The sequence below is a fragment of the Mus caroli genome, unplaced genomic scaffold (genome assembly GCF_978045245.1).
Source record: "Mus caroli unplaced genomic scaffold, Mus_caroli_1 scaffold_7, whole genome shotgun sequence".
NCBI lineage: Eukaryota > Metazoa > Chordata > Mammalia > Rodentia > Muridae > Mus > Mus caroli.
In genome coordinates this window covers 93,803,423-93,946,120 of record NW_028227262.1, presented here as the reverse complement: position 1 = coordinate 93,946,120, position 142,698 = coordinate 93,803,423, and the positions used below count along the sequence as shown (strand labels likewise).

The 142,698-nt window shown below is 47.5% G+C and overlaps 2 protein-coding genes across 5 annotated transcripts; one reads left to right on the top strand and one right to left on the bottom strand.

Moving 5' to 3' along the window:
• The first annotated feature begins 33,247 nt into the window (after window positions 1-33,247).
• On the top strand, window positions 33,248-75,689 carry Gars1 (glycyl-tRNA synthetase 1). Its single transcript, XM_085840604.1, has 17 exons — window positions 33,248-33,507; window positions 41,977-42,078; window positions 43,624-43,726; window positions 45,891-46,032; window positions 47,786-47,874; window positions 48,752-48,828; window positions 51,461-51,606; window positions 56,581-56,730; window positions 58,754-58,916; window positions 61,335-61,499; window positions 64,209-64,317; window positions 65,694-65,838; window positions 69,536-69,621; window positions 71,579-71,688; window positions 73,153-73,246; window positions 73,783-73,973; window positions 75,418-75,689. The coding sequence occupies exons 1-17, from the start codon at window positions 33,316-33,318 to the stop codon at window positions 75,541-75,543; spliced, it is 2,190 nt and encodes a 729-aa protein (XP_085696730.1). The 5' UTR covers window positions 33,248-33,315; the 3' UTR covers window positions 75,544-75,689.
• A 10,561-nt stretch (window positions 75,690-86,250) lies between these two features.
• Window positions 86,251-129,470, bottom strand: Crhr2 (corticotropin releasing hormone receptor 2). 4 transcript variants are annotated; one of them, XM_021164561.3, is made up of 13 exons: window positions 129,254-129,470; window positions 120,000-120,090; window positions 113,840-113,965; window positions 100,903-100,988; window positions 99,330-99,439; window positions 98,913-99,030; window positions 96,770-96,923; window positions 96,220-96,280; window positions 95,369-95,441; window positions 89,401-89,486; window positions 89,073-89,208; window positions 88,654-88,695; window positions 86,251-87,624 (listed from the first exon to the last, which is right to left on the bottom strand). In XM_021164561.3, the coding sequence occupies exons 1-13, from the start codon at window positions 129,323-129,325 to the stop codon at window positions 87,484-87,486; spliced, it is 1,296 nt and encodes a 431-aa protein (XP_021020220.1). In that variant the 5' UTR covers window positions 129,326-129,470; the 3' UTR covers window positions 86,251-87,483. The 4 variants fall into 4 exon arrangements, with proteins under 4 accessions (XP_021020220.1, XP_021020221.1, XP_021020223.1 ...); XM_021164562.2 differs by having other exon boundaries at window positions 99,330-99,436; XM_021164564.2 differs by lacking the exons at window positions 120,000-120,090; window positions 129,254-129,470 and adding an exon at window positions 114,095-114,321.
• Between the last annotated feature and the right edge of the window lie 13,228 nt (window positions 129,471-142,698).

Genomic DNA, 142,698 nt, shown 5'->3' with positions numbered 1-142,698 from the left:
GCAGCCCCTCTTGAAGCAGTGAGAGGTCCAAATGACTACAGAGGACAAATAAACGATGCGTTTTCCATATAGGAATCGTATTTGGCCAGAAAGGGAAACAAAGTACTTATGAACGCTAAAGTGTTGATGAAGGCAATGCATTGCTATTTAAAAGAAGCAGTGGCTTGAAAGTGACTTATTGGATGATTCCAATAGTGACCTATCCAGGTAGGTAAGCCTTCAGAAACAGAAAGCTGATTAGGAGAAGGAGGAGTCCCATTAACTGCTTAGTGAGTGTGGACTTTAATTTGGGGTCATAAACATGTTTGGGAACAGGAAAAGAGCAATAGATGTATGGTGTGGGTGTGTTAGTTGACACGGAGCTGTGTATTTAAAATGGTTAATAGCATGCCATATAAATTTCATCTCAATAAAGACAACAGAAACCTTCCTTAGTATTTATGAGTCAGAGGAGAAGGCTTGTGGAAACTTGAACATTGATAGACTTTGATTTCAAGTGGGGTGGGGGATTTAAAAGACTTGATGTGATTCATAGACAGGTCACTCTCTTCCTTTGTATACTGCACTCAGCAAGTGAGAGGTTCTTAGTTTTGAAATGGATGGTTCTAGAAGCCTCACCCCAACAACGAACGTTCTTGGTGGGCATTGTTGGGGAAAAAATTATTCATTGCCAATGTGTTTGATTCATGGTTGGCTGAAATTGAAAATGTGGAAGTCATAGCAGGCCACTCAGATATGAAAGGCCAGGTACCACCAGGGTAGAAAATACTTTTGTGGGAGACACACCTGCCTAGATTCATTCATTCATGGCAAGTATTCAGATTGTGAATAATCACTCATTAGAGTCTCAAATTATCCAAAAAATTGATAACCTGCAGTAATGTGTTAGGTAGAAAGGGAAGAGTTGAAAATCTCTGCCCTGTTTGGTTTGCCCTGGCTCTGCCAGTGGTGGGGAACATTTTAGTACAAGGCTGAATCAGAAATGTTGACGGGTTTTCTGGTTGCATGCCTTGTAGTCGGTTTGAAACTATAGCAGCACTATTATAAAAATGCTCATTAACTTCTGTTAGACTTTTGGGGGACCCCACTTTTCTCTCTTTACTCCTTTGTATTTCTTTTATGATTGTCAAATCATTTACAAGAGGAATAGAGTAAGTTGGACAACTTCATGGCAAAGCCCTAATTAGCAAGGAGCACCCCTAATTAGCATAGGACACACATAATTAACATGAACAACACAGGCAGGTCTTGCCAGGCTGGTTGGATTTTGAGACACACTAAGGCTCCTTTATTAAAACATTTAGGTGAGTGTCAATATTGATCCTCCTGTCTTGCTTCAAATAAGAGGTCCTTCTGAATTCCAATCACCACAGCCTATTGACTTAGCAAGCTTGGCCCCTCGTGTAAGGTAATTTTCTGTGCTGTCAAGCAGTTAAGAATTTTCTCAGCATACTTAATCACTAGTGAATTGATAGTGACAAATTAGATTATTGCTCTTTGCTGTCCCAAGTCCTCCTGCCATTTTGGATTAGTGTGCATGGTGTCTGATGGTTGAGCACACTGGTTTGGTGTGGAGCAGGGTGCAGGATGCAGTTTCTCAACTGAGAGTCGGGTAAAAAGGTTAAAGGTAGTAAAGACACTTGACAAAGAAAATCATGATGCTGTTGTGGAGCCCTGGGGCTCCCTGGCAGCAGGTGAGTTGCCATTGAGGGACATTCCAGCTCTGAAGAGACTTATAAAGGAAGACTGTCTTTCACCTAGTTTTAAAATAACAAAAGATTCAGGAAGAAAATCAGAATATATTTTTCTCCAATTTCATCAATTCTATAAAAGTAATCTCTTACCGGGCAGTGATGGCTCACACCTTTAATCCCAGCACTTGGGAGGCAGAGGCAGGCGGATTTCTGAGTTCGAGGCCAGCCTGGTCTACAGAGTGAGTTCCAGGACAGCCAGGGATACACAGAGAAACCCTGTCTTGAAAAAACAAAACAAAAAAAGTAATCTCTTTAGTAGAGTTGTTTTATATCTAGTTTCACCAACCTGTTACAACACAGACAAACTCAAAGACTTAAAATCCAACAAAATATTGACAAGTACCACACAAACAAACTGAAGAGACTGTGGCTGTGACTGCCCCTCCGGGAAGGACAACAATGAAAAAGGAGAACCGTGTCCTGCCATGCCAGCAAGGTGCTGGAACCATGGTCCCGACAGGTTGGAGTGTCTCCTGAAATTCATGCTAGGAGCCTGGAAAGCCTGGGGTCAGCCAGAAGGGGAACTGACTTGTCTCACAGGAAGGAATCTCACACAGTTCTGACAACCTGTCAGAACTTCTTCCAGGGAACACTTGGAGTGGAGACAGTGATGGTGGGACCACACCTTGGCCAGGGCTGCACAATTCTACATACATACCTCTGCCCAATATTTCACTTAAACTTCACATTGGGAGTCCAGAGATGGACTTGGGTGCATTATTATCCACTGTAATGAAATACCCCTTTGTCCATGACCAAAAAAAAAGGTGGGGGGAAACAAAGTGTTTCAAAGTGTTTCTTTTATTTCACAGTCAGAGGGTACAGTGGGTCACAGTGGGAAGCCATGGCAGTGGGAACTGGAGGTCACATTGTATCTGCCATCAGGAAGCAGAGAGCAAAGGATGTGGTTGTCAACTCCCTCTCTTCCGTTTCCTGCCAGTCAGCGTGGTCTTCCCACCTCGGTTAACCTAGTCTGGATAAACTTTCACAGACCTACTCTAAAGCTAGTCTAATTTTCAGAGCATCTTACAGGCATGCCCAGGGGCTGATCTACGAAATCCTAGAGTTTGTCAAACCTACAATAAAGATTCACTGAAAGTCTCTGGTCACATTGAACCACCTTCCTCTACTGAAGTGGAACCTTAAGGGTTCTTTGGAAAGTCAGTTGGATGGTGTTTTGCTGGAGCACACATGAAGGAAAGTTTCGTTAAAGTGGACACGGGTGTGAAAGGCTAAGGCAGACTTGTGAAGGAATGTTTTGCTGAAGCAGACACAGGAGAGAGGATGTTCTGCTAAAGCAAACACATGAAAGGACACATGATGAAGGATTCTTTGTCAACAACATGCATGTATTGGTTTGCCTTACATCGTGTAGTTGAGCAGCATTTGTCAGGACTCCATAGAGAGAAACGCACCAAAAAACTGGTGGTATGCTACAGTTTGTTGCCGCTTCCAAGGACTCGGGCTGACTGGATGCACATGCTGAGGCAAGACACACGCTGAAGCAAGGCACATGAAGGGCATATGGTGTATGGAGGGTATAAATAGGACTCCACAGGGTGACAGAGACAGAACTTGGCTTGCTGGTACAGCTATGGGTCTCGTGTCTTCACTAATCTTTGCTTCCCTGACAGAGAGAGGCATATCTGAGAACTTCTCCTGGTGTCCCTTGGGGTCCCCCCTGCTGACTGGTGTCCCTCGGGGTCCCTCCTGATGACTCATGCAGGAGCCGAGGCCTGGCTGTCTCTGCTAGGTTGTGTCACTGCTGTTGCTAATCCAACTCTGCCAAACCTGACTGCTGCTGTATCCATGAGATGTTTCATGAGATGTTCACGAGTGGATTGTGCTGCTGCCTGCCTGCCATTCTGTGGACTGAACTGCTGATTTCTAAGCAATACAGATGGGAGTTGTTCCAAAGAACCTTTCTAAACAGGTCCACTTCCCCTGTCTGTATCCTTTATTTTCCACTACCTCTGGTGGGTTGCAAGGAAGGTTAAAGCATTTAAGAACCATCATTAAAAATAGGAATTGAAAAAGTTTAAGTTACACACACACACACACACACACATACACACACACATTTGTATATGTATGTATATGTTGTGTATGTGTATGTATATGTATGTGCTAGATTTAGCTACCTGGTCTTTATATATGTAGACCAGGTAGATAAATCTGGCTCATTAGGGTTGCCAGAGTCCAGGCTCTAACTAGAACCAAGCCTGAAACAAAATCACCAAAGCAGGCCTGTAGAATTGGGCTTGGGAGTTCCCCCTTCTAACTCCAGCTCTAGGGATGCAGAGGTGGGAAGATCAGGAGTCCGGCCAGGCTGTAATACATAAGATCCCGTCTGGAAAGTGAAAAGAGAGGGAGAAAAAATAAGAGAGGGGAGAGAGAGAGAGAGAGAGAGAGAGAGAGAGAGAGAGAGAGAGAGAGAGAGAGAGAGAGAGAGAATTTTGGAACCTATAAAGAACTTTACTTTTCTTATCTAGAGAATGTATATTTACTCTTTAAAATTAAGCATTATCTCCTGTCTCAAAGCATCCTTAACTTCTAGTAGACTGGATCCTTTATATGCTATAGTACACTAATCCATTCCTTTACCATTAAGGAACTTGAGGTTTTCATCTGCACGTTCTTCTCCTATTTCAGCAGAATGCCCGAGAGAACAAAATTATCATCCGTTCAATACGTACAACTCGGTACACACGTACTGGGTGCTTCCTACATACATACTACTCCTAAAGCTGAGCGCTTCTCACATGCCACCAGAGCACTCAGTGCTCACCTTCTATCTCTGGCCTTAGAAACATGCCGTGTGATTACTGAGCTGGCATTCAGTAACTGGGTGCCAAGTAATCAAATAGCGAGTGTGTGGAAAGCCGAGTGGATGAATAGGCTCTTTTGTGTGAGGTAGAAAAGGCACTGTGTTACAGGGCAGTTCCAGCTCCCCGGTTTGCAAACAGAACAGTCAGCACAGAAAAGTCACATTAGGAAGAAGTGGGGAGCTGGCATTCTGCAGGACAACACAGCCACGCAGTTTCTAGAAAGCCAGCGGAGAACAGAGGAACTGGGCCGTCCGGCATCTTTAAAGAAACTGTGGGAGATGGTAGACCTGGTCTGGTTCTTTCTAGGTATGAGCTCTGGTCTCCTCTGAGAAGTCAGAAGTTGCTGCCTGAGTCAGGCTGACTCCCAGGGCTCTGCTGCTAACAGCCTGGGGGTATGGGGCAATGCCTCCCCTTTATGGCAGACTGTTTGCTGAGGAAGACAGGCAGCATAGCCTTTCTCTCTTGTGGTAGTCTATCCCACTGCACAAGTGATGTGTCAGACTCTCCAGCTGCGCAGATCCTTTTGACAGTGGGGAGTACTTTCCCCAGGGATGCCACCCCCAGCATCAACCTGAACTTGCTATCAGCAGCTTGCTCCCAAAGGAATCCCTGGGTTGCCTCGGACAATTCTGTCTTAGGATCTCATATGTGGGACCTAATCTCATTACACTCTCTGGCCTCGCTCCCTTAGCAGTTGTGATACCCTTGGTTGGGTTTGACACAAAGAAGCCATCAGTCTTGACTATGTTCCCTACCAAGTTGCTTTCCTATTCTACACAGCTATTCCAATCCCTTGCCTGCCTGGCCACATCACCTCACTGTCGGGTGACAAACGTCACATGTAATTTCACAGAGATAACAGACACCATTAGCCTTTTCCCTCCTTTCCTTCCCAGATCACGCCTGCCTTTTCATGTTCTCTGATGTCCTTACACTTCAGAAAATGAAGGTGGATTAGTTATCTATCACTGTATTACAAATTGGTTCCCAATTTAACAGCTTGAAGGGGGTGTGGCTAGAGAGATGGCATAGTGGATAAGAACACTTACTGCTCTTCCAAAGGACTGGAATTCAGTTCCCAGCACCTATCTTGTGTATGTCATACCTACCCTGTACCTACCTCTAACTCCAGAGGATACCGTGTCCTCTCATGACTTCCATGGGTATACACACACACACACACACACACACACACACACACAAAATGTCTTTAAAAGACCAAGCATCCATGACCTTACAACCCCACTGAGCTGGCAATTTGGAAGTCATTTACTGGGCAGCTCTGGCCCTGACCCTTTCATAGGATCCATCAGGGTGCCACCGGGCCACTAGCACTTGGAGATTCTTTTTCAAGGTCGCACACTAACAGGGCTGTTGGCAAGAGGCCCTCATTACCTGGACCTCTCCAAAGGATTTACTTGGATGTGTGTGTGTATGTGTGTGTGTGTGTGTGTGTGTGCGTGTGCGTGCGCACGCCCACACTTTGCCCAGCCTTGTGAGCTAAGAGAACAGCATGGTATAAACTGTAATATTGTAAGGCCCCTGATGCTGGGCCTCCGCTCAAGTCCCGGGATGAGCTGGCCAGCACCCCAGTGTCTCGAGAGAAAACCACACCTGATGCAAACTGCAAGAGGTTTTATTATCAGCTAGGACGAAGTCCCTCCACCGTGCAGGGCAGGGGAGGACCCCGAGTGGTGACAGTAGGGGGTTTTTAACAGCTAGTTGAGGAATTGGGAGGAGTTGAGAGGAGCTGGGAGGAGCTGGGAGGAGAGTTGGGTGGAGTTGGGAGGAGAGTTGGGAGGAGTTGGCTACAGCTCCTTTCTGGTGAGGGGGTGAGTGAGCTGTAGCCTCTTCTCCAGCGTCTATCTCTATGTCCTTGGCACAGGAAGGCAGGCATCTCCGGTTGCACAGTATAGAAACAAAAAGATCTTTTGCTGGCTATAGAGAACAAAGAGCTTCTTTCTAGCTGTATTTTTAAAGATCAGGGAAAACAAGCTTGGGGAACATTCAGGGGCTTTACCTTCCAGGGAGAAACGCTCTAAGTCGGGGTCTCACAATATCTTCTGTAATTCACTCGAAAGTTGCATATACAGGTTTTGAGTGCTGGAGCCCATCCTCAGCAGCTCATCTGGAGTGGACACAGGCTCAGAGCAAACGTTTCCATTGTACAAAGAAATATATAATTTTATTAAGTTTTTTAAAAAGTTGCATATAAAAACTTCCTCCAAATTCTTTTAGTTGAAGGGAGTGACTAAATACCATCTGCCTTTGGAAGGAGGGGAATTAGACTTTACTCTCTGGAATAAAAGTGTGCCAAAGAATTTGTGGACATCTTTTAGATCCACCACAGAGAGACCTCTCTTCCTTTGCAGGGCTAATGCCTCACCTGTGAGCCTGTGCCCACCCTTCCTTCCAGGACTCAGGAACTTCCAGGACTCAGGACTTCAGGTTCATTAATGATGCTCCCTTAGTCTCTCAATAGTGGGCCCTGTTCATGAAGCTTTCACCATGTTTTCCTAAATTATGGGTTAATCTCAACTCTATAACAACTTTATATAGTAGGGGAAGGCAAGAATGGCCTGAAAGTTTGAGACAATGTCACATAAACAGTAAAAGTTTCTGTTTAAACTCAGTCCTAGCTGGGCAGGTAGCACACATCTGTCTTCCCACCTTTGGGAGACTGAGGCGAGGGTGGAGTGAGTCAGGCACGGGGGTGGGTCAGGGTGATCTTGCATTCTGACTGACAGCAGTCAGTGTTTGTTGTGCTTATTTATACAGAACTCAGTAGGCAGGGATGGATTCATGATCCACAACACAGATCTTGTCATTTCTGTCCCCGGACCTGTGTTTTGACTTCCCCTTGATCGTAAGTTTAGTCATTATTGATGAGCTGTGACAGAACAGTTACCTTTTACAATCACTTTCCCTCATCAACCACATAACCCAGCTTTTAAGAATCTAGAAGCATACTTTGCCAAAGCATGACAGTCCATTCTCAAGGTATCTCTTGCAGTTTCAAGGGCACACTAGACAGAAAGACAATCTCCATGCCAGCCTGGGCAGATTGTCCTGTCACAAGAAGTATGTTATTAGTCATAATGGTCACAGTGTTCATTGCCACTAGGTCCAAGAAAAGGTCTTCAGGCTAAAGCTTCTGTGGTTATCATTCAATCTCTGCCACATGCAGTGTCTCTATCTTTGTGGAATTTGCTTATATGTCTGATCTTGGTATTCTTTTGTTCCTTGGTCATACTACACCACAGTGGCCTTGCATGAGCTAACTTTTCCAAGAAAAGGAGGTCTTAAGGGGCATACCATACGAGGCCCCCAATCTTATATGTCATGTGATCACCTGAGCGTAGAGTAGAAAGAGGCTTTTAATTTGATCTGCTGCCAGCTCCTCGAGCCCAGCGAATCTTGCTGACCTTTTTAAGTTTACTTTGTTCTGATTATCTTGTTCCTGAATAAAGACGGGGGCAGATGTTCCAAGAGTATCTTGGAGCTGGGACCTCATCAGAAGATCTCTCGCATCTTTTATTTGAGTGACAACCAGGGTGCAAGGCAGGCCTTCAAGAGTAGGGCTGTATAAGGACATCTCCTTAAAATCAGGAGGCGTGGTATGCTCAGGACTTTGCTGGAGAATCTTAGAAGCAGTACTCTTGGGAGAAGGCATAATTGATTCATAAGAATTTTTCCATCAATCCAATATCCCGAGTTGTGCAAATATGAAAAGCATCTCAAGCGTGTACCGGTGGAGACCGAGCCCGGAAGTAGAAGACTGCATGGTGATTGCGTCACTCAGCTCGGCTTTGGGGGACTCTTTGTCAAGCAGCTGTGCTGGCTTGACGACTTTAGGGGTTCCCACTGGGTGTGGCTGTGCCAATCAAGGGCGGCAGGAGCAACCCAGTGAGCTTTAGTTCTGCTTGGGCTACATAAAGAGACTATCACAAAAACCCAAGCACTAAAAACCATAAATAACCCTAACTAAGTAGCAAACTTAGCCCTATGCAGTAGCCACGCCCCTGCCCCACCGATTTACCCTACACTGCCTCATACATTTCCACCTCTAACCCACACATCAGTGTCTCCCAATAACTTCTCTGTCTGTCTCTTCTTCTTAGCCTCATCACAACCTTCACCAACCGTTCCCCTTCTCTTCATTACTTGCTAAAGTCATCGACACATTGTGTCTCCTGTACCTCTTAACTGTGGCAACCCAGAGCCCTGAGTCCTGCATGTACTTGCCTACCAAGATGGAGTAAGGCCCTTCTTTGAGGCCCTGTAACTGCCTGACTCCCAGGTTCACCACCTCCTTCTCAGGCCACACTCTGTTGTATGCCATCAGTTTCAAGTTAGACTATGCTCTTAGGATTTCTGAAATGGGGACTCTTTCAAGTCAACCAACACACTTAAATGTGATAAAAATAAACGTGCTTGTTCCTTCTTGCAATTCATCATGGCCCGGTTCCTTTTCGTGGCCTTTTAGTCTCACGCTGTAGCATCCCTGTGCTGGAGAGTTTTGTCAACTTGACACACGCTGAAGTCATCAGAGAGGAGTAAGCCTCCTTGAGAAAATGCCTCCTGTATGGCATTTTCTTAATTATTGATGAGGGACAGCGCAGCCCATTATGGGTGGTGCCATCCCTGGGCTGTGGGCCTGGGTCCTAGAAGAAAGCAGACTGAGAAAGTCATGGGGAGCAATCCAGTGAACAGCACCCCTCCATGGCCTCTGCATCAGCTCCTGTTTTCAGGTTCCTGTCCTGCTTAGTTCCCATTCTGCCTTCCTTCAATGATTAAACTGACACATGGAAGTGTACAGCGAGTAAGCCCTTTCCTCCCCAACTTGCTTTTGTTTCTGGTGTTTCATCACAGGCATCTTAACCTTGGCTAAGACCACCCCCATGGAAGGTTCTAGAAACTCTGCTTAGTCCTCTCCCTTCCTCCTCCTTCCCAGCTACCCTGAGAAGGCAGTATGGACAACATCGTGATGACTCAGCATTTTATCTTGTGTGCCCCTGGGTGACACACCTTCCACAGTCTTCCTTTCTGCCTTTCTCTTTCCTCTTCGCCACATCTCTCCTGTGTATCCTATAGGTGCCACAATTCTGTACGGTCTACACCTTAACCCCCTTCTCAATTAGTCGCCCCCATCTTTCATGTTGCCATTAACTTAGCAAAAAATGTTTCAGAGAGTTTAGTTTAAAGCACCATGGGCATTCACATGTGAAGGACGTCCATCATTTACAGATGCCACTGTCTTGGTTACTGTTCTAAGAGATACTATGACCAAGGCAACTCATACAAGGAAGCGTCTAAATAGGGGCTTGCTTACAGTTTCAGAGGGTGAGCCTGTGGTCATTATGGCAGGGAACATGGCAGCAGGTGGGCAGGCATGGTGCTGAAGCAGTAGCTGAGAGCTTACATCTTATTGGCAATTTGGATGCGGAGAGACAGCAAGACTGGGCCTGGTATGGGCTTTTGAAACCCCAAAGCTCATCACCTGCCCCATCTACAAACCTTCTCCAACAAGGCCACACCTCCCAATCATTCCTAAAACAGTTTCATCAACTGAAGGCCAAGTGTTCCGAGGTAAGAACCTGTGGGAGCCATTCTCATTCAAACCACCCGGTCACCAGAGAAGCAAAGCAGTTGCAAAAGTAGTGAGTAACCCAGTAGTGAGGTGGGGCCTGGGAGGTGGCTCAGCGGGTGAAGTGTTTACCACACAAAGGGAAGGACCTGCTCAGGTCCCCTTGTTCTGAGGATGGCTCAGATTCAGGCATGTACCACATTCCTGGCTTGGTGTTTTTTTGGTTTTTCGAGACAGGGTTTCTCTGTATAGCCCTGGCTGTCCTGGAACTCACTTTGTAGACCAGACTGGCCTCGAACTCAGAAATCCCCCTGCCTCTGCCTCCCAAGTGCTGGGATTAAAGGCGTGCGCCACCACGCCCGGCTGGCTTGGTGTTTTTGATGCAGTTATCATCCACTGGATACTGGCTTGAGATAAAGCACTTAGCATCGTTTAAGCAGCAGGACATCAGACCACTGAGGAGTTCTCACACTGGGCTGCATCATAAACACAATTTTTAAAAGCCATTTGGACCCGCTTTGCATTCAGCATCCTAATTAGCCTGCACCTAGCTGGAGGACAAGTCTAGTGTCTCTTTTGTTCCCCTCTGGCATTCCCATAATTCTTTTGAGGCTCCTGTAACTTTCAGGACTGGCATAGTTGCAGGCTACAGTTTAGTTAAGAGAAACAAACATGACCAACTGTGGTTTCAAATGCCTTTAATAGCAGCAGTCTGGAACTGGTCAGCTCCAGAATTCTAATGTCTTCTAAGCAAAAATATTTGCAAATCCCTGGCAACATCGACTCTATTACTTTGACTTTCTTCTATATTCAGCTGCCCCCTCATCTGAAGCCACAGAAGCTACGAGGCAGCAGACCATGCATCTGGGTGTTTAGAGCCTTCCCTAGCTCTTGGTTGCCTGCATTCTACTTTCCGCTTCTATGAACTTGACCACTTTAAATACCTCATATGCTTGAGTTGGGTTTCTATTGCTTTGATGAATCACCAGGACCAAAAGCAACTTGGGGAGAAAAGGGTTTATTTTGCTCACACTACCAGACCACACCCCATCACAGAGGGAAGCCAAGACAGGAAACTCAGGCTGGGCAGAAACCTGGGGGGCAGGAGCTGCTGCACAGGCCTTGGAGGAGTCCTGCTTGCCCCTCATGTTTTGTTCAACCTGCTTTCTTATTGAACCCAAGACCATCAGCTCAGGGGTAGTGCCACCCACGGGGAGCTGGCCCTCTCACCTCAATCACTAAGAAACTGCCCCACAGGCTTGCCCGCAGCCTGATTTTACAGAGGCATTTTCTCAATCAAGTCTCCCTCCTCTCAGATGACTCTAGCTTCTGTCAAATTGACCTTAAACTAGCCAGCATACCATGTAAATGAAATTATGTGATGACTGTCTTTTTGTATGTGATTTATGTCACTTGCCATATGTCCTCAAGACTCCTTCTGTGTATTTGTGTAACAACAGTCACTTCCTCTTTGTGTCTGAATAATAATCCACTTAGCGCATATTCCCTGTTCTTCAGCAGGAAGGCGCGCTTGGAGGCTGCCACCTGCTGGCTCTCTTGACTAGAGCTTCCATAAAGTAGGGAGCTGTGTTAGACACAACCTCAGATTAAGGTGGGCCGTCTACATTGCACAAGATCAAAGCAAGCTGTGTAGACTGCAAGCCACTCCCACCCACGCTCCTCCCCTGGCGTTCTCAGGATGGAGGGAGGGAATTTTCCAGAGCTCCTACTTAGTTAGTACTTTGCTTTTTTTTTTCTCCTTGATCCCAAATCAGCAGCCTACATTTCAGCAAAGGGCATGGGGCCAGCCCCATCTCAGGTCCCAGCAGGCGCGGGATGTCAGACAACATCACTCTCCACTCTCAAGAGCCCTGTGATGCTGTCCTGCAGACAGCTAGATGAAGTTCAGTCATCATCTGAAGCACTGTAGGATGGGAAGTCAGGGGTAAGCTCATTGTAACAAAGCATACAAGGAAACATGCCAAAAGACCTCGGGAAGATTTGGGTTAGGTGAAGCGGGAGGATTCAGAGCTCCAGGCCAGCCTGAGCTACATAGATAGCAAGACCCTGTATCAAAAACCAAACAACGGTGGCAGCAACAAAGGGGGAGAATATGCGACACATGGAGTGTGGTAGAGTGCGTTCCTGGCATGCCAGGGGCCCTAGATTCAATTCAAGCTGCCCAAATGAATACGGAGAAATACACACCATGAAAGTCTTTCCGCTTTCTTTTCCTTTCATTTCTTCCCTCGCCTAGGAGTATCCCTGGCAGCCAGTCATGCTGAACCATGTTAGACACTATTATTTCCACTAGGGGGCAGCACTACACTGGCAAGCACAGGCATTCTCTCCTGCCACAGCTTTCCCTTCTCGCTTTACATCTCTGTTAGAGAATTGGCAGAAACCAGGTTCGCACCGCGGGTTGTTGTTGCTGGCTTGTTTTAGTTTGCTTTGTTTTTGAGGATACAGCTCTTTCAGCCCTTATCCGTCCATAGTATCCCACCGTCTCCTGAAGATGAAGTCTGAGCTCTAGGACCATGTGATCACGGATTTGTCTTTCTAGAAAGTAACAGAGCTTCTGTCCCTTCTCAACTGTGGGCTGCCTCAGACTTTGAGAATAAGAGATTTGGGGTGATTCTGATCGATGCCACTTACTGACTCACTAGGATCTCAATACATCTCTCACCTGCAAAGCCAGGGCTGTGGTGGCCCCACGGCGTGGGGTGTGGATAGAATGAGTCCACCACAGGCCTTACCACACAGATATGCAAAGCCAAAGTCAGTTCTTAGAGAGCAGCTGACTAATAAATAGTCTCTGTTGGTCTCCAGGCTTCTCCTGTTCTCTGGCCAAGAATAAACGTTACATTTTTAGTGCTCATCTCATAACTGTATTATAGCCATAGGCAGAGAGGTGGTTATTTCTCATGACAGAAGGAGAAGCTGTTTGAAATTTCCTAAACTTCCCGATTCTCCCCAGCATGCAGGTTTTGTTTTGTAGTACTGGGGATCGAGCTTCATGCTCTAGCACTGAGCTGCGCAGATCTAAGCACTGGGGATCGCAACTCTTGACAATTTCCCTAAACATCCAAATGCTTTCACCCTTGTTCAGCGAGGTGCCAAAGCTGAGTGGTAGCCTAGCTATTTTAGGATCTTTAAACATTAAACATGTCCCTCGATACAGAGTAGGTAGTCAGTATTCATTTCCTAAAGAGACTTACAAATTTAGCTGCTTCGGATCTCAGTGTATTTTCCCAAGTTTTCTCTTCCCTTACCTGCCTCTTAAGGAGTGATCTTGCTAAGGAGTTAACTGAGCCCTCTCCCTGCTGAATTCCTCCTGGTTGGTTTTGGGCACGTTTGAGAGCACCCTTCACCAGAGTGCCCAGAACTCCTGACCGGAAGAACTGAAGTGGGTTCTTGAGTTGAGGTCAAATCTTTTCAGCAGCTAAGTGAAAACGCAATGCCCAGGACCACCTGGGTGGAAATCAAAGCGCATCTCATGAAGTGGAAGGATGTTAGTTCTCCGTGGGCCTTGAGTGAGCTCTCCTGGGGGTGATGTGAGCAACTGTCTAAGCCTGCAAGACAGTCTCATGCTCTGCCTTATGAGCTCTGTGGCCCCCAAGCTGCTGTGATCGGCAGTACATTGCCTTCTGGACCCTCCCTCTCCTCCTGACCCTCCCTCCTGAGCCCTCCCTCTCCTCCTTAGCTCCCCCCTCTCTTACTGAGCCCTCCCTCTCCCCCTGGCCCTCCCTCCTGAGCCTTCCTTCTCCTTCAGAGGCTTATCACTATCATGCTGGGTGATTGCTATTGTTTGGCTCCTGTGATCAACCCTTCAAGACCAAGGAGGATGGGCCAAGCATGACATACCTGGGGTTTCTTCCACAAAACCAAAACCAAACAAGTAGCATCAGCCCTGAGCAGCTGATATGGCTTAGTTCTTCCCTTGGGCTGATGTCGTCGTCACCATCATCATCATCATCATCACCACCACCACCACCATCGTCATCATCTTACAGCACCAGGACTTCATGTGTGCAGGCAAGCACCAGCACTGACTGTCCTCATGAGAATACTTTCTTTTCGGGGAACTTGAATCTGAATGGGAATCCAAAGACGGTTGCAGCCAAGCCCCTGAGGTAGAGTCCCCAAAGTGCCTGACCTTCCCAGAACCTAACCAGTTTCTCCCTTGACTCTGTAAATATACCCTAGATTCCTCACGACTCAAGCTGTCCAATCATCTAGATTCCTATCTAGGTCCTTAACATGTCTAGGCCACACTGGGGTCCAGTGCTCAGGGTCAGGGGAACAAGGGTTACTCTGTGATTGCTGAGTGTTTCAGGATATATAGAAGGTACAGGGAGGGAGAAAAGCAGGCAGTTCACCTGTGTTCAGTCAGGTGGGTCTCCTTCCATCCCTGAAGCCTGAGATTTCAGTAATATGATGGCAAAGCTGGGCACTGCCCCCTTAGGCCTCTGTTCCTAAGCAACTAAGCCCTAACAGGAATGTAGGATGGGGTCCTCTCAGCCATGTTGGGGTGGGATGAGATTTTCTCTGCTACTGCCCCTAGCCCCTCTGTCCAGACTACTCAAACTTGGAGTCTACACTTGGCATCCACACTGCCTTCTGACCCTAGGTAACCATAACCGCCCCTCCCCCTTCTCATTTAGGCTACAGATGAGCACATAAATGAAAATCAAATTCTTCAACTCTCATTCATAGGGCAGTTTGGATGCTTGTGATGGCTTGAATATGCTCGGCCCAGGGAGTAGCACTATTAGAGGATGTGGCCCTGTTGGAGTAGGTGTGTCACTGTGGCTGTAAGACCCTTATCCTAGCTGCCTGGAAGCCAGTATTCTGCTAGCAGCCTTAAGATGAAGATGTAGAACACTCAGCTCCTCCTGTACCATGCCTGCCTGGATGTTGCCATGTTCCTGCCTTGGTGATAATGAACTGAACCTCTGAACCTGTAAGCCAGCCCCAATTAAATGTTGTCCTTATAAGACCTGCCTTGGTCATGGTACCTGTACACAGCAGTAAAACCCTAACTAAGACTACGCTCAAGACTCATACTGAAATTGCCATTGATGGTACAGGTTTGTAATGCAAGAGGCTCTGGGGGTCCCAATGGACAAGCAGTAGTGAAAAGCAGAGAACAGAAGAACAGAAAAGGGGCTCTAGTGCACCATCCAGGGGTTAGCAAGAGAAAGAAGGGGCTTGGGCCTTGCCCTGGCTAGGTTTATGTCAACCTGACATAAGCTAGAGTCATCTCAGAGGAGGGAACCTCAATTGAGAAAATGCCTCCATGAGATCTGACTGTGGGCAAGCCTGTGGGGGGAAATCCCTTACTTAGTGATTGATGTTGGAGGACCCAGTCCACTGTGGGTGGTGCTACCCTGGGGCTGGTGGCCCTGGGTTCTATAAGAAAGCAGGCTGAGTAAGCCTTGGAGAGCAAGCCAGTAATCCGATATGGTCCACGGCTCCGTGGCTCCTGCTTCCGGGTTCTTGCCCTGAGGTCCTGCGCTGACTTCTCTGGGTGATGGACTGTGGTATGGAACTGTAAACAAAACAAATCCTTCCCTCCCTGAGTTACTTCGGGCCATGATGTTTTATCACAGCAATAGAAACTCCAAGGCAGATGGCTTGGTTGGTATTTTTAGCAGGCTGGGAGCCATCTGTTTTGTCCTTGGAGGGTTTCTGAGGAGTCACTATCCTGTTATCACTTGAGGGAAGTAATTTGGGTCCCCTAAGGAGACAGCTCTTGTTCCAAATGCAACCTCACAGCTGTGGGCAAGCGCCCTCATTTGCGGGTGTGGTAACCTGTTCTGTGAGACTCGCTGGCCCTCGGAAGCGCTTTGTCATAAAGATGTTTGTCGCCCAAGCCCATCCTTCCTGGAATCCCAGGTCAACTGCAAAAGACAACTACAAGGAAGAGAAACGTTAGAGACGAAAATAAAGCCCTAGAGGAGCGAAATGGGGCAGCGAAGCCAGGGGCATGGAAAAAAGTCAGCGGCGTGGCTGTCTCCGCCGTGACGTCATCAGGAAGGGTAGGTACTTGTGGATGGACGGACGGATGGATAGATGGATGGATGCCATTGCTGTGGGCTTGGTTTAATTACTTTGGGAATGGCTTTCCTAAAGAAGTGAGCTGCCTCATACATATGCACCCTTCTTCCCATGTGATGTCATCTCCCATGTGATGTCATCCAGAGTCGTGGAGTCAGAAGTCCCTATCTCAGTGCTGGCCCTCACCTTCAGGCACTGCAGTGTCCAGAACAGTAAGAAGTCTCTCTATTCCTTAATTCCCCAATCTTGGGTGATTTGTTATAGTAGCAAACAAATGGACTAAGCTACCCAGCCTTTGGAGAAAAAGCATTTAGGCCTTTTGTCTCTGGTCAGGAGTATGAAAAAGAAACCACAAGTTTGTCATTTCTATTATCTATCCTGGCTCCTCCTTCCCATCTGGCTACAAGGGATCGTGTAAGTCCTGGCCCTTCGCTGGGATGCGTAGTGAAACACTGTTTCTGAAAACACTACAGGACCCTTCCAAGGAAGCTAAGGCCGAGTTGGGGTGAGGCCTGCACTTCACCCTACAACTAATACTGAGCAACAGTCCTCTTTGAGCTTGCCCGAACTGGCTCCGCCTTCACCTGCGTTTACTCCGCTCTCATCCTGCAGGACTACAATAATGACATTGACAAAGAGAAGGTTAAGTTCAATGCCCTTTTTAAAGCAGCTGCAATCAATGCCGAACCTTTCTGGCTTGGTGTGTTTGGACTAGCTGGAACAGAAACCTCTAGAATGGGCAGAGCACAGCCCATAAACATCTGTACAGAAATAAAAAAATAATAACAATACTTGAATCATTCTCATGATGCACAACACAAGACTTTTCTGTGTCATTTTGAAACAGCAATGTTGGGCAATTTCTTATTTTCTTCTTGGAAAATGACTTAGAAGAATGGGTCCCATCTTTTACACTTTCCAGTCTTATCACCCTAAGGACACAAGGCAAAAAGGCACAAAGGATGGCCAGGCATAACCCAGAGCCTCCATCCCTCCATCCAGAACAGTCAGGGATGGCATGTTTTCACAATGCAATGGGCACAGCAGCAGTGTCCCCGGATGCTTGGAGCTTGGCAACTGCTAAGCAGTGGTGGAAGGAACAGCTTTCCTTGCAGGGCAGTGGGGCCGATGGAGCTGTGCTGTCACAAGGCGCTGGTTGTGTAAATAAAGCTCTGTGTATGTGTGTGTGTGTGTGTGTGTGTGTGTGTCTACTGTATTGGCCACTTTTCTGCTTCCCACGACTGTTTGGCAAGAAGAAACTCCAGGAGGAAGGGCTCCTCTGGGCTCATGGTTTGTGGTTTGGGGATACGGTCCCCAGTGGTGGGAAAGACATGCAAAGGGTGGCTCAGTGCCTCCAGCACTTTTGAGCCTGCTGGTTAAGAAACATTAGTAGTCGGGAAGGAAAGAGGGAGGGAGACTGAGGCAGGGCATGAGAAGGAGAGGGGAGAGGGATAGCATGGACTCTAACCCCTTTAAGACCTGCCTCCCAGTAAGCAATTTCCTTTAGCTATCCCCCACCTCCTAAAAGTCCTGCCCCTCCCCCCAAATGACAGCTCCACCAGCTGGGACCATGTGTTCTAGTACTGCACAGTCAAACCATTGCTTACCAAATAACCTTCATCCCCTCCCTCTACGCCCAACAAAGCTAAGTCATTTCATTGCTATTCTGTCTGGACTTCACCCCCACAGTTACCTGGCAAATGGCCAGGTAGGCCTGGCACTATAAAAGGGGCTGCTTGCCCCCTCCTCTCTCTTTTACTCCTCCCTTGCCTCTTGCCTCCTTGCTTCCCCTCTCTCTCCCCATCCCCTTCCCCCCTCTCTCCATGTGTTCATGGCCAGCCTCTACTTCTCTACTCTCTCCTTCTCTCTGCCTTTCTCTGCCTCTGCTACCCTCTTAACTCTCCTCCCCATGCCCTAAATAAACTCTATTCTATACTATACTGGTGTGTATCTGGTCCCTCAGGGGGAAGGGATGCCTTGTACTGAGTTCAAATCCCAGCAACGACATGGTGGCCTCTTTTGGTGTGTCTGAGGACAGCTACAGTGTAGGCATATACATTAAATAAATAAATAAAATTAAAAACAAACAAACAAATTTCTGCCAACAAGCCTAGAAAGGATAGAGCTAGCTGCTGACTATAACCTCTGACAATAAAACAAATTCTTCTCCTCCTTTGTTTCTCTCAGATATTTTGTTACAGCAATGAAAACTGACTAGCAGCGTGGCCCAGACACACTGACAGAGAAATAGTAACTGTTACACAGTGTGGCCCGGCTTGACAGTGAGACAAGTTGACAGTAGTCTTTGAAGAGTTCCCGAGGAGAGCCCAATGTGGTATGGCTGTCTCACCTTCACGTCCTGACCCAAAAGGTGAACATGGAGACTGAGATTTCTTAGCTTAGAGGGCAAATCCAGAGAAGCGCACCAGCAGATCAAAGCCAGGATAGCTCCTGGAAAGCTTGTAGGCTAGGTCTAGTGTGCATTCTCATTGTATGCTTGAAAACCACAACATGCAGTGGGCAAGCAAGATTTTACAAAAGCACACATGGCAGTCAGCAGGTTGTTTAGGGAAATGACCCATTGTTTCAGCTATTTTTATAGGTCATTCGGGTAGAAAGGGAAGCCATGCTTGGCAAATAGGCAACACAAACAATACTTTAAGTAAAATCACTGAAAAAATCAATATCGGAGAAGTGCAAAGAATCCTGCACCCTTAGGCCCCGCACCCATGGACTTCACACCCCTCTGTGTGTTCTATGTCTGTGCATTGAGTCTCTGACTTGAGACCACAGCTCCTAGGCAGTACATAAATGAAAAGAAGGACATGGCAGTTCAAAGGTAAGGCCAAGGAGAAGGGTACATATGAGGGAGGGTCGATCCAGAGCCATCTGGAAGGATCTAGACTGAGCAGGGCCATGAGAGGATAGAAGGGTGGAGAAGAGCTAGAGAGACAGGAAAGAGAGAGGGGAGAGAAGGCTGAGCTGGGCGGAGCCTTGATGCCCTTGATGCCCTGGATACCCTTGATGCCCTTGATGCCACATCTGGGACACTGGCAAGAATACTTACAGTGGGCTAGGAGGACAACAGAGTAGGCTCAGATAAGAAGATTTATACTTGGACTAATACAAAGCTCGAGGTAAACAGCCGAGGACTGTGTGGCATTCCTTTTATCTTGGTCATCCTGATAAGCCCCTAGACACAGTGATCTGGGGGACTTTGTTTATTGCCTTGTTTGCTCCTTGACTGCTTTGTCTTTGATCTAAGAACTGACCCTATACTTTGCACGTACCAAGAATGGTATAAAGGCAGACTAGGGTAAAAATAAAGGCTTCAGCTTCCCCACTGGCTGAAGTCATGCTATAATGCTGTCTAGTTGTCTTTTCTTCCTTTAATCCTCCCTCCCTCCCTCCCTCCCTCATTCACTCACTCCAGACCCTGTTGACTGACTGAGCTGGCCTGGTCACCAAGAGGACCAAGAAAGAGCATGGGAACCAAGTGGCTGGGTTACATAGGAGAGAAAGAGAAGCTGGGGGAAGGGAAGGGAAGCTCAGTGGTTGGAGAGGTTTAGGGTAGGGGTGAGTTATGCCAGCCAGGATGACTGTAGCAGGTGCTTGTGGTAGGGATTGAGGGAGCCTAGAGGCTGGCATAGGACTTGATAGGCTAATAGGCACCACAGGCGTAGGCTCATGGAGGAGCCATGCGTCCCTTCTGTCAGAGAATGACTCTCAGTAGGTAGAAACTATCTTAAGTCCCTGAAGGAACGCTGGCTTTTGTCTCAATGCCAGTCTTTGGGAAACTTAACAGTACACTGCTAAGCTATCTTGGTCCAATTGTTCTACAAGCTGTCTGCCAGAATTCAACCAACTCTGATTCCATGTTCTGCCTTCTGAGCTGCTCAGATCTCATTGGTTTCCCTAGAAGCCTCACCACCATGAGGTACAGGTCAGATGTGGAGGATGTGAGAGGGGCTTCATCAGTGAGTGTGACAGGGGACATGAGGCTGACGATATGCCCCTGGGAGGGTGGACTTGGACCTGGAGAAGGGAAGTCTCAGGTGCGCTCTGTGGCTGTGGCGATATCACATAGGGAAATTAAAACAGGGAATATTCTAAGTGGAGGCTTCCGTTTTCTCTAGCAGGCAACTTACCATCCCTACATATAATCTCCATATCCCTGGTTATGGTGACTAAGTAATCCTCACCTTGTCCCTCTCCTGCACTGTCCGCTAAGGACGTTCCTTACTGGGTAACCTCTTCCTGAAACAGCTAAGTACCTTAAGATTTGTCGGTGAGCTCTATCAGGGAGCCGTGCCCCTGCCTTCATAATCTGATCCACCAGGTATCTCATGCCCAGTCTTGGTCCACGACCATAACCTAGAACTTGTTTGTGTAGGGTGTGTACCAGACAAACATATCATGGAGGACATTCTAAGGGAGCCAGGATTAGACAGTTTAGAGGGAACAGACTGGGAGAAGACTGGAGAGAAACCAGTCTCCTGTGCACACATCACACCTCTGCCACCCGTGCACACATCATCACACCTCTGCCACCTGTGCACACATCACACCTCTGCCACCTGTGCACACATCATCACACCTCTGCCACCTGTGCACACATCACACCTCTGCCACCTGTGCACACATCATCACACCTCTGCCACCTGTGCACACATCATCACACCTCTGCCACCTGTGCACACATCATCACACCTCTGCCACCTGTGCACACATCATCACACCTCTGCCACCTGTGCACACATCACACCTCTGCCACCTGTGCACACATCATCACACCTCTTCCACCTGTGCACACATCATCACACCTCTGCCACCTGTGCACACATCACACCTCCACATGCTTCTTATTTACCTGTTTGGTTTTGTTTTTACCTATTGTGCTCTTCTGACTCAAGTTAAGTTACTGCTCCCTGACTGATCTGGCAAGGCCAAGAGAGGGCATCATGATTGTCTGATGGCTGGTCCACCATTCTCCTCCAGAAGTGGAGTGTTGTGTCTAGGTTGCCCCAAGAGTGAAGAAGGGGCTTGGAGGACTTCTGGCCCTCTCTCTAGAGACAGCTCCTCGGATAGTGCTCCTCAGATAGTGATCCACACTGTGGCCCCATGTGGAGCCTCTGCCTAGCTTTCCCAGCCCTGGCACTGCGGAGGTGTTGGTTCACAGGGAACTGCTCCCCCTACTGGGCATATGAGTGAACAAATCTCTAGGTAGAGTGGGAAGAGTCCAGAAGGCAAGTGGGTTCTGGTCTCCTTGTTGTTCATAGCTGAGGCTATTGAGGACAGAGACATCAACTAAGGTTTCAAGAAACTTGGAGGTGGGCTGGAGAGATGGCTCAGCAGTTAAGAGCACTTACAGCTCTTCAGAGGTCCTGAGTTCAATTTCCAGCAACCACACGGTGACTCACAACAATCTGTAATGGGGATCCGATGCCCTCTTTTGGTGTGTCTGAAAACAGCTACAGAGTACTCATGTACATACAATAAATAAATAAATCTTTTTTAAAAAAGTTGGAGGAGAAGCCGGGCGTGGTGGCGCACGCCTTTAATCCCAGCACTCGGGAGGCAGAGGCAGGCGGATTTCTGAGTTCGAGGCCAGCCTGGACTACAAAGTGAGTTCCAGGACAGCCAGGGCTATACAGAAAAACCCTGTCTCGAAAAACCAAAAAAAAAAAAAAAAAAAAAAAAAAAATTGGAGGAGAGTCTGGGGCTAGAAACGGAACACTAGCCCTTCTGGCAGCACTGGATCCTGGTAGCATCCCTTAGGATTCTTCAGTGTGGCAAGCTTAGGAGACCAGCCCTGGGTGCCTGAGAAGGCAGCAAATACCTTATCCTGCAGGACAGTCTGGGGACAGAGAGGGCACAGAGGTTCTGGCCACCCAACTCCTAGTGGAGATCTTCTGACCTAGGTGAATCTTTGAACCAGGACCAGCAATCAGCCCATCCTCAGAGGAAAATTGTCCCCAAGACCATGTGAGGTATTCCTCTCTGCATATCCAAACTCCCAGGAAGCCATGTATAGGTAGGTCTTTTACAAGCCCAGTCATCTCTACACATCTTCCCTTCTTTTGTGTTCCACATACAGTTTTTGTAGCTCTTAACACCCACACCACACATGGCTATGGGGTGTGTCTTAGTTAGGGTTTTACTGCTGTGAATAGACACCATGACCAAGGCAAGTCTTATAAAAAACAACATTTACTTGGGGCTGACTTACAGGTTCAGAGGTTCAGTCCATTATCATCAAGGTGAGAGCATGGCAGTATCCAGGCAGGCATGGCACAGGCAAAGCTGAGAGTTCTATGTCTTCATCCAAAGGCTGATAGTGGAAGACTGACTCCCAGGCAACTAGGGTGAGGATCTTAAGCCCACACCCACAGTGACACACCTACTCCAACCAGGTCACACTTATTCCAACAAGGCCACACTTCCAAATGGCATCACTCCCTGGCCCAAGAATATACAAACCATCACATTCCACTCCCTGGCCCCCATAGACTTGTTCAAACACATGAGTCTATGTGGGACCATACTTAAACATAGCATAATGCAAAATGTATTTAGTCCAACTTTCAAAGTCCTCATAGTCTATAGCAATCTCAACAATGTTAAAAGTCCAAAGTTCAAGGTCTCTTCTGAGATCCATCCAATCACTTAACTGTAATCCTCTCCTCAAAGAAAGGCAGGAAACTAGCTGGGCAAATTCCAAACTCTGCATCTCCATGGCTGATGCCAAAGCAGTCTTCAGATCTCCACTCCTTTTTCATCTTTGTTGAATGCAACAAACTGCTTTCTCCTGGGCTGGTTCCAGTCCCTGTTAGCAGCTTTCCTCAGTGTGTATCCCATGGTTCTGGCATCTTTATCATCGTTGAGTCTCCAAGGCAACTTCAATGTTACAGCTTCTTGTTTCAATGTCTGGGATTCCACTTGATCTTTTGGGCTCCTCCTAAGGGCTGGCATCATTTCTCCAGCTCTGCCCTCTGTAGCACTCTAAGCTCATGTTGATCCACTCCACTACAACTTCTGTTCTTGGTGATCATCACATGGTGGAATCTGACATCTCCAATACACAAGGGTGTTCCACTCCAACTAGGCTTCACAAATAGCCTTTCATAGGCTCTCTTCATGGTCTCAAGCCTCAAATCCTTTGCATGTCCCCTTCAATCCTGGGCCATCAACTACAGCTGAGGCTACACCTTCTCCAATGGCCTTCCATGACCTCTCACAGTGCCAAGCCTAAGGTGCTTCATGACACCTTCATGCCTTCAAAACCAGTACCACCTGGGTGACTCTTACACATTACCAACTCCAGCGACAGCATGAGGTACAACCTTGAGTATCTCTGAAACACAGCTTCTTTGTGCTCTCAGAAAACAATTTCCAGAAGCTTTCACCTCAGTGATGCTGGTCTCTTCTTAATCATTGCTAATTTCTTAGCTCCAGCTAACCAGCATCAATTGTCCCAGTAGTTCCTTCCATTCTTAACTCTAGAGCCAGAGCCACATGGCTGAAGCTGCCAAGTTCTGCTGCTTACAGGAACTAGAACATGAACCCCTTATTTATTAAATTACCACCAGCTTTCTGTTCTCCAACTCCTTCACTACTTAAGATTGGCTGTTCTGGATCTTGCTCTGTAGATTGACCTTGAATGCTGAGATCAGCATGTCTGTATCTTGAGATTAAAGGTATGTACCACCATGCCTGGATCTAAATTGAGCTGGGTAGGATCTTGCCCCAAAGTACCACTCCCTTAATCTGTTATCTCCTAGAACACAGAATTTTGCTCCATTTCACTTCCTGGTACCCCTTTAATACTCGAACCATATAGTTTATATGAACCATATATTTTATATTTTTCCTTTCTAAGCTTGCTATGCTTGTTCAAACTTCTCTTCATAAGACTTAACTAGAGAGCAAAGACTCTGCTGGGCTTTTTTGAAACTTCCTTTGTCAATTCAATTAATATGAGTCTCTTCACCTTAGCCTCAGGCAGACTTTTCAGACAAAGGCAAAAAGTAGCCACGTTCTTCACCAAAATACCACAAAAACAGTCTTTATGCCACATTCTGAAATTATTGTCCTTTGAAATCTCTTAGGCAAGGTCAACATGGTTCAAATTACTCCCAGCAACAAAGTCTTCCATATTCCTACTAGGATGACTGATTAAGCCCCATTTAAAGCATTCCACTGTGTTCCAAATCCAAAGTCCCCAAATCCACATTCTTTCAAATAAAAGCATGGTCAGGCCTATCATAGCAATACCCAACTCCTGGTACCAATTTCTGTCTTAGTTAGGGTTTTACTGCTGTGAACAGACACCATGACCAAGGCAACTCTTATGAGGACAACATTTAATTGGGGTTGGCTTACAGTTTCAGAGGTTGAATCCATTATCACCAAGGTGGGAAGCATGCCAGCATCCAAGCAGGCATGGTGCTGGAGGAACTGAGAGTTCTACATCTTGTCTCCCATGTGGCTAGGAGGAGGGTCTCAAACCCACCCCCCCCTCAGTGACACACTTCCTCCAACAAGGCCACACCTCCTAATAGTGCTATTCCCTGGGCCAAGCATATTCAGACCACCACACCATGCCTCATAAAATGTCCAGATTTGCTTCTCAAAGAGAAAATGTTTATTACCTGTATATGGAAAGCATTTGCAATAGAAGCCAACAGGCAAATGTTGTTGGACTCCTTTTTGTTTTATTGACAGTCCCCAGTTGCCAATTCACCAAAACCCATGATATCCATAGTTAGGGTATCACTGGTTCAATATTGGTCAGCATTGCATGCATGAAGTTGACTGGCAGTGGTAAAAGCTGTTCTTTGTTCCTGTCCCCACTGGAAATCAGGTGCCTTTCTAGTAACCCTGTAGAGTGATTTTTATAATAATTTGTAAATACGGTATGTGATTTCTCCCATTTAGGAGTTGTATCTGAGTTTGTCCCTGGGTAGTGGGATTAAAAGCAGGCAACACTTCCATCCTGGTCACTATAACTCTAGCATTTAGAAAACAACGAATTTACAACAATAAAGACTCAGAAGACAAATACTGGGGGCTAAAGTCTGCTGAAAGAGAGGCAGAAAAAGCCTCAACTGACGAAGTCCCAAAAGGAAGAGGAAAAAGGAAATTCTCCTTCTCCACGCTGTCTCACAAAACCTTTCAAACTGAATGTCTCTCCCTTCTTCTTCCTGTGTGTCTCTGTTTGTCCTCCTGACTTCCTCTTAATCTCTCTCTCTCTCTCTCTTTTTTTTCCTGTGTTCACTCCCTGTCAACTGGTTGTTTGGTCTATGGTTGACTTTATTTACTTCTTTTTACAATAAACAGAGAGCTCTTGGATCAAAGGTGTGTGCTAGGGCTGAGCCATACCACAACCAGAAGCAGTTTTTTTTTTCCTAGTAAATAACACAATTCTGGAATTCACATTGTGATAAAATATCCTGCAACAGTAGCATGGCACTGATTAAACTTGTTATTTTCCTGTCTTGGCCTCACAAGTGTTGGGATCACAAGCGTGTGCCATCAAAACATAAGCATCTGAGAGCTAAGGTGCCTGGGAGAGGTGTGTGGTAAGAACTAGAAAGGACTCCCTTGTCAGAGAGAGTCCATTCTCAAGGTAGCACTAGGATTCCAGAAAAACAGGGCAAAGAGAAAATGCGAATAAAGAAAGGGAACGACACCCTGTGGTTTGGACATGATGTGTGTCCTACACAAGGCCCTTGTGTTGAAGGCTAGTGTCTGATAGAAGCAGGGGTGAGGGATGCTTTTGTTACTGGGTCAGGAGTGTCCCGACCTCACCAATGAGTTAACCCATTAACAGATTCTACATTTGATGATATCAGTGGGTAGGCACTGGCTGGGGGATATAGCTAACCAGGGCATGCCTTTGAAGGATGTATCTTTGCCATGCACTCCGGTCAAGTCTGCTTGACAGGCTGAAAAGTCTGTAAGCACTCATGAGGAAAAGAGTTTCAAGGAAACTCACCTCCTGGAGCTTTGGTGGTCTCATTTACCCATTTACTCACACCCTATTCCCGCATTAGTCTGGTGTATGGAACTACGAGCTCTCTTTTATTATTTTATTATAAATGCCTTTTAAGATTAAATTCTGATATAGTTAAGCCTCCCCAGTATTCCAAGGTCCCAGAAGCCAACAAGTTTGGAATCTGGCAGGAATGCAGTAAAGAAGTTACCTATTCAGTAACTAATTAAGCGTTACAAAAGACGGAGCCAGTAGCTCAGAGCTGGTCTGCAAAATATTTACTAAGGACAATAGCAAAACTCACCCAAACAAGGGAATACCATAATAGAGCTAGGGAATCCCACTGAGATTGAAATCTTCAGTACAGGCTGCATTGCATATTAGAAGCAAGTTGGTGAATTCTCCTGACAAATGGAGATTCTCCAGAAACTTAAAAGTTACACTCATATAAGAATTTAGCAAGGCCTAGGAAATAGAGGGTTTGTGGGATTGCATTATTCATGAGGTCTGCTAAGAGCAGAACCCCCTGGTGCTGGCTTTCACAAGGTTCAAAGGTATAGCACTAGAGTGTGAAATCCTTACCTGTCACTAAGCTGACCCTAGGTAGGACTGCTTTATCTTTACTGTAAACATCTACCTGGTTCCTGTAAATCCTTTTGAAGTCATTCCTTTGTTTTGTGTCAGGCAACTTCAATGTACTTTGCCTGCTGTGACTTCTAACCCCTTGTATTTTCTGTACTATATAAGACTGGTGTTCACTTTGTGACAATACATTCAGATTCTACACAATCTCTGTGTTGGTCTGTCTGTCATCCGCTGACGCCTTGTCCACCTGCCCCAGACACTCGTTCCACTCAGACAAAGGGACCCAGAGGGTCTGCGGCATATCTTTTCCTTTCTCCCCCTCTCTAAGTTATTCTCTTTGGTTCCTGGCTGCCATGAGGCTGAACAACCTTCTACTACACGACTCTTGACACCAGGATGCTCAACCTTACCTCAGACCCAGGTGACCGAGGACTGACACCTCAGAAGCAGTGAGCCAAAAGGAATCCTCCTTCCTTTAAACCATTTCTTCTGGATGTTTGCCACAGTGACAAAACCTTTGACTGAGACTCGAACCCCAGGGTTTCTCCCACCACTGTGAAGTGGCATAGGGTGGGTGTCAGCAAGATAGGAGAGACCAACCATTCACTGTTGCCATCTATTTCCAGGTACCATTTGGGACATGAATATCAATGTGCCAGCCACTTTGGAGGTGTATAGGACCGCTGATGGTCAGCTGTTCCCTTTACAATTGACTCCATCAGTGGTTGGTAATAGTTTTTTAATATAGACAATGAAAGCCTCCCTGGCCCAGACAATGCTGGAGACCTTCCATAGGAGGAAATCCTGTTTTACAACCAGCCTGAAGCTGGGGGGATGGGAGAGTGCGGGTGGGGGAGGGGTGGAAAGAAACATGATACACCTGAAGGCATGACCAGAAAAAGGGAGGACCAGCTACCCCCCCACTAGATCCCATGTATATACCCCCACTCCATGAAGCTGCTTGCAGATCTTCTCTGCTAAGACCACTGTTAGTTCTGAGTTAGAACTCAGAACTTGGGTTTCTTCTTTCCATTGTCCTTTTCGACTGCTATCCTAAATCTTCATCCTGTTTGCCCTGACAGGGGGCATTTCCTCCCTCCCTCATAGAAGACGGTCTACCTATGCAGCTGCTAGAAGTCTCCCATTGCTGAGCTGTCTGCCTTTTACCTCTTAACTCTGAAAGCAGAACTTCTTTTCTCTTCCCATCTCTTTCCTCCTGGCAGCTGGCTGTCCTGTTAGTTTCTTTCTGACTCCTTTCTTAAATCCTTTTATTTCAAGACTACGAACCCGTAAGAGGGACTCTTTCTTCTCAGGCGACAAAAGCAGTTTGAAGTGCAAGACTTTGGTAAAAGAAATTGTGTGTGTGTGTGTGTGTGTGTGTGTGTATGTTCACAATGGACTGCACACAAGTTAACCTCAAGGTGGAGCCTGCTCTGAGAGACATTTCAGGTGGCTGATGACTGCCAGTGATCTCTCCTTCAGGTGTCAATGGGTCTTTCCTGTGACAACCTCACCGACAAGTTTGTGTATTTTAGTGGCTTTTTTATCATGGCATTACAGTTTGTTTTTATATTGTTTCTTTCCCTATTGTCTTTCCATGTCCCCCATCTTGCCTTTAGCTTGTTGCCTTCCTTTTCCCAGTCAGAGCCCTTTTTGCTCTCCAAGTCCTTGTATCCCAGTGTCTTCTCTACTACCCACCTGTAGGAAACAGATGAAGGCCTGAGCTAGTGAAGTTCTAAGCGAATGTGTATTGTTTGACCTGAGCCGGCCATGCCAAGGGCCAAGGCCTCAGATCCATGAGAAAAACAGCCAAGCCCTTCCCTCAGAATTGGGCTCAGAGGGATGGCAAAGCCTTCTTCTGGTGCCAGTGTGAATGTCGGCAGTGTGGAGGAGTATGAGTGCTTATGAGTGAGTGACCAGTGTGTACAAAAACCCCTAGCAATTACAGCTTCCTCCTCCCAGATACTTAGATCCTGAGACCACTTACCTTATAGAGACCTCCTCCCCAAACAAGTTAACTCTTCCCTCTCTGCTGAGCATAAGAAACATGCAGGGGCTCCAGGCTGCTGCATAGCTGGTGCCACCATAGCAGCGTGTGCACAACATGCCTGGTCCAAGTTTGTCTTCATTCTCACACTCCGCCACTCAAGTTTCTGGGACCAAGCCACACAGGACGAGGAAATTTACTTCCCTTAAGATCTCCTTTGCTCTCATGAGCCCCTTTCTAGTTTCATAACCTACAAACAGACATATATAAAGTCACACACACACACACACACACACACAAGTTGAAATTCAACACATCAAAGAAAACATGGAACAATTGTCTTTCTGAGTCTGGCTCACTTCACTTAATAACACAATTTCTGATAGTATCCATTCTCCTGTAAGTGCCCGACAGGTACTTGAGTATACTTTAACCACACAACAGCTGAGGACTGACTTGCTTTTAAATTTGGTGGATATGAGGCCATATTTGTGATTGCTGTTAGTGGCCCATGAATTCCAGACTCTTTAAACGAGAGGCAAACGAGATTGCCTCCACCTTGAGGCCATTGTACGTGCCCAGTGGAGGCAGCTGAAACAAGCTTGCCAGTCTAAACACTGACACTCTCTGGCCCTGAGCCCTGAATAGGAAGGATTTTAACTACTCTGGCTCCAACCAAATACTGACTCTGCCCAAGAAGCCTACTGTCCTTCAATCCCCTCCGTCGCGGGGGCGGCTCATCTCTGTTCCTCTGGGCACTCCTCCACCCGAGACTGCTCCAGAAAGCTACTCTTTTTTTTTTTTTTAAAGATTTATTTATTATATGTAAGTACACTGTAGCTGTCTTCAGACGCTCCAGAAGAAGGCGCCAGATCTCGTTGCGGATGGTTGTGAGCCACCATGTGGTTGCTGAGATTTGAACTCTGGACCTTCGGAAGAGCAGTCGGGTGCTCTTACCCGCTGAGCCATCTCACCAGCCCCCAGAAAGCTACTCTTACACCCTGGATAAACCCAACTTCATGAAGCTCTTGGTTCTTCTACTCCATATCAGCTCCCACTATCTGCCAACCTCCAGGTCTCTGTCTGTTAATGGAACTAAGTGGCCTGCCTAGTGCTCAGAGACTATTCAGGAGTTGGCAGGGAAGAATCCGATTCAAGGGCTTAGATGATCATCTAGTTTTATATGACAGAAGTGAAGCCAGTGATTGGGTTAAAATGATCCTTTATCATTGAAGCTAGTGAACGGGTTAAGATGCTCCTAGCATCACTGAAGCTTGTGAGTGGCTCAGTATTCTCCTATCATCACTGAAACTGGCAAATGGGTTAATGTTTGTCTAGCCCCACTGAAGCTGGCAAATGGGTTAAGGTACTTGTGGTGGTTTGAATAGGTATGGCTCCCATAGACTTAGATGTTGGAATGCTTGGCCCATGGGGAGTGGCACTATTAGGAGGTGTGGCCTTGTCTGAGTGGGTGTGGCCTTGTTGGAGGAAGTGTGTCACTGTGGGGGCAGGCTTTGAAGTTTCCTATGCTCAAACTCTGCCCAGTGTGGAAGACATTTCCTGCTGCCTATGGATCAGCATGTAGAACTCTCAGCTCTTCCAGCACCATGTCTGCCTGCATGCTGCCATGTTTCCTGCCATGATGATAATGGGCTAAACCTCTGAGGCTGTCAGCCCCAATTAATTGTTTTCCTTTAGAAGAGTTGCCTTGGTCATGGTGTCTCTTCACAGCAATGAAACCCTAACTAAGACAGTCCTCCTAGCACTAACAAGTCTATTTGGCATTGTTTCTGCTTTGTCTCATTTCCTAAACCTTACTCCCCAGATAATTATCTAATAGTCAGCTTGACATCTTAACTCAAGTCCTTATGCTTGCACAGAGATCACTTTATCCCCAGCTCTTAGTTGCTTCATTTTGTCTGCAGAGAGACATAATGCTTGTCTGCAAACTAACTCACATGTTTTGTGTTAGTTAACAGACTGTACTGAAGACAACAGAGGGGCTCTGGCTGGTGTCTACTGGAGCCCACTTGGTTCTTTTCAATACATTTCCATTTCTCCCCAAAGTGTTGGTAAGGAGAGAAGGCAGGACACAACGTAAGCCCTTGGAGCATCCCTGAAAGAAGGTTAAAGGGGTTGTCGTCATGATGTCTACACAGAGAGGGTATGAGGAGGAAATGACAGCTTCCTAATTGTGTCACCAAATACTGACATGGTTCCCTGAGTGGGAACAGACCTCTGCTGTGGCATTGAGAGCACAGAATCCCAGTCATGGTCTCCAGGGAGCTGTGGCAGCTGCGGTGGCAAGAGAAGGATGAAGCAATTTGAAAAAAAATTTAATTTAACCCATAAGTGAATGAGACAGAACAATATAATAATATCAAGTTACCAGTTTACAAAAATCCAGACGGCTCTAAATTATTTTATGACAGAACGGAACTCGTTAAAGTTGCCTGTACCTATGACTAACCTTTTCATTTTCAAACTTATGTAGGTTGTGGACTACGTTTTCCTATGGAGCAAGTTGCTATACCAGGCTGGTGTAGAGAGACCTCCTTTGTTGTCCACATCTCCTTATCTCAGTCTCGAGTGGGTTTGGGTGTTAATCTTAGATGTTTACACTTTAGCTAGGACTGGCTAAAATTCCAAACTTCCAACCAACAGTATTGGGAACCGAGATCCTTGGAAGTGGCAGCTAAAGCAATAAAGAGTATCTGGGACTAAGACTTTCACAACCAATGCCAAACCAGAGAGAAGAAATGAAGAACCCAGCTACTTACACCAAATTTACTCACTGAGTAAAACGTCTCCCAAGCCTAGGAAGCATTCTCTATTGCTAAGGGAAATTTGCAGGTCAGCAGCAATGGGCCAACTCCCTGGGACAAGGGGTCTAGTCTGTGCCTGGATTAGTCCATGGGTTCCCCACACTGCAAGCTGCTAAACCATGGGTAAAGGTCTGTCTGGACTTGTTCCTGGCTTGCTCAAACAGGCCCATAGCATGCCAGCCACTGGGAAAATATGCATGAGACTGCCAAGCATGTAGCCATGAGAACGAATTTCGGACCTGACTCCTGAAGACTGGGGTTTGGAGTTATTTGTAGATAAAGAAGCCGGGGTGGTCTGAGGTGTCAGAAAAGTGACTATAGGTGAAGACTGAGGACGCATCAGTGATCTTTGTCGGGACCCCTTCACTGGATCTATGCTTCTAAACAATGGTGGCAATAGCATGATCTGAGTGTGAAATTTTAAGCCCCCAGATTTCAAAAGGTCACCCTTGGATATCTGTGCAGGCTGCAGGAAAGGGCCAGTAACTTAAACTGGTTTACACCTTCAAGTTCCTGAAAAACACCAAGATTGCCACAGCGCCACAGGCATTATATCCAGTAAAGCTAATAAAAACACGCGTGATCCCTAAAATTGGCAGTAAAAGCAACTTGGAAGCAAATGAAGAGTGTTACAAACCTCCTCTTACTTAACTTTTGTCTTGGGGATACTGGGTAAACTAGTAACTACATTGTGTCTGGTTCTTCACCCTAAAAAACATCATCAAAGATTTCTGGGAGTTGAGAACTTGTGGTCTCTCACTGCATGGAGTTGGGCTCTCTGAAAGAGGGCCTTGAGCCAGGTTCATTGCCCTCTAGACTGTCCATTGTGTAAAAACGAGCTAGCCAATCACAACAATAGCACAAGGATAATGATGGTCTTCTTGATATTTGTGAAACTGGAAGTTAGTATCTCCTGATTGGGCCCATCATCTGGCTGTAAGGTGTCCACAAGTTTGGGAGCATCCAACCTATATAATTTCTGCAAGAGCTTTGAGGCAAGAGTTTCCCTGACTGCTCCATGAGGTGGTTTCCCAAGTAAAATCACTTTTCCTTTGCCTCCACACCTTGTCTTTCAAATTAACTGGCATGCCCTGAGAAGAACAGCAACTCTGATTCCTATAAATAGTCCGAGGAACATTGGATCTTGAGCAATATTTTTTGTTGTTGTTGTTTTTTGTTTGTTTCTTAAAGACAGAGGCTCACTGTGTATTTTAGGCTGGTCTTGAACTCACGATCCTCCTACCTCGCCTTCCCAAGTGCTGGGATTACGGATGTGCATCACCATGACCCGTTTATATTAAGTCTAGGTTCCGATTTTATGTGACTTTATATACTCTTCTAAGCAATGGGCTGAGGAAGAAGCAGTATGTGTGTTCCAGTGGGGCGATTCGAGCGTCTGGGACAACGGAGAAGCCCACGATCTGAAGGTGCTCGGGCGTCTGGGTTAGAACTGCACTCTCAGAAGCCATGTCCTTCTGCGCATTTGTCTGGAGCGTCCTCTTCATACATTTTTGAGCAAGTTGGTGCCCTTCCGGGTTCTCTGCCGAATCTGCGGTTGCAGACGCGGCGGCTGCGCGCGCCTGCGGGAAGTGCGGCTGCGCGCGCCTGCGGCCTGGCTGCGCTATTTCATCATGCACCGGGCGGGCCGCGCGCCGCTTCCGTAGCCGCCCTGCGCACCGCCTAGGCGGCGTGCTCATGCCCTGTCTGCTCCCCTCGCTGCTCAGAGCCACCCGCGCTGCGCTGCCGCTCCTGTCGCCGTCCCGAGTGGTCGCAGCGTCCGCGTCTCAGCGGCTCCTCAGCGCTCCCGCGCAGTCCGCCGCCTCCCGGAGCAGCATGGACAGCGCGGAGGAGCTGCTGGCCCCACTGCGGCTAGCCGTGCGCCAGCAGGTACCGACCCTCTCCCGCAGCCGCGCGCCGCACCCCGCGCCTGCCCGTCCTTCCCCTGTCCCCGCGCTGCGTCGGCATCCGTGATCCTTGGGCCTCGTGCCCTCGCTGCGTACCCCGAATCCAGCGGTAGGCTTCGCCTCCCTCTTTGAGCGCCCCGATGGCCCGGCTAAGCGGCAAGCTGATGCTGCGCGCTTCTTTTCTTTAGTCTTGGGGATGCTTTGGGAAGCGTTCCCTTCTCTTCATCTTCGTTGCTTCTGTGTTTAGCCTGAGGACTGGCTCACGGTCGAAACGTGGCTATGGGGAGGTGTCGACCCTCCACCCCCCTCCAATACTGATGCGAATTCATGATCCCTCTCCTGTCATCTTTCTGCCTTCTTAAGAGGGTGTCTGGAACCAGCGAGCTTTCGGATCAAGCTGGAAATTGTAGATGGACTGACTGAGCCACACAGTGAAGTCATCCATTCTTAGGGTGGAACACCTGAAAATGTCATTTTGCGGAAGGGAAGGGAGGTTTCTTAGCTGGAGAATCTGGGGATTTAATGCAGATCTTTTTTTTTTTTTTTTTTTTTACTGTAGCACTGAGTGGTGGTGATCAGACTTAAGAGGGAAAGGAGAAAAGTATTTGGGATGATACCCACACCCAGTAAGAGCCAGAGCTTACAGTAGGGCCTGGCATCCATGACCTACTAGCTGTAAACACCGGTCGGGTTGCGCCTGCTGTGGCGCCTGATGCAATCGTTTGTCTAGCTAAGGACGGTGGAGTCCTGTTTTAAGGATAATTCATTGGAGCTGAGGTGCTGCAGCTTGGAGGAATTCTGCCACTTTGCTCGTTTGAGCCCGACTCAGTTAATAGGCTTTCATTTTGAATTTCACTATGGGCTTCATTTTTTTTTTTTTTTAATTGTATGTTCTGTACATTCAGTCTCCATCCACCTTCCACTCCCCACATAAATGTATGTGTGACTCCTTTGTTGTGACCTAACTCCTTCCTTTGGAACAATACATCTAATTTTGGGGGAAAAAAAAAGCACACACTGCAAACCCCTCCCTCTGCCACGTTAGCCTGGAACTGCAGTACATAGTATTCCTCTGTAGTAAGACTGAATGTAGTTAACTTCAGGACGCATTGATCATGGAGAGCCTTCCTGTACGACTTGTGTGACCTTCGTGTCCTTTGTTGTTGGTTTTGACTTGGTTTTTTTTTTTTTTTTTTTTTTTTTTTTTGGTTTTATGTGTTTGTTTGATAGGGTTTTTTTTTGTTTGTTTGTTTTGTTTTTGTTTTTTGTTTTTTTTAAACTTTGGGATATTTTCCCAATAGTTGAATTAATTTATTTAAGTTAGTTTGGCCTTTTTTTTTTTTTTTTCTAATTTTCCAGAAGTACATATACATTGATTAGTTGCGTGGAAAATTTGAGTTATACTGAGTCCAGTGTCACTGGAAAGAGTTTGAAGATCATCTAGTTAAACTTTTTTCCTCTTGGACATGTATGGAAAAATGGAATGCAGTCCATGTCACACGTTTTCATTGTAAAGCCTGGGCAGTTGAAGACTTACTAACATGTCGTTTGGAGGTATTAAAGGATTGCTCTTAACAGTGGCACGTATTTTGAAGGGTGTTACCAGAAATAGTTGTGCCCCAAAATAAAATTCAAGCTTTTCCAAAACTAAAGTTTTGGAAAACTGGTTTCTGTTAAGTCTGAGCTTGACAGATTCACAGGGCTCCAAGAATTTTTCTATAAGATAAGTTGTGATATTAGCAATCATAAAGTTTTTTTTTTGTTTTTTGTTTTTTTTTGGTTTTTCGAGACAGGGTTTCTCTTTATAGCTCTGGCTGTCCTGGAGCTCACTTTGTAGACCAGGCTGGCCTCGAACTCAGAAATCCGCCTGCCTCTGCCTCCCGAGTGCTGGGATTAAAGGCGTGCGCCACCACGCCCGGCTTGTTTTTTTTTTTTTTTTTTTTTTTTTTTTTTAAGTATATTATGATACTTGAAGCTCCAAATGACCAGGACACACTGTGATGAGAACAGGCATTGGTAAAGATTTTTTTTTTTCAGAATCCTAAAATACATTCCTGGGTTTATGTAACTTGATTATAAAAAGTTCAGTGCTGTGGTTTCTGAGGTAGAAATAACTTTCTGTTTCTTTTTGAGATAGGTCCTACTTTGTGGCCTCAGAACCAGGGTTTCTGGTCTCCCAAGCTGTCCTCAAAGACAGCATGTAGTGGAGGATGACCTTGATCTTGTAGCTTCCACCTCCAGAGGGGCTGGGCTTGAACTCCAAGCTTTCTGCATGTTAGGCAAGCATACACCACTGAGCTGTCTCTATGCCTTTGAAATTACTTGAAAAATATCTTCATATATTTATATTTATTTTCTGTATGTGTGTACACATGCACGCCACACACTCATTTGGAGATCTAAAGAGAATCTTCAGGATATCACTTTTCTGTTACTGTACGTGGAAGTGTTGCAGGAATGTGTTCTCTGGGAATCAAACCCAGGCTGTCAGGCTTGTTAGCCTCACTCTTACTGGCTGAGCCAGCTCACTGGGCCTTTTAAATCTACTGCTTGTCAGAGCTTTGATCAAAGAATTTCTACAGTTGCCTGAAATGACTTAGAATTCCACTATGTATGATTTCTTTAATAGACTCTACCCTGGAAGTATTTTGAAATACTTCAGACCATACATTATAATATATAACATATATGGTAATCTGTCTGATAAATTAGAAGTTAAGAGATTAGCAAATCACCATAAAATTTTATTTTACTTTAGAAAGTAACTATTTTCAGAATGGTGTTCATGTTATATTGTTTTGTTTCTAAGGTTTATTTTATTTATTTTATGTATATGAGTACACTGTAGCTGTTCAGATGGTTGTGAGCCATCATGTGGTCGCTGGGAATTGAATTCAGGACCTCTGCTCACTCCAGCCCAAAGATTTATTTATTTATTATATGTAAATACACTGTAGTTGTCTTCAGACATGTCAGAAGAGGGCGTCAGATCTCATTACAGATGGTTGTGAGCCACCATGTGGTTGCTGAGATTTGAACTCAGGACCTTCGGAAGAACAGTCAGTGCTCTTAACCACTGAGCCATCTCTCCAGCCCTATATTGGTTTTTCTGTTTGTTTGTTTGTTTTTGTTTTAAGCAATTTTAAAAATTTTTAAGTTTTCCAAGTTTCCATTTTATTTTGTAATACAAATATTCCTCTACCCACAATATAGGCTGGTAAATTCTTTGTATATTGTAAATAGTGTAAGTTGAAACTTCCTGATTACAATACCTAACTTACCTAAGAACACCTAGCTCAGCAGCCAAGTGACTGTGGAGTGTCTCGTTTACCCTTCTGATCATCAGCTGACTGGGAGCTACGGCTTGCTGCTGCCACCCAGCATCACACGAGTATCCTATATGTCTCTGGCCTGGGAAACAGTAGAAGCTCAAAATTTAAAGCACGGTGGTTCCTACCAAGATGGAAATGTGTAAGTTAAACCTTAAGTCAGGACTTAGCTGCTCAGCAGTAGCTCACAGAAAAGCTCTCTTGGTGACTTTGATGGTTAAAGGGGAGTCCTGAGGATGGGGAGATGGCTCAGCCCGCAGGGAGCTTGCTGTGCAGTCATGAGCGTCTGAGCATAACCTTCAGCATCCATGAAGAGTGCTGGATTGGATGTGGTGGCACATTTGTATGGTTCCAGGAGCCCCACCCACTCTTGAGGGCACCCAAGGGGGCCCTGAGTCCACAAGCTTGTAGACGTGTGTCTTAGGCTTGGAGTGCTGTCTTCACATCGCCTTTCCTCACGTGCTGTCCACTGTACTCGGCCTGACATTCACCACCACCTTTGCAGCTTCGGGCTCACAGTTTACCTGTTACAAGCATTCAGCTGTAGTCCCATTCCTTGTTATCAAAATTGCTTTTCTCATTTAAAAACAACAACCAGAAACAAACAAAAAAACAAACAAACAAGGCATGGTAGACCACACCTCTAATGCTAGCACTGAGGCAGGTGAATCTCTTGAGTTCTGGACCAGCCTGGTCCACAGAGCCAAGTTCCAGGACAGCCAGGGCCACACAGGGTGTGTGAGGGTGGGGAGAGGGGAACAGACAACAAACAAAAACCTAAAACAAAAAAGGAAGGAAGGATTCTGTGTAAACAGTGATTCTGAGTTCTCTGGTTGTCACCATGTATGTGGCTCTTCATACTTGTCAGAACAAGCAGGAACTTTGGAGGTGACTGACCTGTTCTGGAGGTTATAGGTACTGGTGGGACAGTTTAATGAGGTTTCACAGTCACTCTCTGAACTTGAGGGGGTGTGTGGCTTGAAGCTCCCACAGAGTGGTTGTAGTGGAGGTTTGTTTGTTTTTGTTTTGTGTGTGTGTGTGTGTGTGTGTGTGTCCGAGGTAGAACTTAATCATTGTCAGTATAAGAGAAGTGGCGGTGGTGGCACCCGCCTTTAATCCCAGCACTTGGGAGGCAGAGGCAGGCAGATCTCTGAGTGTGAGGCCAGCCTGGTCTACAGAGTGAGTTCCAGGACAGCCAGGGCTACACAGAGAAACCCTGTCTCAAAAACAAACAAACAAACAAACAAACAAACAAACAAAAAGAAAAGCTTTGAAGAGTTGTTTGGTGGGCCTTTTTTTTATACCCCTGACCTCCCCTGTGTGTGTGTGTGTGTGTGTGTGTGTGTGTGTGTGGTGGTGGTGGTGGTGGTGGTGGTGGTGGTTTAAGGATTAAACTGTGGTAGCAATATAACCTTGTCATTCAGAATGCAGCCTCTGAAGCTACATTTCCAGTGACTTTAGGCAAGTGACTATTTAGCCTTCAGTCGCTGAACATTTTCTTCATCTATTGTACAGAAAAGTTGTAAACATGACAGTGAGTTCATGTAAAGTGTTGGCACCTCCTGCTGCTAGCACACAGTATGCTCTTGTTAAGTGTGTCCTGTGGACTGTTCACCAGTCGAAAGAACACTGGTTCCCTGTTCCCCGGCTACTGTTGGCCTGGAACTTACATGTTTTCTTAGATTCTTAGGCTGATATTGTTGTGAACCCATGTGTGAGAATTAATGTCTTCTAATTTTGAGACGGTGACCTTTCAAATTTTCCTTCTTGGCTCTGTCCCTCGAATGGGTGGGCTGCTTCCTAGTTGTGAGGAGACAGCATGAGGAGCCTTGGATCTTTCTTGGCTTTGATTTTCTGAGCCAAGAGTGACTTAAACTTCTTGCTTAACCTACAAAGGCCAAATGAAAAGTTTATGAAGCGTTTTTAGTAGTTATAAAACATTTGGAATCTAAGATGGCCTCACTGACCTTAGCGAGAACCTGCTGGCCACATGTGTGAAGCCAGGCACTCTCCAGCAGTGAGGAAACATGCCCTGTTTTTCTTGGGCTGTGGAGTATGACTTGGGCATCTCCCAGAAGGAGCAATGAGGATGTGGTCCCTTGGGGTGAAGTTCTAGGTTAGCCATTCACCTGTGTCACACTGAGCATTAGTGTGTGTGTGTGTGTGTGTGTGTGTGTGTGTGTGTGAGAGAGAGAGAGAGAGAGTGTGAGTGCATGAGTGTGTGTGAGAGTATGAGTACGAGTGTATGCTTGTGTGTGTGGGTGTGTTAGTGTGAGTGTGTGTGTGTATTGTAATCCTCCACCTGGGAACAGGGCTTCTAGTTTAAGTCTTGATGCAGTGCAGGCCAGTTCCATTCACTGTGCTCACAGAAGCCCCCAGATGAGGTTGGGTGCTGAAGAAAAATAGTTAGCTAGTAGGAATCCTTGAGTCTAAGGCATCTCTATGATTTTTTTTTGGTTTAAAAACAGATCGCCATAAATTGAGATCTTAATTTCTCTATATTACTCAGAATAAATGTGAATTTCCCCTTCTTTGCTAGGCTGGAAAGGTAGTGACCTCAATGGTAGGAAGCCTCACCCTCACAGAACTCTCATATGAAGGCTGGCCACTGAATACCTGTGCCTTAAAAGACTAAAAGTGACTTGGGATAGTGCATTTTAAATCCTTTCTACTCATTTACCTATGGTATGGCTCCACGGTGCCTGGTGAGAATTCTAGGAGGAAGTAGATGATATGGGAGCCCATAATTAACAACTGGGGAGATTTTAAAGAGGACTCACCTAATTGCTTTCAACACGGAAAAGGACCTCTTGGCACCTCTTCTGTACAAAGGCTCATACAGGCTTCATTTCCTCATGAGAAAGCACATGGGGGGGGGCGTTCTAATGTCCTTGAGGAGCCCTCAAGGAGTGGAGAGTGGGCCACTAGCTAGTACTGAGTGCTGGCTGCTTGGCGTACTGGGTTAATGGTATCAGCCAACAGACGCCTGAGTGTCATAATGGACATCTGAAGGCCTTTCTGACTGCATCTGAGTACGTTAAACAAGCCAGAATGTCCACTTTTGGATCACAGGTATTGTGAGGCGGATGAGATGACGTTGGAGGGTGCCTGGAACATTGATGCTGAGATAGAATAGAAACTGAGTGTGATAGAGGGGAGAGAGGCTGATAGCATGGCTCTCCACCATGTCAGACGCTGCCTCCTTTTTACATCAAAATTCCTTATTGTTGTAGTGAAACTCATAGAGGATGTCAAATGAAGTTAGTTACTTAATCTACTTGAGGTGGGGTCTCTGCAGATCATAGACCTTGGCGTGCTGCTGAGCACCCCCGTGACCAGCTAAGTAAACCGTGTGTGTGCAGATAGTGCCATATGAAGAGTTAGAGAAGGAGTTAAATACATAGCAGTCAAGCACTGAGTATTTCAGTGTGTACATTCTGGTTTGTCTCCTGGGAGTGGTAATGAGGTAAGCGGATGCTTAAGCCCCTGCCCAGGTTTACCCTCCTGCAGTTGCTCTGGGTGTGCACTGGTAAAGGCATCATGTGTGGTTGCAAGATACCAGCAGCATTGCCGTGGTTAATGCTGTGTTTTTCCAAATATTGAACAGCTTTTTCTCAGCCAATGAATACTTCTTTATAAAAATTACCCACAGCATAAGGTATAGCCTTTATGTCACATTTACCATGCTCACTCCTGGGAAATGCACTAGGAGGTTCTGAAGGGCAGCAACGGCTGGCACTGGGTTCTGGTGTGTGTCGTTGGTTCTTGTTCTGTTTGCACTTTCTGCCTGGAATATCTAGAGAACATTGGTTCTAGAAGAGGCTGTCATGAATGAAGGGAGGAGTGGGGACTTGGAAAGCCAAGGAGAATGCTAAGGATCCCTCCAGGGCCTGGGATCTCAGGAGGGAAGACAGTAAATAAAACATGGCTGCCCTCGCAGCCCTTTGTATATGGGAGAAAAAGGTGCTTCTGCGCGGGACAGCGTCGGGGGCAGCCAGGTTGGAGCATTTGGAAATATGGGAGCTGTTGCTAAGCTCAGGGAAACACAGTGGTAGGAAGATGGACACTGAGCACAAGGAAGAGACAGATACCAAGCTAAGGGTGGTTTGTGTTCAGGAAGTAAAGCTTAAAAATGACAACAGCCTAAGTTGAGGTTACTTGGGACTAGTTTCATGTTAGATGATTGGAGGTGGGACAAGCTGGCATCTTGTCTGATGGGGAGAGGGTAGATAGGGAAGTGAAGTCTGTCGGGTGTTGGAGCTAAAGAAGCATAGCTTGATGTTTCCCGAGAGACAGAAACGATTCAGTGTGGAACAGATTTGGCTTGAAGCATCTGTGGCCACAGCCAGGCTGAGGTACCTGCAAGCAGAACAAAAGATGTCAGCCATTTTGCACACATACTATTATTGCAGTAGTTGGTTTGGTGTTTAGGAGGTGGGGGTAAGTCTGTGGGGATTTACTATACTCGGGAGTCCAAAGAGATTTCCAGTTTGTTCCAGGTTTCACAGTTTACTGATAGGAAGTGAAAGCTGAGTCTTTAAATCCCAGCATCCTTTACTTACTGTGGCTTGCCCCGGTGTGGCGTCTTGTGTGTGTATGTTTGGATTTTCTTGTGCTGATCTGTTAATTGGTGACATTTTATAGTCAACCATCTTCCCAAATTTTGCCACTTAAAAGGTTTTTTTTTTTTTTTTTTTTTTTTTACTTTCTTATACATTCTAATTGAATGTATTAGACTACTGCTCTTTACGCCAGCCCGAGGGTTTAAACTCTGGCTTTCTGAACTGTTTCAGGCACTTTTAAAGTCTGTCTCTTAGGTGACTAATTCTCTACTTAGCTGTGTCTGATGTGCTGGTAACCTGCCTGAGCATTCAGTGTCAGTAGTCCATATCTAGGTGAGCTCTGTTCTCTCCCCACAGACTCACCATGTGAACCCACTTATTTGTGGTCTTCTGGACTGTGCATGCTGTGGACACAGGCCTTCAGCTATTGATACTTCTTACAGAATAAACATGTGAAATTGGTATTTGTGTACAAATACTTTTTAAGTGCATGTTTAAAAAGAGCACTAGTGTTTGCTGATTTCTGAAACCAGTCCTGATTGTAGCTTGTTTGTTGGCCAGGGAGACTTTGTACGGAAGTTAAAAGAAGATAAAGCCCCACAAGTGGATGTGGACAGAGCAGTAGCTGAGCTCAAGGCCCGGAAGAGGGTTCTGGAAGCAAAGGTAAGTCTTAGGATGCTAAGACAGAAACATCCGTAGGTGTAGGCTTATTCCTCTTTGTTTAATCTCTCCAGGTAGGAAAGATCTCGAAAACTTTCTGAACAAGTGCCATTTGGTCATTATTTTTTTTTTTATTCATTGTGCCTTTCCTTCCTCCTCTACCTAACCAACTTCTTGTCTTCTCTGAGAGCTGCTCAAGGCTGTGTAGCTCAGTGGTGGAACATTTGCCTAGCACATTAGACCCTGCTTCAAGAACGAAGTGCAGCTTACAATGCCATGTTGTCTCTAAAGCTTCCCCACCATCTGAACCCACACTCTCACTGTCCCCCAGTCCTAGACATAATAAAATACATGAATTTCCTAGAAGACATCATGCTCCGCTTTAAGAATTCACCTGGGATTAGATTTAATAGTTTTGTTATAGTCTATCTTATATTTAACTCCAGACCTTTTCAAACTGTAAACCTCCTAGCATTAAATTTAAATAGTCCAAGATGTCCGTTTGTTTTGTTTTGGATTGGGGGAGGGTTGTCTGTGTCTGTGACTGTGCATCAGTGCCAGAGGTACCTGTCGGGTCCCTTCTTGCTGTCCCTTTTATTTTTTGAGACAGGCATCTCTCACTGGCCCTGGAGTTCCTCAGTAGTTTGGCAATACTAGCTAGCCAGTGAGCTCCTGACATCCTCTGACTCCATCTCCTCAATGCTGGGGTTACAGATTCATGACCCCACACTGTGCTTTTACGTGGGTGCAGAGGGGCTGCTGAATTCAGGCCTGTGTTAGTCAATGAGCACTTACCTGCTGGGCCATCTTCTGAGCCTTGCAGCTGAGGTTTTAAAGTGATGTCTTACATAATACATTATAAACTGAGATATTGCTTAAATTACTTCAAAGAAGTGTAGTAGTCCTGTCTGTTTTTTTGTTTTCTTGAGAGCAAGTCTTACTGTAGCCAGTTTGACTTTAAACTCCTTCTGGCTCAATAACTCAATTCTGGGATTGTAGGCAGAAGGATTCCAATCTTAAGTAATCATATCTGCTCCATGAGTAGAAGTGTCTGCATTATTCAGCTTCCCATTGCTGTGAGCGACACATCTCAGAGGAATCAAAGGCTTATTGGGCTAGAGTGTCAGGGGTTATTGTCTATATTCAGCCTGTTTGCTCAGACCTGTGGTGCAAATGATATGGAGAGGGACACTGTTGCCTCAACACACACACACACACACACACACACACACACACACACACACACACACAGAGAGAGAGAGAGAGAGAGAGCACGCGAGCGAGCGCATCTCCTGGTGTTTCCACCACTTCCAGCAACACTGTCAACTGAAGAGCCAGTGAGCCTTCAACTCTGAGCTGCTGGGGACTTTAAGATCCAAACTATCACAGCTTCTTTACTGCTGCTCAAAGTGTTTGTGGGGACTGAGGCCTCTATTTTAGCTCCTCAACGTCTTATGTCTCTAGCATTTTATACTGGATTCTACCAAATGCAGATGTGTTAGAACTCCACTTACCTGTCCAATTACTCTCTTCTTGTTTCTATTATAGGAGCTGGCATTGCAGCCCAAAGATGACATCGTAGATAGAGCAAAAATGGAAGATACATTGAAGAGGAGGTTTTTCTACGATCAGGCTTTTGCTATTTATGGAGGTAGGGGGTGAATGAAGCCACAGTGCATGACGGGAAGCATGGCAGCATGGGGCAGGCATGGTGCTGGAGAAGAAGCTGAGTTCTACCTCTTGATCAGAAGGCAGCCAGGACACTGCCTTCTGCAAGCAGCTGGGAGGAAGGTCTCTCCACGCTGAGCAGAGTCTGAGCTTGGGAAACCTCAAGCCCACCCAACACTTCCTCCAATAAGACCACACCTCTTAGTAGTGCCACTCCCTTTGAGCCAAGTGTTCTAAAGTGTGTCTTTGGGGCCAGACTTATCTAAATCACACTATGCTTAGTCAAGAGCTTGGCTTGCTAACTGATGTTTATTCAATTGTGTCAGATCCCATAAAGGAGAGGAGTCATGTAATATGCATTTTTGTTCAAGAGTTGACATTTGCATAATGCTCACTCTTAGTACCCCACTCTGTTAGTTACCCTCCCACCCCGTAAAGTTTACTTCTCTGTTCATATACATATATTTTCTAAGACAGCGTTTCTCTGTGTAGCCATGGCTGTCCTGTCCTAGAACTCTGTAGACCAGGCTGGCCTCAAACTCAGACGTCTACTTGCTTCTGCATCCTGAGTGCTGGGATTAAAGGTGTGTGTCACCACTGTCGACCTTTTTTTTTGTTTTTTTTTTGTTTTTTTTTTGTTTTCGAGACAGGGTTTCTCTGTATAGCCCTGGCTGTCCTAGAACTTACTTTGTAGACCAGGCTGACCTCGAACTTAGAAATCCACCTGCCTCTGCCTCCCGAGTGCTGGGATTAAAGGTGTGCGCCAGTTTTCCTTCCCTCTCTTCCTCCCAGTTCATTCCCACTTTTTCCTCTCATCCACATCCACCTCCTTTCTGTCTCTCCCTGGAAAACTAACGGCTATCTAAAGGTAAATTGAATAAAATGTAATAAGAGAGGGGAAAAAAAACCCAGATTGGAATGGAATAAAACAAACAGAAGAGAAAGAGCCCAAGAAGCAGATAAAGGCACAGAGATGTGCTCACCCACACTCAGGAATCCCATAAGAACATGAAACTGGAAGCCATAATATGTGCATAGAGGACCCGTAGGATAGAAAGAAAGAAAAGAATTAAAAAATAAAAGAAAATAAATTTTCAGAAGGAAAAAGAAAGCACCCTGGCATGACCTTTGAGCTCCTTTTCTGTTGGCATCTACTGCTGGGCATGTGCCCTGCCCTTAGGAGTAGTTTGTGTCCCCAGCGAGAGTTGGAGAGTTGGAGAGAACCAACCTTTCATTTAGCCTCTGGGCTAGGAATGGGGACGTGTGTCTGCGTCTTTCAGCTCCAGCATCCCATTTGGTGCAGACCCGTGCAGGCCCTGTACACACTGCCTCGGTCTCTGAGCTCACATAGGTGTTGCTCCTGTTGTTTAGAAGGCCTGGTTTCCTTGGTGTCCTTTCATCCCCTAGGGTCTTAAACTCTGCACCTCTTCTGTCTACAAAGTGCCCTGAGCACCGGGGGGGGGGGGGGGGGGGGGGGGGGAGGGAAAAGGCTGAGTGTATCAAGTTCTCTCACTCCATCTGAGAATTCTTGGAGCCTTTTTTCTCATAGTGGGTAGTGATTACAAGCTCAGACACTAGGCATTTGCTGTGGCTGTGTATATATTGGTACATTCTTCCTAAGGCCTACTGGTGCCCTGGGTGTGTAGAACATTATTGTAGTTCTGATACCTGGCTGCCCCTCCTCACAGACCACTGTCATACACGGGCCTTGGCTTATTCTTTGTGGGCATTCGTCAAGGAAGGTGTTCTTCAGGCAGGAAGATGACACAAGTTTTTCTGAGTGCTATAAGAAAGGCCTACTGGTTAAACAGGTCCTCGAAGTGATCAGCCTGTAGTGCTTTGTCACTGTGTCTTGTCTGGATTTGCTAAGCACATCTTTGAATGTCTTACCTCTTGAGGTTTAAATGACAGCCCAAGTACCCAACGTAATTCAGAGAACACAGTGCTGGCCCTTAGGTAATTTCCCCTGCCTGTGTAGCTGGTTCTCCACGTACATTGCAGTCTGCCTTTTCAGTGAGTAGAGGGAGCTTTTAGTTTTCCACAGTCAGCCAGCAGTAAGTAACGCTCTGTGGTGCAGAGGCTTGACCTGTGGGCAACATCTGAGTCAGAGTGACAGGAAAAGCCATGTTTGCCTCTCTTCCTCACAGGTGTCAGTGGATTGTATGACTTCGGGCCGGTAGGATGTGCTTTGAAGAACAATATCATCCAGGCCTGGAGGCAGCACTTTATCCAAGAGGAGCAGATCCTGGAAATTGACTGCACCATGCTCACCCCTGAGCCAGTTTTAAAGTGAGCTTCTGCTTCGGTGGGAGAGGGCCTTTACAAGTTAATAGTTAACCCTTTGATTACAAAAGCTGTCTGTGTTCATTTAGAAAATTAGTGAAGAACAAACAAAAGCAGTATATACCTGCTGCTCACAGGTGGCCACATTGAAATTGCTGTTTGTCCCCTTCTGCAGGTCAAAGTGTTTGCTGGCAAAGCTGATAACCTTAGTTTAATTAGTTAGTCCCACATAGTATAGAGGGTGAGCTGACTCCTACAGCTTGCCCTCTGACCTTGTCACATACACCCACATACGGACATACAGTGAATGAATAATTTTAAAAAGCATTTTTCTTGATGATAGCATAATATTGTGTTTTACAAGTGTAACATAGTTTAATTAGTATGCTAACTTATGGATTTAAGTTAAAGTATTTATGACTTTGTGTTTGCATAGCTACATTTGTGGATATTCCCTTGGCTATTAATTTCCATGGTGTAAAATGCTAGTATAGTAGGCATTCTCACCCAAATGCAAAGGATAAGATTCAAGATTATTGCAGGTAGGGTGGGGTTTCTGTAACTGTGCAAGAGGAATTCTTACTTACCACTTTGTGTCTCACCCTTATTACCATTTAATGCTGTCTGGGAAGGAGCAGTTTTTATTATTAGCCTCTTTGAGGTGCTCTTAGTAATCCGAGGCGTCCCTGTTGATGAGTCTGTAAGATCTGGATAAATTCGTTGAGCTATTTGTCCCACTTACAGTAACTAAATACTAAAGTCACTGTAGGTGAGGATCTGCTGAGCTGTGAGTCTTAGTTCATCTGATGGCTTTGGCCTTCGCTAAGCTTGAATTATCCTGAAATGTCATACAGCCTTAAGACGGTTTGTAAATGTGTATAATCTAGATAATCTCTTTTTTCCTGGGAAAGAAATACTTGAGAGGGTAGAAGAAAGGAGTTTTCTCAGGGCATGTGTCTCTGTCTGCCATATATTGTTACTTTAGATGTAGTTTCTGTCTTGATATGCATGAATCTAAACTCTGGATAAACATACTTGTAAGCATAAATTTTTTGTACCTACTTTTAATAAGGGTTCACCCTCTCCTCTGGCCCACCACCCAGCAGAGGGAGTGGAAGAGAAAAGTCGTTAGGATGTGGGGGAAGTGGACCTGTTCAGCAGTAGTTGTTTAGGGTGAGCTTGCTCTTTCTCAGCAGTTCAGTCCCATAGCAAACACCAAATATGACTCAGCAGCTGCAGACCAGTCCTCTAGGCAGGCAGACAACAGGCTCGAACCAACAGCTTTGGTCCAGTCCTTTGAGCAAGCAGACACCAGGCAGCTGTAGTTCAATCCTGAAGAAACCACCTGTCTCGCCAACCAGCCTGAGATGAGGCTGCAGAAGCTAAAAGCTGCTGTGGGGATCTCAGGAGCAGTTCTTGGGCAAGTTTCTCTCAGTGGCAGAGTTAGCACAAGTTGAGCTTGACAACACAACTTAAGGCGAACCAATACATGCCTGTGGTGAGCAGAGACTAGAAAGGTGGAGCAAACCAAACCAAGGCTCAGCACTCATTCCCCACTGTCTGTGGGGTCATATTTATCAAGTGTCCTCTCACATATGTCTGCTTCAGGAGAACAGTCTTTCACGTGCTTGCTCTAGCAAGACATCCTTTCACTTGTGTGTCCCAGCAGAACATCATTTGAAGTAACTAGAAGTTTCCATAGCGGATCTCTGCTAGGATGATATTGTGTGTTCACTTGTTGGTTTGCTTGTTCACTTAGGACCTCTGGCCATGTAGACAAATTTGCTGACTTCATGGTGAAGGACGTGAAGAACGGAGAGTGCTTCCGAGCAGACCACCTGTTGAAAGGTATGCGTCTGCATCTTTCTTGTGCTTGATCAAAACAAGCTTGAACTTATTTCTCAAGTTTTTCTGTTGTTTTTTAAAAATTGGCTTGTTTTAACATATTCAGATTAAACATACGTTTCAAACTTATGTTACAGAGTCACCTACAGATTAGTTATATTTAGATAGTAATTTTTCTAATCAGCAAGTGATCAAGACATTATTATGGGCCGGGACTGTAGCTCAGTGGTAGACTCTTAGCATGTTTAGAGTCCTGGATTCCATCATCAGCACAGGGTTTTCTACCTAGGTAACATCAAGACCTCCCTGCGAAAGTGTCAGTGAACAAGTAGAAGATAAGAACATTAGCTTCGGGTCCTGGAGAGATGGCTTAGCGGGTAAGACCACTGACGGCTCTTTCTAAGGTCCTGAATTCAATTCTCGGCAACTACATGGTGGCTCATGACCATCTGTAATGGGATCCGATGCCCTCTTCTAGTGTCTGAAGAGAGCAGTAGTGTACTCATATACACATAAAATAAATAAATAATATATTTATTCATATATAATATATAAATTTTATTTATATAATATATATTTATATTTAAAGATTTATTTTATATTATAATTAAGTATACTGTAGCTGTCTTCAGATGCCCCATAAGAGGGTGTCAGATCTCATTATGGGTGACTGTGAGCTACCATGTGGTTGTTGGGAATTGAACTCAGGACCTTCAGTAGAGCAGTCGGTGCTCTTACCTGCTGAGCCATCTCTCCAGCCTCTCCCCACCCCCCATCCCAAATATATAGTTTGTATTTGTCTTTATTGCCCAGCATTGGTGCTCAGAATGTGCTCTCCTTCCTTGCTGGAAACTGTTGCTTACTAGCACTGTTCTTCTAGCTCATTTACAGAAACTGATGTCGGATAAGAAGTGCTCTGCTGAGAAGAAGTCAGAGATGGAAAGTGTCTTGGCCCAGGTGAGCAGTCGGGAGACACATCAGAACAACCCGCCCTTCGGGAGTTCTGCCTGAGCAAAATGCATTTACAGTTTTTCTTATACTATGTCAGTCATGGGGCATACCTCACATTTTCTAACGACAAACAGTTGTGGTCCTACTTTTCTTCCTGTGTCTTTTCATCGAAGTCTCTGTCTAGCCCAAAGTAGTCTAGACCTCATGACTAGCACAAGCTGGTCACCAGCTTGATGTGATCCCCCTGCCTCAGCCTCTCAGTTGTTGGGATTACAAGCATAGCATTCATGCCTAGCTCTAAAGCCTATTGCTCTGTCTAAAACTGGGTAGAGAACTCTAACATTTGCTGGCTTGTTTTGGTTTTGTCAAGTTTACTTATTCACCTTGTGAGAGAAGGAGTGGCCCCTGCTGTGGTCTAGGGTGGAGGCCAGACAACAGCTATAGGGAGTCAGGTTGGCGCTCTCCTTCCACTGCATAGATCCCTGGGTTTGAACTCAGGCCGTCAGGCTTGGTGCTAAATACCCTTTCCCACTGAACTGTCCCACCTACCCCCTTTGGGTTATTTTGTTTTGTTTTGTTTGTTTGTTTGTTTTTAGATCTTTTTGAATTGGCATTCCTCATCAGCCTTCGCCACCATGCTGATTTTTAACAGTTTGCTTTTCTTTCATGGAAATTGCTAGACTCTTTGCTACCCTTAGCCTATTTCTCTTTTAAGCATGCACATTCTTCTCTGATAATTAGTTTTGCCTTCCAACATCAGATGTGAAATTTTCTTCTCCATTTAAACACTTTGTTAGTCTGCTTGCTTACCCATCTAGCAGTGTCAGTCCCTGTGATGTATAGTTTGTCACTTGCCCGAAGCTTGTCACACTAATGCTGTTAAGTTTAGAAAGTTATTATTATTTTTTTTTAAATTACACTTCTACTACAGTTGCAGCTCTTTCCAGCGCTGGGAGTGGACCTGTGGCCTGTGGCCTCAGTCTCATGGGTTCCTTCTATTTCCTTCCTTTTCCAAGGCTTCATGTTTATTAAAGGGAAATGAGAGACGCCACTAATTGTCCTTGATTGATTTTATTTTTTGTTTTTGGAGACAGGGTTTCACTACATAGCTCTGGCTGTCCTGGCTCACTATGTAGACCAGGCTGTCCTGCCTCTGCCTACTGGGATTAAAGCTGTACACCACTATGCCTGCCTTTCTCCCTCTGATTTCTTGTTTTCCGTTCAGCATTACTAACTCCAAGGCATATAGCCATATATATGCCTTGGAGTGTGTCTTTGATCTTACCTGTTGCTTTCCTTTCCAAGTAAAGTAAACTTTGAGACCTGGGGACCTGTGATTGCAGTTTGAACACTAGACTTTCGTATTCAGGACAGTGATTTTTGTTGCAGTTGTTATATATAAAGCCTCAGTGAAGAGTGAGGGTGGCAGCTGATGCAGTTCTCAGAAATGGCCTCTAGCCTCATGGCTCAAAGCCCAGCTGGTATGGAGCCACGTCATGGCAAAGCCATACTAGTTCATGCCATGATTCCAGTGCCGCTGTGGGACTGTGGGAGCGCCTCTGAAGCGCAGATTCACTCATCCATAGGAACAGCTCTTTCTTTCCTGGTGTGGACTCAGCTGCTGATGTTTGCGTCCTTGTTTCCCTGTCTCTCTGTGTGGTCTCAACTGGCACTGCTTACTTCCCTTGCTTCCCCTCACCCCCCAACTTTGTTGACCTTTGTTTGCATTTACAGATTTGTAAAGTCAGCTTTAAAACTTTTTATTGTAAAAAATAAAAATTAGCAAGTATACTTGAAAAGTAAAAAAAAAAAAATTCTTTAAAATTCCTTGAAATGATTTTTTTTTTTTTTTACTTTATGGAATATAAATAAATGATAGAGAAAAAAATCTCGTCACTATTCACATGGCCCTGCCTGTTCATCTCTGATTGGTCATCACTAGAGCTTAGACACTTGCTAAGTGCTCGCTTGTCTCCATGGGTCCATCACTGTGCGCATGGCCCAGGCCCACTGGATGACGAGCATTCCAAAATGACTTTTTGTCCTCTGCTGTTTCTTTTGACTGAAGAAAATGGGAAACTTCCCTTATCAGCCGTAAAGAAAATGGAGACTCCGTCTTTGATCCATGCCTCTATCTTGCTTTAAACGATTTGTCGGATCCTTACTATCCATCTAACAGTGCCCGGGCCATCATTTCCATAAAGTCCAAATGGACGCAGTGAGGTCCCTCCTGTCTGCACGGTTTTATGCTGTTCTCAGTTCTGATTTAGAAGTTAAAGACTGATACTTCTCCTTTAGTGGTAGCTATTGCTGATGGTTGAACTGTCTCGTTTGAGCTGCAGGAGTGTTCACCGAGTCTCTCAGTGCACCTTAGCACTCTTCGGTAACTTCCTTGCTTACTGATATGACAGGATACTTTTAGGCTCATTGTGTTTGCTTCATGTCTCAGACCTGGAGTCAGCCCTTTTCCCCCAGGCAGACCTCGTCCTTGTTAGTGGGTTTTTCCTGGTCATGCGTTGGGCTGGCGACCTGCACTTAGTGTGGCTGGAACAGTGGTGGGACGCAGCTGTGGATAGTACTTGATCTTGTGCCTTGTTCTGTAACGTTTGCACTCATTATCTTCTCTATATGCCCTTAGCTTGATAACTATGGACAACAGGAACTTGCGGATCTTTTTGTGAACTACAATGTAAAATCTCCCACCACTGGCAATGACCTGTCCCCTCCGGTACCTTTTAACTTAATGTTCCAGACCTTCATTGGGCCTGGAGGAAATATGCCTGGGTACGTATTGTTTTTCATTTATTTGTTTATCTAACACACTTATTAAAATTGCCTGTGACAAAAGGTAAACTTCAGGGCCAAGAGGAAGGCTGCAGGGTGGGGGTTGTGTTTGCAGAAGTCCATGATCATCAGACCTTCCAGTAAGCTTCACAGGATGGGCAGGGAGAGAGTGTTTTATGTCTTTGAGTATGCATTATATTTAGAAATGATTGAATCCGTCCGTTGCAGTTGCATTTTGTGCTGTGTTGTGACTAGAGTTACTAGTCATGTGTGGCTTTTTAGCATTTAAAAAGAAGCCAGTGTTTCTGAGGATTGAATTTCAACATTCGTTTCACTTTCATTAACGTAGACCTATCTAGTGGCCCATGGTGCTGGAGAGCGTGGATCTAGTCCACACTCTTAAAATATAAGACAGCTTTTATGGGGTGGTGAGATGGCTCAGCAGTGAAGAGCTGGGGCCCAGAGCGAGCGGGGTGGGGGTGGGGGATGAGCAAGGGAGAAGGGAAGGGGAAAAAAAAGACAGCTCTTATGCAGGCAGCAGGGCTGTGCCTTTCGTGGCTCTGCATATGTAGGGCTGTCTCACTTCCCTTGACTCTGCACAGCATAACATCACGCGTGGTTCCTTTTCTCTTTTTAATGTAATGTGGGTCTGTAGATGACATGTAGGCGGGCCTTGATTTTTTTTTTCCACCTTAGCCCCGCCCCCCTTTTTAATATTTCAACCTGACATACAAAGTAATAAGCATGGAATTTTCAGTGAAAGGTATTTTTCTTAAGTTAGTTCTCTCCACCATGTGGGCTCCAGTGACTGAGCTCAGGTTCATAGCTGTGGCAGCAAGCGAGCTTCCTAACGAGAGCCACCTTCAGGCTGTGCTGGCTAGTTTTATACTAGCTTGACACAAGCTAGAGTTATCTGAAGAGAGGGGGCATCAGCTGAGACAATGCCTCCATAAGATCAGCTGTAAGTCATTTTCTTAATTAGAGATTGATGGGTGGGGCAGTCTGGACTGAGGATCCTGGGTTCTGTAAGAAAGTGGGAGGAGCTAACCACTAAGCAGCACTGCTCCATGGCGTCTGCATCAGCTCCTGCCTCCAGGTTCCTACTCCATTCAGGTTCCTGTTCTGACTTCAATAATGAACAGTGCTAAGGAAGTGTAAGCTGAATAAACCCTTTCCCTTCTCGGTTGCTTTGTTCATCATGTTTCATCACAGCTACAGAAACCCAAACTAGGACACGGGCCATATTAGGAAATAATCTAAAAGGAAAAAAAAATAAGTATGTTAGTTGAAAGTAAGAATAGTGTATTTGTCCATTGACTTGAGAGAGGTTAAACTAATTGTCGTCAAGTAGATCATTTCAGTCTGACATTCAGTTACAGTTAACCTGTGAGCATTTACTTACTTAAAAATAGGAAAAGTGTAAAATCATACAGGAAATGGCATAGTTTTATATACACTACTTAGAATATACCCTGTAGCCACACTTATATTTTAATGAAACATGGAAAGGGCCATAAAAATGAATAGTAGTTTTGTTAGAATGAACGAGAGTAAACTTTAGGGTTTCTTTTTCTTGGTTTTAAACTTGTTTTACTATTTTGCAGTAAGCCTCTAGGAACACTTTTTTTTTTTTTTTTTTCCCGAGACAGGGTTTCTCTGTATAGCCCTGGCTGTCCTGGAACTCACTTTGTAGACCAGGCTGGCCTCGAACTCAGAAATCCGCCTGCCTCTGCCTCCCGAGTGCTGGGATTAAAGGCGTGCGCCACCACGCCCGGCTTAGGAACACTTTTTAAGTGAATATTTTGCACAGTCTTTTCTGAAGTTAGAGAGGGCACTGGCTATGATGCTGTTGTGGTTTGAATGAGTATGCGCCCCCCACCCCCCACCCCCACCGTGGTCTTACAGATTTGCATACTTAGCCCCAGCTGATGAGCTGTTTGGAAGGCTCCTTGTTGGTGTAGGTGTGTCCTTGTTGGAGGAAGTTGCTTTGTGGGATTTGAAGTTTTGTGTAGATCTGGATGTAGAATTCTTAGCTAGTGCTATGAATTATGCCCTCCTGCTGCCACACTCCCCACCATGCTGGTCAGGTGGTCTGAAACTGTAAGCAGGCTCCCATCACATACTTTTCTTCTATAAGTTGTCCTGGTCATGGTGTCTCCTCACAGAACTAGAGCAGTAACTAAGGCAGGTATATTTGATTGACTTTATCTTTAAGATAAAGACAGACATTTGGTAGACAGTACAACGCAGAAAACAGAGATGTGAGAAAGAGACCTGACGTGGTTGGGGACTGCACTCTGGCACCCACACGGCAGTTCACAATTCTCTGGAATCCCAGTCCTAGGGAACTGGATGCCCTCTTCGCTCTCTGAAGGCACTGCATATATGTGGTGCACATACATGCAGGCAAAACATTCAAGGACATAAAATAAAGGAAATAAATCTTTCTTTTAAAAAAGAGGAGGGGTGCACTAGCCGTGATGGAGGAAAATATCTTAGGGAAACAGGCAGGGAAAGTAGAAGAGTGCTGGAAGAGGGGGGCCGAGTGGGTCTCAGGAGGACCAGCCAGAGTCCGGTCAGGAGGGTAGAGAAGGGCAGTGGAGGAGCGGGGATAAACAGGGATGGAGGAGTAACCTGTGTATGACGATGCCAGAATGAAAACCATTATTTTGTATGCCAACTTTTCAAAAAAGACTTTAAAAAAGTACACTAAGGGATAGGTCTTATTTTCAAAAGGAACTAAATTTGGCGTCTGCCTCCATGCAGTGGTTGCTCAGAGGCCTTACTGGTTAGCTTAGTTACTTTTCTGTCGCTGTAATGAGACCATGAAAAGGGCAGCGTTTTGTTAGGTAAGAAAACTTTTTAAATACATTATGTGTTGATCATGTTTCTCTCCTCCCCAACACCTCGCTCCCAAATCATCCTTACCTCTCTACCACCTAACTTCATGTTCTTACTCTTTCAAATCAGCAACATGCTCAGAAAACCAAAACAAAATCTAACACACACACACACACACACACACACACACCCCTATTCCTAGGCATGAGACCTTCCCTGGAGTGTGATTGATATACCCAGTGACACACTCCATTGCAAAAAACTAATTTTTTTCCCTCAGTAGGTATCAGTTGCAAATAGCGTCTTGGTTAGGGCTGGGATTCTGTACCCACTTCCCCTTCTCAGTGGTGCGACTCAACGTGGCCCAGACCTGTACAGACCTTATGCATGCTACCATAGTTTCTGTGAGGTCATGTGTACATCAGCCCTGTTGTCTAAGATGCTGTCTCCTGGGAGTTGTCCACCACCCCTGGCTCTCTGAATCTTTCCACCTCCTTTCCCACCCAGATCTCTGAGCTGTGAAGGGGAGGGGTGTAATGAAACCATACCAGTTAGACTGAGTGCTCCAAAGTCTCTCACTGCACATTGTCCAGTTGTGGGTCTCCATGTTAATTACCATCCTCTGAGAGAAGCTTCTCTAGTGTGGGTTGAGTGCTCTGATGTTAGGTATAGCAGTGTGTCATTAGGCATAATTAAATAATAGTCTCCCCTAGGCCTATTACCTGTGTAGTTTCAGCTCTTGGCCACTTTAGCAGTATCAAGTATTGTTCCGTTTCATGCAGTGGGCCTTAGATTGGAGTTTTTAAGCAGGTGGTTGGTTATCCATAACATTGCGCTAATATTGCACTAGTATGTCTTGCAGGAAGGTACTTCCAGTACCGTGAATGCTAGTTAGTTGAAATTAAGTTTCAAGTTCTCCATGTTTGATGACATAATAAGCAAGTTGTGTTTTCAGCATAGGGCGTTACTGTCAGGTTGTCGAGAGCAACCAATAACTTGTGATATTTGGGGAGGCCCATGAGACCCTTTGGCCAATCCAGACACTGGAATGTCTGGAGACATAAGATGTCTCCTTGGGGGTATTGTCTCTCACATTATATGTTGACTTTTTTTTTTAAAGGAAGCTTCTATAGTAGTAGGTTTCCATATGCTTTTTCAAAAGGCCGTTAGTGTTAGTGCCCCTAAAAGATCCTAGGATCTTTCACCAGGAGACCTCTACACTTTGAACAGAATAGCAGGATACAGTTAACACAGTCAACAGCCTTTTTCTACAATAACAGACATGCTAAGAAATCACCAAGGAAGCAATGCCTTGGATAATGGATGGAATCAGAAACAAGATGCCCTGAGTGAAGTAACCCAGACCCCAAAAGACAGATATTACATTTTCCCCTTATATGTGAATGTTAGTATTTAATGTTTCAATAATTATACACTGTAATCCAAGTAGTCAGAAGGATGGGGAAGTAGAATGTAGTGTTTAGGAGAGAGAAAGGGGACTAGAATGGGAGAGTTAAGTGGGGTGGGAGATGGGAGAGAGAACAGGGCAAGGGAGGGAATATGGGAGAGACAACTGGCCGAGGCAGCTTATGAAAGAGCGTATCCAGCTGTTTAAGGTTTCAGAGGGTTAGAGTCTGCAGTGATGTGAAGGCATGGTGGCAGGAACAGCTGAGAGCTCACATCTCCAACCGCAAGCAGGAGGCAGAGAGCACTCTGGGAATGACAGAAATCTTTTGAAACCTCAGTGTACCCCCAGGGACACAGCTCCAGCAACAAGGCCATGCTTTCTAATACTTCCCCAAACAGTCCCATCAACTGGGTACCAAGTATTCAAACTTGGGGATGAATGGGGGCCATTCTAATTCAGACCACTGTCGTGACTCAGTGGACTTGGAGTAAAGAGATAAGGAGAGTTTGGGTGGCACTTTGGCCATCCCAAGCTCTTAGTCTGCCCCGTGGGTCTGTGGGAGTGTTTGCTCCTTAGGGCAGGATCTCTTCCTTTTAAAATCTTTTATTTAGACCGTGAGCATAATTTTACTGTGAGAAAGATAGTTGTGGTGGTTTACTTGTAACAGGCTTTGTTTTATTGGAATAAATCTTACTTGTAATAGACTGGTTTATTTAATTTTACAGATATCTGAGACCAGAAACTGCACAGGGAATTTTCCTGAATTTCAAACGACTTTTGGAATTCAACCAAGGGAAATTGCCTTTTGCTGCTGCCCAGATTGGAAACTCCTTCAGAAATGAGATCTCACCTCGGTCTGGACTGATCCGAGTCAGGTACTCACTGTTGGTGTCGGGATGGAGATGGAAACCGCCACACTTGTACTTTAACCTTGACCACAGTTTGTTTCTGTTGTTTTCTCAAGTGTAACCTCTGGTGAAGGTGGCAGTTTTGCTTGAGGAAAGGAAAGAGCAAAGATGAGAGCTTCTGGTTCCTACTTGGTCTGAAATCTTTTCTTTGCTCACCACCTCTTGAGGATGTAGAGATCCTGATGATAATCATTATGTTAAAACCAGTGCATTTCTGTCAGTGCTGTGGAGTACAGGGGCGGTCTGTGTCTGTGTCTGTGTCCTCTCTCTCTGTCTTTCTCTCTCTCTCTCTCTCTGTCTCTGTCTCTGTCTGTCTCTCTCTCTCTCTCTCGATTGCTGAAGGTGTGTCCAGGATGCACCCTCTTGTAGGTGCCTGTGTACAGGTGTAAGCCTGTAGGGGTTGATGACAGGGCGGTTGGCAAGCCAACACTGCTGAGTTCAGACACCCGCCTGTCTGACATCCTGCTCTGTCTGCTGTGTCCAGGCATGCCTGAGAAGCATCCTGGCACTGGTTAGTCTCTTACTCTCGAAGCTTACCGTGATTTAAGTTTATGATTTCCACATTTCTCTTTGACATTTTCATTCTGAGTACTATATTCCATACAAAAAATAGGTTGTGTAGCCACACATACATCCTGGACTGATGACCAAAGGCAAGCTCGTAACTTTTACGTCATTGCCTTTCAGTTGTTACTTTGGAGGTCACAACCTTAACCCTTTCAGCAGGTACTGAGATGATGAGACTATTAGTGCATTATTAACTGCAGTTGACATGAAGTTTTCTATAGAGCACACGGGAAGACTTTGGCAGCACCACTTGGGGGATTCTGGGTAGGACCCTTAATTGGTCTTCTCTGCACAGTATGAGTTGGTTCCTGTCAGCCCTGCTGTACGTCCTGTGAGGGCACAGCACCATATTCACCTGCGTTTTCATGTGCACAGACACATTTTACAGTTGCTGAAAGGTAATTAAGACTTAGTGCTCTGAGACCAAGGAAAAAAGTGCCATTAACGAGTAAAATTAAAAACCCAGAGCTCTTGGCAGTACATTTCATGTGTTTAGGGCCAATCTGTGCAATTTTGTGTTGCTTCTAAAACATCTGTGATAATCGTGAGAGTACACCAGTGAGATTGTGTCCATTTTTTAAAAAGATTTTGACTCATAAAATTAACTTAAACCACTCTCCCTTCCCCTGTAATAGCTACTAAATTGCAGTTGAGAGAAATCTCTTTGGAAAGCCATTGCCATGTGCGTACTTATTTCGTCATTATGTGCTGAGCTTGATCGTGGCTTGTTCAGTTCATGCCCAGCGTCCTTTGCCTGGAATCATGCTTTATTTAGATGCTCTCACTCTAACGAGACCATCTGTTTGGTGCCATTATCAGTCATTTACTTGTTTGGAGCTATAAAACACAGTCAATCAACCTGCTTTAAAACCTGGAGAACCATTTCAGTTCACTTCTAATTTCCTATTCTTTGAAAAGTAAATGTCTGTGACTTCCTTTGGTATATATTTATGCAGAGATCTGACGCTTTAAGCAGAGTCATTTTATGTGGCTGTTACTATCCAGCATCTTGTTTCTCTTCTATGTGACCTTTGCTTGTTTCTTATTTTAAAGGATATATTAATCTGCTTTTAAAAATTACTTTTATTTATAACCGATACTCGGTTATAGCTATATAGAAGGGATTACTATTAAGAGGAGTTGTTATTTCTGTTGTTGCGGTTACTTCGTTGTTAGGGCTCACACCCAAGGCCTTGAGCGTGCCAAGCCTGCTTTCTACCACAGCTTGTCTACTAGGCCAGTTATTGGTGTTTTTTTAAAAGAGCAATCTCCTACACAAACCTAATCCAGAAATCTTTGGGTAATTTCTTTAGGAAGCTAGTCATAAGAAAAGCCTGGGGTTGGGGCCCTTTATCTAGAGGAGTGAGCAGCCGGAAATGGGAACCTTGTTGCATGCAGATTTTGATCTTGTTTTTCCTTCCAGGGAGTTTACAATGGCAGAGATTGAGCACTTTGTAGATCCCACTGAGAAAGACCATCCCAAGTTCCAAAGTGTGGCCGACCTCTGCCTTTATTTGTACTCAGCAAAAGCCCAGGTCACTGGACAGTCTGCTCGGAAGATGCGTCTGGGAGATGCTGTTGAACAGGTAATATTCTCAGGGAACTGATGTAGATGATGCCCAGTGAGCAGTGGCAGGACCTGGCAGCTTGGTTGTGCACTGAGTAATGACATATTTGACGCTGGTGATATTTTTGTTTACTTATTTTGCCGCGGTGTAGGTCAGGCAAGTGCCTGAACTGCATTCTCAACCCTGGCGGTTTTCGTCTTTTGTGGTGCTGATGAGCAAACCTTGCTGAGCAAGTGACCTAGCTCTAAGCTGCAGTTCCAGTCCCTATATACTATTTGTTTTATATAGAATTTACTTTGTGGTATTAGTATCAAGAGAGAAAATTATCTTGACCAGGATCTAATTATTCTGGGCCAGGATCTAATGTTAAACCGTTTCTCAGATGGGCCTGGGAAGTGGCCCAGCAGGCTCACCGGCTGTGAAGTCCTATTTATGGCTTGGGTTTGATTCTAGGACCCACATGGTGGAAGGAGAGGACCAACTCCTGGACAACTGCGCACACACAGCATTTAAAAATTGGTCTTAGTTTCAGCTGTCCTGTATCTAACTGATTCTACTTTAACAATTTACACAACTTTGGAAGAGACAGAAATTTACTCAGGGAAAGCGAACACCAAGGGATCCAGGCCCCCGTGTTTGCCCACAGCATGGGCTTTAGGCCTTGTATATTTCTGAGTTTCTTCAAATATCTGCCTGGAGAAATGAGTGAGTGAATACCCTCAGTAGCTGCTTCCCAGTAGTGAGTGGCTTGCCTGGAAAAGCACTTAGCTCTAACTTTAGAAGTATATAAGAAAAGGTATCATCCGCTTTGCAGAAATAACCTGCTGTGCTAAATCCCATAAGCAGAGCAACGTGGGAGGAAAGGGTTTATTTTTTAGACACTTATTTGTAGTCTATAGTCCATCACTGAGGGAAGCTGGGTAGGAGCTTGAAGCAGAAACCAATAGAGAAATGCTAGTTACTGACTTGCCTATCGCCTTACTAAGGTACCATTCTTATACACCTAGGTCTACCTCCCAGGGATGGCATCACCCATAGTGGACTGGACCCTCCAGTATGAATTAGCAACCTACAGGGGTCTCTGTGTCCATGGCCAGCAGAATAACTGTCCTTAGGAGATAAGAAGCTCGTTCAATTCAGTGTGACTCAGTAGCCAGTATTGGTACAAACCACAGGCATAAAAGCTTCCTGGTGATAAGTAACTCAGTCCTATGTGTACACCAAGGCTTAAGACGTGACTCCATGGAGCTCTTTGTAAAGTACAAGTAACGCCTTCCATAAAAATTAACTGAGAAAACGGGCTCAAGAAAATGGTCTGCGACAGGATAGTGCCATAGAGTAACTGAGACAAAGAAGCCCAAGATAAGAGTCCCAGGGACGGTCAGGTGTGGCCTGGCCACACAGATATCTCAAAGGTCACCCGGCTATCAACCAAGTCTGCTCCCAGCTTTCTCTCTGTTCTGTCTTCTGGGTGGAAAGCAGGTTCGACATCTCTCCCTTTGAATAGACATCCTACCTATGTGCTTAGTGGTCCTGGCTTCCTTAGTGCTTATCTGTGAGCACAAGGACTTGCATGCCTTCTACAGCAATCAAGAAAATACCCACTGGCCAGTATGGTGGACGCAGTTCCTCAGTTGAGATTCCTACTCAGGGATACCTAGGTTTGTGTCAAGTTGATAAAAGTAACCAGCCAACATCCTTGCAGTGATGGGAAATAGGTCCAGTACTAAAGTTATAAACTGATATGTCCTATATGGAGCAGATGAATTTCAGTGGACAAGAAAACATTTTTTTCAGAATAAACAAAACAGCCTCAATATATCTGTTTAGTTTGTTAATTTAAGTTAGGCTTATTTGTGACTGGATGTAGAAAGTGTATGGTATAGGGCTGAGTCAGTTGGACAGATGTGTTACACATTTTGTTGTTTTTGTTGTTTTTCAAGGCAAAGTCTCACTGTTTAGTCCTGGCTGTCCTGGAACTCGCTATGTGACCAGTCTAGCCTGAGATCTGCCTGATTCTGCCGCCCAAGTGTTAGAACCCAATGTCTTAGATATATTTTGAATAACTTCATTATTAACTTGTTAGCTTGACATTTTAAAAATAACCAAGATCGCCGGGCGTGGTGGCGCACGCCTTTAGTCCCAGCACTCGGGAGGCAGAGGCAGGCGGATTTCTGAGTTCGAGGCCAGCCTGGTCTACAAAGTGAACTCCAGGACAGCCAGAGCTACACAGAGAAACCCTGTCTCGAAAAACCAAAAAAAAAAAAAAAAACCAAGATCACCTTGTGGGTATTTGAAATTGTTCTTTCAGTGGGAAGGACATTTACTGTGTGTGTCCTGTTTTCAGTAGACTGAAGTGGCTAGGTATGCAGGTAGACAGAGTCCATCAGCCTTCAGAAGTATTCATTCTTCTTTGCTGCTCTTCTATTTGTTCAGGGCGTGATTAACAACTCAGTATTAGGCTATTTTATTGGCCGCATCTACCTCTACCTCACGAAGGTTGGAATATCTCCTGATAAACTCCGCTTCCGGCAGCATATGGAGAATGAGATGGCCCATTACGCCTGCGACTGCTGGGATGCCGAGTCCAAAACATCCTATGTGAGTAGCCCGCAGTGAGGCTTTACACCGCTACTCACTGCTCTTCATGCCAGAGTGAACCAAAGAACTAACCCTGACTTGTAAAGAGGGGCCACCCTATGTGTTGGAAAGCCCTTGGGAGACAGATAGCTGCTTTAGGTAGGGAGGGAAGGGTGATGGTGGGGTGGCACAGGTGAGTCTGTCCTTGGGTGCATAGTGCTATACCATTCCTCAGTGGAGCTGAGATGGGCCGGCCTCCTGACAGGCATCTAGCAAACACTGGTGGTAGGGTTAAAAACATTTACCCTTAGAGAATTATTTGGTAGATTTAGGAGATAGATTCTGGTCTCTTTCGCTCTTTGTATTTGATAAAAATCCAGAGATCTTCAGATTACCTCCATCATGTCCTTCCATTCCAGTTCCACTTTTAGGAATGAAAATCAGCAGGCTGTAGCTAACTCTTTTATGTGTGGGTAGTGTTGGAGACGCCTGAGCAAGGCCTGAGTGTCTGGCTCTCCCTGCTGCATGTTGGAGGCATCTTCACGAACAAGGAGAGAAGCTGCTGTGGCACAGGGTCTCTGAGCTACATGAGATCATTGGCTTTTATAAAATGCAGTCATCTGTGTTAGCACAGGCTGGCATAAGCCATAAACCTCTTGGCTCAGCCTTCCCAGTGCTAGGATTATAAGCAGGTCTCCAACATTCCCAGTTTCTAGATGATTTTTCTGTGGATAACGTGCATGTATAAATGTGTGATAACATGCATATCTTTATTGTTTGGATTTTGGGTTTATTTGTTTATTTGTTTGAATCAAGATCTCACATAGCCCAGGTTATTCTCAAATTACCTATGTAGCCAAGGCTAGCCTTAAACCTGTCCTCCTGTCCCTCCAGGAGGGACTGCTTGTCCTAGAAGAGGAAACAGTGACACGAAAGTGCCAGGTGGATAGTAATTATTTTAAGAGTTCAGATACCATTACATATATTTCTACTCTCCTGATTTTTTTTTTTTGGAGTTTCCTTATTTCATATTAAACCAATAAAATCTTTCTTGATTTTATGTTATTGTCTGTCTGTCTGTCTGTCTCTCTCTCTTTTGTTTTATTGGTTTTTTCGAGACAGGGTTTCTCTGTGTAGCCCTGGCTGTCCTGGAACTCACTCTGTAGACCAGGCTGGCCTTGAACTCAGAAATCCGCCTGCCTCTGCCTCTGCCTCCCAAGTGCTGGGATTAAAGGTGTGCACCACTACTGCCTTGCTTGCCTTTCTCTTTTCACCCCGTTCTTCTGTTGGTTTTATTTAAAGTAGCAGTAGAGCACACGGTATCAGTTGAGATTCCGACCCTGGCCTGGCCTGCCTTTCATCCACCTTTCTTGTTCGTTCACATTTGTTGCTGTTACAAGCTATGCTTCTGAGTGCTTTACATTGTCTTATGCAGCCCTCTACATCTCTTCTCTTCCTGAAGATGCTCAAATGCTAAGAGGGAAGAGTCTCCGAGCCTCAGGCTGGAGCGGAGGTGGAACTGGGCTGTAGTCTAAACTCTCTGACTTCAAGCCTGCGTTCTTGACCTAAACCTGTTTAGTTTGTTAATTTAAGTTAGGCTTATTTGTGACTGGATGTAGAAAGTGTATGGTATAGGGCTGAGTCAGTTGGACAGATGTGTTACACATTTTGTTGTTTTTGTTGTTTTTCAAGGCAAAGTCTCACTGTTTAGTCCTGGCTGTCCTGGAACTCGCTATGTGACCAGTCTAGCCTGAGATCTGCCTGATTCTGCCGCCCAAGTGTTAGAACCCAATGTCTTAGATATATTTTGAATAACTTCATTATTAACTTGTTAGCTTGACATTTTAAAAATAACCAAGATCGCCTCATGCCTTATAGGCTCTCTTGTTCTTACAGAACACATCCGTAAGGTTGTGTCTTGGTTTATGCTCTTACAACAAAATTCAACAGATTTCTAGAAGGTACAGTCCAGGAAAGAAGCTGGTGTTCTCTGGGCTGGTTAAGAGTCTTAAAGACTGCCATCTTTTTTTCACCCCTGTTGGAAAGAGGGCAGGATAGCTCTCTGCTGAGCTCTCTAATGAGGAGCACTTACCTCGTGATTGGAATTTTCCTCTTGTGACCTAGTGACTTCCTAAAGGCACCTCCATGTCAGGATTTCATTGCAGGGGTTTACAGTGACACTGGCAGTCAGTCCACTGTATGCTACTTGAAACAATTGGTGCCATAGGTATGACACCGGGTTCCTCTTTACCCACATTTTATGAGTTTCTCTCTGTTCAGTCAGGTGAACTAACTGAGTACCAGGACTTACAGCCATGTCCTGCCATGTTCATTAGCTATTTGATGGCACGATATTCAGAGGGAAGAGTAGTTTCTGCCACATTTGAGTCCTGGCTACAGATTTGAGCCAAATCTACAGGTTTTGGTCAGATATCTGTTTAATTTTCATATTCAACCTGTAGATTATTCATTTACTGGATAGTAATATGACATTGTAAGCCAGTCTGGAAAATAAAGCCACTTCATATACAGTGTGGATTCTCTATGTACCGTATAGATCTGTTAACTGCCTCATGTATGAAACTGTTCTCTTTAATGATTTACAAAAGCCAATTGTAGAGTCTATAATTCAATTGTCCTGGAATATTTGGAAGGATTAGTTATTGCCTGCATGCTTTCATGAGCAAAGCCAGTGTGAGCGGTAAGTGACTTTGTTAGTTGTTTTCCTAGGGCTGGATTGAGATTGTTGGATGTGCTGACCGTTCCTGCTACGACCTCTCCTGTCATGCTCGAGCCACCAAAGTTCCACTAGTAGCTGAGAAACCCCTGAAAGAACCCATATCCTTTCTGGCCACTCCAAAATTAAGGCTAAAGGTGTTTGAGCCCCAGTTTGCCCCTTGTTCTTTGAATGAATGGAGAGCTTTGGGGTTGTTTAAACTTGTTGGTGTCCCTCATTGCTTCTTTCCTGGAGTCTATTTAAGATATAAGTAATACCCACAGCATTAGACCTTAAAAGACTTAAGTTTAGAAGTATGCCCAGAATGTCTTATGGGGGGCTACTTTGTCCAGATGTTTCCAACATGCCCTTTTCTGCACATGTGCCCCTAGATATAGGATATCTGGTAAGTGTTGTTCTCATGTAAGCCTAGAGCCATTTAAAGATAGTTTAGCCCACTGTCTCTTTATAATCGAATAGGAGTTTGCTTCTCTATCTTGTATGGAGATTGTGAGCCAATTCTTAGGATGGACTAGTGACAAAACCAAATTTTTTTTTTTTTAAAGATTTATTTATTTATTATATGTAAGTACACTGTAGCTGTCTTCAGACACTCCAGAAGAGGGCGCCAGATCTCATTACGGATGGTTGTGAGCCACCATGTGGTTGCTGGGATTTGAACTCTGGACCTTCGGAAGAGCAGTCGGGTGCTCTTACCCACTGAGCCATCTCACCAGCCCAAAACCAAATTTTTAAAATTCCCTTTATTTATTGTTTGTGCTTTTAGTGCAGCGCTTGTGTGGAGGTCAGAGAATAGCTTACAGGAGCCACTTTCCTCCTTCCGTCATGTGGGTTCCAGGGATTGAATGCAGTTTATCATCTTGGAAGGAAGTACCTTTTCCCACTGAGCCACCTCACTGGCCAGACATTACCCGATGATTTTATGCTGTGGATTGAGATATATTGCAGATTAGATAAAATCCTTTATTTCACTGTAACCTTAGAAGTCTTTGTTAATGATATTCACTTGTTTGTTTATTCGTGTGTGTGTGTGTGTGTGTGTGTGTGTGTGTAGATATGTGTGTGAGAACCAGATGCCCACATCAAATGTCTGTCTTTATTGCTCTGTACCATATTTTTTGAGATAATCCCTCACTGAAAATGGGGATCACTGATTTCAATATGACTGGTCGTGCAGCAGCTTTGAGGAGAGCTGCTGTCTCGTCCTCAGTGCTGGGACTGTAGGCATGGACAGCCACACATGGTTTTTATGTGGATGCTGAGCATTTGACCTCAGGCCCTCAGGCTTGTGGGGAATCACTTTACTGACTGGCTCCCCTCACCCCCATCTGGCTCATTTTGTGAATAAACAGAGTTTGGGGCACTAATGCTGGCAGGACTGGGTGGTAGGTTTGAAGTTGGTATGGTTGAATGTTTCAAGATGATTTTCCCAATTCCTGAAGTTGTACTGCGTCATGATTCCTTGACTGTTTCATACAAAACAGTTAATGTTGTACAGTTTGAGCCCAACAAGGGCGCCGTGGGCAAGGCGTACAAGAAGGATGCAAAGCTAGTGCTAGAGTATCTCAGTGCCTGTGATGAGTGCTACATTTCAGAGATGGAGCTGCTGCTGAGTGAGAAAGGGTAAGCGTCTCCCTCGGGCTCTGAGAGCAAGGGACAAGATGAGTTGTTTTAGAAGGCCTTTGACAGGTAAGTGCTGCCTATGTCTTAGTTGTATTTAAAGAACTCTCTTTGTTAGAATTTTGACATTATATTCTAGAAATATATTTGAAACAAATAGGATCTTTTTGTTATCTTTATGACCAGTGTGCTGAGTTTATTTCCCAGCATCTCAGAAGAACAAGCAGGAACAAGTTCTTTTCTAGGGATTTTCATGGCAGAGACTCCTTGTCTTGAGTTAGATTAGAAGCCAATCTAACTTTTTTAATAAGAGGCATAGAATACTCTGTAATCACAAACATAAATATAAAAGCAACAGAAACTAGTCTTTAAAGAAATACAACAGAATTCAGTGCCAAATAGTGTGGAAGCTATAGTAATAGAAAATTATTGAACATCTGTAAAAGCAGTATCATGTGACTCCTGATAATGATTAGTTCAAAGGAAGACCCAGAAACAACAAACATGACTAGTAAATACATAAATGTAGCAAGGCAGTTATAAATGTGTTGCATGTGCTCATGAATGTAAAAGAAGAGCTGGAGAGATGGCTCAGCAGGGAAGAGCTGCCTGCTCCGGGCCCCCTCTGCCCACATATGGCATCCGTCCACGTGCATACGTTTGTAATAAAGAGTACAAAGGAGAACATGAACTGTCGTAAGAAGTGGAAGCATAAACGTGAACTGGAACCTGGAGTTGCTGCCTCACCGTATGGGGCAACAGTGGACTAAACAGTGTGGAGGGATGATTAAATTTAAGGATGCAGCCTTGGAAGTTGCCCATGGACCATCAAAAGTAAGGGTTTGGGATGCCATGGGACAGAGCCACACAGATAAGCACATGTGTGATAGTCACAGTGTGTAGAGCAAACATCTGATGATGTGGCAGGAAGAAACTCGGATTTAAGAGCTCAACTCAGGCAGGCTGAAGACAAATCACGAAATGGCACAGAAAACTCAATTTGCTAAAAACCATGTATAAAGTGAAAAAAAAAAAATTAAAGCAGCCAGTGGGGGAGAAAGCGTCATTATATAACAGAAGAAAGATAATAATTTAAGAGTTCTTGTCAAAGTGATAGAATCCTTCAGTTGGGTCAGGGCCTTCAGTTGTCTAGAGCCAAAAGTACAAGCATGATAACTCAGCAGTACTGTCAAGCAAAGTCAAAGCTCCGTGAAGTGTGGGGTGCAGAGCTTTAAACAGGACATGCTGAGCATGAATCATGTTGCAAGGTCTTTAGAGAGGCAGACAGCAGACTGCGCCCTGGGCAGGGGCTCATCAGATCAGGTGCTTACTGTGTAAGCGTGAGTTTCCATCCCTGACCCCCCACGTACAAGCCAGGCATGGTGCAATGCATCTGTAACCCCAGAATTACTGATTTTAGGGGCTCAAGGAAGGCATTCCACACAACCACTGGCTTTAAAGATACACCCACGTGGACAACCTTGCATGTGCAGGACAAACTAAAGCAAAGACGTTGTTAGGGAATTTATGCATGGAAATAAAATCCATACCAAAGTAAGAGTCGTGGGTGGGAAGGCACTGTAATGAATAGATGGAGTGATAGCTGGCATGTGGTGAAGCACAGGCTAAAGTGCGGAACTGTCACCTGCACAGAAAGCACACAAGCCAGGCACAAGCTGAGAGACAGAACAGTTTAGGGGAAAAAAAACAACCAGGACCACACCCCTAGAAGATTGGAAAAGAGGAAAATGAACAAAGAACAGATAGAAGTACTGTGAGGTGGGAGATCTGTACTAAACATCAGTGGTTGGCAGGAGATAAAAGGAAGTCAGTACTGGAATACAGCCGCTGGCTGTCAGTCCATGTGCTTCACAAGTCCCAGACCTCATTAATGCATTTGCACCAAGCTAATGTCAATGGCAAAACAGAAATGGTCTAAAAGCAAAAGGATGTTAGCATATAATATATATTGTGTATATATGCCAAAAGTTGGAGTAGCTATTTTACTATCAAAGTAAACTCCAGGAAATGGATATTAGGTGGACAAATGGCACTTCACAATGATGGAGGTAGTTACCCAGGAGGCCATGTCATTCCTGAACAGTATATAACTGAAACCAGAACTTCAGACATACACACACACATACACACACCAAAACTGAAGACAACGAGGTGACTTCAGTTACTGTGGGTTCCTGCTGTGGGTAAATCAGCAGACTGAGCAGCAGACAAACACAGTAGGAATTACAAGACATGTACTATTAATAGCTGACTCTTGTCATGTGTGGAGCGGCCGTTAAAGAGTACTGTCGGTTTTCCCTCTTTTTCTTTTTTTCCTTCATTTTTAGGGAGGCGGGTTTAAACATCAAAAATACTCAAATGAAACAAAACCAATAAAATAGTATTCAAGAGACCACATAGGGCCAGCAAACCCTGAGATATTTTGTGACTTGTCTTTCACTGAAAGGTTGCCTCCCAAGCCTATGATAGATACAGTTACATGAGAGCCTAGGAGAGACACTTTATGATAGTGGAAAGCAGATTACTAATTGTAATTGAGAGTAGGGACATGAGAGGGACTTGGGAACTTTGAGATCATAATGGTTGTATATAGATACCACTTGCTAATGACTGTCATGGCTCTGCAAGATCATTTGCTGGGTTTAATCTCAAGCAGTAGCTATCTTCTTGCTAATGCTAACTGTTTCCTACTGTACAGTTAGACTACTCGTAGAGTACATGACACTATGCACAAACACAGATTTCAAGCCAGTAGTTATTACGGGAGATCAGTGAGAACCGTCCAGATGAGGCAGGAGATTATGACTGGAAGACGCCTGCAAAGTGGATGGTAACAAGTAGCCCTTCCATATCGAAGACAACCACATGAGGGCTCTGCTTCCTAGTCCTGAGCTGCCGTATGGCCAGAGAAATGCAAGCGGCCTTTCTTTTTTTTTTTTTTTTTTTTAAAGATTTATTTATTTATTATATGTAAGTACACTGTAGCTGTCTTCAGACATTCCAGAAGAGGGCGCCAGATCTCATTACGGATGGTTGTGAGCCACCATGTGGTTGCTGGGATTTGAACTCTGGACCTTCGGAAGAGCAGTCGGGTGCTCTTACCCACTGAGCCATCTCACCAGCCCCGCAAGCGGCCTTTCTAATGAGAGAAAGTAGCTGGAGTGTAGGGCCCTGTAGCTCTGGTAACCTGTAACTGGCTCAGGGTGTGAGCATGAGCACCATACAGCAGCCCTGGCGAGAACGTTTTATATTCACATAGCAAGGTCAGAAAACTTGTTTATTGATCTTTACTTACTTTATTTTGGGGTTTATATCTGCTGGGATAGTGTGTAGATCAGTGGTCATTTTAATTGCAGAGCTATTTTGGATAAATGTGATTACTCTAAGATAGTTGCTTTTGTTTTTTGCTTTTAAGTTGTTATATTTAATCTTGACTTTGCCATGAAATCACTTGAAGAGTTGTATAAAATGCGCTACATTTTTGAAATCCTCAGTGGGATATACAGTTTGGTGCCAATGTATGGGTAATACTTAATTTGGTGGTCATTTCATGAGTTGTCATCCAGAGAGGAGACCAAATTGTGTTAGCATTTATAACAAAGAGTGTTCGGCATCCTGGAGAAGGGGTATGTATTCTAACTACTCTTTAATGTGTTTTGTCTTTTTTCTCTGTTTGTAGGGAATTCACTATTGAAACTGAAGGAAAAACATTTCAGTTAACGAAAGACATGGTCAGTGTGAAGAGATTCCAGAAAACACTGCATGGTAATTTATTAGATCAATAAAGAAACAAAAACCAGCCATTATGTCTGAGCTTAAAAAAAATTAAAATAAAAGTTTTGTGATGTTAATTTTACATAAATTTTGAAGAGAGAAGCAGCTTGATGGATATGGAAACCTTGGGCATTGTGTCTTTAAAGATGCTTGTGTGTGTACTGAGCAGTAAAGACGTCTTTGTATTTCCTACAGCCTGAGTACATAGGATGGAATCTCTGAAAACATTCCAACTTTCAGGAAAAAGTATTTTTATTGAGTTGAGGCATTTTCTTTCCCCTACTCTAAATTATTAGGGATTTTTGGTCAGGCAGATTTTGAGTTAGGCAGTGTACATGTTGGAGCCCACATGAATGAATGTTGCTTGGCTTTGAATCGAGGCTTCTAGAAACTGCTAAAGAACTATAGGCTATGAACAGGTCAGCTGGTCCAGGAGCCCACGCAGGCAGAGCAGGGTGGCACAGGGCAGCCTCGCCTGCTGTTACTCAGATGACACTGCAGAGGTTAGGGGGAAAGTGCCTGGATTATCTTTCAGAAACGCATTGTTTCCCCCCTGTGGTACTAAGGATTGAGCTAGGCCACGTTCATACAAGGTGGGCAAGTGTCCTAAGCCGAGTTTTACTCTTCTTCTTCATCTCCTCACCACTACCCCCCTTCCTTTTTTTGTACTGGTGCATGAATCTGTCAGCACAGTTTATTATCCAGGCGGTGCTGATGGTCTGTGACGGGAGGACACTCAGCCAGAGTGATGGGTCTGATGATGACGAGGGAGGAGAGACTGCACTGGAAGCACAGTTTACATGAAGGGAAAGCACTTTCATGGCAAGTGTGTGATAACAACGACTCCTTTATCATAGACAAAAGAAACAGCCTCGCTGCCTGGCAGTGGTAATGCACGCCTTTACCTCAGCACTCAGGAGAGAGGCAGAGACATGTGGATCTCTGAGTTCAAGGCCAGTCTTGTCTGTGAGCTAGTTCTAGGACAGCCAGGGCTACACAGAGAAGTCTGTCTTAAAAAATCCCAACCAACCAGTCAAACAAAAGAAATGGCCTCTTTAGAACTGAACCGTTGGCCCTGGTTATCTCATTCCCCACAGAAAAGGAGCTCTCCAAGGCCTAGGACAGTGCTGCGTCTCTGTGTAGTAGTTACCAGTTCATTCCCTTAGTGTGACCTACAGGGAGAGGGTAGGGCCCTGTAGAGCAGAGTCTACCGTCAATGTTTCCTGACCACAGAATGGTAGGAACTAGGTTACCTAGTTGTCCAGGGCTGGCCTTAGAGTTGCTCTAGCAATCCTCCTGCCTCAGCCTCCTGATTACAAGCGTGTATCACCAGACCTGCCTTAAGGTATTTGAGTTTGCTTTGTTTACTTGGTTTGTTTTTTATGTATATGGATGGGTGTTTTGCCTGCATGTATGTCTGTGGACCACATGTGTGCCTGGAGACCAGAAGAAGGCTTCAGATTCCCTGGAACGGGAGTCATAAACAGTTGTGAGCCCTCATGTGGGTGCCGAAGTCAAACCTGGGTCCTCTGAAAGAGCAGCAGTTGCCCTTAACTGCCGAGCTGGCTCTCCAGTCCCCAGTAGTTGATTTCACAAATTCTTGAATGAGAGCTCCAGGTCTGTTAGCTTTCTCGAAAGGCAGCCGGGGATAGAGCAGAGTGTCGCTGTTACTGTTCATAGCTTATCCATTCGAAGGACCACTCCTAGGACACAAGCTTCATTTTTCTATGTGAATACTCAGGTTAAACATTCTTTGACTTAACTTTCCCTTTAAAGGGGTCATATTGCTTATGAGCACATAGTTCTTCACAGTGTATTCTTCCTGCTGTACAGAGATCACAACGCATCTAGATTTAGGGTAGTTGGGGTGCCAAGGATTATCAAGGACTCTGATTTGCATCCTGTGGTTCTTGAGAGAGTATTACTAAATTGTCTACTTTTTTTGCAGTGGAAGAAGTTGTTCCGAGTGTAATTGAGCCCTCCTTTGGCCTGGGCAGGATCATGTATACCATATTGGAACATACATTCCATGTCCGAGAGGGAGATGAACAGAGAACGGTGAGCTACCCCGGAATGAGTGCTTAGGTGGAGCTTGCCTGGCATTCAAGTGTTGAGGCAGTAGGAGTTTATAAAAAGCTTTTCAACTCCTCAGGTTTTCTATTCATTTGATGATCCTGCATCACCGCTCTGTGCCTTCCATTCTCTCCTCAACCTTGTGAGCCTTATCTTTGTCATCTCACTTTCTATGGAAGGTGTATTCCTGTTGCTGCTAACAGATTTCCAGGAAGAAAATCAAAAGGCTAGCTACAAAAGAGAGAGCTTTTGTCTGTCTTATTGGTTAAAGAAACAGTCTCATTTACATGTAGTCCAAAGCTGAGCACACATGGAACGTTGGGTATCCACCCAACGGTTCTTTGTAAAACATCAAGCATTGAAGAATGAACTGGTGAATTCTTGGTCCCGAGTTCTAGAAAGTCTGACACACTATTATACTACTACATAGCTAACAGAATTGTCCTTTTAGTCTCTGTGCTGAGGCTGCATCTTTGTCCTGACATGAGATGGTAGCTGTCCTTCATTTGGCAAATAGTAAGAGCCTGGCCCAGGCTTCAAATACATCGGTGAAGACACAGCTGAGTCAAGGAGTGATGGTGTGCCTAACTGCAGAGGTTACTTAGATGTTAATTTTGCTTCATGTTTTCCTGCTTATTTTTTTAATAGAAAGGTTTTTAGTTTTTAAGAAAAAAGTCTTTTGGCTGTTTTTTTAATTCAACAATATTGATATAACTAGAGCTTTAATAGACATTTCATAAAGGCTAAACAAGAATAAATTAGTCACACTATTATGAACTGCATAGTCCCTCCATGAAGAGAAATTTGATTAGGCTGTGGGAAGCCAAAAATGTTTCTGAATTATTAGCACCCACTTACTTAATCCATTTGCCTACAAATTTGGTATGAAAACATTTCTAGTGAAATAAAAAAAAATCTGTAAAGGCAAGTTCCTGCTTGATTCTATAAAATAGAATTATCCCAGGCTGAAGAAGGAAGCTGTGATGTAGGCCTCTGTGTTGCTCAAGTAGAAGGTCCCCTTGTAGCAGGATATTTGTAACTGCCTGCCGTCAAGGGGGTAATTAGGCTTTAAGCAGGAGCTAGCCTCCACTCTGTCATTCGGTGCTTTAGTGGAACACATCCATTCGCTCCTATGTTGTGTGTTCTTGCAGTCAAATGAACCTTTTGTACAAGTCCTGTTTACGACATGCCTTCAGCTCTCATTTCCAACGCAAAATGGCCTGCAAAAAGCTGGCTTGCCTGCCTCAGAACATCTGCTGCCTTTGATTTTGAGTTCATGCACAGCATAGGAGGGTTGGGCCATTTACTCCCTGTATGCTGACAGAAGAGCTGGTGTTCTGATAGTGGAGTGGTCTAAGTTACCTACCGAGTGTAACTACTTTGTGCTTTGTGACAATAACAATTACTTATAAGCTAACATTTGGATTTCTTTCTTTTAAAACCATCTAGTTCTTCAGTTTCCCTGCTGTGGTTGCTCCATTCAAATGTTCTGTCCTTCCACTGAGCCAGAACCAAGAGTTTATGCCATTTGTCAAGGAATTATGTAAGCAAATCCAGTTGGGTGATCTCCATGGGAACACTGTCTTGCAGACTCAGTTTTACTGAATGTATCATTTGTTTGAGTAAAATTATAGATTGACTATGAATAAATGGGATTTTAGCCTCTGCTTATATTATAACAGAGCAGACTTGCTCAAATGTCTTAGCATGGGGTGAGTCAGAAGTCAGACTTAAGAATTCCTTGCTGCTCTTACTGGCCTTGGTTCCCTCTTCCCAAAACCCTAGTGGAATGTAGCACCCTGCTGAATCTACACCATTGGGAGGGATATCAGGAGTGCTGGCCCTTTACTTCTGCATGAGCAGCTCAGGGCTGTGCAGTCTCCTTCCTGTGCAGCTATTCTGGGTGGAGATAGCAGGGCAGTCTGGGCTCCTGAAGGGGACTTAGTAAGCATCCGTATAGCTGGGACTTGCTGCTCTCGTCTCAGGGTCCTTTGTGTTTGCTGAGCTTCCGAGCCTGCGTTCAGATGACACTGAGAATTACTGCAGTACCTCACTCTTGCCTCACTTTGTTTTGAATAGCGGAAGCTCTGACCAGGAACGGCGTGTCTCATAAAGTCGATGACTCCTCTGGGTCTATTGGAAGGCGCTATGCAAGAACTGATGAGATTGGCGTGGCTTTCGGCATCACTATTGACTTCGATACAGTGAACAAGACGCCCCACACTGCAACTCTGAGGGACCGAGACTCCATGAGACAGATAAGGGCAGAGGTGACTGCCTCCTCACAGTTACTCTTAGACATTCACTGCTTCCTACTGGCTTGAATTGGCCTTTGATATACTTATGTTCTTGGTTTTATTTTTTGTAATATTAATGATTGGTTTGTATCAGACAAAGCCCAGATTCCCAGAACTGTTTGGTTTAATTATGAAAATACCCATTAACACTTCTCTAATATTGTATGGTCGTTTGGATTACTCTTGCTCCTTTTCTAGCAGTTCGTTTTTACACTTGGTTGTTTATTAAGCAAGAGAAATATCATCTCTTGAGGCTGTTGCCATAGTTTTACTGGCACACTTTGGGAACTTAGCCATCTTTATCATTGTATTTCTATAGACATGTAAAAATGTGTGTATAAACTTAGTGTTAGCCCATTGGAGATGGAATCTTTCTGTAATGTTATAAAGAGCAGTGACCACAGGGGTACGACAGGCACAGAAGGGTGGCTGAGTGGGTCAGGGTGGGGCTGGAGGGGCACTGTCCTTGGCAAGCGCCTGGCTAATGTGTTAACTTTGAATAGGCATTTATTTAGAGTACTTATTAGTATTCAGCTTGATACAGTTATAATAAGGAAAATAGAAACAAAAACTGCTTTATGCAAAAGGCTTTCATAAATCAGGCTGTGTTTATACACCAGTCCTGGCTACTCTGTACCTGCATTCCAGCGGCTGTAGTTCTGTGTGAGTCTCACACCAGCCTCTACATGGGCATTTCCTGTGAACTTGCTAGAACATCTTAATCTCCACCCCAGACCTGCCGTCCACTAGCCAGTGGTAGGGAAGGGTAGCCAAGTGGTTTAACAGGCTCCCCATAGGCTGGTTTTCCATGCCCGACTTTGCCAACCACTGCTGGAGGCCACTGTCACTTGCTCTGCTGCACCTCATAGACTTAATTAAATACAGGAGTTAAATGTAACAGCCGTGAGTTAACATGAGATACAGACTAGGATGAGAGGCTTATGGCGGTGCTGAGCTGAACAGGGAGCTGGTAGGCTTGAGCCTTTGTGGAATTGAGCAAAGACTCCAGCCTGGGAGGGGGTGAGCATAATTAGGAAAACAAACACAGCTTGTAAAGGATGACATCATCTGTGTATACATGGTGTGCAGTATATCACACATAAATGGTGGTTTGCTCTGTCTGCACTGCTGACATCATGTGTGTATACTTGGTGTGTAGTATATCATAGATAGACGGTGGTTTGCTCTGTCTGCACTGCTGACGTCATGTGTGTATACATGGTGTGCAGTATATCACAGATAGACGGTGGTTTGCTCTGTCTGCACTGCTGACATCATGTGTGTATACATGGTGTGTAGTATATCATAGATAGATGGTGGTTTGCTCTGTACTGCATATAAGGGTTCCTGAATTCAGGGCAAATGCTCACCACATATGTCAAGTTGGCTAATGCTTGCACTTCTTTTCTCTTCCCAGGTCTCTGAGCTGCCCAGTGTGGTCCGAGATCTGGCCAACGGCAACATTACCTGGGCTGATGTGGAGGCCCGGTACCCACTCTTTGAAGGGCAAGAGACTGGCAAGAAGGAGACAGTAGAGGAATGAGAACAGCTGGCAGCTTGTGACCATCGTGCTAATAAATAACTCATCATGTCCACTACACAGCATTGTGGCTGCATCCAGGGACGGTTTCTCCTCAGTCACTACTTGATTTTACCCCCACAATTAAAGTTGAAGGAATTCTGAACACATTTATAATCCATCTGTTGTGTTTCCATTATTATTTTTTTTTTTTAGCAAAGACTTTTCTCTCAGATATTTGTTTAGATGTGCTTGTGTTTAACATGGTAAATCTTTTAAAAGTAACAGTTTATTGGGGTATAGTTTGTAAGCTACAAATTATTTTAAGTGTGCAACTTAGTGTACCTACAGTTATACATCCGGAGTCCAACTTTAGAACCTTTATATCTCAAAGAATTCTTATGCCCATTTGTCGTAAGCCTCCATTGACCCCTCAGCTCCCCGCAGGCATACGTCTACTATCTGTAGATGAGCGGGTGATGCTCTGTGCCAGAGAGACAGCTATCCCCAGGCAGGTGGTGGCTTCTGGGAAAGGCTCAGTACATGGAGAAGGCTGTAGGAGTTTTGTCTACTCTATATTCTAGAAGTCACTTGGTCCTTGAGGCCAAAGGAGACCCAGCTTGTTTGTCTGGCTTTGAGGTTCCCAGTATCTTACAGTTGTTTTGTAGTTTGGGCTTTGCTTCTAACAATGTGCTTTGCTGCTAGTACATTTTTGTGTAGAACACATTCAGGGAGCAGAATTTGTAGAGCTAAGGCCTCATCTGGCTCCCCAGCTCTAGCCTGTCCAGGTCTGGGACTGCCGACCTCCAGAGAGGCCTGGCCACCCTTGCAGGACCGAGGGCTGCAGTGGCAGGGTCTCAGCAGAGACCCTGGACTAGTGGGGATTCATTTTCACAGGGTGGAGACTGGAGCTTGGGGTGTTGTGCATTTTAGTGAAGCCTCAGCCCTAGCCCTCAGCGTGGAGGTTTTGAACAGACCTTGTTGGGAAGAAATCCTTGTACCGAGGCTGATTTGTTTTCTGTCTGGTGCTTCTGTGAGCATTTGTTATTAAATTCGAATGAGCTATACTCTAAGTGAACTCATTGTCCAGGGGTCCCTCTCACCTCACGTACTTACACACTAGCATCCTCCCTCCCTTCTTCCCAGCACTTCCCTTCCCAGCACGTTTCACCCTAGCAAAACACTCAGCACAGACTGATGAGCTCGTTAGCACGGGAAGGTGTATTAAACCTACCGTGAGATTTACCTACCTGTACCATAAAGGGATTCCAGCCAAAGCTAAAGCTCTTCTGTTTGACCCGCCCGTCACGAGCTACAGTCTGTGCGTAATCTGCAAGGCCACCCTTCCTCTGCTCTGCCTCTAGGTGCAGCTGTGCAACCCTCCCCAGAGAGGACCGTGGACAACAGCTGACCATTGATTGCTTTTGCACCCTAACTCAACTGGATTTATGCACACGTGTGCAAAGCGCTGTGTGCTAAGTGAACAGGCCTTTTGCACACATTTCTGCTCATGCCCATTAGTTTAAAGCCCACGTATTGATGTTCTCATTTAGACTTTAGATTTAAAAAAACATTTTTTTTTTTCAGATCTGTGCATCAAGTGGCAAGCCGAACATTGCTAGATTAGCCTGGCTCAGAAGTCACTCCTCCCTCCCAAGCGGTGATGAGGTGACTCAGGCTAATTTGTTCATGAAACAAATTAGTAGGGTTCTTTACACCTTAGGTTAGAGCTGGGCGTGGTGGCGCACGCCTTTAATCCCAGCACTCGGGAGGCAGAGGCAGGCGGATTTCTGAGTTTGAGGACAGCCAGGGTTATACAGAAAAACCCTGTCTCAAAAACAAAAAACAAAACAAAACAAACAAAAAAAAACCACCTGAAGTTGGACTTATGTCACTTGGCCAAGTGTAACAGTTATGTGTACAGCGTATTCTGGCTTTTGTGGGAGTGACACCTTAACGTTACCGAGAGCCTCCGTAGCAAAGCAATGAGTGGAGATAGGTATTCCAGAAAGGAACTTGCCACCAAATTGGAAAAACAGATCTTGCTAATGTCATGAGGTGCTGTTTCCAGTTCTAGGTGGTGAGAACCGGGTCACCAGGCCTTCATCCTGTACCTTAGGGTGGCATTGGCCACTGTGATTTCAGCAAGAGGCTCTAGAGTGTGTGCCTGAGGACCACATGCCCTGGAGATAAGGTCTGGTTACTTTAGTCTGTATTGGTTAGCTGCCCCAGGATAAATCTGTTGTGACCAGGCTTCCATGGTCATGGGTGTAATGGGTGGGGAGGTTTTGAAACCATTAGTTACCGCTCTCATTAGCTTGCCCCCTCGTGGAAAGTCTGTGTTTCAAGCAGGTGTTTGGGACATGTGGCTAACATGGATATGAAATTGAACTGAAGATTCACTAAGTAAATGAATAATCGTCTGCCTCAAAATTCACCTCCTGTTGCCTATCCTATAAGTCTTGGTTATCGGGCTGCCTCTAAGCAGTAATCGTGTTAAGACCACGTGGATGGAACTAATGTCTTCTCCGGAAATTAGGATGCTGATTTCAGAGCTGTAGCAGGGTTTGCCTGAGAGGAGCACCCTGCAGCCTCACCCTCCTGCCTACAAACCCCTTCCCCAGGTTCTCAACCCTGGCTGAGTGTTGGAATACATCAAAATACTCAGTTCTGAGCCCCACCTTTCCCTACGAGGAAGTTTCCCTAGGGTGGGTTTTGAGTGTCAGTGTTTGAGGAAGTCCTTCGGAGAGCTGCTACTTATTACTGTTGCCCTGGGGAACATCCTTGCTTAGGGATGGCAGAGGGTCTTTCGTGAGGACCTTGCTGAGCTCTGGTGAGCTGAGGGGGTGGGATGAGGGTCTTAGGTTCCCTGAGAGCCTTTTTGGAGCTTCATCTTTGCTGGCTTGGAATGGTAGAGTCAGAGAGCAGAGAGGTGGAGGGAGATCTGTGCCCAAAGCAGCTGCATTCCATTGCCCAGTGTCTGTCAGGGCAGCCTCCATCTCAGGCCAGGAAGAGGAGCCCAGCTCTCAGCACCTGGACTCAACACAAGGGAGCTGGTGTGGATCTTCCTCTGCATTTGATAGATCTCACAACTCAGTCACCAACAATGAGCTGTAAAGCGGTTATGCTAACTAGAACAATTTAGGCTAATTAAAACAGTTCTGGGCTCATCAAAGCTCACTGCTTTGCATCCAAGTGCATTAAGTGACAGAGTAAGTAGAATGAAATTGTGTGTATGTGTGGGTGAGTGGGTGGGGGCTCCACTGACAAAATCCAGCTTAAACAGCATTTATGGGACTACAGGTTTTAACCAAGCTTACAAATACATGTGTCTCATTGACCCATCCATTCTCAGTACTGACTCTCATGACTCCAGGAGATCCTTAACCCACCTGTACCCCAGATAAAAACTGGGTGCCGCCTTACCGCCTTCTCAGCCACCGCTCTGTCTGGCCACAGCTCTCTCTGTCACCATCTGTTTTATTGGAAAGACTTGTCTAAACTTGTCACTCACAGTAGCTCAAGTGGTTTCACTCCGCCCTTCACTCAGCGGCTTCATTTCCCTCTGGGAGGGGACGCTGTGTTCTATCCCTCTCTAGCCCAATACCAGTCCCCCACGGGCCCTTTCCTGCTGCCCCATGCACCTCATGTTTCTTTCCTGTTACTCTTGAACTCACTCAAAGGGCCAAAGCATTCAAAAGGAGAAGCAATACACAGTAAGTTCGATGCTAAAGTTGGTTCACTTTGAAATGACTACCTCTTGCATATCCTACACCTCAACCTTGGCTAGAATTCAGATCTCCAGCCAGCAGAAGGCCAGAAGCCACCAAAGAGAAGATCAAAGTCAGTGGAGACAACTTTTTAGGCGAATGGAACCTCAGTCCCTCAGAAACCCCTACCTGGAGAAACTTCACCTCATATTGTGAACTGTAAGCCATCTTTTCAGCTGACATCAAGTAAATGAGGGGACGAGCAAGCTGTTTTTAAAAACCATCACAAAATTTAGGCAGTCAATGTAAGAACCCCTGAAATGTGTGCTCTGAGAAAACGTTCTGTGTGGACAGTAGAAGACTGAGCGTGAGGACCCCAGAAGCAGTAGATTATCTGTTAACAGGACTGGCTTCTCGGAGCTGGGCTAGATGTGGTCCTGCCTGCAAGCCCTTGCCAGCTGGGCAGATGGCTAGAGTACAATCTGAGTGTGGCTCCTAAGAAGTGTGATCTCTGATCTGGAAAAGCAGGGCCGCCTGGTGCAGCTGATGTTGGTAGATACTGGGGTTTCCTGGGTGCCCGCAGGGATTTTCAGGTTCTTGTGACCAGGAACAAGGAATTGGACAGCTGAGTCCCACCCACCACTCCCCCAACACACACACACCCACCCACACACACACACACACACACACACACACACACACACACATACATGCCAAAATGCCACACCCGTGTTAAAGATTCCATAGGGCTGTTGATGGATTGTGGCGAGCTGGATGTTGGAGAGCTGGAACTAAATTATCTTTAGTCCCCTGCATAACCATTTATTTCCCACCTCTGAGTTTGACCTAACATCCTTGTGACTATTGGATAAAAATCCTTGGTGGAATGTACAAATCTCTAGCTTCCACCAAAGGCTAAGAGTGTCTTCAGACAGCATCTGTGGCCTATAAAAGAGACTTTTCTGGTTTGCTGTAATCTGCCTACCTGGTATTTCCACCAATGTATTATTTGTCAAGTACCTTGAGAGACAAGTTCCCTTTGCTCTGTTACCATGTTGGAACATGTTTTGTTGTTTATTTCTTTTTTGTTGTTTTTCTATTTTCTAAGTAGCATGACTTAACTGTGTTCCTGCTCCACGGTCACTCATTTTTGAGGCCAGAATAAACGGTAGCATTCGTTCTGAGGTGACAGCTGTGTCCGCATTTAAAACAGGCAGTTGATAAACAGCAGCAAAAGCAGAGATAGTTAGAAAAAAATCCATTTCCAAAGGGGAAGGACAGAGAATGAGAAACTTAACTGGCCAGGCGCTATGGGATTAGAGCTTTGGCATCCAGCATCGTAGACACGGGGTGGGGGTGGGAGTGGGGGGTCTTTTGGATAGTCTGGGCTTCCTTACAGTGCTGTTACGTGTTTCTGAGTCACGGGTCACCTTCAGAGTCTGAAGTGTCGCTGTGCCTGCATCAATGGTTTCAGCAAGTCCGAGTGGCACTTTGCTGATGTGTATTTTCTCTGTGCTAATTTCACAGCCTTTGTGTAGACCCTTTGGACCTCAGTCTTCACTCCCTGCCTTACGGTGGTAGAGAGGGTGAAGGCACATGGGAGACAGGCAAAGGGCCTTGGAATTCATTCCATTGCCTGCTCATGTGCAGTTCACACATCTGGAGGAGTGCAGTTCAGGCCTGAGTGGAACTCAGAGCTCCCATGGTTCCACCCACTACTAAAGTTCCCCGACTCCTTCTAATCAGACCTGAGCATCACTGGCCTAAGTTTTCCATAGTATGAGGAGGCATTGTGATTTTATCTTGAGGCCAGGGCTTTCTAAACTGGGCTTCCTGACTCCCTCAAAGATTTCTATAGATGTCTGAAGTTTTCTGTTGAAAAGGATGTCACATTTCCCTGGTGTTCACAGTCCAAAGGAAGTTCAAATCTGCCTGTCAGTCCCAGGAGACCCTCTCACCAGACATATCTCCCTTGTGCGAATCTCTCTAGTGCCTGCACTTCATGCCCTCAGATATAAAGACCTTGACATGGAAGTCTAAAGGGAGCTTGAGGGTCACTTAGAGTCTGTCTCAACATATCTATGTTCAAATGAGATAGATCTGAAGACACCAGCGCTGGGTGGCCATTTGCTTAGACACACAGCATGGTCTCCATAAGGCACATTCCAGACGGACAAGTGGCAATGTGAATTCTCATAAGCAGAAGGTACTTGGTGGTCAGGATGCATATGGTAAGGTCACTGCAGGGATGCTCATGACTCCCCACTCTGCCTTCCCCAGAGAACTCAGAGGTGGGAAACAGTGATGAGTCAATTGTTCTGCCCTCCTAGGCAGAGGACCCTCTGTGGGGCCCATGATGCTGAGGTGCTGATGGGAGACGGGGCCTTGGAGAACCAGAGGATGCTTTACTTAGTGGCCTGCAAAGTTAGGTAAGAGCAGTTTGTTACTTTGCCACCTTCCCAGCAATGGGGAGGGATAACTTTATTTCCAGGTCAAGACTCATTAGCTCGCCCCTGCCTGTGCTTACTTGTAGATTCAACCAGCAGGTACTGAGACGGGGCTCAGGACTCTGCCTGGGAAGGTCCCTTATACACCAGCTCTCTTCCCAAGCTGCAGGTGCTAACGTTAGGAGTCACCACTCATTTATTCCAGCTGCATTTGTATAGTGCAGACAAGGCTCTCTTGTATAGTGAGACAGTTTGGGGTTAAGTGGGGTGAACATATAATTTATTGTTCAAACCGGGACATGTGAGAGGGCCAGGATGCAGGCGTAAACTTGTCTGGTTGCATCCTTAGGTGCAGATGGAATGCAGACTGTACCCCCTGCCATCTAGGCTTTTGTCCACCAGTGATATGACAGCTATGGTATAGACAGGATCTTACTATATAACTGTGGCTTTGAACTTGATATGTAGCTAAGCTGGTCTTGAACTTGATATGCGCCCACCTCCTCCTCCCAAGAGCTGAGATTGCTATTGCAGCCACTATGTCCTCAGGAAGGGGTTACGCCATTTATTTAGTGGTGCTGTGAATCAAGGCTGGGGCCTTTGGTGTTAGGCAAAACACTCTACCAAAGAACTACACCCTGAGTCCTCTGCTGAAGATTCTATAGGATGTGACAGAAATACCCCCAAGATCCCCATTTCTGTTATTCCCATGAAATGGAAAAGAAGAAATGCTGTATTGGGAACTGGCCTTGGGCTCCGATGGGAGATCAGGATGGGAACGGAATGAAAGAATCGATTTTTCCCTTTTCCAACGCTGGTTGCTCTCTTTGTGCCCATGGTCTGTCTTGCTAACACTGGACTCCTATGGGTTAACCCAGCTGTGAGTGGAACAATAAGAAGGGACTAGATGCTCAGTGAATGGTTAAATAGCTCTGGGAGGCAGCAAGGAACAGCATAGTCCCCAGGGATATCTAGTCCAGCAGTAGCATCTGTTGGAGGGACACCTAGAGGCCCGTGTCTGTCTAGAAGTAAGGCTCTCTGAAAGGGGCTATTAGTCAGGCTTTGCCAGATAGAGGCTGAGGCCATTGGTGGTTTTGTGATGAGCACCATGTTTGCACCTTTGTGGAGAGCTTTACATTGCTTATGAGATCTGCCAGAAAACCTGGAGGGATCCGCCACAGAAAGGTGGAAAGATCCACCCACTCCTCCTGCTAATTAGCATATTTAAGTGATGCTAACCCACACAAGAGAATAAGGGGTGACCTCAGGGGCAGAGCCTAGAAACCATACTGTCCGTATTGATGAGCAGATAGATGCACGTGTTAAACAGGCCTCCCCATCCTCTCCTGCTACAGCTGTTTTCGACTAGAGGATTCAGAGAAGCCAGACTCACCTTAGCTTTCTATAGCATCCAAACACACACGGCGGGAAAGGGACTTGGAATGACTTTCTTCCTGTTAGCTCATGCTCAGAGCTCACAGCTACCACAGAGCATCATACTGCCTCTGGTTCCTGGGTCTACTGAGTCTTGAAAGACTCCACTCTAGAGAGCCCTGTTTTCCCATCCCTGGACAAGTACATAATTGGTTTTGGCTTTGTTTGTTTGTACTGTTTTAACTCTCTCAGAATCCAATTTCTCCATGCCATGCCAGCTCCCTTCCACAGGACCCTGGAGCTCTTAGAGACTTCAGGCCTTCAGTAGCTAGCTTTTCTACCATGGATTCTCCCTAAAGCACCCTGGGAAATGCTGTCCTCATCCTTCTGCCCCACAGATGCTCCATCACTCACCACAATTATAATTTACCAGCATTTACAAACCCATCAGGCACTTTCTGGTCCCCCTTTAGGAAAGGACCCCTGGGCTTGGAACTAGGCTGGGACTGGGGCTGGGGTTCAGGCTGGTGTCTCAAAGCCATTGGATTAGGACGAGGAATTTGCCCGGTGTGCTCCCTCCTCTTTCCCAGCTTTCTAGGGTAGGGTGAGTGGAAGGGTTAAACAAACGCCTGAGGGCCTGCAGGGTCTGGGTGTTGGAAGTTGTTCTGACAGAATCTGATAATGAGGCTTCTCTCCAGGAAGGCCACTCAGTGAGGGACTAACAGCACAGAAGACTGCAGGACGGTAATGAGGACTGACGGGGCTGTAGGGAGCAGATGCTGAGTGAGGTTAATGAGTGCAGACCCAGAGAGATGGTCTAATGTCTCTGGTGGCATTTTGAGGACACCCACCACTCAGCCATGGCCATGACTGGGGCCTAGGAAGCAGAGCAGGGTTAGGGTGACATCTCTACCCAACTGGTCTGTAGCCGGAGACTTCTCATGGTGCAGACCTGGGCAGCACTGTCCCACCCAGCATACATCACAGACCCCTGAACCCTCTAGGTAATAATGAGTGGTACAATGGAAGAGGGCATCTGAGGAGCACTGATGGGTGTTACTGAGGAGCACGGGTGGGTGGTACTGAGGCTCTGTGGCATCGGCTCTGATAAGTCTCCAGTCTTTTCCAGTCTCAACAGCTCTTCATATAGCCTCTTGGGGCAAAGCCATTTACACCTCTTTGCTCTAAGAGAGCATCCATGCCGGGTGGTGGTGGCGCACGCCTTTAATCCCAGCACTTGGGAGGCAGAGGCAGGTGGATTTCTGGGTTTGAGGCCAGCCTGGTCTACAAAGTGAGTTCAGGACAGCCAGAGCTACACAGAGAAACTCTGTCTCAAAAAAAACAAAACATAAAACAAAACAAAACAAGAGCCATGATGCTAATGAATTCAGCTCTCACTGCTCCTCCAGCTAGGCAGGGAGACTTTGCAGGGCATGCATGACTTTTGTCCCTAGAGAAACCCAAGCCTAGGCATTTCTGCCACCTACCTCCCCAATGACAAGAGAAGCAGAGGCACAGCTTTGCCCATGGCACTCTCTAGAGCACTGCCAAGTGGGAACCGCCTCTTCACCAGCTCCCACCATTATCTGATACGTGAGTCGGGGAGCCGTCGCAGAAGATGCCGTCTGGGGACACAAAGCTTATCTCAGGATCGTTTTCAGCTCATTCTTTTCAGTCCCCTATAAAGAGGGCTTAAGAGAAGGCGGGTAGAGTGTTTTTGATGATAGATCGCCGTGCAATTTGGGACATACATCTCAGAAGCATTATATAGATGCGCGTGGCGTGCCTACAGCTGCTTGTGTATTTGAAAAGCCCCAGCACACGCAGCTGTAAAAAAGGAGAGATGGAAAGAAGGAAGGAAAGAAAGAAGTTGATCCTGAATTCTGACTCATTCTTGTTGTAAAATGCATCCGTGAATTCCGGAACAATTACACTTCCATGCACTTGTTTGAGGTGTGATTTCCATATAATTTCCATCCTAGGCTTAACAGTTACTTATAAAAACTGTCTATAATTTATAATTGCCAATATCTAGGGCTGGCAAGATGGCTCAGCCAGTAATGGTGCTTGCCCTAAAGCAAGATGATGTGGGTCTTCTGTATTAGTTAGGGTTTTACTGCTGTGAACAGACACCATGACCAAGGCAAGTCTTATAAAAAAAAAAAACAACAACAACATTTAATTGGGGCTGGCTTAGCTGGGAAGGATCTTGCCCCAAGGTTCCACTTCCTTAATCTGTTATCTCCTAGAACACAGGATTTTGCTCCATTTCACTTCCTGGTACCCCTTTAATACTCGAATCATATATTTTATATTTTTCCTTTCTAAGCTTGCTATGCTTGTTCAAACTTCTCTTAATGTAAAATGCACTTAGTCCAACTTTTAACCTCAACAATGTTAAAAATCCAAAGTTCAAGGTCTCTTCTGAGATTCATCCAATCACTTAACTATAATCCCCAAAGAAAGACAGGAAGCCAGCTGGGCAAACTCCAAACTCTGCATCTCCATGGCTGATGTCAAAGCAGGACCCACATATGGTGAAAAGAGAAAATTGTCTTCCAAAATTTTTTCCTCTGACTCCACACACAGACTATAGCACACAAGCACTACCCCCAAATGAAAGTGTTTTTAAAAAAAACTTCCAATATCCAATGTGACTTTAATAAAATGTTTATATTTAAAAATGCTTTTAAGCATGTGTCTATAGTCCTAGCGCTCAGAAGACAGAGGCAGGATTTTAAGTTCAAGGCAAGCATGAGTCCAGCCTAAGCTAAGTGAGGTCCTGTCCAACAAACACAGAAAAATAAAAGTCTTGATAGGCCGATCTAGAAGTCTTGAAAAATCCCAAGAGTCAGGCAGAGAAGTTGATAGGCCAGAGGAGACCTCTAAAAATAAAATTCCCCAGGGTGGGATGATGGAGAGGCTGGAAAGAAAACTAGCGACACAAGCCACCTGCTGACAAAGTGTTTGAAGACAGGTGACAGTGGCCCTGGAACCAGGCAGTGTCTAGGTGTCATTTGGTGTGTTTTAAAGTGCTGCGACAGTTTTCTAAAATTCAAATATCTACCAAGTGTCAGAAACCACATCTTTTCACGCTTTAAAATGTATCAAACGCCAAAATAAAAATGCATTAAAATGTATCAAACGCCAAAATAAAAATGCGTACGGCTGGATAAGTTTTCAAAGTTTATTTTCGTGGGGTACCTAGACAAGGGGCCTTTTCAAGTCCTTCTTCTGCTCCAGGGACAGAGGAATGGAAGAGAAGCCTGAAATCAAGCTGTTTTCTTCTTGCTTTCGGAGCCTGAAGGGCCTTGCCTCCTCTCCCTCCCAATTCCAGAATATTAGTCCCTGGCACAGGCGGGGTTTACGCTGCGGGTGATGCAGATGCCACCCTTTGGGGTGACAGGAATGATTCGGGCCCTTTGAACCTAAAGACTCCACAGGAAGGTCTGCTCGGGCCCAGCCCATAAGAAGAGGGGCATGGATATGTCCTGCAGACATTCTGCCTTTATTACTGGCTCACGATATCTCTCCAACATCTAGTTGCTCGAATTGAAGGTGGCCAACTCCACAGATGTCTGGCTGATGTCACCGAGATCCTGGGGCCCTTGTTTCAATCACTCCCAGGCATACTCTGATTTGAGGGATCCTCACCCTTCTTCCCCAGGCGCTTCTGTTCTCCCTTCTGTCAGGCACTGTGTATATGACTGGCCCGCGAGTGTGACTTTCCATCTAACTCACTTCCCGTGGTCTAGGTCCCCACACTGAGCCCAGACTGAATGGGGGGCTCCCAGGAGGGATGGCCGACTGAAAGCCAGCATTCTCCTGGACACACATGGGAAACGGACTGGGGAAGAAGAAGGCTACATGGGAAACGGACTGGGGAAGAAGAAGGCTACCTTGGCGAAGGGCTGGTCATCTCTGCTTGACAGCTCCTGGGATGAAGCCAGAGAAGTTCATTCTTGTCTCCCTTGCCTTTAGAGGGCGCCCTCACGTGTGGAGATGAAAAGCAAGGAGCAGAGCCAACTGTGGGTGCTGTAGGTGGGGCAAGTAGCTGTGTGACTTGGCCAGGTCCCTGCCTGCTCTGCGCCTCAGCTTCTTCAGATGTAAACGGTGCTGCAGTGAGGACCCAACAAAAGAGGCTGGGTGCACAGAGGCTTGATGGTGTGAGATGCATCCCTTCTGAGGGTCCCGTGATGTCCCTCTGCTCCTTCGTGCTTGAAGATGTGTGGCTGGCTGCACTGGGCCCTGGTCCTTCAGAGCCCCCCCATGTCAGAGCTTTCCTTTCCTTCCAGGCGGGAGTGTTCATTCTCCTCCCTTCTCCTGTACCTTGTACCCTGTGGGTCAGGGTAGCAAGGAGGACCCAGGGGAAGGCTGTAAAGGATGGGGAAGCTGCCTCAGTGGTGGAGTGCTGGGCAGACGGTGACAGAGGGTCACACAGCAGCTGTCTGCTTGATGCTGTGGAAGCTGATCCTGGTGGGCGACGTAGGGATGGACATGGCCCGGGCCACAGGCACCCGGAGGGCGTGGTCGTCCTGCCAGCGGTGCCACCGCTTTCTCAGGGCCGCGCGCACCTGCAGGGAAGGAGAGTCACCTGCCTCTGCCATCCCTTACCCCGACCTCGAGAACTATTAAAGTTCTCTGGGATGGCCCTCGGCCTGCCACCCTCACTCCAGGGCGCTGGTGAGGTCTTAAACTCAGGTCCTCCCCTGAACTCTGTGTCTGCCCCGCAGTTTCCTTCAGGGACCCACCCTCTCTTTCCCTCTCCTGGAGAGGCTACTGGCCTGCTTAAGGTTCCAGTTCCCCTGCCACCATGAATTAGTCACTATGGCTCTGTAAGTCAGCCCCTCAACTCAGCAGGCATCAGGCCCAGCTTTCTGCTCATCAAGGAAAAGCCTCTTGTCGCCTGCTATGTACTCTGCCTTCTCTACCACTGCCTAAGGGACAACTCCTGGCTCCGTCTTTTCTACACCAAACTGACTCTCTTCTGCTTGTATTGTAATGGAAGACAACAGCTTCTTCCTTAGAGGAGAGTGTGTGTGTGTGTGTGTGTGTGTGTGTGTGTGTGTGCGTGCATGCATGTGTGTTCTCACTGAGCACCACAGCACGTATGTGGAGGTCAGCTTTCCTTCAGGAGTAGATTCTCTTCCCCCACCATGTGAGTCTCAGGTTTGAACTGAGGTCCTGAGCTTTGGCAGTCATCCACCAGCCCCCGACGGTTTCTTCTCTGCCGAGTTCGTAAAGAACTGCTTGAATGACATATGCCACCTCACATATTTCTGTAAGCTTCCCTCTGTCATCCCCTCTGTCTGGCTTCCTCAGGTCCTGCTATCTGGGCACCTTCCTAGACTCTGAGGGCATACATTAAGCACAGGCATGTTACTCCTGGCTTGTGTAGTTGACCTAAGCTGGCTCTGCAGGAGAAGTCCTATTTCCCTAAAGCTAAGTGGTTTCTTAGCCCCATCTCCTCAACTCCATAGATGGAGTTGAGAAGAGCCAGCGACGAAGCTCTTCTGAAAGACTGGGCAGCTTGGCTGGACCACCTGGGAGCACAGTCTAAGAGACCTGAGCCCCTAGACCACCCCAAAGGCCCTGACTCCTACCTCTCCATTGAAGAAGCAGTAGAAAACGGACACAAAGAAACCCTAGAAAGGAAGGAAGGCGATGTCAGGCATCTGCTGAGGGGTCATTCCAGCCAGCAGTGTGGGAGGACACAGGATGGCTGGGTGGAGCTCAGAAGGCATGCAGTTACCCCAGGGTCTGCTCTAAGCTGGGTGTGACCTCTTGCCTCAACATCCTGAGCTTGTCCTAAGTGTTCTCAGAAGTGCTAAGACAGTTAAGTCCCAGGATGGGGGTGATACAACCAGGGCACCCTGGTCAGCATCTGGGGCCAAGTGGGGTTCTGGATGTGCAAGCGCTTGTGTTTTGGTGCTCATATAACTGATCCTAGCATGCCGGCTCAGTGTTAGCATCGGGGCCTGGGAGGTGTGCTGGCCCGGGGGGTGGGTGTAGGGGTGTCTACCTGGAAGGACTGCAGGAAAGAATTGAAGTAGATGAACACAATCTGGGACAGGTCGTCCTCTCCAGGATTGACAAAGAAGAGCATGTAGGTGATGCCCAACAGGGGGAGGAGGACCAGCGTGGCCTTCACTGCCTTCCTGGATGGGGAAGCAAGAGGGTGAGAACAAACCTGAGCTTACCTATAGGATAGGATTCACTGGGGGAGGGGGAGATGCGGTGCTATGCTTTGCTCAAGCAACTCCAGGGGTGAGGGCCCCAAGGGCTCTGGTGAGAGAACCCCCTTTCTTCTTCCATACCCGCCAGGCCGAGGTGTCCAGGCATTTCCTTACCTGTATTGGATTGTCTCAGACGTGGTGGATGCTCGTAACTTCGTCATCAGGATCCTGACGATGTTGAACAGAAATACAAAATTGATCTGGAAGAAAGTGGAGAGGGACACGGGAGGGTGTGTGATGAGAGTGGGCTGAGAAAAAGAACCTCTGGCACCTGCAGAAGCTCCAGCACTGGGCACCTGCTTTGGTCACCCAACTTCTGCTCCTACCCAGCAGGGCAGGACGGCACCCATTGACTCCAGGGCCTGCCTGCCCTCCACCCATGGTCCAGGCAGCTTATAAAGAAGACGGGTGGGAAATGTGACTACTCCTCTGGAGTCACTCCTGAGAACTCCAACCCCTGCTTTACTCCAAGACAATACAGAACCATACCCCAGATCTCTGATCTACCTCTCTTGGTCACAGGGTTCCTACTTATTGGTGTAGGATCTCAGAGACTCTCAAACTGTCACCAGCTCTAGGTTGGTCAAAGGTCCTTTCAGCCCTACGCTGGGGGAGGGGGACACAGGCCAGATGGAGTGATTAGTCTCTACTACTCCTTCTCCTAGGTGCTCCAAAGCCTTCAGACACCCACGGGCGAGGAAGATAAATGGGCTGCCCAGTTGCGCTGGGAAAGGAACAATTAATCTTCATTTGGTGTTTTCCCTTAACATCAAAAGACACTCCCACCTCTGACTGCTATGGGTCTGTTGGCACCTGAGTCAGCTGCCTGCCGCATGGGTCTCTGGCTCCCCCGCATCTCTTGCTTTCTGAGGGGGATCTCAAGAGTCAGTCAGTTGATCAGCTGGTCCCTGGGGCTGTGCTGTCCCTCTGTGTATGCTGCCCTGTATGACTGTCCATATGTGCTTGTTTCAGAGTGGGTCTTGTGCGACCATGCGTATGTGTCTATCAGGGAACACTGTGTGCCTGCATTTCTCTTTATGTATTGCTAAGTGCAGGCAAATGGGAATGGAATGTGTACATGCCTGTTGGGACTCTTTCCCCTGAAAGCGTTCACAGCCTGGGAGACACATAATTAGCCTAGAGATGCCTGCTGGCCTATCTGTGTGGAGACACACACATGCTCCCCAGTCTCTGTCTAGAAAAATCCATTGCTTCTACAGATCAAGCCAGCCCTTCTAATTCTCTCACTCTATAGATTCAGGGAAGGGAATAAAGGACATCATTATATATCAGCCTTGTAGCCAACTGTCCCCAAACCGGGCACTAGAGGAGCTGGAGACCTCAGGCTCCCTTCTCCCTACATCTTACTTCTCTCTCACATTCATTTATAGACTATGGCCCAGTGAGCCCACAGACAGCCGGGAGGAAGCAAGAGGCTGCTCATGGCCTGCTGCCTGCTGCCTCTCAAGGTTCACCTAGCCTAGGGTAACACAAAGTTCTTTTTCTTTTCCCAGGTCTTTCTGATGTCTCTGAGAAATAAAAAGATACTCAAGTTTCTTGGATTGAACATCATTCAACTCACTAACTGGTTCGTTCAATTATCTATCCCAATGTTTCATCTCTCCATTAACCTACCAAATAGTCGTCCATCTATCCAACTACCCTCCCACCAAACACTTCATTCAATTTTCCACCCATTGTTTTTGCTCATCCATCCATCCATCCATCCATCCATCCTCCCATTTACCCACCCATGTACCCAACAATCACTGGCCACCTCTTGGCCACAGGGTCCTATTCTATGTTGAGGAGGTAGCAGGAAAGGCGGCTGATATGGAGTGTCTAGAAGACACTGTTCTACCTTTTCACTAACAGGCAACCCTCACCTAGTTTTGTCTCCCTGGAAGCTACCCTTTCTTTTTGAGTTCATTTCCCAGCCCCCCTTTATAGTATCTATATCAGCTCCATCCCAGATAACTTCCTCTCTCTCCAGAGAGCACTCTGACCACTCCAGACCACACATACCCCAAAGCAAAACATGCCAGCTCCCCAGCAAACCATTATACTCATACCTTGTCTAACTGGCTCAAGCAATTACCTTTCCATGCCAGCCTCTGCGCTGGGGCATCAGTGAAAGGTGTGTGGAGCAGACACAGTGTCTGCTCACAGAGAACTATGGCCTAATTTCTGATGGCAGAAGGGATTGCATTTTTCATAGGGACTCACTCAGAAAAGGCTGGAGAAATGACACTAAAATAAACAAGCTAAGAAATGGTGATAGCATTAGCTGTGAAAGCGGAAAGCTTCCAGTCAGACACCAGACCAGGAGAGAATAGAATGGTAGTGGGGTGAAGGAACCAGCTACTGTTGGGGCCAGAGTAATTCTACTTATGGGAGTCAAGACCAGCTCTAGTGTGTGGAAGCCCACAAAGGAAAAATCCAAGTCCTTCAACAATTCTCTTTGCCAGACACTCCCACCCATCCTGGAATGTTTTTAAGGTAGCCCCCATGGCTGGATTTTGAGACAGCTGGAGTGTACAGGTGAGGCTAGCTCCCCTAAGAAGCTCTCACTGAGAAGTCTTATCTTTCACCCCCACCCCCACCACTGGTGGCTCAGTGCCTTGGACGTTTGCACTCCATCTGCTTCTCCTCAGGAGCTCAGTGAAGTGGGTACCAGGTCTAGAGAGGGCCTGCGTGTGGAAGGTGGTGGGGATCAAGGCAGCCACCATATGAGAGCTTTCCCACCATGGAGGAGATCTTGTCCTGACTCCCACAGTGTGAGCATTTCAGTCTGTGTTATTTTGTGACAGGAAAGGCCTGGGGAGGCCTATCCCTGCCCAGAGCTCAACAATGAAGAGCTAGTGCTCATATCATTCCAGGTGCAGTCCCAAGCACTATACAGCTATTCCTCAAGCCACATCCTCTTTAACGGGCAGGCCCCACTACAAGCCATGCTTTACAGACATGCGGGTGCAATAGACTGGCTGACTCTCAAGCCAAAGGCAGCAGGGCTGGCTTCAGTGGCATCCTTCTCCTAGGCCTTACATGTTGCTCCTACAGGGGTTAAGGAAATGTGGGAAGACAGAAGCTGGCTACTCCTTCAGAGTCAGCTGCCCCCTCCCCATCCTATTGGTGGTCTGTCCCCTGGAGGCTTTGTATAATCCAGGACCTGCTGAGGAAGAGTCCAGGGCACTAGCATATATCTGAGCCCCCTAGTCCTCACACTGCCCCATGAAGCATCCATGCTTTATAGTGGGAAAGCATGGTACCAGCCAGAGTTCCCTCGCGTTCACACCATAAACGAGAGGCTACAGCCACTCATCTCATATAATCCAAGGCAGAAGACAGTACAAAGCCAGTCCACTGCTTCTGCGCCCTCAGCAAGTAAGTCTCCTAAGCCTGCTGCAGGAGAAAGTACTTAGTAAGTCCTGCTGTTTGTTCACAAGAGCCTCTTTGTTACCAGATTCTCACTGTAGGCATAGACTGAGAGGGAGACCAGATAACAGAATAGGTGACTTTGGTTCATGTCTGTGTGGGCTTCAAAATTGGCTCCTGCCATCTTTAAGCTGGTTGCTCCAGGTCTTGGAGACATCTCTAGCCTGGCTTCTCCTAGTTCTGAGCAGGTCATCCCAAGCTATGTACTTGTCTCTTCCTTGTGTTATTCACTCATCTGGCTGCTCTCTGCACCACACTTACTTCAGGGCCATACCTGTCTGCTCTCCATGGGCCAGCCCTTCAGGATGGACACCTCTGGAGACTGGTCCTCAGTAGATCACTACATCCAGGGAGCTGGCTAGGACAGGCACAGAGCTCTGACAGCACACTCCCCTCCCAGCAGCTGAGCACACCTGATGTTATATTCAGGACCCCAGATGTGCATAGTCAAGGTCCCTGGCTGTTGTTACATGTATATATTGCTGGAGCAGACTGGGGCCTCAGGCTTCTACATTAGGACCAGGTATGCCCAAAAGCTGTGGGTGCTTTTGGGAGGTATGTAGACTAAGGAGTCACCGTTCATAAGTCACAGAGCCCAGCATCAGTCAGTCAGACCTTAGTGTCTTATGATGTAGATGTCTAGTCTGTGCCCCTTGGACCTGAGAGCACTTGCAGGGGACAGTGCTCAGCCTGGGGCTTTCTCTAGTGTCACAGGGTAGAGTGAAGGTGTGGAGAGTTAGCTGTCCTGAGGCAACATTCAGGGGCAATAAATAGGACAGACTCCCCCACCTTCAAAGGGACACAGCTAAGACCTTTGTACATAGCTATTCCAGGGTGCCAGGTTGAGACCAAGGCTGTTTGTCCTGGTGGTAACCCTGACTGGGTTTGCTTGCTTGCCTAGACTCTCTGTAAATCCCCTGCTGTGGGTCCCGAGACCACCTCCAGGGAACTCCTGGCTGTAAGTGTAGGTTCAAATTCCCATGCATTTTAGTGGTCTTGGGCAAATCACTAACCACAATTCTGCTTCCTCAGCTGTCCTACAGATAACCACAGACTTGCCTTGAAGATTGGTGCATAGTGACCACCCTGGTTATAAAGCCACGTGTCAGTTGTAATGAAAAAAAAAAACATCCTTTTTTTTTCACAATAACTACTAGGCAGTGGTCAGGCTTCTCACAGAATCCAGAAATAAATGACGACAACCCTCTAGAGAACGGGAGAGGCAGGCAAGCCAAGCAGGTAGGGTAGAGAGCAGGAGGCTAGTCCCTGGGTCTCAGCTCTAGCTGTGTCTGTAACCTTGGGTTTATCTCTGCAATGGGCAGTATCATTTCTCCTATGTAGCAAATGTGTGCGCATCTGGACATGCTGGGAACAGAACCTGTAGGAGGGCTCAGCTTGGGTCCTAGAAATCTCTGCTGCTATAAGCAGCTGGCTCCAAAGGAAGCTGGTATGCAGTCAGAGAGGGAGGTATGTATACTTGGGCAGTCGGGAGCTGAACCCCCAAATGCTTCCCACTTCTTTATGATTTCCTCGCTACCTGGACAACAGTGTTAGGTGGGAGCGCATTCACAAGCCTTTGGTTCCCATCCAGGCCAGCCTTCCTTGGCTGGGTCCCAGGTTTATCAAAAGCCCTGGTCCTTTACCCGAGCTCCTGGCAGCTGGCTGGGAGGTTTTCATTCACACTGAGGGGTGAGTGAGTCACTGCAGCTGCTGGTCCAAGGACAACCCTTCCCTCACTGCTGACAAAGGCCAGCCCCTGCCTAAGTGAGTGTAGCCCTGAAGGTGGGTGGGAGGCCTTCCTAGTCATCTTCAGCTGACGTCCATCAAGGACATTGCAAAGATGGGATCCAGTGACTCCAACAGTCACAGGCGAGCAAGAGTCAGGGAACAGAGGAGATGACAGGACTTGTTGCCATGGTAGACAAAGGTAGACCTAATAGGCACCTGGTATGTGAAAGAGGAGAGTTCTATGGCCCTTTAAGAGAACTGGTACTCATAGAAGCCTAAAATAAATCTTATATAAATGCCAATTTCTTATGGGGCTTTTTTGTATGTTTTTTAATGTATGATATATAATGGGCTCTTTTCCCCCCCTAGAATGCAGCCACTACTTAAACTCCATCTTAATTAAAGCTTGTTGTACATTAAAGATGTGGTGGCAATTATATCTTAGCTGTGAATACACTTAGCAAAGGGCGGGGAGCTGGCCCAGGAACAATTGCTCATTACACCGCATTCTGGAATCTACTGCCAGCCTGAGGGCGGTGGGCGGGGCCCTAGAGGCTGTTCCTGGGGGCAGAGGAACTGAGCAATGCATTGAGCAGAAGCTGGCTTACCTTTCAGCTTGCCTACCCTCCTGTCTCAGCACTGGACCTGACAAGGAACATATGACCCCCGGAAGGCGCTAGAACCAACCAGACAGACCATTTCCTTAGGTGGAGACCTAAGGAAAATAGCAAAGAAAGCCTGAAGCCTTGTGCAGGCTGCCACGGGCAGAGCCCATAGGAGAACCAGTGGGCAGAGCACAGGCAGAGTACGGAATGGATGCAGGCTGTGGCCCAGGCCAGGTCTTTGACGGTGCCTCTGCCTGTGTGGATCTCTTGTTCTGCTCCTTGTGACCCAGCCCACTAATCCACAGAGGACGTACCAACAGCACAAGCATGACGGGGCCCTGGTAGATGTAGTCCACCAAGTCACCAGCTTCCTTGCCAAACCAGCACCTGCAAAAAGACAGGGCAGCTGAGGTGGACACAGATTCTCAACTCAGAACTAGGACTCTTGGGACCCCTCCCAAGCCCCAGGCTCCAGGGCAGTTCTTGGTAGCCGACTAAGTGTACTAGCTACCCTAGCAAGGCCCTGCCTTGTGTTTTGTTGTGTCTGGTGTGGCTGGTCTCCTGTGGCCAGTCTCAGGGCTTGCCTGGGGCATCCAGGACTGGACATGCAGCAGGTACAGGAAGCAAGGAAGAGCTGGGCTCTCCTTCACTGGTCTATGGACTGGCTGTCCCATGTCACCTGTTGTTTGTAGAACCTGTGCTGTGTGCCAGACACTCAGGGCGCAAAGCTGCAGGTGATGTGGGACCTTCTTCAGCCTTGGGCCCAGTTTTTAGCCTTTGAGCCGAGCTGCAAACTAGAGAAGGCACCTACTGCCTGCACAGGTTCACTGACAGCTGGAGATGCTTTGGGACTGGAAGAAAGGCTGGGCTAAGTCTCTGGCTCTTGCAGCAAAGGTCATCCAGGGCAGGCCAGTCTCAGACAGCCATCTCAGAGCACCCAACATTTCTGGTGTCTGTCTGAACACCCCTGAGAGAAAGCTTACCACCTACAGAGGCAGCCCTCCACTTCCTGAGCACCGTTTGTCATTCTGAGGCTTTCCTAATGTTAAGGTCCTTAGATGTGACCCTATTCTAACGCCAATTACCGCCTCTTGCCCCTATGACCCCATAGGGAATTGCTGTCATCTGGGCGCTCAAAACCCCCAGGCCAGCCTGTCCCACTTACTGCTCATTCTCATAGTAGAGTTTGCCGACTGCCCAGGCGACGATGATAGGGCAGGGTATGCCTGAAAGGAGAGACATGTGCTGCAGGGATGGGCACATGCACACACACCCTCTTGTAGTGTCAAGGCAGGGCATCACAGGGGCCTGGGATGGTTTTGGGTTTTCTAACTACAGGCCACCTGTGACCCCCATGGTGCATGTCCCAGCTCCTGCCCTGACCAACTCTCAGCCATCCTCGCCAAGGTATGGTGTAGGGGACAAGTGTCTTTGGGCTGGTCATCTTGGGTAGGAGGAAGTCTTTCTGGAATGACTTCTGGAGGGTTTGGGGGGCAGAATGGTGGAAGCAGCTGCATCCTGAGATGGTGCAATGTGGCGGGCAGAGCTGTACTTGAGCGTTGGTCAAGACTGCATAGGGGCAGTGGCTGGGGGTTGCAAGGGAGTGGCAAGGCAGGCTGGGCTCAGTCCTGGGCCTCAAGATGAAGTGGGGGAGAGCGTGGATTTTGTCAACAGTGCCCCTCTCCCAGGAGGTCCGCCTGGCCAGGGATCCTCACACCATCCAATGAAGAGGAAAAGCCACTTGCGCAGGTGCTCTGTGGAGTACGTCATGACAATGGCCGTGTGCAGGTAGCAGCCCTCCACAAACATCCAGAAGAAGTTGGTGACCACAAAATAGTTGAAGATGGTGGTGATGCAGCGGCACCAGACCTGCATGTGGGGAGGGGTGGGGTGGTGAAAGGCTGCTGGAGCAGCAGAGCAGGTCCCTCGGGGAGCCACGGAACCTTGAACTTTGAGACTCAAGGGCAGGGTTCCAAACAAAACTCCCAGTGGGGTACCTCGGGGTCCCACCCTCACTTCCGGGCAGCTCCTCTTCCGTGTGCCTCTGACCTCCTCTCCTCCCCAGCCTCTTCTGCCTCCTTTTGCTTATGTGGTATAGGGGGTGGAACCCAAGGTCTCCCACCTGCTAGGCAAGCACTCTGTCGCTGAGCCTACAGCTCTAAAGAATTTTGAACAGGTTTTTATTTTGTAGTAGGGTCTCACTAAATTGCCCAGGCTGGCTATGAACTCACTACGTAGCACAGGTTTGCTCAGAACTTATAAAGATCTTTCTCAGTTTCCCAAATAGCTGGGATTACAGACCTGTATCACCGTGCCTGATACATCTTTTCAGTCTAGAAGGAGAATGGTTGGCTTTCTGCCCGCTGACTGGGGCTGACTGAGCACTGTTTTCAATGTCCCTTTGGCTACACAGCTGGTCATGGGGCTGACTGAGCACTGCTTTCAATGTCCCTTTGGCTACACAGCTGGTCAGACTGGGTTTCGTTCAGGGATTGACTTTGAACTTTCACTTATAAAGAAAGGAAGCAAGCCAGGCATGGTAGCTCATGCCTTTAATCCCAGGACTCTGGAGCAGAGGCAGGCAGATCTCTGATTTTGAGGCCAGCCTGGTCTACAGAGTGAGTTTCAAGGCAACAAGGGCTACACAGAGAAACCCTAGCTCAAAAATCCCAAAAACAAAAACAAACAAAACAACAAAATTAAAAAAAAAAAAAACCTGAAAAATGATGTGAGAGAAGCAAGCCAGAGAGTAGGGTGGGGCTGCCTGAGGGGCTGGGGTTAGGGGATCCTGCTGACTCATAGCGGGAGGCTCTTGTTAATTTTGAGGCCTCTAAAAATTCAGGCACTTTTCTAAGCCCTGAAGTAGCCACCTTGTCCAGCAGTGAGGGAAAAGAAAGACAGCAGAGATGGACTTGTCCCTGCTCCTCTGAGAGGAGACACTCCCAAGAACACTGCATGAATGTAAGAAGGACAGGCACTGTCCCAGAGTCACAGTGATCCCTCTGAGCCAAGGTCCAAGTCATGGGCTTCATCACTGTGGCTTTCTCCCAGAGTTCTCTTATGGTCAATGTTAGCATGTGGAGGATGTGGGAGACAGTAGTGAGTGGGCTCTGGGTACTGCTCCTAGGCTGAGGGGCTCGCTGTCCCATACCTCTGTCCCACAGCCTCTAGCCCTGGTCCTTTGAGAGAGTCTTGGTGGGTAGGAGGCTATGAACCCAAATACTAAGCTGCCGTTTTTCCAGGTGAAGTGTATCTCATTAATGCCAGGCTGAGTTAAGGATCAAACTAAACCAAGTGTGTGTGTGTGTGTGTGTGTGTGTGTGTGTGTGTGTGTGTGTGTGTGTATTAAGGGCCAGGTCAGCCAAAGACAATGTACTGAGACCTCTATGAAGTATGACAGAGAGTAGAGCTGGCCCTCTTCCAGGTTAGGTTTTACAGTGACTTGGACACTCAGCAGTAACAGTCGACAAAAATCTAGGGGGGACTGGGGCCAGGGCCATGGAGTGGACACACCACACCAACAATGTAACTGTTATCCCTGAGCTTCACTTGCCATGTCCGTGGAAGGGAATTAATCTCTTTAGTCCTACATTGAAAATTAAGCTAGAAAACCCTTGATAGAGGTTAACACCAGCTCCTTTCCTCTAAGGTACCTGGATTTGTAAGGTGGACCGGGTCAGGGGCAGGGGGCAGGAGGCACGGCATGCAGTGATAGCTTTAGCTGGGAGCAACCCCCAAGGCCTGCCCCAGGGTGGGTTACTACATGAGATAGGCTAGGAACCGACAGGCAGCCAGACAGGCACCCTCCCCACACATGCCCACTCCCCCACTCCCGAGTCTGAGGCTCCCGGAAGTGACCTCATTGCCCTCGTGCACTTCGTGGTCGATGAGTTGCAGCAGGAACCACGTGATGTTTCTCAGGATGAAGGTGGTGATGAGGTTCCAGTGGATCACATTCCGCAGGCAGTGGATACTCCTGTGGAGGCCCAGGTCAGGGTCAGCCAGATTCATCTGGGGCTCAGGCTGGGGGCCAGCAGGATAAAACCCAGTTGGGAACAACACTGCCTGGGATGAGGGTGGGGCTGAACCAGAGCCCAAGGACCCCCTGGTGGTCCCAGCTGGGCTTGCTCTCTACCCTTCAGGCAGGCTGGTGGTCATGGCCCTGGGGGTCTGGCTTAAACCCACTTCTGGCTACTGTTCCCGGGCCCCAGAATGGAAGAGACAATGTCTGGGAGAGGCAAAGACAAGGAGGAAGCAGGGTGGAGGTGGACTCACCGCAGCACTAGGAAAAGCAGGAAAGCGGCCACCAGGGCCACCACGGAAACACAGTGACCCAGGTAGTTGACAATGAGGGCGATTCGGTAATGCAGGTCATACTTTCTCTGCTGGACAGACAGACAGGCATGGGAAGACAGAGGCATGGCTATGTGGGAGTAGGGCTGGTATTCCAGCTGTTTCTGCCCTGACCTTGGGACAAAGAATGGCTCTAAGTATCCTCAGGCTTCTAGATCTTCCCGCTGGTGGCTCTCTGTTATTATAAATGGCTCAAGTCTGGAGGCGCAGACTGTTTGGCACAGCTACTTGAGATTAGGAGGACCTACCTGGACAGCTTAATGGCTCTAAATAGATAAATCCATACATGCACAAATAAATAGGGCTGGAGCTGGGGATCAGTGACAGTTTGTCTAGCATGTGTGATCTTGGGTTTAATTCTCAACAACACAGACACGTGCGCACACACACATATATGCACACACACATGCACACACACACACTCACACAAACTGTAGCCAGGCCCCCCAGCATACATTTTAGGGGTACATTTGGATGTGAGCTATTCTGAGATATGCTAGGGCTTAAGATGCAGATTAAAAACTTGATCCTCCACAGTGCCACATCTGAGTTTAGCCTCTGCTCAGATCTCTGCTGGCAGAGTAACTGAGGGTGAGAGTAACTTTAGCTATGACATATGAACTATGGGACCAACCTTCCCTCCTGCCTTAGAAGCAGTGACCCATAGGGAGTCCAGAGGGGTAGGTTGGAACTGGTCCCTGAGCACAGCAATGAGGATGTGCAGTGCAGAACACAGTAGTAGTACTCAAGAGGGATACAGGTCAGTCCATCCTGTCTCACTGCCAGGAGGAAGGTCAGAGGGTTGTTGAGAGCAAGCTTCTCTCTAGCCAGGCCATTGTAGCAAGCACTCCTCACACTCCCCTGAGGCCTCTTTGTGGAACACCTGGGCTCCAATTCTTGGGAGAGGCCAATGTTCCACCCTCTACACTTGGACTTCATTTGAGGAAAGGCTCCAGACCACCTGAGAGCTTCTGTGGTGATTGAAGGGAGGGGTGCAGTTGGGACATACCATTTTGGGTTAGCAATGAAGCCCAGCTTGTTGGAGGTGGGGCTCAAGGGAGAGTGTTTGCCTAGCATATATGAGACCCTGGGTTGGATCACAAAACTAAACCCAAGGGCAAAGGGAGGCTATATCTTTGGCAGTACTGGCAAGAGCCAGTGCAGTGTGGCAAGGCCCAACTTCCTGTTAGGAAGGCTGTACTTGTTTCTCTGTGGGATGATAGAAGCAAAATGCCCAATGGGGAAAGTGAGGCTCCACAGAAGGGAAAGAGAGTGCTCACAGAGTCCATTAGGGAGCACTGACTACACGGTGCCCTTTCTCTCTTTCACCTCACCAACCCAAGCTCTCTTGGAGGGGGACCCTGTGGAGGGTAGGAGATGCAGAGAAGAGGGTCTGGATGTCACCAAGGCTGGCTCTGTTGCCCATGAGGTCCTTTGTGTTCAGCCTGCATCCTAAAGCTGCGAGGACCTGGTGGGGGTGGGGGAGGGCACTCACCTTGTCATCCAAAATGGGTTCGCAGTGTGAGTAGTTGACCCTTGAGGCCCAGGTCCCGTTCTCCAGGCACTCTCTGTAGGCATTCCCTAGAGAAGATGCCAACCACTGAGAGTCAGGACGCCCTCCTGCCTCAAAAGCCCTCCCTGGCTCCCTAGTACCTGCAGGATAAGGTCCACACTCCTTAGTTCTCCCGGACCTGAAAACACAATGCATATCTGAAAGCTAATATGAGCCATTTATATGAAAATTACACATAGGGCTTTATCTTACTCAGTGGCTGAAAGGCACGCTAAAGAAACCTATTTCAGACACACTCTCTGACTAGCTCTTTGTGAAACTTCATTCCTTTATTCCACAGCTACAAAACTGGACCCAATTGTGAGTCCTGGGTTATGGCTGAAGATTGGCTGCTTTTAGCACAACAAACAATTTCTGCTGCTTCTTCGATCATTTTCCATGTGGGCTTCATACTCTTCTCCAACAGCAGCGTTTGCATTTCCACAATAGCTGCCACTTACACGGCATGTGCCTGCCCACCCAGGTGCTCTTCCAGCTGAGTCTAATGGACAAGATACGCTTGCCATTCAGTCTTTGTTCCGATCCTTTTTTTATAGAGGAAGAGACTGAGGCACAGGGAGAATCGAGGTTACCAAGATGGCAAGGTTTGGCTCTGCGTTTTGTGTTCTTGACCTCTGGGCCACCTGACTGTGGTAACATAGATGTTTGTGGATGCAGGGTTGTGCTGCCTGGGAGCTATGGCTGCCTGCCAGGTCACTACATATTATATGTTTGTGGAGAACCGATATCCACACCAAAGCTGAACGTGATGTTCAATAGCACATTTTAGAGCAGCCGTGTCCAGTGAACAGAAACTGAGGCTTCCTCAAGGGCAAAGCATGAAGGCCAAGAATATTCAGACTCAGCTTCCAACCTGAGCTCTGACCCTGGAGGTCTAGATTCAAAGCGCATCTCCATAACTCCCCCAACACCCTCCAGGCAGGAGTATGCCTTCTCCCTGAGATTCCCCCAAAGCCTCTCACCAGAGCGTGCTCCGCATCACTGTTAGCAGAGAGCTCACCTCCCCTTTGATTACAATTCTGATTGATTCATTGTTTGGGGGGGTGATTTGTACCAGAGCTCTACTTACTGGCTAATGGGCATATGTTTGTGGGTTTTCTTTTTTGGCTCATATTAAATATACAATATAAAGCTAATTAAAATAAATAACTCGGAGTACAGAGTCATAGGGCTGGACGGGAAACTTTAGATTGTTTTTTGGAAGCAGTGAGTTCTGAAAAAAAATTAAGTTACTTAGAAACTCACTTCCGTTGAGCTGACAGTGAGCTCAAAGACAGATTATTAAGGAGCGCTTGTCGGAGAGCAGCAAACAATGGGGGTGAGATTCTATTAGCTCAATTATTCTTTACTCTAGTGCTCTGAATACACAGAGTTCTCAAATTCAGGGTTTGAAAAACTTTGCCTCCAGTGCCATCAGCATGAGGCCCACCTTGTCAGCCAGTGGTGCCTCACCATGATTGTTATCCTCAATGAGAGACCCCTGGAGGGGTGCTCCAGGGCTCAGTCCCCATCAGAAAGAGATGAGAGATGGTTCAGTGGTCACAAGCACAGGCTGCTCTTGCAGAGGACCAGAGTCTCTATGCTTAATACCCATATGATGGCCCACAACCATTCCTAAGCCCAGTTGCAGGGGAATGCAATACCTGGTTCTGATCTCTTTGGGGACTAAGAACATACATGGTGTACAGATAGATATACATACAGGCAAACTACTCATAAGAAAATAAAATCTTTTCAAGGGAAACAGACAGTGTCCTCAGCAGAAAATGCCAGACTCCTAAGACCCTTCTGTTCCTGTATCCACTGACATTTCTTACCTGGCATGTTGAGGGATGCCTCCCTTACTGTTGGTGAGGAAGGTGGTCCTGGCCATGGTGAAATGCCATGCATACTTAAAAAAAAAACCAACAGTGTCTCTTTATTGCTCTCAAGAATGAAGTCCAACCCCCTAGGCATGATACTAAGATTTCTCTACCCCTGGATCCTATGTTTGCCTGGCACCCCAGTAACAGCTGGCATTTGCTGTCACAGACCTAGCACATGCCCAGATCACTGGTGCTTCAGCCCCCGAGATACTCTGTCCTCCAACAAACTCCTGTTCATCCTCAACCTAGCCCCATGCCATCTCCTCCAGAGGGCCTGCTCAGCACCGTAGGACTGAAGCCATCATTCTTTTCCCTCTGAGTACCTCTTCTAGAGACTCTCACTTCTCAGAACACAGCACTTCATCTTTTATTGCCCTTGGACTCCATTAACACATGTATTTTTGTATTACTGTGTGCACACGTGTGCTTGTGTGCGAATGACTGCTTGGATCCAGTTTCACAAAGCAAAATTTAGTTTGACCACAGCTATAATTTTGGCCATTCTACTCTGTGCTAATGTATCCATTTGTTTCATACATAAATGCTAGTTGTGACCCACAAAATCGATTTTATGGTCTGTTATTGTCACACAATCTGTGGTTTGAAAAACAAAAAATCTATTTTAGAGCATTTGCAATGATTCTGGGTGGGCTCTGTCACTTTGAATCTAGTCCTTTCCTTTGCTACTGGACTTAAGCTCTCTGGTGACAGACAAGCAGGCAGGGTTCGTATTGGAGCCACTGTGTGCCCCTCAGGAGCAGGACCTTGAGGACATGCGGCCAGCATTGAACTGACTTAGATTTGCTAAACATCCAAAATTATCGTCTGAGATGTGGGATGTGGGAGTGAAGAAGACTTCCCTCTGGGGCTTGATGCTGTCTGAGGGTGAGTTTCTGGCTATCAGCACTGGGTACCAGAAGACTGGAAGGCAGATGTGCCTGTTCTTTGAGGGAGCTGTCTGCTCCAACTAATGAGGGCACCAAGCCCTCAGGCACAGCCTTAGACAGGAGAGTGGAGGAGCCCTGCTCCCTCCTCCCCTTAAACCACAGGAGGATGGGCACATACAGTCTCAGTTCAGATGTCCAGGCCAGAGTGTAGAGCTGGATATAGTGCAGTGGGTACCAGTTACCACAGCAACACGGGTTCACCTGCTGAGAATCAATGTTGATGGTGTGCAGTGTGTCCTTCCAGGGGCATTAGGGTCTGGATGCTACAGGTGGGGATCCACAGAGTGGCACGGGACCATTGAGCAACAGACTCTCCCCATGATAGGTGCCAAAGCTTTGCTGACAGTTTCTCATTCAGAGGCTCACCTGAGGTGGTTTGGAAGCCTGACTGGAAGATGGGAGCTTATCGTCTATTTCTAATTTTGCCTCTGAATGGCTAGGTGACCATGGCCAAGTCTTCCCCCTTTTGCTTTGGTTCTCCCTCTCAGAAAAAAAAAGTCATTCCCATTGCTTCCCAACGATACTGTTGTGATCTTCAGTAGGCTCTCTATCTACTAAGTGGGTCTTTCCATTTTGCTGAATGCTAAGCATGAAGCCATTCAGATAGTTCCAAGCGTCCCTACTTCTAAAATACTCCCTCAATCACCACCTTTATCTCTCATATCCTCACTCATAAGATAGGGACCATGAAAAGCCAACTGACCATTTGGGAAAATAATTTAAAAGACGGGTTGGATATAGGAGAAAGAGTGAGTAAGGTTGTGTTGGAAGGAGGGAGGTGTTGTCACTGGCTATTTGGAAAGACCTAAAAGAAGGACAGGTGATGGTAGGGAGAAAGAGGCTAGACGTGGCATTTATCAGTGAGTGGTTTGGATCATTCAGCACCACGGACAGCAAAACCAAAGCCTCTCACCATCTCCGTAGGTGGGAAGACCTTGGAGAGCTCCTGGCCACTTAGGTCAGTTCAGTTCCTCTCGCAGTTTGCACAGCGGCTGTCTGTCACCCCAAGGGTCCAGCTGTTCACATCTCCCTGGTCCATGCTGGGCTAGGACTGTTCTTTTTCTGCTGATACCTGTTTTAAAAGGCCCTTCTTTCTTACCCAGCCCGCAGGCTGCCTGCAGTGAGAACCTTTATCTCCAGGCAGAGATCTCCTAAAGCAAGGCCTGCATTTCCCTCTCATCTGGCCCTTTCTTGAGTGCTGAACAGAGCTGAACACACAGGGATGGACTAAGGCTGCTGATGTTGCCTAGGTTACTGGGGAACTCAAAGCGTGAGAGACTCCGCACAAGCCAAAAGGAGAGTTGGCAACCTTGGATGCCTGAACCCTACCACACCCCACAGCAATATACATGGCAGGAGGCAACTAAGTCTCTCACACATCCAATGACAGGCCAACCCCACTGCTGGAACTTCAGTTGCCAAGGTCCAACCCCTTGGACTTTGGTGTCCCTGGGAGACATAGGCCTTAAATGGTAAGCCCTATAGAAGCATCTTTTACTTTCCAGACACAGTCTTTGCTGCTCTGAGGGGAGCACATTAGAAACTGAGTCAGGGGCACCTCCTTGAGTATTTAAGAGAGAAAGAAACTTCTTCCTCTTTTGGTCTATTTTGGATGAAAGAGGGAAAGAAATTTTCCTAGGGTTGGGCCTTTCCTGGGGAACACATCCTCCTGGGATGCCAAAGAGCCAGTTTATCTGAAAGGGGCTTTCTCCACTGCACCTAAGTTCCTTGCAACCAACGTGTAAGACTCCTAGTGGCCACATTCCAAGAAGAAGATGCCTTAGGGAATACATAGCCCACCCCAATCTCTCTGTTGCCTGAAGTCCAGCTGCTCCAGGTAAAACAATTTCTTTACTGAAATATTGGACTCATTTTCTTGCCTGGTGAGAAGAAAGTCTCTCCATCCTCTCTCAGCCTATCCTTCACTGCCTGACCTGGGCAATAGTGATGTATGGTGTGGTTAACTGTTGAAGAGACCACTGGGGAGGCATAGCCAGAGCTGGGTGGTTGAGACTTAGTCATGACCCCAACAGAAAGTTCCCTGAGTTGTGTCTCCCTGAGAAAGTGGTCTGTACAGCCCAATGCTGTCCCAACACAGGATGGACTGGCTCTCGGACCCCTTGCACATCTCCTTGGTCTTATCATAGTCCTTAGGAAGCAGGTGACCAGAGACTGGGAAGCTGGGGATGTTGACACTTGTTCACACTTGTTCTAGGTCAGAAAGGATGTTAGACTGAAGATCTGGGTATCTGCCATTGCCTAAGTCAGACACTGAGTTGGAAAGGGCCTCATTGGAGTCATTTGCCTATGACACCTAGGGACAGAGAATGCCCACTCCATTGCTGTTATGCTGTGTGGACACTACTCTCTGCATTTTAACTGTCTACACTGGACCTAAAGCTTTTTAGTTCTACAAGGCTTTTTACTTATTATGTTCTACCATCCCATACTGAGCAAAGTAGGGACAGCCACCTGTACTTATAGGACCCAATGGAGAAACTAAGTTATGGAGACACTGAGAAATTTGATGGTGGTCACACTAGGTCCATGAAGGAGGGGGAAGGGTGAGCGGGATCCACTTCACTGTGGACATCACTGCTTTCTCAGGAGAGGAACCTATGGGAGAGCCCCCCACAGGGTGCCCTAGCCCCTGCTCTGCATTCTTGCCATCCCTAGCAATGCTTAGTGGCCTGTGTTCCATGATGTTGATCTGCCATGATGCTAGCCCAAGAAGGGAATAAAAGGCAGTGAGCTGTGGACCCTGAAGCACGGGCTATTCTGGAACCATGAAATGGAAGGGAAAAGAGACCTTCCTAAAGCACAGAAATGGAGGTTCAATGTAGGGGACACCATGCCAGAGGAAAGGCAAGTAGCCATTCTGAGAAGAGTTAGGCATGATTCCCAACCCAAGGCTCGTGCAAAGTAATGGCTGAGGTGGGCCCGTGGCTGCAAGGTCCTGGCAGCCCAACCCCAACAACAGAGCAGCCTTTTGAAGGCCTGCCTCCTCCTAGCAGCTTGAGGACATTGATTACTAATTGGTGTAGAAGCCAGCCCACCGTGGGCAGTACAATCCCTAGGCAGGTAATGTTGGGTTGTATAAGAAAGCAACCTAAGCATGAATCTGAGTTAGCTTTTGGACATCAGACATACTCAGGTGGGATGGACAGTCTGCTTCCTTCTAAGACAATGTGCAGAGAGACCATGCCTTCCCAGAATGATAACCTCTGTGGTGTGGGGTGTCTCCCTCATGCCTAAAACAGGGATACACCTCCTTCCAGGCCCCAGATCGCTACCTGCTCCCCCTCTCCCCCTGCTCCTCAGTGGCCGTTCCCTGCAGAACACAGGGAGACACAAACTCCGTTCCTTCTCCACTTTGACATGGCTTCATGAAGTCAGTGTCTTCTCTCCACACAGATAAGATAACTAAGGACACAGTATCAATAATAGCAAGGAAATGAAACCGGCTTCAGAGAAGAATGGGTGGATCTGGGAAGTATTATATTAAGTAAGGTGACCTAGCCTCAGAAAGAAAAAAAAGTCAGACTTGATCCTTTTTATGGTTTGTGGTTTGTGTGAATGTAAATAAGAGACTATGAGATTGGGCAGAGACTATAAAGTGACATATATCAGGAGAAGGAGATGCTGAGGAAGGTGTGTGAGCTGGGGTGACCAAGGAAAGATGGATATGACATGGGATTGGGAAGGAGTTTTGGGGGCAGGAGGGTGCACAGGGAGAAGGAGAAACAAACAACAGAATCTATTTATTCATATCCTCAAAACAACAACAACAACAACAAAAGCCTACTAATATACTAATAGTGTATGCTAAGGAAAACATACTGGGGCAGGAAGAGAGCTCAAAGCAGAAAGACACTCACCCAGGCAGCCTGGCAACCTGATTTGATCTCTGGAATCCATGCAAAAAACTGATTGCATCAAGTTGTCCCCTGATCGCCACGTGTATGCTGTGGCATGTGCCCCCACCTCCCACATCACTCACACACAATAACAAAAATTTAAAAGTCAATATAATGGATAAAGGAAAGAGAACTAAGACAAAAAAAAATCAGGAGGTGGCTGGTCGCCAGGGAACCCCAGCCCTGCACTGAGGCTGCCTCCTACATCTCAACCGGCTCCTTGCATCCCCCTGCCTCTGCAGGCAGTACATAGGTGCCATGTAGTGGGGCATGGCTGGAGGTGGTCAGGAAGGCCCAAGTGACTGAACTTTAGCACAGCTAGGAACGGGCCCTTTGAGGTGCTGGGGAGGGAAGAATCCTGGGCCCCAGACTTCTGAGGTTGCTGGTGGCAGTCAGAGGAAGACAAGGAACGGTGCTGAAGGGAGGAGCAGGACAGGCCAAGGTTCCCAGTGACCTTGGACAAAGATTCAGATGGCACATGTTGAAAATCAAGCAGCATCCTTGCAGAATTCCTGGTCCCGCACCCAAGTGCTGTGGACAGTCAGTCAGCATCTTTGGGTCTTGCAAGAATGAAGGCCCTCAGCACCTTCAAAGTCCTCCTCTTTCCTGCTCACATACCCTCTCTCTACCTGACACATCACTGCCTCCGTTCTTCCAGCTCCAGTGAAACACTTCCTCCAGGAAGCCTTCACAACTTACTGCCCATCCTCCCATTGGTTCTGGCAGCCATCACTGCTATTTTACCTCAGGACAGACTTCCCTGTCTTCTGGGCTCCTTCCACACAAAGTGAGTGGATGTTAAAGCATAGCTGGTCTTTTTCTACCTGAAGTGACAGGCAAAGTGGCTGGAGGCACATGGACAGTTGTAGGTACTGCTGGCAGTGTCTCCACATCTGCTCTCTCTCCCCTACTCCCCACTATGTTTCCACACCTCATGTGATGGGGAAGCCAACCCTGCCTTCCCTCTCTCTCAGGAGGAAAATAGTCTTCACACATTGGGAACTTCCTGCTTCTAGAAAATGATGAAAGAGTCTGGGGGTAACCACGTGTCCCCAAAGACAGAGGCAGCCCAGTTCCTAGGTCTGCAGCTTCTAACCCCTTACCCCAGACACTCTGGTCTGTCTTGTACCCTCAGACCTGTAGCTTTAACAAATGCCACATGTTTGCTGTCAGGGTCCTCCAGGAAGTCCTCTAGGCATGGCCCAGAGCCCACTACAGCCCTTATCCCAATCTCTGTGCAAGTTTGGTTTATCAGCAATTCAGGGCTCCTGAAGCCAAGGGCTTTGCAACTTTTCTTGACACCTCTGTCCCATGATGCTGAAGAGGGGATTCTGGTCCTAGGACACAACCTGGTGGGAGGCTTCTCTGTCTGGGGGCTGCTTAGGTTGTGCTTTCATTTTAGAATGGGGTTTCTGGAAGTGAGGTTTCAGTCTTCTCCTTAGGTTAGTTAAAGCAGACATCCCCTCTCTCCCTGCCTCACAAATGCCTCAGTACATATTGGCCCCATTGTTTCCTCTTGACAGGGATAAGAAAGACAAGATGGGGGGCTGGAGAGATGGCTCAGCGGTTAAGAGCACTGACTGTTCTTCCAAAGGACCTGAGTTCAAATCCCAGCAACCACATGGTGGCTCACAACCATCTGTAATAAGATCTGACGCCCTCTTCTGGGGTGTCTAAAGACAGCTACAGTGTACTTAGATATAATACATAAAACTTGAAAAAATTTAAAAAAAAATTAAAAAAAAAAAAAAGAAAGAAAGAAAGACAAGATGGAGACCAGTGCTCCTGAAAGAAGATGGGCTACATGCTGGGAAAGCAGAAGGACCTCAGAGGAAGCCACAGGACCATGGCAGAGAAGGAAGGAGGGGCCAGGACAGGGAGAGCAGGAAGACTCAGGCGATCTGTGGACAAAGAGATCAGGGGTAGAGGGGAATAAGAAATGGGGATGGGGGAGGATTGGAAAGAGAAGGCAAAGAGATTGAAGGAGAGGAAAGGAAAGAAGAGGGAAGTAGAGAAAGTGAAAGAGGGGAAGAGAGAACAGTGGGGGAGAATACGTGGGGATATGGGTCAAGAGAGGTCTGTGAATAGGGGGGTGGGGTAATGTGAATTTAAGTGCCGTCTCCCCAGTAAGCTGTTGCTGGAAACCCACTTCTTTTCTCCCTATGGGTGGGAACCTGAGACCCAGGAAGGATGGGGCCTCACTCTGGACTGTACCATGCATGGGCACGCTCGGATTGGTTTTAGCTGCCCGGGATTTGAACCTAGGCTTGGGAAGTCTAGGGGAGACCGGCTCACCTCTCATTGGAGTCTTAGGACTCCTGGCAGTCAGAGCTTGAGCAAGCGAGCAGGAATCACCATGTTCTCTAGTCATCAGATTGCCTGCCCGCAAAGTAGATGAGAGCCCCTCCCTCCAGAGACCACTAGGACAAGCTCCACCCTGAGCCGCAATGGCTCTTCCCACTGGGTTCGGTGTTCCTCAAATCTAGCTCCTTAATTCAGTGACCCCAGAAGCTCTCCTTCCACCTTTAGATGGGTTCGAGTAATCCAACTCTGGTCCCTAGGTTTGTGGGCCGACCTCCTCTACTCAATAGGCCCTCTCACCAGCCTCTTCCCAATATCCTGGGTTTTTGGAGACAGATCTGGAGCATACTGTGTAGACCACACTGGCCTCTAACTCACAGAGATATGCCTGCCTTATGCCTCCCAAGGGCTGGGATTAGTAGCACGCATCACCACACCCAGCCTTCCAAGATCCCTTTGACAAACCCCTTCTCGGATTAGCCTGGCAGCACTGTTGTTTAGGATCCTTGCTCCTTTAGGGGATAAGTTACTTTAGGTCTTCAAGCCTCTGTTTCCACATGTGTAGCATGAGGATAACCCCAAGTCTCCATCTCTAGGCATGGTAAGTAAATTGAGAAGACATGTGTGCCAGGGCTCACGGTAGTAGAAGGGACACAGGTTCTAAGGTGGTGCTGCCATGGACTCGGGTTTCATGACCCTGCCCGAGTTCCTTTCCTTTGGCCATTGTTGGCCGTGGCATCTGGCGATACTCTCTGCACAAGACCAGTGACAGCTCTGATGTGCTGACACCTGCTCCCACACGTTCCATAGCTGCTGCATACCTCACCCTCACCCTGGTGCCCTGGTGCTCTACTGGGCTGTTGCTACCCAGACAGCTGTTTCTTGGATGCCTCTGCTCAGAGGTCCCCTTAATGCCTCAAAGCCAGCATATCTCCCCCATGTTCCCATGTTCTGCAATTCTTGTTCCCTTGCCATTTCCCTTCCTTCCTTGTCAATTCCCATCCAAGGCCACTTAGGTGGAAACCTTCCTCTGCTCCCACAGCGTCTTCTCCACCAAAGGGCTGCCACAGTGTCCCTACCCCTCTCCCCCTGACCCCATGACCAAGAAGACCTCACCTTAGCGTCTCTTCACTCACAATCCTGCCCAAGCTCCCACTGTAGCTACAATAAAGCCCTTGGCAATGCTATGAATCTTCAGTCCTTCATGTCCCTCTCTGTCCTTATTAACTTTTGTCCTATTACATTCTACAACACTCCATAGTTCCCAGGCACTAAGCACAGCCCCTCCACAGGCCTCCTGTGGCTCTTTCTGGCCAGAACACCTTCATCTACATATCACATATCCACCTACTGAACCAAGCCTGCCTCAAAAGTGCAGCTCAGAGGTCTGAGTCCTCACTAACCCTCTAGACTTGGAGGCTTGAGCCTTCACAGGCTCTCCAAACTGAACACTCCTAGATATGGGGTTGCCCTGAGGTTGTTGCACGAGGGTCATGGCTTCCTGCCTGGTTTGGTGCCTAAGAGCTAGCTAGCTGTGCTCCACCCCTGAGCTCTGCAACCAGGATCTGAAAACAGTGTGGGTTTTTAGGGAGCCGCAGGAGTGGAATTGTGGATACCAGGCTCTCCTGGTGACTCGGGCACCTGGCATCGATGAGCACTAGGGGTTCTGTGCCAGGTCCTCTGCGCTCAGCGGAGTTCACAGACCACACGCCCCTCTGCAGGCACTGCCACCCACCCAAAGCACTTCCCATCCTCAAGTGTGGCTGTGACATGATGAGATTAGGCAACTCTTCCCTTAGGCTTCTCACTGAGTGGTTTCTCTGTTTAAAGAAGGAAGCCACGGAAAAGGTCCGCTGAAGGCAGCAGAGGCTGGGCTGGCCCGAGGTAGGAGGAGAATCTATCAGGTATTTCCACTGCTGCCAGGAGCCCTATTCCAGCCAGGGCTGACCAACTGCATCCTCCAAGCTCCAGGTATCTTTCTGAGCCAGCACCCCACCCCCAGCTCAGTGTTTACCAGGAGCGAAGGTACAGGCAGCACTCTGGTCCAAATGAAGAAAATTGTTCATTAGATACCAAGGGCTAATTGCCACCACATTTACCAACCTCAATGGCATCCTGACCCTTTTTTTTTTTTTTCAGTTTCTCACTTGATTTGATAGGAGGGGTCTGGTATGCGATGTCCCTCCCTTTCCTTCTTCCCATAAACCCACTGATTTTCCTGAAGCAGGGCAGTCATCACTCGGTACTCTTCTGTCTATAGCAAATGCAAAGGCAGCGTCAATATAGTACAGTTGCTGTGGCTGGCACATAGTGGGGGTTCAGCAATTGGTTCTATGATGCTGTGCTGAGCTCTGTTCTGGAAGAGAGAGTCAGGCCCCAGCCTGGGCAGGTGGGGTTCCAGGCTGGTTGGAGGAAACAGGGTAAGAGCTCTCTCTCTGAGCCTCCTCAGTCATTCCCCTTTGCTCTGCATGGCCCTTAGCCTCGTTCTTCTCAATTAGGTACCTGATTTCCACTGCCCAACTTCCCAGAGGTCACATCCTAAAAATACAATGTCATTAGTTACTCCTGGGAGGGAACTTGAAGGCATTTCTTGCATACCTCCTGGGTCAGGATCCTCACTGCCTCTCAATGAGATCTGTTTTAATCATGCTTAGCAGGCGTTTCTTGGGTGATGGGGAAGCCTTCATCAGTGGCTCCTGTACCTCCATAGATTTTTCTTTTTATTAGGAGCATCCAGTCCTAGCTTTTTCAGAGCAGGCTGCTCCTTGAGCCCAGGGAGCATAGCTTGGCCCCACTGCAGGCACTGTGGCCTTGTTTTAGGTACCTATAAGGTGAAGGTCTCCTTGCCTTCAGAGAGCTGGGACGTGCACATGTAGGTGTTGATGGAAGAGAGAGATCACAATTCCGACACTACTGCTAAGGGCTATATACAAACAGCTTGCCACAGAGTCTTGTCAGTGCCGTATTAGCATGTAGGAGCCATTGCCACCAGCAACCTGCAACCTCGAAGAGCTTAGTCCTGCCTCCCATGCCCTGGCTTCCATTTGTATTGACATGTGTGTATTGACACAACCCCCAGATTGAATGCCCCTCCGCCTCACCCCCTGCTTCCCTCTTCTTTTTCCTGCAGTGTGTAGCCCTCTCAGGTGGCTCTCCAGCCTCCAGGAGGAAGAAAGCTGCAGGCTGTTCTTCCTGGGAGGTGGAGGTGTGGACCTCCTCCAAACCCACAAGTTACCTGAGGTTGAACAGAGGTAACACTGCCCAGGGCTCTAGACTCAAAAGCTCAGTGAGCAGTCCCAGTGGTTAGGGGAAAAGATGATACCCTAGTTCCCCTGGCTTCCCGGAGTCGAGGCTCAGTATGTTCTCCAATGTAGGAGCTCATCTCCTTATCCTATCCCCTCGTGATCGCTCATCTCCAATAGTAGGTTCTGATCCCCTTAGTCACAACGTGGATACAAGATCAAGATATATGCTGCGTCGCCTTAGAGATGGGAGAGGATTGTATAAACAGAAACGAAGCCTGAATGGACACACACCAGGCACAACAAACAGCGTAGGGGAAGGTTGCTCCTAAGGGAAGGAAGTATTTCCCACTCTCTTGCTCAGCTCTTACCAAACATGAGAACTCTGGGCAAACCACCGCCTAATCTGGGTTAGAAGCACTATAGAGTTAGGGACAGAAGGTGTGCCCCATTTACAGAGTTCCCGAAGTAAGTGCTTCGGGGTACAGAGGCCATCTGGCAGGTGCCCGATTTAAGGTCCAGAACCCTCCCTTCTTTCTGAGCCGCCTTTCTGGGAGGCCAGCATGCGACAAGCGAGGGACACTCACGGGTCGTGTTGTACTTGATGCCATTGAAGTACTCGGGGCACGGTCTCTCCACTAGGGCTCCGGGTGCACTCTGTGGCCAGCAGGTCCCGATCTGGTCCAAGGTCGTGTTGCAGTAGGTGTAGGGACCTGGAGACAGGAGGGAGTGCAGAGAGCTTCTGAGGGGTGGCCCGGGCGCGGGGTACCACTCAGACCTGCTCTAGGAGAACGCCAGCGGAGCAAGCCCACGTGCCGCTAGTTCTCTAGCCTCTTGCCTACCTTCGGGGTCCGGGAGCACTCCCCAGCCGTCCAGGAGCAGCTCCTCGGCCAGCGCCAGGCTGCAGTTGGCCTCCAGCAGGCTGAGGAGCAGCGCCGCGTCCATTGCGCCCCGGAGCCGCGCGCAGAGGGAGTGGGAGTGCGCGCCCCGCGTGGCTGCGAAGGAGCGGGCGCGACGCGGAGCGGCCAGAGAGTGCAGCGTCCAGGTTCCTCCCCGCCCACCCCGGGCAGCTTCGGGGCTCGGCAATTGATCGATCGCCCCAGGACCTTGGCCAAGAGAAGCCGCGGGGCTCACGGAGCTGAGGGGCCGCCCGCTCCACCACGACCAATGGCAGCGTCGGGGGCGGGGCTCTGTCTCCAGCCCCGTCGGGACCGAGGCCCTCGGTGCACTCTGGACTCGACAAGTCGCTAGAATGGCCTCAGAGCTGGCGATCTATGGGTGGCCGAATAACTCCTCCGAGGATCGAAGGTTGCAGGCCTCGGGGCTGCAGGAGATCCACGCCACCCTCCTACACCTATCTCCAGCCAAAGTTGGTCTGCTTTTGACTCAGAAATGTATTTCCCAACGGAGGACATTAGAGATGGATAGGGCCAACTAGTCAGCCCAGCAGCAGATTTGTGCCCCGGGGAAGTAAATGGGTTGAAGGAGCCCCAGAGGGTGCAGAGAGTGGAGTTGGTATATGGCTCCCAGCAGGAGCCAGGAACCGGTGACAACACCAGGTTTCACACTGGCAGATTTGCCACCAGCCGTGAGAGGAGGATATCTAGGAAGAAATTAATTAAAATGATCTGGAAGACTTGAAGGTTTTAGTGTCCTGGGCACCAGATAGAGTGAGAGGTGAAAAAAGATCTCTTTCTCCTGGCTTATGCAGGGCCATTTGAGGAAGGGAGAAAAGTCAGTGTTTCCCACCAGCAGGAATGGAGGAGGGAGCACCCCTGTAGAGATTCTGCCCCACCCCCACCCCCGCACTCCCCTCCCTAGTGATGCTTGCCTGGGGATTAGTTGAATGGACCTAACTATCTCAGAGTGCTCAGGGTGGGTTTATAACTCCACGCCTGTGAAGTGGATGTGCCTAGGTTGAGGAACCTGCCTAGGTGTGTCTTTCTCTCTGGATTCTGCTTTGCCTCTCCTTTCTGTCATGTTGCCTGAGGCAAGAGTCTTCCTGGGTTTTCTCCATCAGAGGCACATTTCCTGAGTTCCTTCACAGTCTAGAGCATCTATGGTGTAAGAGGCTCTAGAATGAGTCCTGTCCCCCTGCACTCTCCACTGGGGACCAGGTTCTAGCGAAGGCCAAACCCATCCTGAAGAGGCCAGTGCTCCAGGTGGAGAAAGGCAAAGAACGGGCCATTGCCTTTGTACAATCTTCCTCAACTCTGTATTAATAGTGCTGACACTCCCAAGCAGAGAGAGCGAGTTCGCGAGAGAGGGAGCGAGCAGTAAGACCAGGCTGAGCCCTGGACTCTCTCCAGGATCTGCCCACTGGAAGGGAGACATGCAGAGTTCCAGACAGATCTGTCCTCTGCCTCCCTGGATGGACAGTTAGGGCCCTGGTCCAACCCTTGGCAGAGCCTTAGGTCGGAGCATGAGTAGCTGGGTTGGTCCTCACAGGGATGCAATCTCCTTCACTAGCAAAAGATGGCTCTTCGTGTACTGTCATAGCACAGAGAAGAGGGAAACCAAGCCAACCTCAGGAGACACATACCATAGCAAGGAGGCGGTGAGAGCACATGTGACCTGCCCCTTTATATGCAGGTTGCTACAGAATAGGGGTTGGTCTGGGTGACTTGCTTGCTTAACAGTTTCCTCTGGATAACGACCAGTTCAGTGTCAGGACCAAAAGCTACTATGCACCCTAAATGTATGAATCCCTAAGATCTCTAGGACCCCAGGAGATGGCTCCATTTTCTTCATAATCTCATATTTACAGAGACAACTGGTACACGATTCGAGATGTTACATAGGGAAACCAACTGGCTTCACTGCCTACTTCAAGGCTGGCAAATGGGTAAATGAAGGAGAAATTGAAAAGAACACTTTCCTTAGATTAGATCCAGCTCTATATGAGCAAGCTGGGGGCTGTTTGTTAGTAAAGGGGAAGAGGTAAGAAGGACATGGGTTCCTGTGGCGTCTGGTCAGTCCTATTACAGACCCAAGCTAGGCATGAAAGGACAAGTATTTGGAAAGTATCTGCATTCCAGACTGACGGGGCCAGGAACATGGGAGAGTAGGTTCAGGGGACTGCATCAGGTACCAGGGAGTGTCCTGTTGTCATGAGGAGCCTGGGGTGAGGAGTGTGTTTCTGCTCCTCAGTGTCTCAAGGGCCACCACTGATATAGCTATGGTGGTGATGCATAGTGCCAGGCCAGCTTAGACACGCCCACTGCACAGCCTCATCCACGCCATTAAACAGGCCTACAGAGCACCACAGAGACTCTACTGTCAGAGTGCTGTGCTCAGACAAAATTACACATGCTCTCATTTACACTCCCGCTATGCAAGTGCCAGGTGGACAACAGGGTTTATAAGGGCAGCCCTTGCTTCTGTGAGAGGCTGCCCTCCAGACTACAGTGCAGACAGGAAGTCTATTTAGGGATGGCTAGGGACAAGCAATGAGATTTTCTTCTGGAGTCATAGTGAGGTGTGGTGTATCTCTCTTAAACTATGACACTGAGGGACGGTCAGGGAACAGAGGAGGTGACATGGTGTCCCGATGCTCAACCACGGATCCACACTGTGGGACCAGGGAAGGCCTGTCGTGATAATCCCACCCCACACATGCACTGTACAGATGGGCAGGAGGATATGCAGAGGAGGGAAAGTCAGTTCCCTGACCCAGCCTGCCAGCTGTATTCATCTCTGCAGCACCGCAGCTGGCATCCCACTTCCTTCACAGGGAAGATGAGAAGACTTTACAATTGTGGTCATGTCATCTTCCAGGATTAGCTCTGCATAGCCTTCAGGGTGAGGCCAGTGTCTTTGGCACTGTACAGAAGACACTTGGTGAGTTCGCCCCATTTTCACCTGTTGCTGGCTGGGTGCTCTGTACTTCTGCCATGCTCTGCCCACCATTTAGAATGCCCTGCAGCCTCTTTTCCCTTCCTGTAAGCATGCAGCTGTGGTCTTACCTCTTCTGCCCCTACTGCTCAAGATGCTTCCCTATTTATAGGGGCTGCTCTAGGTCTCAACAAAGTTCTACCAACCTGGACTTAGCCAACTCTATTTACATGAGGCTCCATGAGTGGGCAAGCCTGTTCACTAACTTCCCCCAGAGTCTCCAACACCCATTAGAGTGTTCCAGAGATGGCTGTCCATTACACAGGGGAAAACAGAAAACAAAAACCAAGCAAGTTCCTTAGCCATAGGGTATTGAGAAATACCCAGGGTTCTGTCTCTTAGAGGGCCAGACTCCCTGCCCCTCTAACTAATAGTAGTATTTCTCTGTGTGTGTACACACATGAGTGTCTTTGTGTATGAGTATGTATCCATACATCTTGAATTGGAAAGTTACTTGAAAGATTCCTTGGATGCCTTTGGACCCTTATATTGTCTCTGAATAGAATAAATAATATGCCTCCCAATAATTTCCAGGCATTTTCCAAATATATGTAAATGCATGTGTGATGAATAAAATAGAAATATTCCATTAAGGGCTTGCTGGAAGTTATAATTGCTCTCCTGACTATGTGGATTTTTTTTCATTTATTTTGGACCACAGGGGCATACAGCACAATTGGTCATAGTCTTTGATTTACAGTCCCTTGTCATCATCAGCCCACATACACACAGTCTAACTTTTATAGTCTTTTCTTTAATGGAAGCGTTGTATAGCAGTGACCATAATGAGCTGGCCACCAATCTGGAACAGATATTAGCAGTCATGCACATATTTATCCCAGAGGAAGCACCATCTTGAATGCTGCATTTATCACTCACTCCCTCGCTCTTTTATTTTCTTTTCAGTTTTCCGCATGTAAGATTCTCTGAGCGATGGTGAGCGTGGTTGTGCTTCCCTTAGTCATTCCACATTCTCCTAACTCGTGGACACGAGAGAAGAGACGGCTCCCACTCGGGGACTACAGAAGCAGGTTCCACAGCCCAGCAGGCATCCTAACAGTGCCCGTGTTCACCCCAGGGCCGTGGCTAATGAGGGATGATGTGTCCTCACAGTGGCTGCTAGGCAGCGTCACCAGCGATGTGCTGGATGAATATTTAATGACACAAGGAAGCAGTCACTCGCAGTTATTAGAGAGAAGCACAGGTTAGAAAGCTGTGGCCACAATCACAGTTCGCTTCTGGTGAAAACAAAACAAAATGAAAAAGACCTCAAAACAACAACAAAAACAAATAAATAAGCAAGGTGAGACTCTGTGAATGGTGGGCAGGAGGCACTGGCCAAACTGAGACGAACTCTTATCTGATGAGTCAAAAGGGCTTTTCAACCAAATTTTGTATAAATAGTGCCAGTGCGTTTTGTCAGCAGATGGAAAGAAGCCTTAAAAATGGGGCAGGGAGGGTGGTGTCCAAAAGGATGGCCTTCTCCCCCATCTCAGGTTGGGGGTGGGGCAACTGTCCCACCTTTTCAAGCAGAGGGCAGGGAGAGGCCAGGGTGTCTTTGAACAGCACTGTTTCCTCTGATGACAAAGTGCAGGAAGGGACGGCACTCCTGTCTGCTAGGCATGGCCCATGCTGTCTGTCCCCTCTGCCAAAGTGTTCCTCTTAGATAGACTTAAACCCTAATTCTAATGGATGAAGAAACAGAGATGTAGGCTGAGTGCTATCCCTCCAAATTCTCACATTGTAATCCAAAGTCCCAATAACTAAGACTGTGGTCTTCATTGGGTCTGGGTTCTTTACAGAGGAGATTCAAATATGGATGCAATTTGGCCAGTAGGCACGGTTCTTAAGATGAGTGGCCTTCTAAGAAGGTGGAACAGGCCCTCTCAGAGGGAAAACCCGAGGACAGGAAAGGCCAGAGAGAGGCCTTGGAGTAGCCAACCCAAGCCAACCCTTGGCCATGCCCTTCCAGACTCCAGACTAGGGAGAAGATGAGTTTGAATCCATCAAGTGACCCAAGTCTAGTGCTTTGTCACAGTAGTCTAGGAAACTCATATAGACAGGTGTCTTGCCTAAAGCCCCACAATTGCTGCATGGAGGAGCTGGGACAAGATTGGTCTCATTCTGCACAGCCCCACAGCAGAAGTGCAGGGGGTGGGATTTAACCCCTTTATGTCTGCCTCAGGTTGTGCTTGGATGTCCAGGGCTGGCCAACACTCCTGTTTCCTTGAGCCCTGACAGGTTCTGAGCCATAGGACACCCTCCCCCTCCTAAGTCCTCTTTCCATGCTGTTTCTGTGAACAAGCCCTTTGGAAGTCCAGGGAGGGAGGGTGGGGCCCTCGAAATGTCTCCCTAGAGCTATCAACTCCTCCTTCCGCAGCACTTCCCCTCACTGTGTGAGACAGCTTCTGGAAACCTCAGAGGGTCAGAGCCCAGAGCCTGGCTGCTGTTTCACAGGACCATACTGGGGTGATGCCTGTAGCCACGGCAACCAGAGATGTTTTTACACCTTCTGCTAGTCTTGCCTTTTGGCTGAGTTTGAAAGCAGAAGGGTCATCCCCCTCTCTAGGCTCCTGAACACACCAGTCTAGTCGATTTTTTTTTCAGGTACCCAGGCAGGGACAGTGAGCAAGAGGAGGCTTTCTGGCCAAATTCTTGTCATTGATCAAGAGCCCACAGTTGTAATAGAGAACGATACTGTGCAAAGACCCTAGAGAAGAGACCAAATTGGGCCTTACAGCCAGGGCTCTGTGTGCTATCCAACCGAGCTGCTTTGCTCAAGCTCCAGGGCTCCCCTCAGGTCCCAGGACGAGTGTGGGCTGGGGTGGGGTGGGGGTGGGCAAGCATGCATACCTGAAAAATTCCCAGTTGTGGTCCTGTGGCAGTACTGCTCCAAAAGTGTCCACAGGGGCTGGTCCTGGGGTGCCTGGCCTGGTTGGACCACCTAGGGGAGCAGAAGTGAGGGTTACTGGCCAGGCACCCAGTTATGTCTCTCACTCCTCATGTCTATTACCTTTCCTGCAGAGAGAGAGACAGCTCAGCAGGGAGATGCTCAAGTCCCCTTGGAAAGCAGTGCTCCTGCCTCTCCTGGAGCCCCACAAGGGCTGGGGAAGTGGTCAAGAAAGGGACACCTTTGAGACAGGAGTCTACCCCTTCCCTCAGCCCCAAAAGGTGGATGGGATACGCCAATGTAGTGCCCTGTCCTCTATCACTAAAGCTCCCGGCAAATGCTTCTGGATGGCCTTCTGTGTGGTGACATTAAGTGTCCCAGGCAAGGTATCCTAAGCTTAGAGAAAGGACAGAGGCAGGAAAGGCAGGCTGCAGTCTAGCTTTCCCGGCCCAGATAAATTGGAGAGACATGAAGGTTAATATATGGGAAAGATAGCTAACCAGGCCTTGGAGGGCTTCCTGTAAGAGGAGGAGTTGTGTGATGATGAAAGAATGAGTGGATAAGAGAGAAAGGACCACAGTGCCAGCGCAGACACTCGCTAAGGAGCAGATGACAGTAAAATCTAACCCAAAAGGCTTTCAGGAAAAGCCTGTCTTTCAGGAAAGCCCTCAGAGTAATTGCTGGGCACAGTGGATAAAACAGGTGTGAGCATGTCTGCCGTGGGTGAAGGGCATTTTCTGGAGTTGTGGCATGGAAAAGAACATGATGAAATGGGTTTTGACATGTGAGTAGGAGTTTGCTTAGCTGACAAGGGTCCCTGCCTAAGTGGGGAGCACAGCATCTGCAAAGGCAGAAAAAGTGGGGAAAATGACGTAAGGCTGGATTGGAGCAAAGTCCTCTAAAATCCTAACCCTGCCTACAGCTCCTCCCAAGACCATGCTTCTCTTACCCTGCAATAGCATGCATGTTCTCGCGCGCGCGCGTGTGTGTGTGTCTGCAATAGCATGCATGTGCTCACTAGTGTGTGTGTGCGCGTGTGTGCATGCGTGCTTCTGGGTCCCTCTCAGCCCTGTCACTTTTGATTCTGAGGCTGCAGAAGGCATTGTTCCCTTAGCAGGCAGCTGTCTTTCTCTTGCTTGTCAGGATTTCTTTCCTGGACAGCTGGACCCATTTGCCCCAGGATGTTCCCATAGGCTGAAACCCTCAAACATCACATTTAGTCTATTTTCTGGGCTGAATCTGAAGGGTGAACACTTGGTGTCCCTGTGCTGGCTTAGAGCTGCTGATTAATAACCCCATCACTCAGATGTCGACCTAGTGCCCACGTGGCTTACTGGAAGTTCGCTGGCAGCCTTGGGTGCTCAGGGACGTTTGTGTATGCATGTGCACGCACAAACACACATATTCTGAGGGACATCCTGAGCTGTCAACCTTAAAGCTCTTGCTTTATGCCTCCAGGACGTATAGGGGACAGGGGTTCTGTGCTCATGCTCTGGACACTGCCTGGGGCTCTCTTACACCAGCCTCCTGGATGTCATGAAGTCAGGGCTTGCTCAGTAGAAGGACTGCCCACCAAGTGACTAGGGGAGCTTCCAGGCCAGACCCTCTGCTGCTTAGTCATCTCTTGTCTTCATGGGTACTAGGTTCTTGAAGGCATGACCTCTGCATCCCTTTCTGGGCTCATCCTTCAATACCACATGATGAATATGTGCCCTGTCTTTTCGGGGCTATGGGACACCAGGACTTAGAGCCAAGCCCTAAACCTCTAAACGGAGATGAGTGGGAAGGCAGTAGAGTGGGCAAGGGAGGGATGCACAGCCCCTCCGTTATCCCATTACAGTGTGTGTGTGTGTGTGTGTGTGTGTGTGTGTGTGTGTGTGTGTGTGTGAGAGAGAGAGAGAGAGAGAGAGAGAGAGCGCGAGCAGCTGGCAAGTCCTTCCTGGAGGGGCAGGCTTCCAGGGAATCCCAGACCACCCAGACCAAGGAAGCCCACATCACCTTGTGTGAGATGCCTGAGCCCAGGCTGTACCAGCTGTGGCTGAGCAAAACCCATTGCCAGGGGTGGGCACGGTAGCACTGTGCTCAGTATAGGAGAGCATTGCTCCATCTTGGGCAAAAAGAGCTGGTCAGAGTAGGCTTTGGAATCTTCCCATACTCCGTCTCTGTCTCTGTCTCAGTCTCTAGCTCTCCAAACTCCTCCTTCCATGGGTCCAAAAGTTGGCGTAGCCAAGAATCTTCTTTTACAACCCCACCTACCCACCCAGGATCTGCTTGATTCCATTGGACTTGGTTCAAGCACACGGCACACCCTTTGGGTACCTATTTTGAGCAGAACCACTGGTGGCCGTTGAGACAGGGAAAGGGCAGCATGTGGGTAGTATGAGTGGAGCTTCAGACAGCCCCACATTCAGCCTTCTAGGGGACATTGTTTCTGTACAGCATGGCCTTGACAAAGCTACCCAACCTCTCTGAGGCCAGTCTTCTCATCTCTTCAGTGGACATGGAGCTCCTGAAGACATGACCTCCACCTCCTCACCAGGTTCAGCCTTCAGGAGCGCACAGTGAATGACTGTCCTGTCAAGACATTCAAGGCTCTGGGAAGCATGAACTGAGAGCTGAATCCAAAGGGGAGATGAGTAGGGAAATGTCAGGGTGAACAGTATGAAGAGGAATGACCCCGTGAAGCAAATGAACAAAGGCTCAAGGCAGCCAGCAGAACCTGGTATTGGGGACATTGTTGGGGGATGGGAGGATACTGGTGAGAGGCCAGCAAAACCTGGTTTTAGGCAGCTGTTGGGAGGGTAGGAGGCAGTGGGAGATAGACAGTTTCTTGTGTGATGCTTCCTGTGTGCTGGGCACTGCTCTAAACTGAGACCAGAAGACAGCTCATTTGCTCCCTGCCACAGCTTCTGAGAGCTGTGAATAACCCCACTTCACAGGAGCCAAGGCCACACAGCGGGTAAGAGCCCAGGGCAAGATTCCAGCCCAGGGAACCCAATGAGCTATGGGTATGGCTGACTGGTCTTGTTACACAGAGAAAGGCTGGTCCTAGGTAAACGTGGGGAGGTGAGATTTACAGAGGCCAGTAGGACCCCAGACCACACGTGGCACTCAGAAGGCCCTCGCCAGCCATAGAAGAGCAGAGTGGATGGTGGGGAGAGGTCTGGGGTCACAAGAGGCAGGTGCAGCCAGCAGGTCAGAGGTCCAAGCAGGGAAATGGGAAATTTACATTGTGAATTTGGGATATAGAACAGAGCCTCTGTTTGGCCTTGGTCCCTGGTTCACTAACACGGAGCTCCTGAAACCCTTGCGATCTTCAGAGTGGCAGATGTGTCATTTCTTTCTAATGAGGTGGCTCTCAGAGCTCCTGTAGTCATGACGAGGAGTGTGGAACTTTCAAACACATTCCCAGGTAGAGATGGGTGGGGCTTGTGTGGCCTTGTGAATAAGAGTTCATATATAAACGCTTATCCACCAGGAGTGGGGCCCTCTGACATGATTCAAATATGTGTCCTTGTTGGAAGAAGTGTGTCACTGGTGGGGTGGGCTTTGAGGTTCTCTTGTTCTCAGCCTGTGAATCAGGTGGAGCTCTCAGCTACTGCTCCAGTGCCGTGTGTTCTGCCGTGCACCCTGCCATGATGATAATGGACTAACCCTCTGAAACTGTAAGCCAGCCCCCAATGAAATGCTTTCTTTTATAAGAGTTGCCTTGGTTTATGGTGTCTCTTCATGGCAACAGAACACTGGCTAAGACAGACTGCCTTAGTAACCCCAGTGCTAATGGTCTGTCTTGTCTGTGGAATGTGTTCTCCATGATGCATTGAGAGACTTGTAGTTTGGCTGTGAATCTAGGGACTCCACCCTTCCCCACCTCATCTCACTCAGCACCTTCCTTCAGCTGTGTCCTTTCTCCCTTCTTCCACATCAACTGGTATCTGGACCAGATGTTTTCTTGAGATCTTTCTTAGCCCTTCTAATCCAGTACTGGACTCCAAGAAGGGTCATGGGGTCTGGGTTCCCCACAGGCTGAAACCTGAGAGTCTGGGAATATGCAACTGTTCCCTGAGAGGTCCAGCTAAGCCCTCATTGAGGTGTCTATGCCACTTCTATAGAGGCAGTGTCAGGAAAGAATGGAATTGCAGAAGTCCAGATGGACTATGGGGAACTGGAGACCTGTGTGATGTGCAGAGAACAGCTTTTGTTTTCTTTGGCCATCACCCTCTCTTCTGACTGGCCAGCTTTGGCTTCTACAATACCCTTGGATAGCCTGGGACCAGAGAGCTGCCCTCATCCTCACCCCTACCACAGGAGTCACATAGCAGGTCAGGGTACACATCTGTGTCCAAAGTTCCTGACCATGGCTTGATACATAGTAAGTGCTCAACAAATGTTTGCTGGCTGACTGATTGGATGGATGGATGGATGGATGGATGAAGAGCCTTGTTACCCTGGTTAAGTAAGGTCAATGCTACCCCCACCCAGTTCTTGGAACTCCAGCTCTGAACTTCTGCTGTTCCTCAGATTGCCTTTGCTTTGATGTTTCCTAAGAGGTTAGCCAGTGTGGGGCTCATTTCCTGTCTTTAGCCCTTAGAATGTTCCCTTATTGAGGAAGGCAGAAGAAGCCCTGGCAGGGAAGGAGACAGAGGCCAGAGCCAAGGCTCCAGCTGTTCTTCCTTTCCCTGGGCCCTATTCAAGCAGGGCTTGTGCCCTAGGGCCCAGTCAGGCACCTAGGTGCCACCTCACAGGAGCCAGGGGGTCTGGCTGGATCTACTCCTCTTCCTGGGTCTGGTGACAAGTTCCCTCTAAATTTAGGCCTCTGCCTAAGCCTGGCAGATTTACGGACCTTGAGTCTTCGGCTGGACCAGGAATCAGCCCCTCCCTACCTCTTCCCTCTGCTGTCCAAGGTCAGGAAAGGAACCAGGGAGGGAGAGCTCCTCCCACTGTCTGCCCCATTCAGTGTGTCAGTTTACCTCTGCTCAGGGAAGAGAAGAAGGAGGGTAGGAGGGGACAGGGAAGGGCAGAGTGGGGAGGGAGAGGGAGGGAAGGGGAGAATAGGAAGCAGGAGAGAAGGCAGGGTAGGGGACAAATGATAGAGATGTGAGGACAGAGAGGAAGAGAAAGAGGAGATGTGGGAGGAGAACGGGAAGGGGGTCCCATTGGATTCAGGAGTGGGGACCGTAATGGAGCCATTCTTCCTGAGGATGACTACCGGACTGGATAGGCCACTGCTTCCTAGAGCAGCAACCTTAATGGGGGGGGGGCAGCAACCTTAATGGGAGACTCTCAATGCTCAACTTTAACTTATAGGATGTAGTACCTCAAATGAGGACCCCAAGACATTAGAGGCCACTGGTATGCTTCTCACCCCTGCAGTTCTGCTCCAGTGGGCTCTTTGGTGAGTCCTTCTTCCTAAGATGCCTTGATGCCTCCTTTCAAGTCCCAAATCTACCTCGCTAGGCCCTGAGGAGAAGGGTGTCCTGACCTCCTTACTCTGTTCTTTTCTCTGAGAGCTGGTGAGATTTTATTTTTTTTCTTCCATCCTGTATTTCTTTCCCACCTGGGCCCCAGACCAGAAGTTGTGGTTGGAGGGAGGAGTTCCTTGACTCTGTGTGGAGGGAGCTGGCCAGCAGGAGTCCCTAGCACAGATCACTTGGTCTAAAAGCGTTCTCCGTATTAATCAACTCATCTAATGTCCACTAGGCCCAGTGATAGTCACCCTTCTGACAGACAGCAACTGTCTGAATGTCCTAAAATTAGTCTGACATTAAATTCAAGTTTTTTTTGTTTTTGTTTATTATTATTATTACTATTATTATTATCATTATTATTTGGTTTTTCAAGACAGGGTTTCTCTGTGTAGCCCTGGCTGTCCTGGAACTCACTTTGTAGACCAGTCTGGCTTCGAACTCAGAAATCTACCTGCTTCTGCCTCCTGAGTGCTGGGATTAAAGGTGTGCACCAGCACGCCCAGCTTAAAATCAAGGTTTTTTTTTTTTTGTTAAGATAAATGTTTTTTTAGATGACCTTGCCCTTCACCAGAGCAGTGACCATGAGCCCTGATCTCCCCTCTCCTCCTCAGCTCACAGATGGAGATAAGAGGGCCTAAGGTCTGGGTTCCCTGTGTTGTCTTGAAGCTTCAAGCAGGGAATCACGTAACACCTAGCTGGAGCCCTACATGCTATGCCCAGGCCAGCTGCCCAGAAAACCAAAGTCAGGATGCAGAGCAGGCCATCCCCCTGATTCTGTAGATCTAAGATGCCATCTTCAGAAGTTAGAATTCTGAATAGTCCTACTAAACAAACTCGTGCCAATCAGATGAAGTAAAATAGGAGGTCGCTGAGCCATGCCGTCATTCTAGAGCAGCAATTCAGGACATCTGAGTTCTGCGGAACTCAGTAGGCAGCGTCCTGTAGACAAATTACTTCAGAAAAAAAAAAAGAAATACTTAAACACTGGCAAAATGGCAAAGCCAAAGAGACTAAATTAGCTGATTAGGTTAGAAAACACTCCAAATGGAGTTAAATTTTTGGTGGGCAGGCATTAGATGACAGAGCTTCTGGGAAATGGCCCTGGGTATACTGCACTCTTGGCAAGGGACAGTGTGTGTGTGTATGTGTGTGGTAATGGAGAAGGGTGGTATTAAAGGCCAGGACTCAATTTTGAGAGAGGATGGAGTGGGTTATGTAAAGTCCAGTTTTCTACAGCTATTTGAAGGCAGCCAGACTTCTCGGTGTCTCCTCCCTTTGCTGGGCCGGCCTTCTCTGGATGAAAACCAGCAGAAGTTTTCTAGAGAAAACCTCTGTAGGAGGTTGTCTTGAGACCTCAAGAGTAAGCTTCCCCATCCCAGGGAGAGAGGCTGGGAGAGCCTGGGCTCCTGAAGCCCTCCCAGAGGTGCAGCTGACTGGAGGGAAGGCAGGTGGAGTGTTTTCATTTGCCATGCTTGCTTGCAGGGCTGCAAGTGTTTCAGACTTGGCAGTTTCCCAAGAATTTGGAATATTTAGGTGGACGGCACTGGCTGAAGTGAAGAGAACAACCCACAATGCCAAAATGTGAAATCCAAAATGGAAGTTTTACTTAAAAAGTTAGGAGTCATGGACCATGTCACCTAGTGTGCTCACCCTGTCTAGACCACTCCTCTGGGGAACCAGGGCACGCTCTGGCATGCAGGATACACCGTTTCTCTGCGGCCTCCAGAGGCCCTGGAAGATAAGCTGCAAGTCCGAGTTCAAAGACTGGCTACACGCTCCAGGCTCTGGAGGAGGAATATTCTCCTATCCTGTCCTCTCTCCTGGAAACCAGCCTCAGCCCTACTCCAGTTTAGAGTTCTCCTCGTGTGCCCAGGGTGCAGATCTTTTTCAGAGGCAAGGCCCCTCGGCCTTCACACACACACACACACACACACACACACACACACACACACACACACACCTATTGATCTGCCTCCTCCCACCAGAATCCTCCACTTCCTGCTGGGGTCTCTCACACCTCTTTATCTCTTTCTCTGGACCCAATTTATACCGGTTACAAGCATAGCTATTTCTTTGCTTCTCTTCCTGACAGGGCCCTTTCTGCCTGGGAACCCACCAGGCAGACGCCCAGGGTGGGCTTGCACGACCGTGTCCTTCCTCCCTTTGGAGCCACAATGCTCCTGCTGCTTTTCCTCCACACTGCTGCCTGGCTCTCGAGTTCCCACTTCCCTGGGGGCTGAAATCTCAGAATAGTTGGCCAAGCACCCAGAAACCAATCCTATTACCAAGAGGACCCAGGGAGAAGAAGGTTGAGCTTGGGAGGGGGGGGCATCAGAAAGACCAAGGTGTATTTACTCTCCAGCTGCTGATACGTTGAGGTGACTTTGGGCAAGGTACTCATTTCTCTCTCAGGCTGGGGACCTTAGAGAAGGCACAGATGGGCCTGGGCTGGCCCTGAAGGGTGTTGAGACTCATGGCCCATGCTTCAGTCTGGTACCCACCTCCTGGCCCTAGCCAGGCCTCCGGCAGGACAGGGCCCTCATGTCCTCGCCCCTGGCACCCATGCAAGCACCGTGCCTTAAGGCTTGACATGTGTCATCCCAGTTCTTCTCCAGGATGACCCTGTTGAGGGAGTATCTTTCTTTTCCTGATAAGGTAACTGAGGCTGGGTAAGTTTGAGGAGCCTGTCCAAGCTGGCAAAAGCCATTGTGCCTCAGATAGCAGACGTTCACTGCGTGTCTGGAATGACTGTCTAATGGATCAGTCCTAGCACATCTGGGGACACTGAAGTTTAAGATGCTATCCCTGAAGTTACTCCAGGGCTCTGTCTCTTGGGATGATTTGAAGGTAGTTTTTTTTTTTTTTTTCCATGAGAAGTATAGTCTTAGGAAGGTAACCTTGCTCTCTGGGCCTCAGTTTCCCTACATGTAAAATGAAAAGACACTTGGCAGTTGATTGCTTCCACACCCTCTTCCTCTCCTCTCCTCTCCTCTCCTCTCCTCTCCTCTCCTCTCCTCTCCTCTCCTCTCCTCTCCTCTCCTCTCCTCTCCTCTCCTCTCCTCTCCTCTCCTCTCCTCTCCTCTCCTCTCCTCTCCTCTCCTCTCCTCTCCTCTCCTCTCCTCTCCTCTCCTCTCCTCTCCTCTCCTCTCCTCTCCTCTCCTCTCCTCTCCTCTCCTCTCCTCTCCTCTCCTCTCCTCTCCTCTCCTCTCCTCTCCTCTCCTCTCTCTCTCTCTCTCTCTCTCTCTCTCTCTCTCTCTCTCTCTCTCTCTCCACCATCCTCCATACTAACTCCTCAGAGGTACTGCTTCTGGGTTAGGACCAGTAGAGGCAGGTTTTCTCCTGGCCCTCTCTGGTCATGGCTCATTTGATACTGGGGTTTCGTAGAGGTGGAGACAGGCAGTAGTGGGTGAGGGGAGTGCTCTCTGTTGGAAAGGGTAGAGAAGAGAGCTGTGGGGGAAGGAGCTGCGGGGTAGGCTTGACAGAAGAGCATATCTAGAGAATTGTTAGGCTATTGCTAACCATACAGGACAGTCTCACCCAGGATGGTGTCACCTCAGAGCCCCATGCTCAGCCTCCCAGGCCTTCCTTTCTCATCTTGACTGATGTTAGTATCCTTGCTTCTTTTTCTGTCCCATCTAGGTATGAGACTCTGTCTCCTTTTCAGAGACATAGACCCCGAGTGCTACCCAGCCACCAAGTCATGAGACTCCCCTCCTTCCCTCTGTCACAGCCCCAGCACAGCCACTTACCTGGAGCACTGGAAGCAGGGAAAACAGGCAGAGGAGGAGCTGTGCACTGGGAAGAGAGCCTGGGGTCCCCATGGGACAGCAGATCCTGCCGCTCGCTTGCTCCAGGGATGGGGACCAGAAGTGGCTGCTTCCGAAGGAGGTCTGTCCGGCCTCTCCCTTAGGCCTGTCCTACCCTGCCCGACCTACCCGTCAAGGTAAAGCCCTGGGCACCAGGGCATTCTTCACCCGCCTCGCCCAGGGTAGCAGTGACACCGCCCCATGGTTATTTATAGCTGGCTCTGGGCAGCAACTTCTGCAGGCGGCCAGGGGACAAACTCCAGTTCCCAGAGCAGGGCTTAGTGTGTATGGTCTTCCCACCAGCATTGCTGGGGCTGGAGCTCCTCAGAGCCAGGAGGGCCCGAGGATTCATGGGGGTTGGCTGAGACTACTGGGACCAGGACTCCCCACTTGTTTGAGCAGTCCCAGTTACCCAAGTTACTCTTCAAACTGGCCCACAAGCCTAGAAGAACGTGGAAATCTGCATGTTGGTGTAGCTCACATGGGGAGGCCTGGACAGTGGGGGATGTGGGTGTGATCTTGCACAACTCCTCTGTATGTTTGAAATTATGTCAAAACAACAACAACACAAACCAAAACAGTAAGAGCGCGTGGGGGAGGGGAACTCCAAGGGATTTGGACTCCAGTGCTGGGATGCAGATCCTGAGACCCAGAACCAGGTGGGGCTGCGCATCCCTGCCCTGAATGGTGACAGGTGCAGGGCTTGGGAGCACACAGGCTTTGCTCCTGACAAGTAGACCTATTGTGCAGGGGTTAAAAGCTTAAGCAGTGGTTGTCCCCTGGCTTTGAGGGGAAGGCATTCTAGGAATGTGATTAAGAGGTACAGGCTTTTCCTGGAGATACAGCCATGCAGTAGAGGCAATGGAGAACTCAGAAACTCTCTTTCCTTTGTTCATTCTGCCTAAAATAATGACTGGCTTTCTCCTTGGGTAACTCTCTTCCCTGATCCTGCTGCCCCCTTCTCTCTCTCTCTCTCTCTCTCTCTCTCTCTCTCTCTCTCTCTCTCTCTCTCTCTCTCTCTCTCCAATCTCAGAGCCTCAGTGGGACCTGCCAAGGCTCACCAATAGGAACTGTTCTCTGATTTTCTCTGCCTGGATGAGTGTGGCCTTCCCCTCCTGTCTCCTCTTCACTTTCCCCTCCTTTTTGGCACAGAACTTGGCTCCATGGTTGGTGTGGTGCGAATAGGCTTGGCCCCCATAGATTCATGAGTTTTGGCCTATGGGGAGTGGCACTGTTAGGAAGTGTGACTTTGTTAGAGGAAATGTATATCACTGTGGAGGAGGGATTTTGAGGTCTAAAATGCTCAAGCTACACCCAGTGTGAAACAAATCCAGCCGCCTCCCTGGCTACCTTCAGATCAAGTTGTAGAACTCTCAGCTTCTCCAGCACCACGTCTGCCTGCACCCTGCTGTGCTTCCCACTAGGATGATAATGAGCTAAGTCTCTGAAACTGTAAGCCAGCCCCAATTCAATGTTTTCCTTTATGAGAGTTGCCTTGGTCATGGTATCTCTTCACAGCCGTAAACCCCTAGCTAAGACACTTAGTACAAGGGAAATCTTCAAGGGAAACTCTGAGGAACAATGGCCCAGACTTCCTGTTCATTTTGGAGATGACAGGGGTTAGGGAGGGAACTTCTTTCCCAAGTCCTAGGCAGGAACTGACGTTACTGGACTCAGGCAAATGTCCTGATCAGAGGGGGCTCTTGCAGGAGGAAAGGGCTCAACAGTATTTGGAATTGTAGGCTTGGAGAGAGTTGACTGGACCAGCCAGAGTAGGGTGTGCAGCTTTGTTGAGTCCTCTTTGTGGAACACGCCTGGTGCCTGTCTCACAGTGGATGCCAAGGTCAAAGAGGACATCTTCAGGACAACCACCACAGTCTCCAAGGGAGGGGAAGAGGAACGGAAGGGGAGGGAAGGGGAAAGGAGGGGAGTGGTGGGTAGAGAAAAGGTGAGCGAGAAAAGAAAAGAGATGAAGGGAGGGGATTGTAGGAGTTCTGGGCAGTTCTTGTGGTGAGCTTGGGACTTTCTGGGACAGGTGTTGCAGGCACCCTTTGAAGGGCTTAGGAGAATGGAAAAGGGAAGACCTCCAGTGAGTTGGAGGATTCAAGGTGAGCAGTAGGCAGGAGCTGGGCCAGGACAGGATGGGTAGAGCATAGCTAGAGTCCAGCTGAGGTAAGGACGGTGTGGCCCAGAGAGTGAAAGACAGGCTGATGTTGATACTCACCATACTTTCCATCCTGGCAGGTTTGCCTGGGTTGCCTGACCACCATGACACAATGCCACATTTAGGGTGGTTCTGAGGGCTGGGGAATCTGAGGTGTGCTTGCAGTTGCTGTCAGTCTCAGTGGAGGAATTCTTGATTTGTAGATGGCGGCCTTCCTGTGTCTTCTCATGGTCTGCTCTTCTTCTAAGAGAAAGAGTCTTTCTTGGGGCCACATTTGCACAGCTTCAACTAACCTGAAAACCTGCCAAAGGTTTCAAAACCGTTTGGAGTAGGGCCAATCGTGAATGTGGGGGAGGGGCATACACACTTAGTCCTTAGAAGTGCTGCTGTCTTGGCTTTCCTGCATTTCCAAACACATGTCCACATCCAACCTGGAGTCCTATTTGAAGAACTGCATTCAAAAAACTAGATTTCCTTTTCATTAAAACCAGATCGAATGCCCAAGTATCCAGGAGTTAGTTTTCCCTTCAGGGACAGCCCTAGCATCACTGACTGACAAGAGTCCCTTTGTCTGGAGGTATCATTGATTCTCCAGAGCTCCCTAAGGGATCAGGCTGCAGCTTTGCCTGTGGTTTTTCTGTTGGCTGTCCTGCATCATCTCCCCCCCCTCTCTCTCTTCTCATCTTTTTGAGGTTATAATAAATACAATTACATCATTTCTCCTTTCTCCGTCCTCCCTCCAAACCCTACCGTATACCTCATCTTGCTCTCCTTCAGAATCACAGCCTCTTTCCCATTAATTGTATACATATATATATCCTTAAATATGTAAGCATAACCTGTATAATATTATTTTTAACTGTTTATTGATTTTTTTGTGAATTTCACATCATGTACTCCAGCACTGCTCTTCTCCCTGTCCTCTCATATCTGCCCTTCATTCTTGTACCCCCCCCCAAATAACACACACACACACATACACACACCAAAGCAGAGAAGATATCTCATAGAAACTGTAGTATGTCACAGTGTATATCTGTCTGTCTGTCCACACATCCCCACTTGCAGATGTTCATTGTAATGAGTCATTGGTCTGGATTGAGATCTCTGGCTTCTATGACACCATCAATATTAGACCCTCACCAGGACTCCTCCGGGTTATCCTGTTGTTGTCCTGTGTCATACAGATCCTGAAGCTTTGATTCAGCAAAATTTGTGGGCCCTTTCTGGAGTCCCAAAGGTCCACAGATGATGTAGATTTGGAGTGGGCCAATTCAGAGTCCTGGATCTGGGCCTGCGTAGCGGCTGAGCTGGTCAGCATGTCAGCGCTCCTCTATCAACACCACCCGGGTAAGCTCTCCAGCACTGCTCTGGCTAGGTGACCCAATGACACCATCAACTTAAGGCAGGGTCAGATCTCCTGCTCTCACACCCTTGGGGCTAGCTTTCTGAGTACTGAAGGTGTGGGAGGGGATGGGGGAAGCATCTCCCCCACACCCATGCCACCTCACAACAGCCCAGTGGCAGGGCCTTCTCTCAGCACTCCACCCTTGAGCTCACCAGCACCCCTGCCACCATCAGCTCTGCACCTGTGCCACTCCATTGACAGACAGATGGCAATGTCAGTTGACCCACCCTCACGTCCTTGGGGCTGGCTCACCTATACCCTCAACAGCAGAGCCAGCTCCACGGCTGTGCCCGCGTGAGGCTCGGGGCCCACTCTCCCAATGCTGCTGCTAGTGAGAAATGGGGCTGGCCAGCTCTGCAGAGCACTGCAGCTAGTGAGAGGCAGGATCAGCTCTGGACATCCATCAGCTGCCGGACCAAGGATGTTCCCATGTTCTCTAGTGGTAAGATTAACACTGACCCTTCCCACTGTGTAGCCATGGACCCAGATATGGCCCTCAGTGACAACTTGGGCTGGGACCTCACCATGCCTCCAGGTATCAGGGCTGGCCACTCACAGCAGACTACTCTCTACCCTCGAGTCTCCAGTTCCATCTCTCTTCACATGCTCAGGCTGCTCCATTTCTCTTTCTCTACACTACAGATACACTGTGTATTTGATGTGCAGTTGGTTTTTGGAGGGTCATGGCCATTATGAATTCTAAGGGTGTCCCACCTCCCAAGAACCCACGCTCCTCTTTGGGAATGCATATTCTTTTCCAGCCATGTCGTCTGATCAGCAGAGGGCTTGCGGTGGTCCTCTAAGTGCACTGATGGCTGGGATCAATGAGATGGCTTTACTCCACCATCCACAGTGGGTGAGTAGGCAGATGGACAGCTGATCTGAACTAACCTGATGAGGCCCTACCTTGGGTCTCCAAAGAGAATGCATTCCCCTCTCCTCCCACACAGAACCAGGGGCTGTGTTGCTCAGTCAATTTATCAGTGTGGCTCACCACACATAGTTGAGTAGAGAAGATAGTGCGGGAGCTTTTCAATGAGTTTTCCAGTCTTCTGGGGTAGTTTTGAATATGTTTTAGCTGCTTATCCTCCAGGGAATTCTGAGCAATGCAGAGGATGCTTGGAGAATCCAGTGTAAATGGCTTCCAGGAAGACATTAGGAGACACTGTCCCCAGGCCTTGGAACTGGTGCTTTTAGGATATTGTGGGATTTCTGTTAAGAAGACAGGGACATGGCTGGGTCATTGTATATAACTATGAAAGAAAAATATGGCTTTGAAAATTGGATGTGGGAATTCGGGACTTTGGGCTGGACACAACTTGGAGCAGGGGGTGGAGTGGGGGACAAGCACATCTCCTTCGGCTGCAGGGTGGCCTTGGGTTGAAGGTAGAGCCTGAAGTGAAGGAGGGAGAGTGGGCAGTTGGCAGCTCTGGCAAGACACCAGACAAGCCTCCCAATTCATGGATGAGGCTTAGGAAAGGCAGGGCCCGTGAGAGCCAGAAGCCCCGACTGCCCTTAAGATACCACACTGGTTCACCTCTTTTCTAGAACCAGACATCACAGCAGGGGAGAAACCTGAGTCACACAGAGGGAGTCCCCCTCACCTTGCCCACGCCTGCTGCCAGGCAGCACGCAGGTCTCTATAGAGTGATTATGCTAGTGGGAGTCACACAAATTTAACCCCACATGCAGGTGTTTTGCTGTGAAATTTCAGACGTACTTCTATAGCATCGATGACAAAATGGGCGCTGATTTTGCTCATTTTTATTTTTATTTTTTTCCACAGACTATCACCCTCTCTTTCCCCGGATTCTGGTTCGGGACCACTGGCTCTAAACAAGAGTTATGATGCACCTTTGCCAACCTCTGTCTTTAAGATAAACCAATCACTGTCTTTGATTCAGTCTTGGCAGAGGTTTTTTTACCTGCTCACAAAGAAGCCTTGGACTTCAGGCCTGGGAACAGCTGCAGGGCTTGTGTTTTCTGGACTGGTTTGTACTCTGGTCCTGGAGTGGCACTCAAGCCTGGCTCCAGTTGTCATGTTTGTGGTTTCACAGTTGTCCCCTTGTCCCATGTGTAGGCTCCTCCCAGGAGCAGTGCCCAAAACAGGGCTTGGCAGAAGCCTGTGGAAAGGATCCCAAGGGCAGTCAGTGCAGGACAGGTCACTACTGGCCCCTGGGAGGAGGTGGCCTTTCCAGGGCCTTCAGGGTCCTCTCTGTGGGGACTGCCTCTGCCCCTGCTCCACTGGTTATTGTAGCCCTGTGATGTTCAGTTTGTTCCTTCCCCCCTTCTACATCAGTCCCTTCACCTATACAGTAAGAAAGGACTCTGTCTCATGGAGGGTACCAAGAGGAGCAAGGTGGAACCTGAGCTTAGAAATGTGAAGGAGTATAGTTATTTATGGTCACGAGTTACTTCAAGGTGGGAGCATACTCAGAGATGTGTGACAAGGTGACTTTATTGTTGTGCAAACCCGACAAAGTATGCTAAATTGGCTACAGTGCCAGTAGGGATACACTAACACATGTTCCCTACTTGACTGGAAAGTTAGTATGTGTGCAGGGCTACTCCCCTTTTTATTTCTTTTCACAACAACAAGCACTAGAAACTACTACACTCAAAACTGCATACAAAGTATGGCCATGGGTGCCTAGAATAGCACATGTTTGCTGAGTCCTGAATGCATGGGAGTCTCAAGGCAAGAGGCATGGGACAGTGAGGGACAGAGGAACTGAAGGAGGACATCACACAGTAGGCGTCTGCTCCCATTTTTCTGGACTCCTGCAGGAGCTTAGACAGTAGAAGCCACCACTGGAATTAAAAAAAAAAAGACTTATATATATGAGTACACACACACACACACACACACACACACACACTGTTTTCATGCACTCTAGAACAGGGCATCAAATCCCATTGCAGATGGTTGTGAGCCACCATGTGGTTGCCTACAATTGAACTCAAGACCTTTGGAAGAGCAGCCAATGCTCTTAACCACTGAGTCATCTCTCCAGCTTCCCCAAATTAGAATTTAATACTAGTTTATTTATTGAGTAACTCTTAAGTGCAGGGTGCAGGGAGGGCAAGAAGACACTGACTGTTGCAGCTTGGTGGGGACACAAGTTACCAGACTAAGACCACAAGAGAGAGTAAGAGTGATCACAGACAGTGGATCAGGAAGCAGGGAACATCTGTATAGACCTGCTCCTTGACAGTGAGGGAGGGCAGCGGGAGGGATGTTGTGATGGAAGAATGGGTCCCTGGGGTCAAGGACAGGCCAAGACTGGTTTGCCTGAGAGAGATCTTTCCTAGAAGGGTGGGCACAGCTGTCTTTGTCAGTTTGGTCCACTAAATCAAAATGCCACTAAGCTTAAAACATTTAGCTTTCGGGTTTAGAGCTACGAAGACCAAGATGAAGGTTCCAGCAGATCCTGCCTCTGGACCTACATCTTGATTTGTAACCTGTTTCTCTTGTGTCTTCACACATAGACAAGCCATAAAGTGCCCATTAAAGGCACCGAACCTCTTGTGAAGATGCCATCTATGTGGTATCTTTACCTTCTAGAAAATCTACCTATAATCCCATTGTGCTGGTAGTTAGGACTTCTACATGAAAACTGAGGGACTTGGGGGGAAGGGGGAAGGTACACATTCAATCCAAACTATGAGTGAAGTGGGCAGTGAGAGAGCCAAGTCCATGAAGCATGCAGTTGTATAAGGCAGTCTGGCTGAGGTCTTGGATTTGGAAGGACATGGCCAAATAGGAACTGTAGGAACATAGTGGAGTGTGGCCAGGTTGGGATCAGCTAGGAGACTCTTGTGAATCTTGTAAATTAGTATTTCTGGTACCCTGATTCCTTATCCAGATGCAACTCCCCCAGGGGTATGAGCTGGAAGGGGCCTCCACAGCCATGCAGTCCACTCACTGGCTTAGGCTTTTAGCACTTGTGAGCCAGACTGTCCTTGTAGTTCTGTGTAGTGACTTATTGGGCCTTGGACTTGGGGTGCCCAGGGACAGAAGCCTGGGACATCAGATCAGTAGAAGTGGGAGTTCTGTGTGGCTACAAGGGCCTTGGATTGGTCTTCACTGGGAAAATGCTGGGCCCAGTGGCTTAGGAGCACTTCTGAAAGCTGTTGATTAAAGCACTTGCACTATAGGAAGGTGGGATCCACCAGGTAAGGCAGGGGGCTGCCTTTTCTAATGGAGTTGCCTGTGTTTAGAAAGCTGCATTCTCTTTGGACTATGTGAAGACAAAATGAGAATCATAGGAAACCATGCTGTGGGTTGAGTGTACCCCAAAGTTCATGCATTGGCAACTTAATTATGCTGGTTAGTTTTCATGTCAGCTTGACACAAGCTAGGGTCATCTGGGAACAAGGGATCTTAATTGGGGAAAATGCCTTCATAGGATTGGCCTGCAGGCAAGACTGCAGGGCATTTTCTTGACTGATGATTGATGTGGGAAGGCTCAGCTCACTGAGAGTGGTACCAGCCCTTGGCAGGTGGGGCTGGGTGCTATATGAAAGCAGACTTAGGAAGCCATGATGGACAAGCCAGTAAGCTTTCTCCAAGGCCTCTGGATCCTACCTTGGAGATCTCTGGATCCTGCCTCCAGGTTCCTACCTTGACTTGGCTGAAGGATGGACATAAAAGCTTTAAGATGAAATAAACCCTTAAGGTGCTTTTGGTCATAGTGTTCTATCACAGCAATAGAAATGCTCACTAAGGCAATGCACAAATGTATGTGTTTATGGTATCTGGAGGGCAGCCTTTGGGAAGTCATTAGAGTTACACAAGGTCATGAGGCTAGGCCTCCATGTGGGGACTGGAGGCTTTATTTAAAGGAGAGATCCGAGCTTACAAGTTCCTCCACTTTCTCCCATGTAATGCCCTCTCTATGTGAACACAGGAGAAAGTTCCTCAACCTTGGACATCCCAGTTACCAGAGCCAAGAAATGTCAGTGTTCATCATAAATTGTCCAGTCTGGTGTTGAGATGATACAGGCTAGCAAGGCACATCAGTGTACTGTTCTGGTAGCCCTGGACTAAGTAAGGGTGGAGCCCTAAGGCCAGCACCTTGAGGGGTTTGTCCCTGCCTATTCCACTAGGCCTAGAGCATGGGCCTGAATGGAGGATTCCAATTCATTGAACAGCTTATTTTCCGGAAGCCCTTGGAAAGTGGTTCGACCCACAGGGGCCTCAAGTTTCTCATCTGTCCAATGACTGCCTTGTGTCCTGGAAGAGACTGAAGAATTTGGAATTTTCAAGGCTCTGGTCTCCATTCCCAGTGTCCTTCTGGTTTTCACTTGCCCATGCTCTGGCTAGGAGCTGGCTGATGGCCTCTTAGATCCACAGAGCATCACCATGCTCCACTGGCTGCTGGAAGTTGCACTTCATTCCCTTGACCTGAGCCACCTGCCAGTGAAGAAGAGTGAAATACCCTCCTTTGCACTCTGCTCTCCTCCCTCCATAGCCCTTAGAATTCTTGAAATAAGACAAAGTTCTGAAAAGTACGTCTTGGGGCTAGGGAGGTTATGAGGGGTGGAGCTAATGCGTCCTGACACCTTGCCTACCTTCCTGAGACAGACAAAGGCATCAACAATATTGGCCAGGGACAGAGCTCAAAGAATGGCCTGAGCAGACAGAGCACTGCCCTGCCATTCTTGCTTTATGAAGTTTCTTGTAGCTTCTCCCATTTGAATCTCTTGGAGTGTGGCGGAGGCTGCCCTTTGGGATTTAATTCAAGTTGTTGTGAGCATGCTATCCTGCCTCCCAGGGGAGGGTGAGACCATCACATATTCCAGGAAATCTGTGTTCTCATGGTCATCTCTGAGCCTAGTTTCAGCTTCTGGATCCCATGTGTATCTCTTCTCTGTGGCTTATATAAGTCTGCACATGGGACCCCCACAACTCCTCAGCTGCAAACAGGGTGCAGCCACTCTTGTTATGAGAACACTTAGCTATAATCTGTCCTCTTCCTGTTGACTCAATGTCCCATTTCTCCTTACAAGCTGTTGTTGGCTTTGCTGTCTCTGGCCTTGCCTCTGCCAGGCACAGGGCTTACTTGCTTTGGCTGGGGGACTGAGGCTATCTAGGGCCTACACATTGCCCACCATGCAAGCCACAGAGAGCTCTGCAATGTGTTCCCCTGTTAGGGGAGTGCTATAGGGTATGTTTGGTGAGACAGCTATTACAGTAGAAAGGGGTGCCCCCAAAATGATCAGAGCCCCTGAGGCACTGTGGCAATATGGCTACTTCATCTTTTCTTTTGAGTTCTGCTTCACCAAAGGATCTCAGAACATCCCTGACATTTTGTCTTCACAGATTTAGAATTCTTCAGAGAACCAGCAAGAGAGAGATTATAGACAAATAGATAGATGTAGATAGACAGATAGATGGACAGATAAACAGCTAGATAGATGATAGAGATAGGTAGTTAGGTAGATAGATAGATAGATAGATAGATAGATAGATAGATAGATAGATAGATAAGGTATGTAGGTAGGAAGATGGGTATGTAGATAGGTGGGTAGATAGATAGATGAATGGATAAATGTTTCAAAGGATTAACTCATGCTGTTGTAGAATATGGCAAATCTGAATTCTATGGAGCAGGGCAGAGTTCTATTAAGAGTTGTGATTGCAATCATGAGTTTGAGGTTTTTCAGGACATGCCAAACAGACCAGGAAGTCCAGTGTGTGCGCAGGACTAATAGCACTGGCATGGATGATGCAGAGATGGGCTGATGGAAAGGAGTGCTCATGTGTAAGGGTGCAAATACACAGGTGGGATGCTGTACAGGAGAGCTGATGAACAGCAGGGCCTCCATGGGGAAGTCTTGAGACCCGGTTCTTTGTCCTTTGGGAAAAACCTCAGTCCTTGCTCTTAACCCTCTAACTGACTACATGAAGTCCACCCACATTAAGAAGAGTAATTAGCTGTATTAAAAGAGACATGTAGGCATAAATACTTTTACAACTTACTTTTAATAAGGGTTCACCCTCTCCTCTAGCCCACCACCCAGCAGAGGGAGTGGAAGAGAAAAGTCGTTAGGATGTGGGGGGAGTGGACCTGTTCAGCAATAGTTCTTCCGGGTGAGCTTGCTCTTCTTTGGCAGCAGCTCAGTCCCATAGCAAACACCAAATATGATTCAGTAGCTGCAGACCAGCCCTCTAGGCAGGCAGACACCAGGCACGAACCAGCAGCTACAGTCCAGCCCGTTCAGCAAGCAGACACCAGGCCGCTGTAAATCAATCCTGAAGAAACCACTAGGCTTGCCAACCAGCCTGAGATGAGGCCACAGAAGCGGCAAGCTGCCACAGGAACCGCATGATCTTGGGCGAGTTTCTCTCCATGTCAGAGTTATCACATGTTGAGTTCAACAAAGCTATGTAAGGCGAACCAATACATGCGTGTCATTAGAGAAGAATAGTAAGGCAGAGCAAACCAAACCAAAGCTCAGCGCTCATCCTCCACTGTCTGTGGGGTGATATTTATACCTCATCAAGAGTCTTTTCACATGTCTGGTATATCCAAACATCCTTTCACCTGTGTCTACTTTAGGATAACAGTGTTTCACATGTTGTTTTAGCAAGACATCCTTTCACCTGTGTGCCCCAGGAAAACATCATTTGGCATAATTAACTTTCCAAAGAACTAAACATTTCTACTTCAGAGACTGAGATGCTAAGTCACATCCAGATAATACCTTACTACAGCATCTCATCAGGTATTTGGACAGACAACAGGACACCACATCCTTGCCCAGTTGATACGTAGTGTTTTCCATGGTTGGGTTCTATGCCTGTCCACTCCATTGACCTATGCATCTGAATTACAAGTCACGACTCCACATTTAGTGTTGCCAGCTGGCGATGGGGCTGGATGGCTAGTTTCTGTAAGTGTGGTTGAAGCTCATGTGTCTATCAATAAACTCTGGACTGTGGCAACCTCCTGTTAGGTTCTGAAGTGCTCTCATAGGTCTAGTGTTGGAACACTTGGTCCCCGGCTGATGATTTTGGTTTTGGAGGCTATAGAACCTATGACGGTAGAGTTGAGTCAGTGGGGCTGGACTTTGGGGACCATAGCTGAGCCCTGCTTCTTCTAGACCCACTTCTAGCCTGAACACTGCTTTGGGCTAAGCTCTGTGTTTCTTGACCAAGCATTCTGCTACCTAATTTGTCAAGAGCTGAACCAACTTCCCTTGTAAATTCCCAGCATCACTGACGGCCACGCCCACCCGTTGTGCTGTACCCACTGAACCATGTGAACACAAATAACCTTTGTTTACATTTCTTGCCAGCTACTTGGTCCTAATAATGAAGGAAGCACTATACCAATACTATCAATGACTTTTTCATTGCGTGTTTGAGGGTTTTATTTTTTTTGTCCCAAAATTTAGTGGTACATATTATATATTTTAACATAGATTATTTTGTTTAAAGATGAAAAAAAAAAAACCTTCAGAGGGGAGATTGGCTATGGCTTGGTTTGCAATTTTTCCTCAGCTCCCAGGAGGGAAGGGCTTGGCCAGACATTTAATAATGGCTCTCAGGGAGAGGCCTATAGGTGGTTCCTCACCTCAGCTGGAAACTCTGGAGGGAGAGGGTTTCCAGGGAAAGTAAGACCAGCATGTTAATTCTGAACTTGGAGTAGGGAGTACCTGGCTTCTCATGTGTCCTCAGGAGAGGGGAGCAGGAGTAGGGGCAGGGGAGGGGCAAGGGCAGGGGCAGGGGCAGGGGCAGGGGCAGGGGCAGGGGCAGGGGCAGGGGCAGGGGCAGGGGCAGGGGCAGGGGCAGGGGCAGGGGCAGGGGCAGGAAGAGGAGCAGGAGCAGGAGCAGGGGTCACACTGGAGCTATAGTTATGTGTATGTGGAACCCTGGCAGGTATCTGAGGATGGTGGAGACCAAGCCCGGGAGCTGCTCTGGGGATGAAGTATAGCCACATGCATCCCAGTGTGTGGGCCCAGCTCAGCTCAGGGGAAGAAGGGGCCATGTAGAAGGATATGCTGGGACAGGAGGAGAAGCAAAAGGAGCCAGGATCTGTTCTCAGAGACGCTGGCTTCCCTGTCATCAGAGAACAGCTGGGCCGGTTAACAGAGGTTATGATCCTGGAACAGTGAGCCATGGGTCCCAGGGGATTCTTAGGATGGATGTGATTGGGCTGAGAGAAGGGACAGTCATCTTGCTGCTTTGTGTCCCCGAAGGCCACCACAACACCATTTTTAGAAACTGGTATGTTTAGTGGGGAAGTGAAATCCCACACTGCCCCATGACTTCCGAGTTTCTGAACATCCGGCTTTGTGAGTTATCTGAAGTTGGAGTAGTTATGGCTGGTGTACACAAAGCCTTGGCTCTTGCTGGGTATGATGCCAGTCCCTGTAGCCATGAAGCCACCTGTGTCTGTAGGTCCTACCTCCATGGGCTCAACCAGACTCAGGTCAGTAATATCCACAAAGGGAGCCCCAGCACCAGAAAAACAAAACGACAAAAACTGTATCTGCCCTGAATGTGCACGGACTTCTATTCTTGTTATTATCCCTCACAGAACAGTGTATCAGCAGCTACTTACAGAACATGCAGTGTCCTTTATAAGTAATCCGAAGATGATTTGAAGTATACAGCAGGATGTGCAGGGATTATATGGAAATACTATGCCATTTTATGTGAGGCACCTGAAGTCCCATGGAATTTAGTATTCACAGAGGTCCTGGATTCAGTCTTTCCTGGCACTGGAGGGTGACTGCACTTCATGAATTTCTATATTCCTCATACCACCCAGGGAAGAAAGCACAGAGAGATTAGGCAATGGACCT

Bases quoted from the DNA above. Each gene is read 5' to 3' on its own strand.
- Gars1 (XM_085840604.1), top strand. From the start codon at position 33,316: ATGCCCTGTCTGCTCCCCTCGCTGCTCAGAGCCACCCGCGCTGCGCTG. The intron at 51,607-56,580 runs GTACGTATTGTT...TTAATTTTACAG, and splicing joins CCTGGAGGAAATATGCCTGG to ATATCTGAGACCAGAAACTG. The intron at 73,247-73,782 runs GTAAGCAAATCC...TGTTTTGAATAG, and splicing joins GCCATTTGTCAAGGAATTAT to CGGAAGCTCTGACCAGGAAC.
- Crhr2 (XM_021164561.3), bottom strand. From the start codon at position 129,325: ATGGGGACCCCAGGCTCTCTTCCCAGTGCACAGCTCCTCCTCTGCCTG. The intron at 120,091-129,253 runs GTAAGTGGCTGT...CTGCTCCCCTAG, and splicing joins CCCTGCTTCCAGTGCTCCAG to GTGGTCCAACCAGGCCAGGC. The intron at 88,696-89,072 runs GTAGACACCCCT...CTTCCTTTCTAG, and splicing joins CTTTCCTGCAGTCCTTCCAG to GGTTTCTTTGTGTCCGTTTT.